Source organism: Macaca mulatta, chromosome 3 (assembly GCF_049350105.2).
Source record: "Macaca mulatta isolate MMU2019108-1 chromosome 3, T2T-MMU8v2.0, whole genome shotgun sequence".
NCBI lineage: Eukaryota > Metazoa > Chordata > Mammalia > Primates > Cercopithecidae > Macaca > Macaca mulatta.
Window position 1 is genome coordinate 169,916,489 of NC_133408.1, and position 141,780 is coordinate 170,058,268.

Below are 141,780 nucleotides of genomic sequence, written 5' to 3' on the forward strand. Positions count from 1 at the left end.
AAAAATATTTGGGCATTTTCCATGTCAATACATATACTTAGGCTACCAATAAATACTCATCAATAAGAAACCAGTTAAATTATGTTATAGCTGTACAATGGTACTATGCGGCCATTAAAAAGAAATGCGATAGATCTTTTTTACTTTTATTTGTTTTTAGAGACAGGGCTTCACTCTGTTATCCAGGCTGGAGTGCAGTGATATTGATCATAACTCACTGCAGCCTCCAACTCCTGGGCTCAAGTGATCTTCCTGCCTCAGCTTCCCAAATACCTGGGAATACAGGTGTGCATCATCACACTCAGCTAATTTTTTTTTTTTTGTAGAGATGGGGTATTGCTATGTTACCCAGGCTAGTCTCAAACTCCTGGGCTCAAGCAATCCTCCTGCCTTGGCCTCCCAAAAAAATGCTGGAATTACAGGCGTGAACCACCATGCCCAGCTGAGATAGATCTTTCTGAACTAACATTGAATGATGTATAAAATATATTTGTAAGGAAAAAAAGGCAAGCTGTTGAATAGTGCATGTTACAGTTTAAATTTGTAGAAGAAAAAATGTCTATCCAGGTGTCCTCGGATCTCAAATATATTTATTTCTAAATTGAGACACCAAGAGATAAAGTTTGAGAAGTGAATTCAGATAGTGAAGGATATTAGTTTTTCCAATGTATTCAGTTCATAGGTTTTGAATAGCACATAGCAGGCATTTGGATGAGGAGAAATCATATCTCAAAATATTTATCTGAATGTGGTTATATGATTTGGAAAGCTTAAATTCAGATTACTGCATGTATTTATGTACAAAAATGGTCTGGAAATAATATGCATTGAGCTGTTAGTAGTAATTATCTTTGGGGATGGAATTTTCTTTCTACTTTAGCATAACCATTTTATTCGAATTTCTTACAATGCACATGGGTGCTTCTAATCCGAAAACAACATAACACAAATGTCATTTTTGAAAAACAAACTCTGAGAACCTGGAAACCTAAGCACAGATAATACTATAGTGAATGTCCTTAGCTGTGTATCTAATTTTTTGTGTGTGCTACTAGAAGGATATTTCTGTTGGATGAATTCTTTTTTTTTTTTTTTTTTTTGAGACAGAGTCTCACTCTGTCGGCACGGGCTGGAGTGCAGTGATGCGATCTTGGCTTACTGCAACCTTCTCTTTGATTCAAGCAATTCTCCTGCCTCAGCTTCCTAAGTAACTGAGATTACAGGCACCCACTACCACACCTGGCTAATTTTTGTATTTTTGTTGTTGTTAGAGATGAGGATTCATTACATTGGCTAGATTGGTCTCAAGCTCCTGACCTCAAGTGATCTGCCCACCTCAGCCTCCCAAAGTGCTGGGATTACAGGCATGAGCCACCACTGCTGGCCTGTTGGACACATTCTGAATAGTGGAATTGCTGGGTCACAGAGTGTGAACATTTTTAGTATTCCTAGACTGCCCTCCAAAGAAATTGTAACAATTTTCTTTCCTACCAACAATGCTTTTGAGAGGACCTGCTTCACACATCTTCCTGATACTGATATCATCAAAAATTGGATCTATGCCAATCTAAAATAAGAAAAATATTTCATTATTTTATGTTTATTTATTTGTAAAGTTGACCATTTTTCATATATTTATTAGTTATTTGGAATTCCTCATCTATGAACTTTCTATTCATATATTCTGACCATTTTTCTACTAAATTATTTGGCTTTATCTTATCTTATGGATTGATTGATTGATAGATTGAGATGGGGTGTCACTCTGTCATCCAGGCTGCAGTGCAGTGGCACGATCTTAGCTCACTCCAGCCTCTATGTCCTAGGCTCAAACGATCCTTCTGCCTAACTCTCCCAGGTAGCCAGGACTACAGGCACTTCATCTTATTTTTAAAGCTCTTTATATATGAGGAAAATTAGGGCTTGTGTTCCAACATTTTTTTCAACTTTTTACTTCGTTTACTGAGTTTTTTTTTTTTTTTTTTTCTCGTGCTACAGAAGTTTAAATATTTTTATGAAGTCCAAATATCAGTCTTTTCCTTCAAGGCTTCTGGATTTTATTTATATTATGTTTGAAAAAGTCTTTCCTACTTTTGAGTGAGATTAAGAAAATTTTTACAAGTGCTTTTTTTTCTAGTACTGTTATGGTTTCCTTGTTTTATCTCTCAATTTTGTTCCATCTGAAATTAATTTTTATATGAAGAATTAGTTCATGTCACCTTTCAGAGATACTCTTCAGGAATATATTTTTTGACATTTTATATGTGTTCTTTAATTTTTTTTTTTTCACAAACAGAATCAACAGGCCTAAGCCCAAATATGTGATCATTGTTAAAATGCACTCCTTCCAGCATGTCTAATGATTTCCAAGTTTGTCCCGATTGAACTATGTTTATGACTTACTCTTCTTACAACTAACATCAACACATTCTTTTTCCATGTATATATATTCAAATCATGTTCAAATACCAATGCACAGAGATACTGGTGCTGTTGGAACTAAACAATGCACTCATTTGAAATGTTCATTCATGAGCTCAAGTACAAAAGTCAAAATTCCGGGGGTTTAGTAGTGTCAATGCATAATGTCCAAAAACTCTATTTATTTTAACACTAAACAGACGAGAGGAGAGACTGCTGTCAGTCAATTGCATAAAAGGAGATCAATGCTACAACAGGGGTCTGAACCAAGAACCCAGCTTTCCTGAGAAAGCCACAGAAAATGTCACAGAGGTTGGTTAGAAAGACCAGCCCTTTAGGTTGGTCTTAAAATTGAAGAGGGTTTTAAGAATGTATTTGAAGATTTGGCATCTGTTTTCAGGCAGAGAACCAAGTGTGTGTAGGTGGTCAGTCTACAAGAGGCTCCCTTCACCTTGATACCATCTTTCTCTACCCCTTTCAATCTCTCCTCATCAAAGAAAGGAAGGATCTGCTGCCAGCCACGTGAATCTTGCTAATAATTGATTATTTGTCCTCATTCACAATAAAAATATTAATCCAATTCTGAATGTGCATTCTACACCTTGTCTTTAATTGTGTAACAAAAGGTTTTCTGGCTGGGTGCAGTGGTTCACGTCTGTAATCCCAGCACTTTGAGAGGCCAAGGCAGGAAGATCACTTGAGGTCAGAAGTTTGAGACCAGCCTGGCCAACATGGTGAAACCCCATCTCAACTAAAAATACAAAAATTAGCCAGGTGTCGTGGTGCATGCCTGTAATCCCAGCTACTTGGGAGGCCGAGGCACAAGAATCACTTGAACCCAGGAGGCTGCAGTGAGCCAAGTTCGGGGCACTGCACTCCAGCCTGGGTGACAGAGCAAGACTCTGTCTCAAAAAAAAAAAAAAAAAAAGAAAAGAAAGAAAAGAAAAAGAAAAAAACGTTTTCTGTCCTTAAAGGAACTTCAGATAAAAGCAAAGCAGTTCAGGAGATCTAACATGAGATGGCTCAGTGAACTGAGTTAGTGTTTTGTTTGGTAGCCGGGGGTTTCAGGTAGCCTGGAAGGCTGCTCCTCACCTGAAGAAGGTAATCCTCTCCTTTTTGTCAAGGTCTGGAGACTTTCTTCACAGAGGCCACCTTCTTCCACATCTTCCCAGTTGCGTTTACAGTTAGTTTTCCTTCCTCAGCCCAAAACTCCTACCTCTCTCCTATTCCCAATACATATAAAAGCATTAGTATACAGCAGAAGTATTTTTTCAATATGATTTAAGAGTTTAGTTTTATTTTCTCTACTCCCTGAGCCCCAGGTCTCTGCACATTTGAAACTAATTAAAAGATTTGTATACCAGAATTCTTAACTTAGCAACCATAAGTATATGTCCCTGAACCTCCTATATAACTGAGAAGTGTGTGTCAAAAGACATAATTACAACAAATTGAGGTTAAAGATCTCAGCTGGCTTTATTTGCAAGTCTAGGATCAGGCAACACTTCATTCCATAGAATAGAACAAGTGTTGCAATGAATTGAGCTTGTATTAGTCGGGGTTCTCCAGAAGGACAGAACTAATAGGATACATATATATATAAAGGGGAGTTTATTAAATATTAACTCATGGCTGGGCACAGTGGCTCACACCTGTAATCCCAACACTCTGGGAGGCTGAAGCGGGTGGATCACAGGGTCAGGAGTTCAAGAACAGCCTGGCCAACATGGTGAAACCCCGTTTCTACTAAAAATACAAAAAATTAGCTGAGCGTGGTGGTGGGCGCCTGTAGTCCCAGCTACTCGGGAGGCTGAGGCAGGAGAATCGCTTGAACCAGGGAGGTGGAGGTTGCAGTGAGCCGAGATCATGCCACTGCACTCCAGCCTGGCAACAGAGCAAGATTCCATCTCAAAAAGAAAAATAACCAATAACAACAGTACACCTTTATATAGATCAAACTGTTAATTATCTCCAGGAATATTTTAACTTTGTTAGTAATGTCTATAATATTTTAATTGTTAATGTGCCACATGAATTCCTTTTATAGCTGAGATAAAAGGTTATTATTTGATGCTGGTTGAAATTAGGAATTTTGTGATTTTTGTCTAGCTCTTGAGAAGTAACTACCTTACCCTGTTATATCAGGTAGTCTATTGTTTAATTTTTTTTTTTTGAGATGAAGTCCCGCTCTGTAGCCCAGGCTAGAGTGTGGTGGCTTGATCTTGGCTCACCGCAACCTCCGCCTTCCGGGTTCGAGTGATTCTCTTGCCTCAGCCTCCTGAGTAGTTGGGATTACAGGCATACGCCACCGCGTGGCTAATTTTTGTATTTTGTATTTTTAGTAGGATAGGGGTTTCGCCATGTTGGCCATGCTGGTCTTGAACTCCTGACCTAAAGTGATCTATCAGCCTTGGCTTCCCAAAATGCTGGGATTACAGGAGTGAGCCACTGTGCCCGGCCCTATTGTTTCACTTTTATGCATTAGGCTTTCCTATGCATTTCCAGGAACCTATTATGATACAAGTAGACTGCTCAGATATATTTTTTCCCCTCTAGCCCAATGCTATCCAATAGAAATTTATTGCAAGCTACATATATAATTTTAAATTTTCTAGTAACTACATTTTTAAAAGGAGCACGTGCAATTAATTTTAATGCGATATTTTATTAACCCAATATATCCAAAATATTATCATGTGAACATGTAATGGATATAAAATTATTAATAAGATATTTTACATTCTAATTTCTACACTAAATATTTTAAATCTACACTAAATATTTTAAATACTTACAGCATATTTCAATTTGGGTGCTAAATTTTCAACAGTTAAAATGTGTTCTACCAAAGCAATAAGGTATGTATGTATTTAAAGGGACAGCTCTGCTTCAGTTTTTATTTTTTTTTTTATTTTTATTTTTTTATTTTTTTTTTTTTTGAGACGGAGTCTCGCTCTGTAGCCCAGGCTGGAGTGCAGTGGCCGGATCTCAGCTCACTGCAAGCTCCGCCTCCGGGGTTCACGCCATTCTCCGGCCTCAGACTCCCGAGTAGCTGGGACTACAGGCGCTGCCACCTCGCCCGGCTATTTTTTGTATTTCTTAGTAGAGACGGGGTTTCACCGTGTTAGCCAGGATGGTCTCGATCTCCTGACCTCGTGATCCGCCCATCTCGGCCTCCCAAAGTGCTGGGATTACAGGCTTGAGCCACCGCGCCCGGCCTCTGCTTCAGTTTTTAAACGTAAGTTAAAATTAATTTAAAACATCACTAGTGTGACCAGTCACACTTGCACATTTCAGGTGCTCCACAGCCACAAGTGACTGGTGGCTGCAATGTTGGGCAGTGTAGATATAGAACCTTCCATTGGACAGCTGTGGTCTAGACATTGAGCTCCAGGCAGATACAATCTCTTACTCATCTTTGGAGCTCTATGACTTAACAGTGCCTGTCACACAGTAGGAACTCCATAAATGAAGAATCCATTCATAGATCCCGGACTGAGGTCATCATGAGTAGCACACTGATGAAGGGTGAAAAGACACACCTTCACAACATGGCCATGGATGGCCCTGTTTACCTCCTCCTGAGCAGGACAAATAGTTAATATACGTGAAGGGATTTTGTGTTTGGTGTTGCAGACAGCAAATTATTTGTGGAATCTATTTGTTCTTCCCAACTGACTTAATATAAAAAAGAATTTTCATGATGGAATTTTAGACTCAAGATTGTCTTTGGTACAAGGCAGGAACCCGGTGTAACTTGGGACTAGGGGACTGACACAGTGGTTGTCTGCTGGGGGCAGGAGGGGGCAGCAGAGAGCCACCAGGGTGGTTGGCTCTGGGGAACCCAAAAGATGATGGATGAGTGGGAAAATGGAGTGTTAGGGTGAACCCAAATCACAAACTCATAGATCAAAAGGAAAGCCAGGCTAGAAAGCCAAACCAGGATGGAATCAATGTATAAGAAAATATGCGGCCGGGCGCGGTGGCTCAAGCCTGTAATCCCAGCACTTTGGGAGGCCGAGACGGGCGGATCACGAGGTCAGGAGATCGAGACCATCCTGGCTAACATGGTGAAACCCCGTCTCTACTAATAATACAAAAAACTAGCCGGGCGAGGTGGCGGGCGCCTGTAGTCCCAGCTACTCCGGAGGCTGAGGCAGGAGAATGGCGTAAACCCGGGAGGCGGAGCTTGCAGTGAGCTGAGATCCGGCCACCGCACTCCAGCCCGGGCTACAGAGCAAGACTCCGTCTCAAAAAAAAAAAAAAAAGAAAATATGCTGGGAATCTGTGGTTTCCCTTATCACTTCATTAGGAGATTTGACCTTTACTTTCTTTCTACTTAAATTGTAAACAAAACGAAGAAAATTGGCCAAGTGTGGTGGCTCATGCCTGTAATCCCAGCACTTTGGGAGGCCAAGGCAGAAGAATCATTTGAGGCCAGGAGTTTGAAACCAGCCTGAGCAACATAGTGAGACCCCCATCTCTATTTTTTTAATAATAAAAAAAGAAAATTAAAATTGCTGTTCACCACACAGAATTTTTGGTAATTTGTATAGCCAAATCACTGAGTTAACTTTTTGGTGTATTTCCTTCCAAAATAATCATCATTTGTTTTATAAACTCCTTCACATTTTTTGTGTGTAATTCTGGGTTTCAAGGGGAATGCTTCTAGCTTTTGCCCATTCAGTATATAATGTTGGTTGTAGGTTTATCATAGATGGCTCTTATGATTTGAGGGATGTGCCTTCAATACCTAGCTTATTGAGAGCTTTTTTTTTTTTTTTTTTTTTTTTTTTTTGAGATGGAGTCTCGCTCTGTCGCCCTGGCTGGAGTGCAGTGGCCTGATCTCAGCTCACTGCAAGCTCCGCCTCCCGGGTTTACGCCATTCTCCTGCCTCAGCCTCCCCAGTAGCTGGGACTACAGGCGCCCGCCACCTCGCCCGGCTAGTTTTTTGTATTTTTTAGTAGAGACGGGGTTTCACCGTGTTAGCCAGGATGGTCTCGATCTCCTGACCTCGTGATCTGCCCGTCTCGGCCTCCCAAAGTGCTGGGATTACAGGCTTGAGCCACCGCGCCCGGCCTTATTGAGAGCTTTTAATAGGAAGGGGTGCTGAATTTTATCAAAAGCCTTTTCTGCATCTATTGAGATGACCATATAATTTTTGTCTTTAAGTTCTAAATTTATGTAATGAATCACATTTTCTGATTTGCATATGTTAAACTAAGCTTGCATCCCAGGGATAAAGCCTACTTGATCGTAGTGGATAAGCTTTTTGGTGTGCTGCTGGATTTGGTTTGCCAGTATTTTGTTGAGGATTTTTGCATCAGTGTTCATCTGGCCTGAAGTTTTCTTTTTTTGCTGTTTCTCTGCCAAGTTTTAGTTTCTTTTTTTTTTTTTTTTTTTTTTTTTGAGACGGAGTCTTGCTCTGTCGCCCAGGCTGGAGTGCAGTGGCCAGATCTCAGCTCACTGCAAGCTCCGCCTCCCGGGTTCACGCCATTCTCCTGCCTCAGCCTCCCCAGTAGCTGGGACTACAGGCGCCCGCCACCTCGCCCGGCTAGTTTTTTGTATTTTTTAGTAGAGACGGGGTTTCACCGGGTTAGCCAGGATGGTCTCGATCTCCTGACCTTGTGATCCGCCCGTCTCGGCCTCCCAAAGTGCTGGGATTACAGGCTTGAGCCACCGCGCCCGGCCGACAAGTTTTAGTTTCAGTATGATACTGGCCTCATAGAATGAATTAGGGAGGAGTCCCTCCTCCTCAAGTTTTTGGAATAGTTTCAGTAGTAATGAACCATCTCTTCTTTGTATATCTGGTAGAATTTGGCTGTGAATCCACCTGGTCCGGGCTTTTTTTGGTTGGTAGTCTATTTATCACTGATTCAATTTCAGAGCTAGTTATTGGTCTGTTCAGGAATCCGATTTCTTCCTGGTTCAGTCTTAGGAGGGTGTATGTGCCCAGGAATTTATCTATTTCTTCTAGATTTTCTAGTTTGTGTACACAGAGGTGTTCATAATATTCTCTGATGGTTGTTTGTATTCCTGTGGTGTCAGTGGTAATATCCCCTTTGTCTTTTCTAATTTATTTTATTTGGATCTTTTTTTGTTTTTTCAAGTCTCAATATCCTTCAGTTTAGCTTTGATTTTGGTTATTTCTTGTCTTCTGCTAGCTTTGGGGTTGATTTGCTCTTGGTTCTCCAGTTCTTTTAGTTGTGATGTTAGATTGTTAAATTGAGATCTTTCTAACTTTTTGATGTGGGCATTTAGTGCTATAAATTTTCCTCTTAACATTGCCTTAGCTGTGTCCTAGAGATTCCGGTGTGTTTTATCTTTGGTCTCATTAGTTTCAAAGAACTTCTCGATTTCCGCTTAATTTCATTATTTACCCAAAAGTCAGTCCCATTAGTTTCAAAGAACTTCTTGATTTCTGCTTAATTTCATTATTTACTCAAAAGTCATTCAGGAGCAGGTTATTCAATTTCCATGCAATTGTATAATTTTAAGCTATTTTCTTAGTCTTGAATTCTATTTTAATTGCACTGTGGTCTGAGAGAGTGGTTGTTATGACTTCAGTTCCTTTGCATTTGCCGAGGAGCATTTTACATCTGATTATGTGATTGAATTTAGAGTATGTGCCATGTGGCGATGAGAAGAATGTATATTCTGTTGTTTTTGGGGTAGAGAGTTCCGTAGATGTCTATCAGGTCTATTTGATCCTGTGCTGAGTTTAGGTTCTGAATATCTCTGTTAATTTTTTGCCTGGGCGATCTAATACTGTCAGTGGAGTGTTAAAGTCTCCCACTATTATTGCGTGGGTGTCTATGTCTCTTTGAAGGTCTCTAAGAACTTATTTTATGAATCTGTGTGCTCCTATGTTGGGTGCATATATATTTAAGAGAGTTAGGTCTTCTTGTTGAATTTAACCCTTTACCAATACGTAATGCCCATCTTTGTCCTTTTGATCTTTGCTGGTTTAAAGTCTGTTTTGTCTGAAATTAGGATTGCAACCTCTGCTTTTTTCTGTTTTCTGTTTGCTTGGTAGATTTTTCTCTGTGCCCTCTGTCATCACTCCTATTCAATATAGTATTGGAAGTCCTGCCCAGAGCAATCAGGCAAGAGAAAGAAATAATGGGCATCCACATAGAAAGAGAGGAAGTCAAAATATCCCTGTTTGCAGATGACATTATCCTGTATCTAGAAAACCCCATGGTCTCAGCTCAAAAGCTCCTTAAGCTGATAAACAACTTCAGCAAAGTCTCAGGATACAAAAATCAATGTATAAAAAATCAGTAGCATTCCTATACACCAACAACAGTCAAGCTGAGTCAAATCAGGAATGCAATCCCATTCACAGTTGCCACAGAAAGAATAAAATACCTAGAATAAAATACCAGCTAATCAGGGAGGTGAAAGATCTCCACAATGAGATCTACAAAATACAGCTCAAACAAATCAGAGATGACACACACAAATGGAAAACATTCCATGCTTATGAATAGCAAGAATTAACATTGTTAAGATGGCCATACTGCCTAAAGCAATTTATAGATTTAATGCTATTCCTATCAAACTACTGACGACATTCTTCACAGAATTAGCAAAAAAACTTTAAAAATTCATATCAAACCAAAAAAGAGCCTGAATAGCTAAGGCAACCCTAAGCAGAGAGCACAAAGCTGGAAGCATGATGCTACCTGACTTTATACTACAGGGCTACAGTAACCAAAACAGCATGGTACTTATAAAGACAGATACATAGACCCATGGAACAGAGTAGAGAGTCCACAAATAAGGCCACACACCTCCAGCCATCTCATCTTAGACAAAGCTGACAAAAACAAGCAATGGGGAAAATACTCTCTATTTAATAAATGGTGCTGGGAGAACTGACTAGCCATGTGCAGAAGATTGAAACTGGACCCTTTTCTTACACCTTATACAAAAATCAACTCAAGACGGGTTAAAGACTTAAACGTAAAATCTCAAACTATAAGAACTCTAGAAGACAACATAGGCAATACCATTCTGGATGTTAGAACGGGCAAAAGTTTCATGAAAAGCAATTGCAACAGAAACAAAAAAATGACATTGACTGGAAGCCTTATTGATAACAACAAAAAAGAAATAAATTGACAAATGGGATCTTATTAAACTAAAGAGCTCCTGCACAGCAAAAGAAGCTATCAATAGAGTAAACAGACAACCTACAGAATGGGAGAAAAATTTTGCAAACTATGCATCTGACAAAGGTCTAATATCCAGCATCTATAAAGAACATACAAATTTACAAGAAAAAAATAACCCCATTAAAAAGTTGGCAAAGGACATGAACAGACACTTCTCAAAAGAAGACCTACATGTAGGCAACAAGCATATGAAAAAAAGCTCAACAGGCCGGGCGCGGTGGCTCAAGCCTGTAATCCCAGCACTTTGGGAGGCCGAGAGGGGCGGATCACGAGGTCAGGAGATCGAGACCATCCTGGCTAATGCGGTGAAACCCCGTCTCTACTAAAAAAATACAAAAAAACTAGCCGGGCGAGGTGGCGGGCGCCTGTAGTCCTAGCTACTCGGGAGGCTGAGGCAGGAGGATGGCGTGAACCCGGGAGGCGGAGCTTGCAGTGAGCCGAGATGCCACCACTGCACGCCAGCCTGGGTGACAGAGCAAGACTCCGTCTCAAAAAAAAAAAAAAAAAGAAAAAAAGCTCAACATCATTAATCATTAGAGAAGGTTGAATCAAAGCTACAATGAGATACCATCTCACACCAGTCAGAATGGCTATTACTAAAAAGTAAAAAAATAACAGATGCTGGCAAAGTTGTGGAGAAGAAGGAACACTTATACATTGTTAGTGGGAGGGTAAATTAGTTCGACCTTTGCAGAAAGCAGTGTGGCTATTCTTCAAAGAGCTAAAAACAGAACTACCATTCAACCCAGCAATCCCATTACTGGGTGTATACCCAAAGGAATAGAAATCATTTACCATAAAGACACGCATTTGCATGTTCATTGCAGCACTATTCACAATAGCAAAAACATAAAATTAACCTAAATGCTCATCAATGGCAGACTGGATAAAGAAAATGTGGTACATATACACCATGGAATACTATGCAGCCATAAAAAAGAGGATGAGATCATGTCCTGTGCAGGAACTTGGATTGAGCTGGAGGCCATTATCCTTAGCAAACTACTGCAGGAACAGAAAACCAAATACCTCATGTTCTCACTTATATTTAATAAGTGGAAACTAAATGAGGAGAACACACGGACACATAGAGGAGACCACTGGGGCCTAGTGGAGGGTGGAGGGTGGGAAGAGGGAGAGGATCAGGAAAAATAACTAATTAGTACTAGGCTTAATACCTGGGTGACAAAATAATCTGTACAACAAATCCCCATGACATGAGTCTACCTATTTAACAAACCTGCACATCAACCCCTGAACTTAAAAGTTAAAAACAACAACAAAACCTCAAACAATTTAATATTCTGTGAACATCTTTTCACTTCTTTAAATTTCTTAGTATTTTCTTTCCTTCCTTCCTTCCTTCCTTCCTTCCTTCCTTCCTTCCTTCCTTCCTTCCTTCCTTCCTTCCTTCTCTTTCTTTCTTCTTTCTTTCTTTCCTCCTTCTTTCCTTCTTTATTTTTTTGAGACAATGTCTCTCTCTGCCACCCAGGCTGGAGTGCAGTGGTATGCCCATGGCTCACTGTAGCCTTGACCTCCTAGACTCAAGGGATCCTCTTACCTCAGCCTCCCAAGTAGCTGGGACCACAGGTGCTTGCCATCACGCCCGGCTAATTTTTGTAATTTTGGTAGCGCTATGTTGCCAGGGCTGGTCTCAAACTCCTGGGCTCACATGACCCTCCTGCCTTGGCTTCCCAAAATGCTGAGATTACAGGTGTGAGCCACCCTGCCCGGCCAGATTTCTTAGCATTCTTATATACTTTTTTTTTCCCCCCCTAAACAGGTAGGGTCTTGTTGCTATGTTGCCTAGGAAGGACTTGAATTCTTGGGTTTAAGGGATGGGATCCTTCCATCTCAGCTTTCCCAGTAGCTAGGACTACAGGCATGTGCCACCATGCCTGGCTGGCTCTTATATATATCATTTCTAATGGTAGCCTTATCTCTGGTGTGAATTTGCTCTGCTTGATTTAACCAAATGCCAATTAGAAGACAGTAGGATTTTTCTAATTTTTCATCATTTTAAACAACATACATCCTAGGTACATCTTTGTGTGTATCCATGGTGATTTTCCTTAGAATAAATTCCTGAAAGTAGAATAGTAGGCACAGAAGGACATATCTGTAAGTTTTTGCCTTTGAATTGCCAAATCCCACTCTTGGAACAGCTGTAAGAGTATACACACTTCCTCTGCTGCTCATTTCCTCAAACCCTCACCAACTTTGGGTAGTATCAAAAACAAACAAACAAAAAACAGCCTACCACATTGGCTGGGCATGGTGGCTCACTCTTGTAATCCTAGAACTTTGGGAGGCCAAGGAGGGCAGATCACTTGAGGTCAGGTGTTTGAGACCAGCCTGGCCAACATGGTGAAACCCTGTCTCTACTAAAAATACAAAAATTAGCCAGGTGGGGTGGCATGTGCCTGTAATCCCAGCTACTTGAGAGGCTGAGGCAGGAGAATTGCTTGAACCTGGGAGGCAGAGGTGCAGTAAGCCAAAATCGTGCCACTGCACTCCAGCCTGTGTGACAGAGCAAGACTCTGTCTCAAAAGAAACAAACAAACACAAACAAACAAACAAACAGAAACCCCCCCTCAAAAACAACCTACCACAGCAAAAAAAAAAAAAAAAAAAAAACACACACACACACAAAACAAAACAAAAAACACAAAACAAAAAACCTAACAGCTTTACTAACCTGATTGATGAAAAAAAAGGCATCTTATTTTTTAAAATATCATTTCTGTGATTACTGCAGGTATTGAACTTAAAAAAGAGTTTGGTCATCTCTCTCTCTCTCTCTCTCTCTCTCTCTCTCTCTCTGTGTGTGTGTGTGTGTGTGTGTGTGTGTGTGTGTGTGTGTGTGTGAGAGAGAGAGAGAGAGAGAGAGAGAGAGAGAGACAGCTGCTTATTTTTGTCATTATTCATTTTTTTTAGGGTTGGTCAAATGAAACAAGCGATTTTTAATGAATGAAGTTTGATAGAAGTAATTTCAATCCAAAAGAATTAAGTTTTTTTTCTTTTTTTGTAGGTTTTTATTTTTATTTTTATTTATTTTTATTTTTTTGAGACCCAGTCTTGCTCTGTTGCCCAGGCTGGAGTGCAGTGGCCCGATCTCGGCTCACTGCAAGCTCCGCCTCCCGAGTTCACGCCATTCTCCTGCCTCAGCCTCCCGAGTAGCTGGGACTACAGGCGCCCACAACCGCGCCCGGCTAATTTTTTTTGTATTTTTAGTAGAGACGGGGTTTCACCGTGGTCTCGATCTCCTGACCTTGTGATCCGCCCGCCTCGGCCTCCCAAAGTGCTGGGATTACAGGCGTGAGCCACCGCGCCCGGCCATTTTTTTGTAGGTTAAAAAAAAAAAAAAAATTCTTTATTATACTTTAAGTTCTAGAGTACATGTGCACAATGTGCAGGTTTGTTACATGGGTATACATGTGCCACATTGGTTTGCTGCACCCATCAACTCGTCATTTACATTAGGTATTTCTCCTAATGCTTTCCCTCCCCCAGCTCTCCACTCCCTGACAGGCCCCAGTGTGTGATGTTCCCCGCCCTGTGTCCAAGCGTTCTCATTGTTCAATTCCCACCTATGAGTGAGAACATGCGGCGTTTGGTTTTCTGTTCTTGTGATAGTTTGCTGAGAATGATGGTTTCCGGCTTCATCCATGACCCTGCAAAGGACATGAACCCATCCTTTTTTATGGCTGCATAGTATTCCATGGTGTATATGTGCCACATTTTCTTTTCTTTTCTTTTTTTTAGACCTAGTTTTGGAGTGCCATAGCACGATCTCAACTGACTGCAAACTCTGCCTCCTGAGTTCAAGTGATTCTCCTGCCTCAGCCTTCCTGAGTAGCTGGGACTACGGGCATGCGCCACCATGCCCGACTAATTTTGTATTTTTAGTAGAGATGGGGTTTCTCCATGTTGGTCAGGCTGGTCTTGAACTTCCAACCTCAGATGGTCCGCCTGATTCAGCCTCCCAGGGTGCTGGGATTATAGGCGTGAGCCACTGCACCTGGCCTGTGCCACAGTTTCTTAATCCAGTCTGTCATTTATGGACTTTTGGGTTGGTTCCAAGTCTTGGATATTGTGAATAGTGCGGCAACAAACAGACATGTGCATGTGTCTTTATAGGAGCATGATTTATAATCCTTTGGGTATATACCCATTAATGGGATCGCTGGGTCAAATGGTATTTCTAGTTATAGATCCTTGAGGAATTGCCACACTGTCTTCCACAATGGTTGAACCAATTTACACTCCCACCAACACTGTAAAAGTGTTCCTATTTCTGCACATCCTCTCCAGCATCTGTTGTTTCCTGACTTTTTAATGATCACCATTTTAGCTGGCATGAGATGGTATCTTATTGTGGTTTTTATTTCCATTTCTCTGATGACCAGTGATGATGAGCATTTTTTCATGTGTCTGTTGGCTGCATAAATGTCTTCTTCTGAGAAATGTCTGTTCATATCCTTTGCCCACTTTTTGATGGTGTTGTTTGTTTTGTTCTTGTAAATTTGTTTAAGTTCTTTGCAGATTCTGGATATTAACCCTTTGTCAGATAGGTAGATTGCAAAAGTTTTCTCCCATTCTGTAGGTTGCCTATTCACTCTGAAGGTAGTTTCTTTTGCTGTGCAGAAGCTCTTTAGTTTAATTAGATCCTATTTGTCTATTTTGGCTTTTGTTGCCATTGCTTTTGGTGTTTTAGTCATGAAGTCCTGGCCCATGCCAATGTCCTGAATGGTGTTGTCTAGGTTTTCTTCTAGGGTTTTTATGGTTTCTAAAACCATAAAAAAAAATTTAAGTCTTTAATCCATCTTGAATTAATTTTTGTATAAGGTGTAAAAAACGATCCAGTTTCAGCTTTCTACATATGGCTAGCCAGTTTTCCCAGCACCATTTATTAAAAAGGGAATCCTTTCCCCATTTATTGATTTTGTCAGGTTTGTCAAAGATCAGATGGTTGTAGATGTGTAGTGTTATTTCTGAGACCTCCGTTCTGTTCCATTGGTCTATATATCTGTTTCGGTAGCAGTACCATGCTGTTTTGGTTACTGTAGCCTTGTAGTAGAGTTTGAAGTCAGGTAGCATGATGCCTCCAGCTTTGTTCTTTTTGCTTAGGATTGTCTTGGCAATGCGGGCTCTTTTTTGGTTCCATATGAACTTTAAAGTAAATTTTTCCAATGCTGTGAAGAAAGTCATTGGTAGCTTGATGGTGATGGCATTGAATCTATAAATTACCTTGGGCAGTATGGCCATTTGCACAATATTGATTCTTCCTATCTATGAGCATGGAATGTTCTTCCATTTGTTTGTGTCTTCTTTTATTTTGTTGAGTAGCATTTTGTAGTTCTCCTTAAAGAGGTCCTTCACATTCCTTGTAAGTTGGATTCCTAGGTATTTTATTTTCTTTGAAGCAATTGTGAATGGGAGTTCACTCATGATTTGGCTCTCTGTTTGTCTGTTATTCGTGTAGAGGAATGCTTGTGATTTTTGCACATTGATTTTGTATCCTGAGACTTTGCTGAAGTTGCTCATCAGCTTAAGGAGATTTTGGGCTGAGATGATGGGGTTTTCTAAAATATACGATCGTGTCATCTGCAAACAGGGACAATTTGACTTCCTCTTTTCCTAATCGAATACCCTTTATTTCTTTCTCTTGCCTGATTGCCCTAGCCAGAACTTCCAACACTATGTTGAATAGGAGCAGTGAGAGAGGACATTCTTGTCTTGTGCTGGTTTTCAAAGGGAATGCTTCCAGTTTTTGCCCATTCAGTATGATATTGGCTGTGAGTTTGTTATAAATAGCTCTTATTGTTTTGAGATACATTCCATCAATACCTAGTTTATTGAGAGTTTTTAGCATTAATGACTGTTGAATTTTGTCAAAGGCCCTTTCTGCATCTATTGAGATAATCATGTAGTTTTTGTCACTGGTTCTGTTTATGTGATGGATTACATTTATTGATTTGCATATGTTGAACCAGCCTTGCATCCCAGGGATGAAGCCAACTTGATCATGGTGGATAAGCTTTTCGATATGCTGCTGGATTTGGTTTGCCAGTATTTTATTGAGGATTTTCACATCAATGTTCATCAGGGATGTTGGTCTAAAATTCTCTTTTTTTGTTGTGTCTCTGCCAGGCTTTGGTATCAGGATGATGCTGACCTCATAAAATGAGTTAGGGAGGATTCCCTCTTTTTCTACTGATTGTAATAGTTTCAGAAGGAATGATACCAGCTCCGCTTGTACTTCTGGTAGAATTTGGCTGTGAATCTATCTGGTCCTGGACTTTTTTTGTTGGAAGACTATTAATTATTGCCTCAATTTCAGAGCCTGTTATTGGTCTATTCGGAGATTCAACTTCTTCCTGGTTTAGTCTTGGGAGGGTGTATGTGTCCAGGAATTTATCCATTTCTTCTAGATTTTCTAGTTTATTTGCCTAGAGGTGTTTATAGTATTCTCCGATGGTAGTTTGTATTTCTGTGGGATCGGTGGTATCCCCTTTATCACTTTTTATTGTGTCTATTTGATTCTTCTCTCTTTTCTTCTTTATTAGTCTTGCTAGCAGTCTATCAATTTTGTTGATATTTTCAAAAAACCAGCTCCTGGATTCATTGATTTTTTTGAGGGTGTTTTTGTGTCTCTATCACCTTCAGTTCTGCTCTGATCTTAGTTATTTCTTGCCTTCTGTTAGCTTTTGAATTTGTTTGCTCTTGCTTCTCCAGTTCTTTTAATTGTGGTGTTAAGGCGTTGATTTTAGATCTTTCCTGCTTTCTCTTGTGGGAATTTAGTGCTATAAATTTCCCTCTACAAACTGCTTTAAATGTGTTTCAGAGATTCTGGTACGTTGTGTCATTGTTGTCATTGGTTTCAAAGAATATCTTTACTTCTGCCTTCATTTTTTAATTTAATCAGTAGTCATTTAGGAGCAAGTTGTTCAGTTTCCATGTAGTTGTGCAGTTTTGAGTGAGTTTCTTAATCCTGAGTTCTAATTTGATTGCACTGTGGTCTGAGACACAGTTTGGTGTGATTTCTGTTCTTTTACATTTGCTGAGGAGTGCTTTACTTATAATTATGTGGTCAATTTTAGAATAAGTGCAATGTGGTGCTGAGAAGAATGTATATTCTGTTGATTTGGGGTGGAGAGTTCTGTAGATGTCTATTAGGTCCTCTTGGGGCAGAGCTGAGTTCAAGTCCGGAATATCCTTGTTAACCTTCTGTCTCGTCTATCTATCATCTATCTCGTCTAATATTGACAGTGGGGTGTTAAAGTCTCCCATTATTATTGTGTGTGAGTTTAAGTCTCTTTGTAGATCTCTAAGGGCTTGCTTTATGAATATGGGTGCTCCTGTATTGGTTGCATATATATTTAGGATAGTGAGCGCTTCTTGTTGAATTGATTCCTTTACCATTATGTAATGGCCTTCTTTGTGTCTTTTGATCTTTGTTGGTTTAAAGTCTGTTTTATCAGTGACTAGGTTTGCAACTCCTGCCTTTTTTTGCTTTCCATTTGCTTGGTAGATCTTCCTTCATCCCTTTATTTTGAGCCTATGTGTGTCTCTGCATGTGAGATGGGTCTCCTGAATACAGCACACTGATGGGTTTTGACTCTTTATCCAATTTGCCAGTCTGTGTCTTTTAATTGGGGCAATTAGCTCATTTACATTTAAGGTTAATATTGTTATGTGTGAACTTGATCCTGTCATTATGATGTTAACTGTTTATTTTGCCCATTAGTTGATGCAGTTTCTTCATAGCATCGATGGTCTCTACAGTTTGGCATATTTTTGTAGTGGCTGGTACCAGTTGTTCCTTTCCATGTTTAGTACTTCCTTCAGGAGCTCTTGTAAGGCAGGCCTGGTGGTGACAAAATCTCTCAGCATTTGCTTATCTGTAAAGGACTTTATTTGTCCTTCACTTATGAAGGTTAGTTTGGCTGGCTATGAAATTCTGGGTTGAAAATTCTTTTCTTTAAGAATGTTGAATATTGGCCCCTACTCTCTTCTGGCTTGTAGGGTTTCTGCTGAGAGATCCACTTTTAGTCTGATGGGTTTCCCCTTGTGGGTAACCTGATCTTTCTCTCTGGTTACCCTTAACATTTTTTCCTTCATTTCAACCTTGGTGAATCTGATGATTATGTATCTTGGGGTTGCTTTCCTCGAGGAGTATGTTTGTGATGTTCTCTGTATTTCCTGAATTTGAATGCTGGCCTGCCTTGGCTAGGTTGGGGAAGTTCTCCTGGATAATATCCTGAAAAGTGTTTTCCAACTTGGTTCCATTCTCCCCTTCACTTTCAGGTACACCAATCAAATGTAGATTTGCTCTTTCCACATAATCCCACATTTCTTGGAAGGTTTGTTCATTTCTTTTTACTCTTTTTTCTCTAAATGTGTCTTCTCACTTTATTTCATTAATTTGATCTTCAGTCACTGATACCCTTTCTTCCACTTTATCAAATCGGCTATTGAAGCTTGTGCATGCATCATGAAGTTCTCGTGCCATGGTTTTCAGCTCCATCAGGTCGTTTAAGGTCTTCTCTACACTGTTTATTCAGTTAGCACTTCATCTAACCTTTCTTTAAGGTTTTTAGCTTCCTTGCAATGGGTTAGAACATGCTCCTTTAGTTTGGAGAAGTTTGTTATTACTAACCTTCTGAAGCCTACTTCTGTCAACTTGTCAAAGTTATTCTCCGTCTAGCTTTGTTCCATTGCTGGTGAAGAGTTGCGACCCTTTGGAGGAGAAGAGGCACTCTGGTTTTTAGAATTTTCAGCTTTTCTGCTTTGGTTTCTCCCCATCTTTGTGGTTTTATCTACCTTTGGTCTTTTATGTCAGTGACCTGCAGATGGGGTTTTGGTGTGGATGTCCTTTTTGATGATGTTGATGCTATTCCTTTCCGTTTGTTAGTTTTCCTGCTAACAGTCAGGTCCCTCAGCTGCAGGTCTGTTGGAGTTTCCTGGAGGTCTGCTTCAGACCCTGTTTGCCTGGGTATCACCAGTGGAGGCTGCAGAACAGCAAATATTGCAAAACAGCAAATATTGCTGCCTGATCCTTCCTCTGGAAGTTTTGTCCCAGAGGGGTTCCCGCCTTTATGAGGTGTCTGTCAGCCCCTACTAGGAGGTGTCTCCCAGTTAGGCTACACAGACGTCAGGGACCCACTTGAGGAGGCAGTCTATTCATTCTCAGAGCTCAAACGCCATGCTGGGAGAACCACTGCTCTTTTCAGAGCTGTCAGACAGGGACTTTTAAGTCTGCAGAAGTTGTCTGTTTCATTTTGTTCAGCTATGCCATGCCCACAGAGTTGAAGTCTATAGAGGCAGTAGCCTTTGCTGAGCTGCATTGGGCTCCGCCCAGTTTGAGCTTCCTGGCTGCTTTGTTTACCTGCTCAAGCCTCAGCAGTGGTGGATGCCCCTCCCCCAGCCTGGCTGCAGCCTCGCAGGTCGATCTCAGACTGCTGCGCTAGCAGTGAGCAAGGCTCCATGGGCATGGGACCTGCTGAGCCAGGCACGGGAGAGAATCTCCTTGTCTGCCGGTTGCTAAGACCATGGGGAAAGCACAGCATTTGGGCGGAAGTGTCCCATTTTTCCAGGCAGAATCTGTCATGGCTTCCCTTGGCTAGGAAAGGGAAATCCCCCGACCCCTTGCACTTCCCAGGTGAGGCAATGCCCCACCTTGCTTCAGCTCACCCTCCATGGGCTGCACCCACTGTCCAACCAGTCCAATGAGATGAACCAGATACCTCAGTTGGAAATGCAGAAATCGCCCATCTTCTGCATTGATCACAGTGGGAGCTGTAGACCAGAGCTGTTCCTGTTTGGCCATCTTGGAACAGAGACTCATTATTTATTTTTTACAAGATTTTTCTTATAGAATTTTGTAGGTGGTTTCTACATAGTAAGGATATTAACCCTTTATTATACATGCTGTAAATATTTCCCCTTGTACATTATTTGCCTTTTCATTGTTTTTGGCATGTGATTTTTCAGAAGGTTTTATTTTATAAAATAAATTTTCTATTGTGAAATAATCTTTGGAATAATTTTAGATTTTCAGAAAAGTTGCAAATATAATACAGAGAGTTCCTGTATACCTTCACCCAGCTACCTGTAATTTTTTTTCCCAGCCACTAGATTACCAAGGATCCCCTAATATTAACATCTTACATGGCCATGGTACATTTGTCAAAACAAAAAAAAAATCCCATAAGGTTTTAAATGTTCGTGGCTCCAGAGAATTGAGCCTTGTTCATGGTTCCAGAGAAAGAAGAAACTGATACAACCTTCATCTTCCTGTAATGAAAAATTTTGTTTAAAGTTTAGTTGATTAAACTTGGCTCACTGCACCTCTGCCTCCCAGGTTCATCCTATTTCTGCCAACCATGATTTTATGTATTTCCCTGTGAGAGTACCAATGTCTATTTAATTCATAATCTTTTGAAACGTATCATTAATAGTTTATTAATAGTGCTGTAGAACTCATTTTATTATGAATAGCTTTTCTCTTCTAGTATCAATCCCTTCGGGAGTCACATGTTATGGTGCAGACATGGCCAAGTCCAACAACCATACCATACACGACCAGTCCTGAAAATGGCACAGAAATGGCATCAAGAAGCCCTCATCACAAAGATATGCATCTTTTAAGGGGGTGGACCCCATATTCCTGAGGAACATCTGCTTTTACAAGAAGCACAACAAGAAGGTCCTAAAGAAGATGCACGTGCCAAGGTTATCAAGGCCGTTGTAAAGCCTGAGGAGGTTAAGCCCAAGATCCCAACGGGCATCAGCTGTGAGCTCAATTGTCTTGCTTACATTACCCACCCCAAGTGTTAGATGCAGAGGCAGATAAAGAGGTCCCTAGAGAACCTCTGACCCACCCCACAGGTGTTTACATCAGATGCTTTTGTGCAGATGAGGGAACCTGCCCATGGTCTTGTCTGTGTATGCCTGCAATGGACTGGGGACCCACCTGTGCACTGGGAGAATGGGGTAGAGCCATGGGAATTTCGCGCCTTGGGCAACAGGGAGGAGGCTGGCCTCTTCAGCTCGTGTGGTGGCATGGAATCATTTTGTGACGTGGGGGCCTGTTAGCAGGACCCCTCTTGCTTTGCTGAAAGGTTTTTTTTCTTTTCGCTCAACACTTTTCACTTTACTCACCAGTCAATGTGCCTAATCTTTCCCAGTCTTGTGACAAGAATCTGGTTTTAGCTGAACTAAGGAGCAAAAATTCTGCAACATTTTGGTGCCTGAACAGGGACTTGAGGAAGGGTGAGTAAGATGTGAACCAAAACATCTTTTTCCCTTTTGCTTCTAAGCCTTTTTGTCCTCAGACTTTTTCTGACGGTAAAGGAAACTGTGCACCACCTGACCTCAGTGACTGCAAGTTCGCGCAGGATGGATGGGCGAATAGCAGCTCCCTGCTCCCCTCCTGGCTGGGGCTGGGGCTCCCAAGGGTGCTGAATGGCACGTTGGCCAGCCCGGCTATGCATCCATGGAGTCTTCCCCTTCCCTGGCCTAGGGGGCCAGCTCCATCAGACAGCAATTAAGTATCTCTCCCTGTTGCAGGAATCCATATGCATAAGAATAAAAGGTTCTTCCAAAGGCATCTTTTTCTTTTCTCCACCCTGTGGCAGTTAACACAGCCCTGCATTTAAGCTTTTTTTTTGTTTTGCTTTGTTTTCTTTTTCACTACCAGGTCAGAAATTAAATTTTAAGTGAGACTTTTTTTTTTTCCTTTTTAGAAAACATTTTATTAGGCCAGGACCCCAACTAACACAGCTAATATTCTCTGTAAAGTTTTGATTATGAAAAAGGATTTGCCAGGTTTGTCTTAAGCTGTAGCCAATCTGGTGTGCTTTGCATACCTTTCCGTATGGTCAGCAGCAAACTTTGCTGCAGGTCTCCATCTTGTTTTACATCTTTGGAAGTGTGACCTGTAACCACAAGGCAATGCTTTATTTTAGCATCTGCCATTTTACAATGGCGGCCTAGATTCAATCCTGGCTTAGGGAATGAGTTCTTTCTGGTTTGACATCCACATGACTTCTTGTCATTTGTTGATTCTTTTCCCCTCCATGAACTGCCTTGGATTTTCCTTTCTCTGTCAGAAATATTGGCTGCTTGGCACGGCTAAAGTTGGATAACAAGGGATTTAAAAGGACTTTCTTAAAGAATGCTCATCTTCATTAAAAGTGGATATCCAAGTTATGAGTATATTTAAAAAGCCTTTAAGTTTTTCTCTTCTTTTTTTTTTTTTGAGATGGAGTTTCGCTCTTGTTGCCTAGGCTGGAGTGCAATGGCATGATCTCAGCTCACCACAATCTCCGCCTCCTGGGTTCAAGTGATTTTCTTGCCTCAGCCTCCCAAGTAGCTGGGATTACAGGTATGTGCCACCATGCCTGGATAATTTTGTCTTTTTAGAAAGATGGGGTTTCTCCATGTTGGTCAGGCTGGTCTTGAACTCCCAACTTCAGGTGATCCACCCACCTTGGCCTCCGAAAGTCCTGGGATTACAGGTGTGGCTCACACCCAGCTATGTTTTTCTCTTCTTGAATCTTGTTTGCTGGAAAAAGGTTTTTTCTTATTAACTGAAATATTTTTCTTCATTTGCCTTACCACTCTTAACGCAAGCATGAGAGGGGAGAGACTTCTGTTTTACTCATGGATCCCTGGGAATTAAAGGCAGATGGATCCCTTTCAAAATCTGTTTTTGCCTTCCAGCTGTATTTGTGTATTAGGCCCTAAAAATGGCATATTTTCCTAGCCTTGTTCTTAAAAGGCTCCACCCAGAAGCCAATAATCCATTTAGGAGATTGGCAAATGTATGGCTACTGGATTTTCTTTTACCTCTCTGTTTAGTAGTACATGTATTGTGTATGTGATGTCTATAAAAAGAGCTCTAACTTATTGACTTAAAGAAGGATAAACACTTGAATCAAATAGTTTTTAAAGGGAATATAAAAGCTATAGTACCTTTTAGTTCATGTGACTTTAATCTTTGAGAAATAAAAACAGCCTTAAAGATTATTGGTAAAATGCAGATATCATCAAAATGTAAATTTTTGCCTGGGGTTAAAGGATTGTTTTGAATTAGCTAAGATAAAGCTAAGAGTTTAAACAAGTTATGGAAGGTTTCTAAAAAATTGATCTTGCAAAATAAATTCTCTTTGTGAACGTTGACTAAATTCAAAAGAGTTATAAAAGTTTTTTGCTTTTTAAAAAATTTTTGAGTCACCATTTTGGCAAAATAAATAACTTATGGTAATCTGGAATTCTGTTTTATAACATCAACTGTTTTAAACCTCTAACATATTTAACAGGCTTCCCAAAAATCAAACTTCAGTTTCAAAATTGTCTTTCCTGACACTTAGCTTTTGGATGCTACAGAGGGCCCCTGGAGCATTCAGAAGAGAGGTAAACAGGATTAGTTGACATGTTTAGGTACATGGGATTCCCAAAATGATGTTTAATCTTCTTCAAGTTATATTTTAGGACCTAATATTAATACATGTTCCAAAATTATATGGGCTTTAAAAAATTCTAATGTCTAAGTATATGCTATCAATAACAATTAAGGTTGTTATATATTGTAAATCACGAGGATAACCAAATTTCTTTGTCAATCATGTTTCTGATGATAACTACCCTGGACATTTTGTTATTCACAGACCATGGTTGTCTTGTTTTGATCCTCCTCAAAAGATGATTTATAATCAGCTATAGAACTTTGACAGGTGCTCTCAAATGGAGATTTCTGATAACTTTGGAGATTATGACATTGGAATAAAGGAAAAACACACAGAACTCATGAAGAGCTGAAATGTTCATGAATATCAAGCAAAACAAGAATTAACCGAATTGACTAAGTTAATAGAAAATTAAAGGAATCTTTTTGACTTTTGCTTGGAACATTGCTGATCCTTATTTTCTCAGAGTCAAGGATACTTATTTTGAACTATTTATAGCCTTTAATAATTAAGTAAGCTATACTCCTGTGAACAAAATTTGGAGCATGTTTGTCTCTCTTTCTCTGCCTGGCTTCTCTGGAATTTGTTTTGGTTTTTTTCTTTTGGAGATGGAGTTTTGCTGTTGTTGCCCAGGCTGGAGTGCAATGGTGTGATCACAGCTCACTGTAACCTCTTCCTCCTGGGTTCAAGTGATTCTCTTGCCTCAGCCTCCTGAGTAACTGGGATTACAGGCACCTGCCTCCACGCCCAGCTAATTTTTGTATTTTTAGTAGAGAAGGGGTTTCACTATGTTGGCTAAGCTGGTCTCAAACTCCTGACCTTAGGTGATCCACTCACCTTGGTCTCCCAAAGTGCTGGGATTACAGGCATGAGCCACCACGCCAGGCCCAGGATTTGGAAACTAGTTGTGAGTATTCTTAACTTATGGCAATATAGTTTCCATTAGTGCAATAAGAATCCATTTTCTTTTGCAACAGGATGCGATTGGAGAAACTGGTTGTTTTACCAAAGCTTTGACTGGATAAGTATGCTTCCCTTTAAGGGTCAAGTTCAACTTGCAGACATGATAAAAGCCCCTCGGGAAAACTGGCCTCATACCTTGTTTTCACAGTCCCTGTACAGGGTTCCTAACCTGTGGTGAGTAATGTCACATTCCAACAGGCCAGGAACCACATGCTCTTGGGACCTCAAGAAGGGAGGAGTTTACCCAACTCACAGGTATTTGAAGGTACAAACCCATGCCTGGGCTCAGCTTTAGAAAGTCCTATGTGAGATTCCTTGTGGAACAGAGTTTCATCAAAGCCAGTCTAAAAGGGCTATTTTATGCAAATAATCAGGCCAAGTATTAGACTAAAGTCTATTTGCAAACAACTCAGTCCTATCATGGTATGTTTTTAACAAAATGAGGACCGAAGAGAGAGAAATTATGTTTTAAAATTTATCATACATTTGTCATTAAATTCTAGACTCATTAGTTGTTTTTAAGTTCTTGCCTACATTTTATACTAATCGTGCTTATTCTTTTGAACTAACCAGTAATCCCTGGCTGCAACTCAGAAGGAACAAACGGGATGGATGATGTAAAAATCTGGATCAATATTCTAGTTCTGAGCAATTAGCCTGTGAATTCTGCCAGGTGATGGGAATAAATAGAATGTCCATCAACTGGAGGTTTCCTTTTTGGGAAAGTAAGACCAAGGGAGTTAACTAAAGCCAAGCCCCACATACGCAAATCTCAGCAAGCATAACTATAGCCACCAATTATCTGGGCATGTCACAGGACATCCTTTTCTCTCCCTGTTGGAGGATGGCTCAATTCCATAGTTTCACCTTAGTGTTCAATTTATGATAAGGAGTCCATGCAACACTGCCTCCCCCTTCCAGAGAAACATTTTTGTCCCAAACTCAACTCCAAGCTTCGGGTTGAAGCCCTAGGAAATAAAACTGGATCTGAGGGATCCAGAGGTAGATGATAATGGAAGTTAAAAGGCACAGCAGAGTGTGACTGAGTCCTGCTGATTAAGCCAAGCTTCCTGTTTCATGGATAAAGGTTATGCTAGTATCCGTGGCATAAATGAGGTCTAGAAAACTGGAAGACTACTGACGGCAGAGGAGATATGGCATATGTTGGTAAGAGCGGATATTCTTACCCCCGAGGCCCCCCTGTTAACATGTGTGAAAGCCACTTTGACACCCATGGGTGGCACCCTGTCACAGTTGCCAGGAGGAACACCTCGCTTTCTCTCTCGTGTACCCTGGATATTTTCTAGGAAGAGAAGGGAACGTGTACCCTGGATATTTTCTAGGAAGAGAAGGGAACCTGGGATGCCTCGCTCCCCTCTTTCTAAACGAGTAGCCATTCATCTTCAGTCTGTACCCCTTTCAAATGCATCCTGAAGCCCTGGGGCTCCTTTGAAAAAAAGAAAACCTTCTTTTTTCCTTTTTCCTCCTCTGTGCTCTCTTCACTGATAGGTAATTGTGTCTCTGTACTACAATACCTTCTACTTGGATACCTCTTCCAAACTGGAAAAAGTTAATTTTCCAAACCTTAAACTCATTGACTTAGGACTGGGCTTGGGGAAAGAGAAACCAGAAGCCTGACATGCTGGCAAAAGGGTAAAAGCTTTTTATTATCAGTCGGGCTTTTGGCCTGCTTCTTCTTGTGCAAACTGGTGAAAAGCCTTGTGGTTTTTGAGCTGTCCTTACCCTCCCTTATTTCATTTTGAGACATGTTTCCTAATAACCCAGGTTGTCTTTTCTCACCTTCAGGCCCTCAAACTCCAAATGATCATGCAACTTGGGACTTGGACAATGGCCCCTTTTCCTGGGGACCCTTAGATAGGCCTCTGAGGGAGATCTCACTGCCGTTATCCCAAAACAGCGCCTCCTGTCAGCATGAAGCAGTTAAGATCGGTCTTCATCCTTATCCTTATCTTAATCCTTATTCTAAAGGCAGTTAGATGGACTTCTTTAGAGGGGGAAAGAATAGATGCAGGAGGCAGATATGGGGAGGGGTCCCTGGAGAATCTCTGACCTGCCCCACAAGTGTTTACATCAGATGCTTTTGTGCAGATGGGGGAACCTGCCCAGGGTCTTGTCTGTACCTGCCCGCAATGGACCAGGGACCCGCCTGTGCACTGGGAGGATGGGGTGGTGCCATGGGAAGTTCACACCTTGTGCTGGAGGAAGAACCTGGCCTCTTCAGCTCATATGTGGCGACCTGAAATCAATCTGTGAAGTGGGGGCCTGTTAGCAGGACCCCCTCTCACTTTGCTGAGAGTTTTTTCTTTTTTGCCCAGTAAACTCCACTCTACTCACCCTTCAATGTGTCTGCATGCCTAATCTTTCCTGGTTGTGTGACAAGAACCTCGTTTTAGCTGAACTGAGGAGCAAAAATTCTGCAACACAGCTTGGGAATTGTGCTTGTGCCTGCATTGCCAAGGGTCTCAGACTCTGCCAGCCAAAAGCCAAGGCCAAGTATCAAAGCAAGGCTTAGGCTGCAGCTCCAGCTTCAGTTCTAGCTTAGACTCCAAAAGGTGTCCAGGCTCTCACAAATGCTTCAGAGTAGAGACCTTTGTCTGCCAATATGAGGACAGAGGACTGGTGTGACCCCTGGGCTGCCATTTGCATGGGGCTGATGTCCTCCAGTGCTATTTGTACAAATAAACCCAAGGCAGGGGGACAAAAAGTACTACAAATAACCATGTTTCTACAGGCAAAGGCATTCAGAGTTTTGAGTTTGAAGTGCTTTAGAGTCTGGTAACTCTACCGAAGGCTTCAATCTGTGGTTCTTTCTCATATGGTCCCATCTAGTGACCTACTCACCCTACTGTTAGGCTATCTCACCTTCTGGGGTTAAAGGGCAAGAAAGGCGAAGTGTGCCTAACATCATCTTCATAGGGAGTGATATGCTATTAAAACACTTCTCTAAAGAGAGCTATCATCTTTCTCTTTCTGAATTACAGCTTCCTGGGGGATAGGTTGATGAAGAAGCATTTGGTCTAACATGGGCTTTTCCTAGAACCAAGTAGAATTACCTTAGTTAGTTGGATGGAACAGTGAACCAGGGTCTGAGGCTGGAGCTCCTGGTGCCTGCTCTAGCCCAGATGAGCCCTGAGGCTTTGTGGAAGTCGCTTCTCCTCTTGGGGCCTCCTTTCCTCCTCTGCAAAGCAAGGAGGCTTCAATGATCTCTTTCCGGCTGGAGATTTCCTTAGTGATTCTCAAAAACAGATTTTACTGGGGATGATGGATCTGTGATATGTGATATTGATTGTGGTGATGATTTCATCATGGATGTATACCTATGTCAAAACATATCAAATTGCATGTCTTTTTTTTTTTTTTTTGAGACGGAGCCTCGCTCTGCCGCCCAGGCTGGAGTGCAGTGGCCGGATCTCAGCTCACTGCAAGCTCCGCCTCCCGGGTTCACGCCATTCTCCTGCCTCAGCCTCCCGAGCAGCTGGGACTACAGGCGCCGCCACCACGCCCGGCTAGTTTTTTGTATTTTTAAAGTAGAGACGAGGTTTCACCGTGTCAGCCAGGATGGTCTCGATCTCCTGACCTCGTGATCCGCCCGTCTCGGCCTCCCAAAGTGCTGGGATTACAGGCTTGAGCCACCGCGCCCGGCTGCATGTCTTAAATATATGTAGTTTATAGACTGAGTTTCTTAAGAGAATGATAAAAATTTAAAAATAAATATATGCAGTTTATTATACGTCATGTATACCTCAATATGACTGTTTAAAAAAATAGATTTCACCCAGCTTGTATAGTGGTGAGGAGGTAGAAATGACGATGCCCTATTCTGATATATATCAGTTTATATTGTCACAAACAGAAAACAGAGCTTTCTTAAGTTTTTCCTACAACCTCCTACGAAGGCTTGTGCTTTCTCCTTCTCTAACTTCCTCTATTTATTTTTTAAAATTACAATTTTCACCATTCAAAAGACAAAAGTACATCAAATTCAGTTTAAAGATCTCAATTGGCTTGATTTGTGATTCTAGAATAGGGCAACACTTCATCCCGTAAAATACAGTGAGTGTTGTCATGAGCTAAGCAGAAGGGCTTGGCCTTACAGACAAAGACGGGCTGGATAGCACAGAAGCAAAAAACAAAGACTATTAGTCTTTCCAAGCTACTTTTCTTTTAAGGTGGGGACAGTGAGACACCACAATAGAAAAATAACTCAGGTGACTTCAGGCCACATTTTTTGTGTAAGGACTAAAGCAAAGGAACTTCATTATCATGCCTATTGAAGATTTAAACGGTCCTGTTTGGGAAATTGCCTGTTATCTCTTTCTCCTGATTTCTCAGGTCAGTTAACAACCTATCTTGGGTCCTTAGCATGGGTGGCTCTGCTTTGATTTTTAGTCTGGTCTGCTGGGGTTTGGTATGGAAGCTTGGTCCAAAACAATGGCTTTCTATAATTTTTACTTGACACACCCATCCAGAGAATGTTTATTTTTGTCACTCAGGCATCATCTTTGAGTCCTTTGGACTCAGGAGTGAGGTAGGGGCAAGGCATCTTTTGGACTCCCATTATAGCTCTAGGCTCAACACCCCTCTCCACTGTTCTTCCCAGGAAGGAAAGAGAGCTAGCATGTTCCTAGCACTTAGAGTGGATTCAATCATTGAGTAGCACTTCTCAGCAGAAATTTCTTTTTGAAAGCTTAGCAGTAGGGGAGATAATCAAAACAAATTCTTACAGTGGAACTTCACACAGTGTCACAATGGATGGGGAGATGTTGTGGGGGCAGCCATGGAGGTGGCTACCTGTCCCTCCTTTAACACTGGCTGGAACTTCCTTCCCCTACCTTCTGCTTCTATATCCAGTCATGCACCAATTACTCACCATGGGCTCGTGTTTCTTCCACTGAAATCTCTCGTCAAGCCCATTGTTGGGAAGAGGCCCCCCAAAATCTGGCCATAAACTGGCCCCAAAACTGGCCATAAACAAAATCTCTGCAGCACTGTGACATGTTCATGATGGCCATAATGCCCACGCTGGAAGGTTGTGGGTTTACCGGAATGAGGGCAAGGAACACCTGGCCTGCCCAGGGCAGAAAACCCGCTTAAAGGAGTTCTTAAACTACAAACATAGCATGAGTGATCTGTGCCTTAAGGACATGCTCCTGCTGCAGATAACTAGCCAAACCCATCCTTTTATTTCGGCCCATCCCTTCGTTTCCCATAAGGGATACTTTTAGTTAATCTGATATCTATAGAAACAATGCTAATGACTGGCTCGCTGTTAATAAATATGTGGGTAAATCTCTGCCTGGGGCTCTCAGCTCTGAAGGTCGTGAGACCCCTGATTTCCCACTTCAGACCTCTATATTTCTGTGTGTGTGTTTTTAATTCCTCTAGCACCACTGGGTTAGGGTCTCCCCGACTGAGCTGGTCTCAGCAGCTCATCTCAGACATTTCCTCTGCCATCCACAAGTCCAGAGGTATCATCCTAAATCTAGGTTTCCCCAAGTGGCTCCTTTTTGGCTCCCTGCTTAGAGGATCTCTGCCAGGCACCATCCTGCAAGGTTCACAATTTTTAGCATTGCCCTCATCAATCAGTTACCCGCTCAGAAACCTTCCAAGGCTCTCCATTTCATCTGGAGCAAACTCCTCTGTATGGATTGTGAGATCCTTTGCCCTCTAGCCCACCTTCTGGTATTTTACCTTCCCCACCACTCCCAGGGTCAAGTCCCTGCTCCGCTGGGCCAAGTTTCCTCCTTAACCCAGATGTGTACCATGTGCTCTCCCCTGGTTCCCTGTCTAGCTCATATTTTCTTACCACCAGAAATTCAAGCTCTTTTCACAATTGCCTTGGCCGATCCTGCCTGCCCAAAGTCTCAGCTCAAACTCCATTTTTTTTTTTTTTTGAGAAGGAGTCTCACTCTATCGCCCAGGCTGGAGTGCAGTGGTGCGATCCCGGCTCACTGCAAGCTCCACCTCCAGGGTTCACGCCATTCTCCTGCCTCAGTCTCCCGAGTAGCTGGGACTACAGGTGCCCACCACTATGCCAGGCTAATTTTTTGTATTTTTAGTAGAGATGGGGTTTCACCATGTTAGCCAGGATGGTATTGATCTCCTGACCTCATAATCCACCCTCCTTGGCTTCCCAAAGTGCTGGGATTACAGGTGTGAGCCACCGCGTCCAGCCTAAAACTCCATTTTTTCCAGGAAGCTTTTATTGATTCTCCAAGTACATACTTCCAATTTATTGAACTCCTGTTTATTTGATAGATGCTGGGGACATGAGGATGAATGACGGCCTCTGCCTTTTGGTTTCTGTCTTCTCTCTGACTCCCAAGAGAATGAAAAACCAAGTTAATCCAGTCATTCTTGAAATCAGAAACACTGTGTATATATCTTTCCCCTTCAAGCAGATATTTGAGAATGCAAACCCAGAGATTTAAAGTGTGTGCAGATAAATTTGACACACAGAGGACAGACGAAAATTTCCTTGCTGCTTGTTGTGGTTGAGTCTTTCTAGGCTTAATATAATGTGTATGAACAGCTAAAATTAAATAAACTATGGTTTCTAAAAATAAACAGGTGTATTTTCTTCTTAAGCAATGAAGAACAAAGTCAGATTAATGTAGATCTATGTTTATGAACAAGAAAAGATCACCTTTGTTTAAAGAACAGTATACGCGATATGGTCTAATCTTTGTTTAAGAAAAAAACTTGAAAGCAGAGAAAGAAATTTTTAAAGATATATGCCAAATGGTTTTCTTTGGATGGAAGAATTATTGATGATTAAAGAAAACACTTCCTTTTAATTCATACTTTTTATAACAAGCAACTTAATTGTTGCTTGTTATAGGAAATGTCATCAGAAAGACATTTTCATTTTGGGAAAAAGCACAGAAAGAGGGATATCAATTTGGTGTAAATGCAGATGGATCACTTTTGAGACAGTGAAAAATTGAATATTAAAAGGCCTTCTGTTTTGTTTTAATATAGAATGAGGATTGGAATGGGTCACATCTACAGGGACACTCAGCAGATGTGAACTGAGTGATTGCAGTGTTTCAAGGTAAACATTATAAAAATAAACAAATGAGTAAGCTAATGGAATGTGATAGACAGGATGCCTGAGTAATTACTATAAATGCTCTGGCCTTTTTTTTTGTCAGAGACCCAGAAAAGACTAACCTCTAGGTCTATTAATCTGGCTTCTATCGCAGGGTAGCTAGTGGCATTTTATGTTCTCAATCATACCTATACTGCCCTTGGTATGCTCTAGCAATTTTGGTCTCTTTCCATCAAAGTTTGTTATCCTAGGAACTGAAAATGTACAGATTGGTGATATCACACAGGTGGATGTCTACAACCTTGAGAATTTCACATGCAGGTGGGAATTTTCTCATGTGGGAATTCACATGAGTTCTCAGAGGGCCAGCACATCACCCTCAGCTGCCATCCCTATAAATAAAGTTCAGGAAGGACTCTGAATTCTGGATTCCAGGAAAACCCATGGCCATGAGGTCGATCCTGTTTTTGTTTTTTGGTGCCCTTTTTGGTCATATATACTGTCTAGAAACATTTGTGGGGTAAGTTATGCTTTCTGGTGCTTCTTTGAATTTTACTTACCTGATTGATGGAGGCTTTGATTGTTACAGACTAAATGGGTATAAGTGTTCAGTGTTTTCAGAGTTCTCTTAGATTTGGGGATAAGTCGATAGTGGGAAAAATAGGAGTGGATGATCAAAAAAGAGATGAATGACACTTAAAGGGAAAGACAAAAGGGAAAACTGAACACACATAACCCTATTTCTCTCTGTCCTTACTCATTTTTCCCTCCAGTGATCAGACTGTAGGCTTGATAGACATCAAGGAAAATACAGCTGTGTAGCCATTTGTTTCAGGTAACTCAGCTGGTGTCAAGGCTACTCTCCCACCTCCTCCTGCTCTTCTGGGCTTTACCATTCACACTAGCCCTTGTCCCCTACCCCCCGATCTTTAGATTCAGCATCTAGGCGGTGGAACCTCATGAAGTAGAAAAGCCAGGGCTATAGATTTCAGCTCAACTCCTCCTCTCCTGGCTTTGGAGGACTCATCTTTGCTCCGAAGTACTTTGCTTCATGATTCTATGAAGGGCTTTAGGCAGCATTTTTTGAAGAGTGGTCCAGGGAACTAAGAAAACAGTCAAATAAGTTTGGTTCCAAAAAGCCACTGGTCAAATAAATGTGGGAATCAGAGGGTTAAACAAACTATAGGATTTCTAGGAGCTTTGGTTAAATCAGTGTGCATTATAAATCTATAAGAGGGGATCTAGGTTGCAGCATGTACCCTTATTTATTTTATTTATTTATTTATTTATTTATTTATTTATTTATTTATTTATTTTTGAGACGGAGTCTCGCTCTGTCACCCGGGCTGGAGTGCAGTGGCCGGATCTCAGCTCACTGCAAGCTCCGCCTCCCGGGTTCACGCCATTCTCCTGCCTCAGCCTCCGGAGTAGCTGGGACTACAGGCGCCTGCCACCTCGCCCGGCTAGCTTTTTGTATTTTTTAGTAGAGACGGGGTTTCACCGTGTTAGCCAGGATGGTCTCGATCTCCTGACCTTGTGATCCGCCCGTCTCAGCCTCCCAAAGTGCTGGGATTACAGGCTTGAGCCACCGCGCCCGGCTCCCTTTTTAAAAATTATCAACTACCCACTGCCTCCAGCTTGCTTGCTTGCTTGCTTGCTTGCTTGCTTTCTTTCTTTCTTTCTTTCTTTCTTTCTTTCTTTCTTTCTTTCTTTCTTTCTTTCTTTCTTTCTCTCTTTCTTTCTTTCTTTCTTTCTTTCTTTCTTTTTCTTTCTTCCTTTCTTTCTTTCTTTCCCTTCCTTCCTTCCTTCCTTTCTTTCTTTTTCTTTCTTTCTTTCTCTTTCTTTCTTTCTTTCCTTCTCTCTCTCCTTCCTTCCTTCCTTCCTTCCTTCCTCCCTCCCTCCCTCCCTCCCTCCCTCCCTCCCTCCCTCCCTCCCTCCCTCCCTCCCTCCCTCCCTCCCTCCCTTCCTTCCTTCCTTCCTTCCTTCCTTCCTTCCTTCCTTCCTTCCTTCCTTCCTTCCTTCCTTCTTTTCTGTCTCTGAGTAACTCAAAGAACTACTATTCTTCAGAACACACACCAGGAAATATGAGCCTATTGTATTACTTTTCTCAGTGCCTTCCCATTTTAAAGGAGGACTCCTGGGAGTCCATGCATTAACCAAAAATAATGAGACTTAAATGGAAGAATTTTCAGACCATTTGTGGCAGATGAGCCTCAAAGAGCTCATGTTCCATCACTTCTGTATTCCACTGGAGTTCGTAGGAAATTGCATGGGGCTTGGTTTCAGAAGACCCATATTCTGGTCCCTGTACATGGTTCATTGTATTGATTCCTTCCCCACTTTACAAATGGTTGGGACAATGACTTAGGAAGTCTGCCTACTTGGAGAAAGGCTAGAAGGCGAAGCTCTGTCACCAAGGGAACTCTTCGTAAAGATATGTGCTTGATTGTTTTGAGATTTCTCTTTCCTGTTCACCCTTCATTCCCTATGAAGGGTGTGTGTGTGTGTGTGTGTGTGTGTGTGTGTGTATAAAGAGAGGCACGGCACATAATTTGTCAAGGTCCCAACTATCTCTGGCCATGTCCCATGTTTGGGCCACATAAATGGAGTTTGGGGATAGAACCTTGATACATTTTCAGTTGACAAAAACAAGGAACAAACAAAACCCCCAAAACCATTAAAAACACACCCTTAGGTCTACCCACATATGAACTGTTTCCTCTTACAAGCACCAAATTATTCCACTTTTTAAAAACTTACTTCTGAACAACAGGAACAGGCAAGTATTAAAAGCTAACACTCCACGAGCAGCAGGTGTTATTTGATTCATTAGCTAAGGGAAAGGTAACTTTAACAGCAGGCTTCCTGCTAGGAGCAGGTACACCTCTTCATTATTATTTAGATAACATTTCCTGGGAAGAAATAATGCCATTCTATCACCTTCTCATTCTGGCGATGTGGGTTTAGTATACTATTTATTAGTTTCTGGATTGTCACAGAGATTATTGACCGTTGCATTAACCTGTTATACACAGAGACTAACAGGTGCAGAAAGCAACAGGAAAGTGTCCAGGTTTTGCTTTTAAGGTCACATTTGTGGTTAATTTTCTTTAGAGACCAAGTTCTTGAGATTGTACCAAGCAATGAAGAACAAATTAAAAATCTGCTACAATTGGAGGCTCAAGAACATCTCCAGGTATTTGATCTAGTGCGAGTTTCTGTTCCCAGAATGAATACTGTGAAACATGATTGAGATCTATTTTGGACTGTATTCTGACTCCCATGACATAGTGTGAAATGCTAACTCATGCAGCTGGGTTTCTGAAAACCTGGGCTCTGGTCCCAACTACAGGATACCGGGCAAGTCACCTACCTTCCCTGTGTCTCATTTTCTCATTCAGAGTAATGGCGATAAATATATCATTCTTCTATCTCTCAGGTTTATTGTAAGAACGAAAGGAGATATCAAATGTGAAAGTTACTTTCAAAAATTAAGCACCCTTAGTGCATATTTCCCTTGTAAAATAATTTATAGTATTTATATTCTATTATTAAATGAATTGGATCACTAGAATCCCAGCTTAAAAAAACTGCCATCGTATTAATAATCTTTTCCTTCTGCCAGTTTTAATATCTAGCCATAGGGGCAGAGGAAACAATATAATGGATTTGCTGACACATGGATGTTTAAACGCCGTTGTTGCAATATCATAGTGATTTCACAATGATTCCAAAACTTGTGGGCTCAAGATAAAATTGATGCAAATTGATTTCCAGAAATCCATCAGTGCTGAACTGTCCATTCCCCAGAATAGCCCATTCATTGCCTTGGCTTGGACTTTTATCCCTTTCAGCTTGATTTTTGGAGATCACCCAGCACCCCAGGGGAGACAGCCCACATCCGAGTTCCCTTTGTCAGCGTTCAGGCAGTCAAAGCATTCTTGGAGTCCCAGGGAATTGCCTATTCCATCATGATTGAAGATGTGCAGGTAATTATGCCACGGACTCACCTTCCTGCAGCTTGCTGGGCCACATGAACGTCAGTTCAGTTCCATCTTCTTTCATGCTTGAGTACTCTCTGCAGGGAAGGGACCTGTGGGTACCACTAGGACCTTCCAGCAGTCTGGGCTCCCCTTGCAAGGTGGGTAGGAGGGCACTGTCTTTCTCTTTTTTGAATTTGGCACATGCAGAATACATGCAGAATATTGTAACAAAGAATTTAAGGGAAACGGCAAAAGAGAGGCTACAGCATGAAATATAAAGTACAAACCAAAGGGTGTTAGGCAGAAGAAGGAAAAGAAGGAGTCTCACTCTGTCACCCAGGTTGGAGTGCAGTGGCACAATCTCGGCTCACTGCAACCTCTGCCACCCAGGCTCAAGTGATTCTCCAGCCTCAGCCTCTTGAGTAGCCGGGACTACAGGCATGCACCACCACACCCAGCTAATTTTTGTATTTTTAGTAGAGGCGGGGTTTCACTATGTTGCCCAGGCTGATCTCAAACTCCTGACCTCAAGTGATCCGCCCGCCTCGGCCTCTCAAAGTGCTGGGATTACAGGAGTGAGCCACCAAGTCTAGCCTGATTTAGTTTTTGTTTAGAGGTTAACTCAGGCCCTGAGCTCCCAGAAAGGTAAGATGAGCCATAAGACCATGCTTGCAAATCCACCCTGGCACACCTGCAGCATCTGGCTGGTAGGAAGTCCCATTAATGCTCCATCCCCTTTCACAGTGGGGCCAGAATAAGGGAAAGTCATGACCTCAAAGCCTACAGGACAAGAAGAGGAAAGCTTGATACTGGGGCCCCGAGTGTTACCCTTTCCTTCACAACTACAGACTGAAATACATTGCTGTAAACCAATCATAGATAGAATTGTTTTATCTTAGGTCCTGTTGGACAAAGAGAATGAAGAAATGCTTTTTAACAGGAGAAGAGAACGGAGTGGTAACTTCAATTTTGGTGCCTACCATACCCTGGAAGAGGTAGGTGTTTCAAAATGAACATTACAGAGGGGCCATTCTCTCCTCTAGGGATAAAGCTCATACTTCCACGTGGTGACTTAATGGCCTAGAAATTATTCTTCTATTATTTTCTAATTTCTCTAAGTTTCCCTAGGATTTCACAGCCAGTACCAGTGTCACTGGCTTCGCACCCACTCTTGCTTACTGTAGGAGCTGAAGTCCACTTGCTCATCTCAACGGCCACCCACTGTGGAGTGTCTAAAGGGTACCCACAAGCAGACCCCTCAGGCTGGTGATCTTGCTCTAAGCCCCCTTGCTGACTTCTGACCTGTGCTGCCCACAAAGCCAGGGAAGCCATCATGGCTGCCACTGACGATGCAATGGGGACACAAAGCCAAGTGAAAGCTGTGCTTCCGGGCTGCCACCGATGATGGAATCAGGGACCACCTTTGACGCCTCTGACTTCCATCCAAGTGTTACTGGTGGAGGGTGTCCAGGTTCTTGGCGTCTTGAACAAAGAATTGGAAAAAACGCACAAACCAAACAAGGAAGGAATGAAGCAACAAAAGCAGATATTTACTGAAAACAAAAGTATACTCCACAGGTGGGGAGCAGCCCGAGCATAGGGGCCCAAAAACCCATTACGGAATTTTCTGGGATTTAAATACCCTTTAGAGGTTTCCCATTGGTTACTTGGTGTACGCCCTATGTAAATACAGTAGTAGCCTTCGATCAGTCTGATTGGTTGCAGAAAGCAGCCAGTCAGAGGCTGAAGTGAAGTTACAAAGTTATACTCCTACGCAAATGAAGACTTGCCTTGCAACCAACCTGACTCGTTGCGGGAGGGGACCAATTAGAGGTAGTTTCAATTTTTCATCTGCCACGCCAGAAAGAGGAGGGGGGGGTAGGTGCAAAGGGAGTAGCCCCTGGTCCTTTTGTTACTTGGGCATAGAAAGTTGGGGTTTGCTTTTTGATGTAGTTCTAGGGAGTTAGCCTGAATTGGCCTTAGGTTCCCTGCCTCCAGATCCTATTCTTCTGCCTCCCAGGAATGTGCTCTGTAAGACCTCATGGCAGCAAACCCTCACGGAGTCTCTGCTGGCTTTCCTGGGCTTTGTTGTTTCTGTGGAGACTATCCCCTTCCTGCATCGGCTGCTCCATGCTGCTGTGGGGATCCTGGGCAGTGCTGCATTTACCTCTGTAACACAGAGCCCTTCTCCAGGCCCACGGGAATCTATCTGCAATGACTTAAGAGTCGAGGGATGGAAAGGGGCCGGAGGGGATGGTGGTTGTAGGGCTAAGGGGTGGCATGGGGAGTAGGAAAGAGCCAGAGAAGAGGTATCTGGTAGGCACCAAGTCTCCGAGTTGGCAGTTTTTAAATGCAAAAAGCTTTAAACATTTTTTTTCTCCTAATTTATTTGATGGGAAAAGCTGATTTGACCTAAACTCATTTGGGAGCAAAATCTGACCTGAACTGCCTCACTGCTCATTTGTTTCACTGCCAGAAATATTAATGTGCTTGAATACGGAGCAACGTCCCATGTGTAATACATAATATATATTTCCTATTACCTTTCTAAAATTCTCCCCTGAAAAAAATATCTTATTTGAAATATATATGGCCTCAAGGGTTTCAGATAGGGAACTGTGGACCAGCACAGAGAATAAGGAAGAAAAGGAAGTGGAGCAAACAAGACGCCCTCCCTCCCTCCCAGACAAACTGATGTCTGTCTCCTACGGAGTGCAAATACTGGCAACAGCTGGAGGGACTGACTTCCTCCCGCTAGCTCTCCAAATGCACCCGGACACGTCTCAATCCCAGCAAGGGACATAGTTAGGGCTCCCCAGATGCACAAAATTTCAGTCGCCTTGAAAATAGGAGCTGTAGTAGCCGGTGGCCTTAGTGCGTCTGCTGCAGAAACCCCATCGTCCCCGGGCCTGATTTAGCCGGAAGACATTTTGTAGCGATCGCCTCTACATCCATTTTGGGGTTGAGGGGGCACTACCTTTTGTTTTTCTCTGCTAGCAAGGGCGAGAAACCCCACCAAAGGGCTGGGGTCGCCAAAAGCCACAGGTACCCCAGGGAAGTGTGTCATTTTGCTTTGCACAAAACTGCAAAGGGCCGGCTGGACTGCAGCCCCCGCAGACGCCGATGGACTCAGCAGCACTCAGCTGGATCCAAACCCTCCGACCCTATAGCTCGAGCCGCGCTGCCCCCTCCCCTGTGTCCCAAGGGAATGGGGAAAATCACCAGGGGATCAGATCTCATGCAACAGATGGTTCACTCGCAAATGTCTATTTATTGACTTGAAACATTTCAGATTTCCCAAGAAATGGATAACCTCGTGGCTGAGTACCCTGGTCTAGTGAGCAAAGTGAATATTGGCTCTTCTTTTGAGAAGCGGCCTTTGAACGTGCTTAAGGTACACGGTGCAGGGGCGGTTCTTCCTCTCGATGCTTCTAGAATCCCCCTCCTCCCAGGCTAGCCAACAGTCCCGGCTTGTGCTACAGAGCGGCTCCTTTTTTTATTTTTTTATTTTTTCCTCCTAACCGGTCCTTGCTGGTTTTGAGTATCCACTCCCCCACCCCCGCCCCCTTCTTTTTTTTTCTCTCTGTTCCTGCGCAAGCTGACGCAGGTCTGCAGGAGTGAATTAATGCTCGCGTCCTGAGAGATGAGCTCCCGGGGAACCGGGGCAAACGCGCCAATAGGAGCCGAGGAAGGGGGAGGTGCGGGCCGGGGGAGGTTGGGGGCTGGGGGCTGTAATTCATCAAGCTGGGAGTTCTCTGGCTCCCCTCCCCTTCTCTTTTTTTTTCTTTCCTCTTTAAACACACACACACACACACACATACGCGCGCGCACACACACACACACACAAGCACACCAGTTAAAAAAGAAAAAGCACTAATTGCCTAAGCTGCATTTTTTCTTTTTCTTTTTCTTTTTTCTTTTTTTTTGTTTTTAGTTTTTAAAGAAGAGTTCTGGTCGTATGCAGAACAACTAAACCCTAAACCGCAAAGACAAATGCCCTGAACGAAGATCTTTTGAAAAAGGATATAGACGGAAAGAGGTTAGGGTTTGACGCCATCTCGTAACCTCTGACCGTCTTTGTGCACATAATTTCAAGCTTTGCACTTTGTCCTCAAAAACAGTGAAAACTGTTTCCCCAGATTTCCTAGAAAGAGTTTGTTAAGAGAAAAAAAAAAATCAAAAAGAGGTAATGTCACAACTCCTCGCTAAATTTGGAAACGTTATGGCTGGGAACCAACTGACTAACTGGGACAGATGGATTTCTCCAGAGCGTTTTTCCCAAAGCAGGCCTGAGAGGAGTGATTTGCCTGCTTTATACCACAGGGATACATTTGCTAATGTTTACCTCCCTTCTTTCTTTTTATTTCCTCTACCCGCACCCCCCGCCCACCAACTGGTCAGAAAACCCCAGAGTCTCTTCCACAGTGGTCTTCCCTGGCCTTCCCTTTTCCCGGGTGGTTCGGCGGTGGAAGATACTGTGTTTTTGAAAGTTCCCTGCTTTTTACGTTTGAGCTCTTTAGAGGAAAAGGCACAAAACACTTTTAACTAAAACTCTTAGAACCCATGAACTGTAATTTTTAGCAAGGATTTGCATTTCTCATTTACCTTATCTGCTGTGTTTAGAATGCAGCACAGAGATAGAAGTTGATGGTGCAAAAATAATCTTTTCCTCCCCATTTACTGATCCAATTGGCAAAGCCACTATTTCAAATAAAACTAAGTCACTTAGATCATAAAATTTAAACTCTGGAAAGTACCTCCAGAGGTTTGCTATCATGTTTTTATGAAGGTTTCAGAAGGTTATCACAAGCATTTTTATAATAAAACACTATTATTGCATACATTTGGAAAATAGAGCAACAAAAGAAACAAAAAAGAAAAAAAATCCTCATAATTCTAATCCCACAACTATGGGATAATAGCTATTAACAATCTGTTCTCCGTCTCAACAAAAAAAACAAACAGACAAACAAAAAACAATCTGTTGTATATTTTTCTACTTTTTTCTTTTCTTTTTCCTTTTCTCTCTTCCTCCTTCTCCTTTTCCTTTTTTCTCATATGTATGTGGGTATATAAATGAACTAGTTTCTTTAAAAATAAAAATGAAATCCTGTAATCCATTTTTTTTCCAATTTTCAGCATATGAAGATATTTTCCTGTCATTATCTACAACGATTTTTTACAAACATCGGAGGAGAATTGTCTATGCCCCTCAGTCTGCATTTACACTTGCATTCGAAGAAGGGGACAAAAGAAAATTCTCCTTAAATGAGAGTTAGTCGACAGCATCACTGTCTGTATTTCCTTCTCTGTTAATCACATCAAGAACAGAGAGAGGGACAAAGAAAGATGATCTGGGGTAGAGAGGAGGCAACCAGGTGCCACGGCAGTGGAGCCGTTCACATTGCCACACTTGCTTTTGCAGTTCAGCACCGGAGGAGACAAGCCAGCTATCTGGCTGGATGCTGGGATCCATGCTCGAGAGTGGGTTACACAAGCTACGGCACTTTGGACAGCAAATAAGGTCATTTTGCCTAACATTCCTCGCTTATTTTACCTTTCTGGGGTCAGGCCCACTGAAACCCATGACAGTCCCAGTGGTCCTGATGGCTGGCGCTCTCAGCCAAAACCCTTCTCTTGTCACACGGGCTGGCAACGAACCCATCCAGCCTTTTTTGATATTGCCCCATCCAGCACCCCAGGCTCCTTCCCTTGGGCAGCCCACTGTGCGCTCTGTTAAAAGACACCACGATGTGGTGATTGCTGTTGAGTGAGAGAGAGGGGGAAAAAAAAGACTCAGTAAGCTAAAGAGATGGAACGGGTGTCCAGGGAGGACCCTTGGGAGCCAGATTTCAGCATAAGAACCGACTAGAGAAAAATCACTTTGCTGCCTGGAACCCTGAGGGCTGAGGTGTGATGTACTAGAAATTTAAAAAATCATGAAAGGGAGTCAGCTGGAAAATACAAACAGGTACAAGAAGAGTTTAACCCACAGATCCAAAGTGGAGTTGGCTAAGGGTGTTTGGGTTGTTCTGAAAATTTCCCAAATTTGATTTTGAAGGTAAGGTGTAGTAAGATCTGTCTTCCACAAGTTTGTTGGCATTAGAGTCAGGACCTGGGGCTGGGAGTGACCTAGTCTGGTATTTCTTAAGTAATTCAAAAATGACATGCTATAAATCAGAATGTTAATTCATGAGCAGAGGAAATCAATCCACATCAGATCATTCAAGCATGTGCAACCACGTGCATACCGACTGATACATTTTTCCCTTCAATTAAAATGCGGTTACCTTTAGGGTATTATGAAATGGATATTTAACAGTTGAATAATAATGCCTTAGGATGGCTGAGCACAGGAAATGAATAAATTTTAATCCGGCAGAAACTTCAACTCAACTGCAGTTGATGGCAAGTAAAAATGTAATTCCCCAAATGGAATTTAACTGGTTCTCTGTGTCTTTAGCAATGTCTCTGCATATTTAAGTAATCCGATGTTTGTTGTGAGTTCTTTTGGAAAGTTAGCCCATGTAGGGGATTAAGGAATACCAGACAAAATTTCTTTGGTGCATAGGTCCACATAAGTCACATATATCACTGCTCACTATTGCAAAATGTCTCACTGGAATGAACAGGAAGAATGTTACTGCTTTTGAAAGAGAGTAGATACATGAGATCTGATTTTTTACTCAATAGAAGTAAATTATTCTGACTAGAAGTAAAAGTATAGGCGCTAGCATATTCAACACATTAACATTGCAGGAGACCGTACTGCTGGGTACCTGGAAGACTTTCCTTGACCAATAGTGATCCCCGGTTCACATCTGGAAAAAAACCACTCCCTTACTATTCTGTCCTGTGTTCCTGACAAAAGGGGTGTGTGAGGTTGACATCTATCTTGTCTTTGCTCAGATTGCCTCTGATTATGGAAAGAACCCATCCATCACTTCCATTCTGGACACCCTGGATATCTTCCTCCTGCCAGTCACAAACCCTGATGGATACGTGTTCTCTCAAACCAAAGTAAGCCTGGATTTTTTTTCCTTCTTCAACAAGGACCTAAGGAGATATGTAGGAACTTCAAAAGTAAAATAAAAGTAATCATTCTTTTCTTGATTTACTCTAAATGGAACGCCTAATTTCTCAGTAGTCGCCCAGAAATGAGGGATAGAGAAGTGGTTATAATCACTTCTTATTCCAACGCATGATGTCTTTACATGTTGCCTCAGCCAGAGCCCATTTCAGCTGTTAGGCTGGGCTATTAGAGCTCAGTGTTCACCGTGAGTCATCTAAGAGATTTGTTCCAATTATCTCTGCGTTTTTTGTGTTAGGATTGATAGAAAAGAGGAGGCGGATGTTACCTGCTGACAATTAGATTGCAGTAGGATTTAGGTGGGCAGTACAGTGCATCTAGCATTTTACTTAAAATCTGTGGGAGAAATCCTCCGTAATATCACTAAAAGGAGTTACGTAGTTTTTCCCCCTTAAAATCTCATTACAATACACTATTGTAGCAACTGTGACCCCACATATATTCAAAATGAATGACAGCTTCAAGTTTATTTTTAGAGAGAGCTAACTACAGTAGCATTTTCAAAGACATTTTCAAAGAAACTCATACTAATACTAGTACTCATCCCATGAGATACCATATGAATCAAGGGTTCCATTGTCAAGTCTAGGAAACACCACCCACCATATCCGTTTCTTAGAAGTTCATAAAAAACAAGGCATTAACAATCCTTAGAAGTTCTGAAGAAAGTTTACCAAGTTAGCCCTATATTTTCCCCCAAATAGTCTCATCACAGAACCCTCTCTTCTGCTTTTGGTTGTTGCTGTTGGCCTTGGACAGAACTAGGGTTCCATGACACGTGTTTGGCAGGTTCATTTGAGGAGGTGGGGGTGTATTCATGTCTCACTTTGGTGAAATGGCAGAGAAACTCCTAGCAGAACCTGTATGAGGACTGTCCACCACCGCCCCAACCAAGGGAAAGGAGTATCCCAGAGAACTAGGGAAACTGACAGAATTCTCAAGGAACCTTCTGATCAGGCTGAATGACCCTCTTTCTTTTTTTCCATGTGCTTTTTGGGTGGGATCTGAAAGAATCGTATGTGGCGGAAGACCCGGTCCAAGGTATCTGGAAGCCTCTGTGTTGGTGTGGATCCTAACCGGAACTGGGATGCAGGTTTTGGAGGTGAGCCCTGGGACTTGCCCCCAGGGATGGTCAACCCGTGGTCTGGCCCACAAACTGGTTCAGATGGCCCTGCAGTGCATCAGCTGGCTAAGCCCATCCAGGATTTAAGCCATTTAAAAACCTCTTTGAAAAACACTTAACTAAATTCCCTTCACAGGAGCACAGTGCTGTCACAGAGCACTGAGCAGCATTTAATATATTTTGTCTCACATCTTGGTTTTCCCACAAGCTGTTGCCCGGTTAGCCTTCTGTGCAGCCGGAGCAAGACTTTGCGCAATGGCAGGAGGACTCGGGAAGCCCTGAGCCAGCCACTAGAGGGGGTTAGGATCTATTCCAAGGAGAAGCATTACATCATCTATGGATGCTTCGAGAAAGAAAACTAAAAAGAAGTACGTACACACAGGATGAAGAAACTGACTTTCAAAACAGATTCAAATATAAAATGTGAGCTTGCTGCCCTGGCTTTGTGACAGCTCTTACATTTTGGAGTTCCGTGGCAGGCTAGTTAGGGGCTCCTTTATGCCCTCAGCCACTGGAGAAAACCCCTTATGTCTCACTAACCATAGAATTAAAAATTTTTCCCCCTCACTAGGCTATGATAAGATTGAAGTCAGGAGCTGTGTCTTTTTCACTGACGTATTCCTAACAGCTAGCACAGTGTCTGCAACGCAGAAGGCAATCACTACGTATTTGTAAGACAAATTAATTAATTAGAGTTATGGAACTAAGATAGGACATATTAGAGAACTGCTACAGGATACGGATAAGTGGCAACTTCATTCATTGCTTTTACAGTTTTTTTTTTGTTTTTGTTTTTTTTTAGTGTAGGGGAAAAATAAAGCACAATACTGAGCCATGGCCCACAGTTCAATGTCAATCCTCCCCAATATTATTTTCATTAAATCATTTTAAAATAAGGTGACATTTTGTCTGTATCACATGGGGAGCCTAGGGAATCCTAACCCCTACTCATCCCCTGGAAGTTTCTCTACAATGGCCAGGCCTACAATGGACCCATTTCAGGGGTCTTGAACCACTCTAGTTGCTGAGACAATCAAGGCCAAAGGTGGCCTTGTCAAATGTAGTCATGATTTCCTCACTGCAGAAAGGGTGTCAGAGGTTCCTTGCATTTGTGGCTTTGTGCCTTGGAATTACAGAGCATAGAATCTTCTACTCTTGGACTCTAAGAATTGGATGAGATCCCAGAAAATGAACTTGCTAAACTCCCACCCAATGCAGGAATTCCATCTATAATATTAAATCTAGCTTTTCTTCCAACAACTCCTACAGAGAGGAGATGATCTAATTAGATGGCTCTTTCTACTGTATAGAGAAACCATATTTTTTGAAGAAGAGATGTGTCCAGAATCACTTCAGTTAGGCTTTCTGACTATAACCTTTGGAAGACACTTGATCTAACACAATGACAATCTTGCCCTGACTTCCAGAGGAGAAAATTAGTGATGCATGGTGACCTCCTCCCTACAGTGTCTTCTTAGAGCTCGCTGTCCTCACTGGGCTACTTCTGCATCTCCCCAGGACCTGGAGCCAGCAGCAACCCTTGCTCTGATTCATACCATGGACCCAGTGCCAACTCTGAAGTTGAAGTGAAATCCATAGTGGACTTCATCAAGAGTCATGGAAAAGTCAAGGCCTTCGTTACCCTCCACAGCTATTCCCAGCTGCTGATGTTCCCCTACGGGTACAAATGTACCAAGCCAGATAACTCTGATGAGCTGGTGAGTTTCTGAAACTTAATTTCAGCCCAGCAACAAACGTGTGTTGTGTGGTCAAGTAAGTCTCAGGCATAAAGTCATGCCCTGAGGTGGAGGTGTACCATTACAACGATGAATGAGACATAAAGTCAGACACAGAGAAAATTATGATATGCAGCCAAAGGTTTGAAAGACTGGTTTTGAACTTTACTAAACTAAGTTTCTTTGGGAAATAGAATTCATGAAGTTATTGTTACCTTAATCTAGATGAGCAGCAGCCTGGTTTGAGCATAGATTCCCAGAACATGCTATTCCATTGCATATGGGGGAAAAAGCCCTCGGATTTGGATATGAGACTCTTGGATTGGTAGTCAAATGCTCTAAGCTGAGCAATTCTGCTTCTCAGCAACTTGTCTTATACTTTTCTGGGGACTTTGGCTCTATGATCTACCATGATGATGCACTGGTGTATGATGTTGGGGGTAAAACACTCACTTCCCTAACTTGATACCTTCTGTCACCCTTCCTGTTTCAGGAATAAGCCAACTGGCCCCAGCCTTAGATCAGATGGTGACATCTCAGGAGGCTGTTCACAATTGAGCAAGAGCTATCCCCAGCTAAAAAGAATGTGCAAATATTTCCAATTTGGCTTTTAGGCTGGATTTGTGAAACCCATATGTTAGAAATAAGCCCAGAATTGGAACCTTTTTGTCAATTTACCTTCGAGTAGATTATTGTCGGCAGCCCCACACAGAAGTAGGCTATATTATTCCCATTCAAGTGTGCCTTTCATCTCATCAGTTAGATTTGAGCTCTGTGAGGTTTTGATGGTGAGTATTACCATTCAAGGTCATATCAGGGAAAAAGAATGTTCTAAAATGTTCTTTTTTAAGACCTAGATGACCTTAAATTATCTAAACCTGGTGCTCAAACCTCTCGCAGATAGTCAATCTAGGCTATGATTAGATGGCTTCCTGCCTTCAAGGGAGCCTATTCTGTCGGGGAAGGTTGTTAGGTTGTTAGTGTTCTTCTTTATGGAGAGCGAAATCTCTGTGTTTTTCACCCATCAGCCCTGGTTTATCATCTGGTTCTACTGAGCAAGCTTATTTCCCTTTAAGAGGTGAATCCACTATTACTTGAAGACCACCAGCCTGCTTCTTCTAGCTCTTATTTCTTCTAAATAACCTCAATTCCTTCAAGCATTCGTATTATGGGCTCAAGTTCCCTTACTATTCTGGTTGTTGTTTTCTGAATATGCTTCTTCAAGGGTGGTGTCTTAATCTGTTTGCATTGCTGTAAAGAAATATATAAGACTGGGTAATTTATTAAGGAAAAAGTTTTATTTGGATTATGATTCTGCTGGCTGGAAGATTGGGCATCTGGTGAGAGCTTCAGGCTGCTTCCCACTCATGGAAGGCAAATGGGAGCTGGTATGGTGCAGAGATCACACGGTGAGAGAGGAAGCAAGAGAGAGTGGAGAGGTGCCGGACTCTTTTTAACAACCAGCTTTCGAGGGAACTAATAGAGCAAGTACTCACTCCTAACTGTGAGGACTGCACCAAGCCATTCATGAGAGATCTATCCTCATGATCCAAACACCTCCCATTAGGCCTTGCCGCCAGTATTGGGGATGAGATTTAAACATGGGGCTTGAGGGAAATAAACATCCAAACTATAGCAGGTAGCTCCCAGAAGTGAATGTGAAATGTATGTTGTGGGTTACCCAGCACAGAGCAGAGTGTGACCATAACTACCCTCAGCCAGACCGTGCACTTCTGCAAATTCAGTTGAGGATCACATTAGTTTTTTGGCCGTAGCCCTGTAATGTTGACTCATGTCGGGCTCATTGACAAGAGTAACCCCCAGGCTCTCCAAGGATTCGACCACGCCAGCTTTCCCCCATCTGGTAATCGTACAGTTGTTTTCCTGGACCCAAGTTCAAGACCTTACATTTATCCCTGACAAGGACAGTAAAGCCTCAATCAGTCAAAATTGGAAGCCTCAAATAATGGAAAATATTTTTCTGAGCTCTACTTCTTGGAAAAAGAGACAGCCACAGGGAACTAAGCCAATGTAGGGATCTAGTAAAAGAAAAGTCAGCTTCCCACATATGTCCTGGGGTCAGTCCACATTCTCTTTAGACCCCTTAAATCTACCCTATTTCTAGCCACACCTCTCACCAGGGAGAACTGGTGGCAAAATAATGAATCCTTGAGTGTTGCAAACACCAGGATGATCAAATAGACAATGAGGACCTTCATGTTGTGTTTTCAAAGCCAATAGAAGTGAACTTGTGCTTACTTCTCAGTGAAAATGGTTGAAATAAAAAGGGTATTGTGCCTTCACCTCAATTAACTGGAGCATTAAGTTAGAGCATTCTATGTTCTGCTGTTGGGCAGCTGATCTCCCAAGAGACAAGTGTTATCTGTCTACCTTTCTTTGGTTCTCTTACTCTAGAGTGAAGTGGCCCAAAAGGCTGCCCAATCTCTGACAAGCCTGCATGGCACCAAGTACAAAGTGGGACCAATCTGCTCTGTCATCTGTAAGTATCCAGTGTGCTGGAAGTTTTTACGAATGACCCATTAAGATGGCAGGCACTGTGTGAGTTTGGGCCAAAACTTTTACATGCCTTTATTTGAAAGGGATAGGTCTTCATGCATGGAACCCAAACTTCCCCAATTTCCCTCAGTGAATCTAGTCTCTTCCATGAGATACTTACTGTGTGATGGCCGGAACAAAGGACTCCCTAAGTATATGTTTTGTGCCCTCTCCTGTGCTTGTTCAGATCCTTACAGCTCACTCTCATTCTGTAGAATTTCTTTATCTAAAAATGAGCCTTTATCAAGGCCTGGCTCTGGTTTTTTTTTTTTTTTGAGATGGAGTCTCACTCGGTTGCCCAGGCTGGAATGCAGTGGGATGATCTCGGCTCACTGCAACCTCCACCTCCTGGGTTCAAGCACTTCTCCTGTCTTAGCCTCCCAAGTAGCTGGGACTACAGGTGTGTGCCACCATGCCCAGCTAATTTTTGTATTTTTAATAGAGACGGAGTTTCACTATATTGGTCAGGCTGATCTCGAACTCCTGACCTCAGGTGATCTGCCCACCTCGGCCTCCCAAAGTGCTGGGATTACAGGCATGAGCCACTGTGCCTGGCCTAAGACCTGGCTGTTTTATTATCTTCCCTTTCCTGGCTAAGAGGGGTCATGCTCTTAGAATTCCATGGACTGTGGGGACAGAATGGGTGTGACTCTTGAAGAGGACCCAGGTGGTTCTGTGGATAGACTCTGTTGGCAGGCATGTGTTGATGCAGAGTATGTGAAGATGGAGGAGAAGTCAGAAATAGCGGCAGTGTGAGGAATAAGTCTAGGGAGCCTGCCATCAGACTTTCTAGGCCCTCCTCTTCCCCAATGGATTGAGATAAAAACAAGAAGCGACTACAGTGCTTTGGGAAATCCCAGAGCATGCTTGTGCAGGTTCTGAGTCCTTCAAAGGCACGGTCCCTTCCTTATGGACAAAGCTGGAAACTCAGGACCACACAGTTCCATGCCCAGGAGTTCCCTAGTGCTTCCATGCCCAAGGATCCTTTGGAAACCAATGCCTTTAATAGGCACCCATTCTGTTGTTGTTGTTGTTGTTGTTGTTTTTTGGAGATGGAGTTTTGCTCTGTCACCCAGGTTGGAGTGCAGTAGCACCATCTTGGCTCACTGCAATCTCTACCTCCCAGGTTCAAGGGATTCTTGTGCCTCAGCCTCTGGAGTAGCTGGGATTACAGGCACCCGCCACCACACCCAGCTAATTTATTTATTATTTATTTATTTGTATTTTTAGTAGAGAGAGGGTTTCACCATGTTGGCCAGGCTGGTCTCAAACTCCTGACCTCAGGTGATCTGTCCGCCTCTGCCTCCTAAAGTGCCAGGATTACAGACGTGAGCCACCACGCCTGACCACCCATTCTGCTTAACAGACTTTTAAATTAAGCATCTATTATATGTTAAGCATTATGCCAAGCACTGGAGACATAATGTGCCCTCAAAGAACTCTTTAATAGAAGAGATGAACAGGAAGGCAAGTGAGCTTCTGTATTATGTGTGCAATAGTAGGGTATACATGGTACAGAAGTATGAGAAAGAAAGTCGGGGGATTTGATGGAAGCAGAAAAACTTCATGTAGGAAGAGGGTAGGGTTGTAAAGACTGATCACCAGGAAGATAGAGAAGGAGAAAAAGGATGGGGCATTCTCACAGTCAACAGCATATGCAAAGGCATAGAAGTATAAAACTGCATGATGAGTTCTGGGAGCTACAAGGAGGTTGAGATTGCTGAAATGAAAGAGGGAGAAAGGGAGCTGGGGAAGTTCAGGGTTTTGTGTGCCATGGTAAGGAGTTTAGGTTTAACCCAGAGGATTCTAAAAGCCATTGGGGGGTTTTCAGCAGGACGGTGAGGGAATTGAGGCATTGTGTTTAGCTAAAACATAGCAGCAGTGTGGATGGAGTGATGGGGGACTGCAGTAGAGACATCCCATAGGAAGAGGAGGAGGAGTTCAGGTGAGAGACGATGGCCCAAACTACAGCAGGGCCAGTGACGATGGAAGGGATTTAGGAGGTAAAGCCAAGAAGTTTTGTCATTTATTGGATGGGGAGAGATCCTCACTGAAAGTCATTGAGTGGTGCCAGTCACTGAGGGAGAAGTCCAGGAAGGTGAAAGAGGGGTGAGATCACAAAGATAATGAGTTCAACTGTGGACATATTGAGGCTGAGCTCCTTGTAGGGTATTCAAATGGAGATGGTCTGTAGGTTTTGGACTATATGCCCTGGGATTCTGTGGAGAGAGAGATTTGGGAAGAGTTGGTATAGAGCAGGTGGTTGGACCAGTAGAGCAGGGAGAACATTTGGAGTGAGAGGAACCCTGGGCAAAGCAGGGAGCAAGGTGTTAAGCCGCAGAAGGGGTTAGCAGCAAGTCTAGGCAGAAAGGCAGAGAACCCTGGATGTCAGAAAGCAGGGGAAAAGTAATTATTGAAAAGGAGGCGGTGGTCAACAATGGTGAAGGCCATGAAAAGTCAACTAAGATAAGGACAGGACATTTTCCGCTGAATTTTCATCACTAGTTTACTGGTGACCTTTACCCAGAGCAGTTTCAGAAGAGTGGATAAGGGAAGGAGAGCAGAATGGAAGCCTTTTTTCTTTTTGAGATAAGAGATGTATTTATTGACTGTGGGAAAGAACAAATAAAGAGGGAGAAGTGGAAGATACAGGAGAGAGAAGAAATGACCAGTGCAGTGAGGTTCCAGAGCTGGGGAAAGGAGGACAGGCAGAGGTGGGCAGAAGTTATGGCTCAGGATGGAATGAGAGAAGCATGTCTTTGGATGTGTTGTGGGCTTGGATGCAGCCACAGCCATAGGAGGGGTGATGGCAGGAATCATGGGAATGCACCCTTGCTAGTCATGGTTTTCTTTTTTTGAAACAGAGTCTCGCTCTGTCACCCAGGCTGGAGTGCAGTGGTGCAATCTTGGCTCACTCCCACCTCTGCCTCCTGGCTTCAAGAGATTCTCCTGCCTCAGATTCCCAAGTAGCTGAGATTACAAGTGTGTGCCACCATGCCAGGCTAATTTTTGTATTTTTAGTATAGATGGGGTTTTGACATGTTGGCCGGGCTGGTGTTGAACTCCTGGCCTCAAGCGATCTACCCACCTTGGCCTCCCAAAGTGCTGGGATTACCGATATGTTCAGCTTTTTAAAATTAACATCATTTCCTGTATAGTTTTATGAATTTACATTCTAGTTTTTTGTTATTCCATGATGTTGCTATATCCCAATTACTGAGTCTTTGGATTGTTTCATCTTTTTGCTAAATAGTGCTACTATAAACATGTTTGTATAAACTCCTTTTTCTCTTAGATGATCTTTTTGGAGTATATTCCTGAGGCAAGATTGTCAAGTTAATTGGAATGAACAGCTTTGGCGCTCATGTTACTTTTTGTTTTTTTTTTGAGATGGAATCTTGCTCTGTCACCCAGGCTGGAGTGCAATGGCGTGATCTTGGCTCACTGCACCCTCCTCCTCCTGGGTTCAAGCAATTCTCCTGCCTCAGCCTCCCGAGTAGCTGGGATTACAGGCGCGCGCCACCATGCCTGCTAATTTTTGTATTTTTAGTAGAGATAGAGTTTCACCATATTGGTCAGGCTGGTCTCAAACTCCTGACCTCGTGATCTGCCCTCCTCAGCCTTCCAAAATGCTGGGATTACAGGGATGAGGCACCACGCCCGGCCTCTTGTTACATATTTTTTGTTTGTTTGTTTGTTTTTGTTTTTTGAGACGGAGTCTCGCTCTGTCGCCCAGGCTGGAGTGCAGCGGCGCGATCTCGGCTCACTGCAAGCTCCGCCTCCTGGGTTTACGCCATTCTCCTGCCTCAGCCTCCTGAGTAGCCGGGACTACAGGCGCCCGCCACCGCGCCAGGCTAATTTTTTGTATTTTTAGTAGAGACGGGGTTTCACCGTGGTCTCGATCTCCTGACCTTGTGATCCGCCCGCCTCGGCCTCCCAAAGTGCTGGGATTACAGGCGTGAGCCACCGCGCCCGGCTTGTTACATATTTTTAAGGCAGTTCTCTGGGAAGACTGGTTTGCTTACAGTTGCTGAGACCTTTTTAACCATGTTCTACATGGGATTGTCCTCACTTTGATCAGCGATACCCCCAGGGAGAAGGGCCTTCTGAGTGGTGGCAGTGGGGACAGAGGATGGACCCAGCTTGAGACATGATGGCAGCTTAAGACTGAGGAATGAGTGCCTTTGCTTGGCAGCTTTTGAGTGGAGGCTGGAGTTCAGAGTCTCAGCCGAATAGCATCGTGTATCCCCGAGACCCCTACATAGGTCTCAGCTATTTTATTACAAGGAATCTAGCTTTTCATCCATCTTATCTGGAGGTATTTACTAGTAAGATAGACCTTGGAAGCTGACGTTTACTATGTTTTCTTTGGTGAGGTCACAGAAATGGAAGCTATTTCCAATAAGCAGATATTGGACAGGTGTAGGATTTGCTGTATGATCTTCTGGAGCCCGACTGTGAATGGCCCGGCAAGTTCTAGCTGCATCATTGTCCACAGCTGACTCTTATCCTGGCCTCATTCCAGCTGGGACAAGTTCTGCCTCTAAGCACTAGTTTGAATTCAGCACTTTTTGCTTCCTGCCCCGGGTCAGTATGCAGCTCGGGGCAGAACACCTGCCTCACTCCACGCAAAAGGTGTCCATATGGTTGTAGTGGGTGAGGTATTTCCTGGGCAGCTTCCCATCTGGAAGCGGCTTTGAGGAGCTGTGCTACAGTAGGTGTTTGGTTCAGAAGTTGTTCTTTTTTTTTTTTTTTTAATTTTTTTTTTTTTTTTAAACAGAGTCTTGCTCTGTCACCAGGCTGGAGTGCAATGGGGCGATCTTGGCTCACTGCAGCCTCCACCTCCCAGGTTCAAGCAATTCTCCTGCCTTAACTCCCCTGAGTAGCTGGGATTACAGGCACGCACCACCATGCCTGGCTAATTTGTATTTTTAGTAGAGGTGGGGTTTCACCATGTTGGCCAAGCTGGTCTTGAACTCCTAACCTCAGGTGATTCGCCCACCTTGGCCTCCCTAAGTGCTGGGATTACAGGCATGAGCCACTATACCTGGCCCAGAAGTTGTTCTTTGAATTCTTTCTCAGACAGGCATAGGGGGGAGAGAACACAGGGCTTGGGTACAGAGCCCCGGGTTTGAGTTATAGCACTGCCGCTTTGGAACGAAGTAGCCATGGTCCAGTCACTTATTCTCCCTTGGTTTCTTCATCTGTGAAATAGGTTGTTGAGAGGTTCAAAAGATATGTGGAATGCAAGTGTTCCCTAATTCTAAAGTACTATATAAATGTCGATTGTTCGTTTCCTGGTGAATGCTCTCCCACGGGTAACTCCAATCCTTAATGTGGCCTAACTTTTTTGATTGCATCCTGGTCATTTATTGACAATGATAGTTATGAACATAACTGACATTTATTGAATGCTTATTCTACATACGTTATCCTAGCTCCTTCACTTAATAGCTCTGTTTTTATTTTATTGTTTTATTTATTTTTTTAGAGACAGGGTCTCACTCTGCTGCCCAGGCTGGAGTACAGTGGCAGGATCATGGCTCACTGTAGCCTGGACCTCCTGGGCTCCAGCAGCCCTCCCACCTCAGCCTCCTGAGTAGCTGGGACCACAGGCATGCGATACCACACCCAGCTCATTAAAAAAAATTTTTTTTTTGTAGAGACAGGGTCTCACTATGTTGCCCAGGCTGGTCTCAAACTCCTAGGCTCAAGTGATCCTCCTGCCTTGGTCCCCTAAGTGTTGGCAGAGAGCCACGACACCTTGCCACTTAATCTCTTAATCTCAGTTTCCTCATCTGTAAAATGGGAATAATGTTAGTACCTACCTAGAGATTCATGGACCAGTTTAACATAGAGCCTAGCACATTGAGGACACAGCCAACTAGTGTCATCACAACCATTATGCTATTTAATTCTCACTGCCCTGTGAAACAAGTAGTAATATCATCCCTATGTAACAGGTGAAGCATCTGGAAATAAATGACTTAGTTTAGGTCACCCAGATAATGATTTATAGGGTTGGGATTTTATCTGAGGCCAGTATTCTGTCTACAGTGGACCTCTTAGTGTGGTTGGCCGTGTCACATAGCCACACCAAAAGGTGTGAGTGGGTAATTTTGGTCCAGGGAAGATTCAGTTCAAATCAGCAACCATTTAGTATTTATTATTTACCAGGCATTAATTTCCAAGCTGCTCTGCTGGGTGAAGGCAAAGACAAAACTCATGGGAGTTGACAATATTAATTTACAATATTAACCTCTAGCCCTATTCTTTTCTGGTACAACCTCCCTGGTCTTTCCAGCTCAATTCTTCCACCATCTGTGCCCTCGCCAAGTCCTCCTGTGACCTCTAGCTGCCCTTCCTGGGAGGGGCCACAGGGCTGGTCCATTGCTAGGCTTTTCTGAGTCATGACTGACTCGTAGGTTAATGCCATCTTCCTTCATCATCTGTCACATCAGCAGGCACACAGATCTCAGGTGCACATTACTGTGTTGGCTGAACCCACCACACAGAGGTGCCGGACATGCGACTTGGTAGCAGAGCAGAGCCTGCCCCACCTTTAATGCTGAAAGTCCCCTGAGGATAGGGACCGAACCTCTTACTGCATTTATAATCCCTCCACTCCCACGAGAGAAAACCATGTCTGTTCCTTCTAAAGAAGGAAGTGGTGTGGCCTCCTTAAGGTGGAGAAGAGGCCACTTAGGATGGCATGGGTAAAACCAGAGGCTCCTAAGAACACCAAAGGAAGGCTCAGTTCAGTGTCCATTGAATAACACCTTTTGCTTTTCAAATTATTGTATTTTTTCATAAATGTGATCCTCTACTAAACTCTTCCCCCTCTTACAGTTCACACCTAGGGGCCTGGCTTACCCATGAAGGTAGAATTTAATATAGAGGTTCCATTGCTGTGAAGGCTGGTGGGAGTCGTGTAACTAAACTTCATTCTCATTTGCCCTTCAGACCAAGCCAGTGGAGGAAGCATTGACTGGTCCTATGATTGCGGCATCAAGTACTCATTTGCCTTTGAACTGAGAGACACAGGGCGCTATGGCTTCCTCTTGCCAGCCCATCAGATCCTTCCCACAGCTGAGGAGACCTGGCTTGGCTTGAAGGCAATTATGGAGCATGTGCGAGACCACCCCTATTAGGGCGCTGAGGAAGAAACAAGAGCCATTAAAATCTCTTTGGTTTGAAGCAACGTTGGGTTGTATTGTTTATTTTTCTAAGCCTGATCTGGGAGCACTGTTTCTCCATTTTCTGCTGCCCTTAAACACAGCAAGTCATGGCATTGTACCCCTTCATCTTTTTAAAAATCCATCCTGAGGCCAGGTGTGGTGGTTTACACCTGAAATCCCAGCACTTTGGGAGGCTGAGGTGGGAGGACTGCTTCAGCCCAGGAGTTTGAGACCAGCCTGGGCAACATGGGGAGACTTCATCTCTAAAAATAATAATATTTAGGCCGGGCGCAGTGGCTCACGCCTGTAATCCCAGCACTTTGGGAGGCCGAGGTGGGCGGATCACAAGGTCAGGAGATCAAGACCACGGTGAAACCCCGTCTCTACTAAAAATACAAAAAATGAGCCGGGCGAGGTGGCAGGCGCCTGTAGTCCCAGCTACTCGGGAGGCTGGGGCAGGAGAATGGCGTGAACCCAGGAGGCGGAGCTTGCAGTGAGCCAGGATTGTGCCACTGCACTCCAGCTTGGGCGACAGAGCGAGACTCCATCTCAAAAAAAAAAAAAAAATAATAATAATATTAAAAAAAATCCATTCTGAGCAGAGTGCTCCCAACATCATTTGACAGTTTTTTTTTTTTTTTTTCTTTTGAGACAGAGTCTCACTCTGTCACCCAGGCTGGAGTACAATGGTACGATCTCGGCTCACTGCAACCTCTGCCTCTCAGGTTCAGGCAATTCTCCTGCCTCAGCCTCCTGAGTAGTTGGGATTACAGGTACCTGCCACCACACCCAGCTAATTTTTGTATTTTTAGTAGAGACAGGGTTTCACCACATTGGCCAGGTTGGTCTTGAACTCCTGACCTGAAGTGATCCGCCCGTCTCGGCCTCCCAAAGTGCTGGGATTACAGGCATGAGCTACCGTGCCAGGCCCCATTTGACAGTTTTTTATTGTGTTAAATTATATATAAAACTTACCATTTTGACCATTTTTAAGTGTACAATTCAGTGGCATTAAGTACATTTACAACATTATGCCACCATCACCATCATCCATCTCCAGAACTTCCTATCATCCCAAATGGAAACTCTTCCCCATCAAACCATAACTCCCCATTCCTGTTGCCCTTTAGCCCCTGGCAACTACTGGCTACTTTCTGTCTCTATGAATTTGCCTATTCTAGGTACTTCATATACGTGGAATTAAACAGTATTTGTCCTTTTGTGGCTGGCATTTTTTTTTTTTTTATTTAGCATAATGTTTTCAAGATTCATCCACGGTGTAGCATGTGTCAGCCCCTTCATCTTAAGAGTGTAGCATTTTAGGGCTAGCAATGGACTTTCAAGTTCATTTATTCAGTAAATACTCATTAAGCAACTGCACTGTGCCAGGCCTTGTCCCAGGTGCTATACCTGGTTCCATCGTTGCCTTTGGTTTTTCCTTTCCTGGTGTGTTGTACTGTTTTATGAAGACTGGTGGGGCAGGGCATGGTGACTCAGGCCCGTGATCCCAGCACTTTGGGAGACTAAGGTGGGAGGATCCCTTGGGATCAGGAGTTTGAGATCAGCCTGAGCAACACAGTGAGACTCCGTCTCTACAAAAACAAAACAAAACAAAACAAAAAGCCTGTCATGGTGGCAAACATCTGTAGTCCCAGCTACTTGGGAGGCTAAGGTGGGAGGATCACTTGAGCCGAATAGTTTGAGACTGCAGTGAGCTATGATCGCACCACTGTACTCCAGCCTGGTCGACAGAGTGAGACTCTGTCTCAAAAAAACAAACACACAAACTGGTGGGGACCCAAGCCAACTACATTCCTTTTTCCTGGTTGCCCCCCTGTCGAGCCTCGGTCTCAGGTTGCACACAGTTTCTCTTTAGATATTGACTTCTATTGGGGATTTAGGTTTTCTTCATGTGGATGATTTTCCCTGGGAGAAAAAGGTAAGAACTAAGTTTCAGCTTGCCTAGAATTCTGGGTCCTTGATTCTTCCACTTCACATCTCTTAGATTTGGGTCTCAGTTGTTCTTGTTGCTAACATCAAGGCTGACATCGATCTCAGTGACACTGAGCCCACGCTTTGTGGTGGACAGGGTGGGTGTAGGAATTCAGTTTAAGTGTTGAGAGGACAGAAGGACCCTGAGGGAGCAAGAGGAGATGATGGCCCCTAACTCCACAGCTCCTGACAAAGGCTTTCTCTGGGACCGCACTTGAGATTCTGCACCCTCTTTTTGACTAGGCTGGTTCTCGAGCCCTGGCTAAGCCAGGCTGAGCAAAGATCCTGCAAAGTCATCCCTCCCACCTTGATATCCGATCAAGTTCCTCATCCCCACCTTTGATGTATAAGTCCTTGGCCTGCCTTTAGCAAGAATCCCCCTACCTCGATGTCTTCTCTTAGTAATCCCACTGATCCTCTCTGTTTTCTTTGCTGTGTTCAGTTTAAGCACAATAAGTCTCTCCTATTGAAAGAACCATGGTCCCAATCATAATCTTGAATTAGGTCTTACATTTTAACACATGTCAGGATAGTTTTTCTTTAACTCTCTCAACTGTGACCCTTGGTTGTGTCCACTCCCCTTGTGTGGGTGTGGAAAGCATGTAGACCGTAGGGAGGGTGGGATGGGAAAGGCTATGGGAACTGGGGCTCCCAGGACAGACTCAAAGGTCCCGGAGCCCCTGAAGACGTTATGGAGACCATGAGTGTCTTCCATTTATTCAGCTGTGACTTGGTGGAAAGGATACCAGACCCACAGTCTAGGAAGTATAAGAAAGTCTTATTATTTATTTATTTACTTATTTGAGATGGAGTCTTGCTCTGGTGCCCAGGCTGGAGTGCAGTGGCGCGATCTTAGCTCACTGCAGGCTCCACCTCTCAGGTTCGCGCCTTTCTCCTGAGTAGCTGGGACTATAGGTGTCCACTACCACGCCCGGCTAATTTTTTGTAGTTTTAGTAGAAACGGGGTTTCACCAGGTTAGCCAGGATAGTCTTGATCTCCTGACCTCGTGATCCGCCCACCTTGACCTCCCAAAGTGCTAGGATTACAGGCATGAACCACTGAGCCCGGCCGAAAATCTTATTATTGATAAAACCATTAAGCCTTCCCTATAGTTCAGACGCCAAGGAACCCTGATAATTTATTCAGACTAAAACATCCTTTGTATATCATTTCCCCGATACAGTTCTATTTTGTTAGTGGGGTCATAAGAATTAGGCTTCAGATCCATAAAAGAGGCCACAAACCTCTTTCCTCATCCTGACCTGCCCTGGTGAAATTCTCTGGCAGGGCTTGTCAAGCATGTGGTCTTGGAGCCAGCTCAGGTTTGCTTTGATAGTCTTAACTTTTCCGTTTTTTTATTCTAGAGGTAACTCTATGCCAGGTTTATAATCTGACCTCTCCTATCAGGATAAATTCCATCCAACACTGTGGAACTTTCTTATTCACTGAAAAAACACTATTGAAATGCCAAGTGATGAGCAATATGGTACCCTTGGCACAGACTTTTTCAGCTCCTGGAGCAAGTTCCTGACCTTGTAAATGGAGAGGCTCAACCTTTATCACTTGAAAGGAATGGGAGAGGCATTGGTGAGGCCTGCCTGTCACACTGTCAGAGTTGCAAGGGTGGTTGGGAATCGCATTAGCATTTTTGAGGACTTGAGTCACTCTCAGACGCTTTATAAATACAGCTTGACTCAGCCACTGTATGACTGACTCCCCGGGAACATGAGGTGGACACTGTTCATTGGGGCCCTCATTGGGTCCAGCATCTGTGACCGAGAAAAATTTTTTGGGTAAGTTCCTTTTGGACTTCTTCTTATTTGGTTATTTCAGAAATATGGGAGCCAAATGGAACTGAAAATGAATGGCTGATCATAGCTCACATGGAGGAAGGAGGCCTGGGCTCTTGTTCCAGCTTTGTCCCTGTGTCATCCTGGGCAAGTCCACTCTCTTCTCTGAGACCCAATTTCATCTGTGAAATCAGGACTAGATGATCACTGCAGTCTCTCCCCAGCTCCCTCATCTCCTGCCAGTTCTTTTTCTGCCTAGTTCTTATTTATAAGGTCAGTTCCAGGCATCTGCTTTCTTACTCCTACCTTATTAATTACTAAGAGTTACTGATTACTAAGAGCTACGTTATTAATTACTAAGAGTTACCGGTTGCCAGAAATGGTTTGTTTCCAATTTCCGCCATGCTTAAAGGGAAACCCTGGGTCTCAAGCTTGTTGGTTTCACTTCTTTGTTAATGGCGAAGGCTTTGCAGAGCTGGTGCTTTCTCTTGATCTGTATGTAGTTCAATGCTCTACCCCTGAGCTATACCCCCTTCTGAGCTGATGCTTTCTCATTGGCTTCTGGGACGTGGAGATTTCACAGGTCTTGCCTAGACACAGCTATGAAAATGACATGCAGAGACACATGCCTGTACCCCGTGTGTGTGTGTGTGCGCATGTGTGTGCACACACACACACATGCTCAACACGCTTCACGCAGAATGCTTTGAGGTTTGCAGGGGAGAGGACATTCGGGTGGTAGGAGAGAGAAAAGGGATACCATGGTGCCCTGTTAGAAGACTGAATTACAATAACTCATTACTGCGTAAGACTTTGCCATTTGCAAAGAGCTTTCATGTACATTATCTTTTGGATCACGCAACAACTTTGCCAGGCAGGGGTGTTATTTTCTTCCATTTAAGCATGAAAAAAAAGTCAGCCTTGGAAATGTTAAGGAACACGCCCAAGGCCACTTAGTAGGGAAGCAGGGGAGCTGGAACTCTGAACGTAAAACTCTTTTTGCTGTAACACAAGTTCGTCTCCAAATAAAATCCTGTATCTCTTGGATCTATCTCTTAGTTTACTTTCTATTTTACTCTCTGGCTAATGAGACTTTGGGGTTGTTTTCTGAGGTAATTACTTATATGAGATTGACTAATTTTTATGATGATGTCTTCTGTTCACACCTGTGTCTCTATTGCCAAACAGCTTAGAGGGGTTAGGCGCAGCAGGTGGCCAGGGATGATTTTCCCACAGGTGGCTCAGCAGTAGGTGTGTAGTGACTAGACTTACTGCCGTGTGGGCTGACGCATGGAACTGTCAGGCTCCCACTGCAGCTATTCATGTGACTGAAAGATCCCTATTTCGCAAGATACAGACCTCTCTTGCAATGCGGTGGGCACCTGGGCTGCGACAGCTGGGCCAGGCCCTAGAATGCTCTCTGCAGGAATTTTGCACAGAAAAAGCTGTGTGCCTGAGCTGACTGCAGATGGTTTTAACTGATAGTGTCATTCTCATCCCCAAATCTGTTCTCACGCCACAGTAGGAAACCTAGCAAAGGTAGTGGAATTCTTCCTGGGCCCTTTAGAGATGTCCCGGACACCCAGCTTTTAGAGCAAAGGGAACATTTAGAGCAAGGAGAAGCTGGCCTCTGAGCACTCGAGTGGTTGGGAAACCAGGCTCTGGATTGGCTGCTGAAGATAAGGATGATGGTTCTCCCCACTGCCCACCACCCCTTCCACTTCCTTCTCTCTGCCTCACCTATCTCCCCAGTCTCTCTTGCTTTACTGGAGTCTTCTGCCCTGGTCTTCAGAGATCTTCCGGATGGGACAATGGCCAGGATGCCTAGAGGAACCGGGCAGGCAGAGAACAGGAACCATTTGCAGAGCTGGTTATAGCATCAGCAGTAGTTGGCAGGCATCTAAGGGTTCTGTGAAACCATCTCTTAATATTATTTGTGGTGGCTGCTAAGCCTGGCTAGGGAGGCAGATGAGAAAGGCACAAAGAATGGGCCACTTGGCTGCCAGCATGGTGAAAGGGGAGGGATAGATGCTCAGTCACCAAAGTGGGGATTGACTGTCCAAAGCACAGATGCCTGTGAGGGTGAGGGAGCAGGGGTGCCAGCCATTGCACTGGCAGCAGCCGGACGCCCTGGCTATTGGAGAGGATCGAGTTAAGAGGAGCTGCGAGAACACCTGTGTGGAGCAGGAGGGGCAGACATGGCCGCCTGTAAATCCCAACACATCCGACTCCTGGGCCAATCTTCCATCTTCAGAAAGAGCTCAAGTCTTTGAGTGAATATCCAGATAGTGGAGATAGGATGTGCTCCACCATCTTGAGTCTCATGAACTGACAAGGGTATTTTCCAAATACAGACAAGGACAGTGAGGGCAAGAAAAAGGCTGTTCTTCACATGGCACCCCTCAACGTCCTCCCTGCTTTCGGGTGTTGCTGTGCTTCTGTTCACAAGGATAATGCTACCGTCGGGTGCAGTGGCTCACGCCTGTAATCCTAGCACTTTGGGAGGCCGAGGCAGGTGGATCACCTGAGGTCGGAAGTTTGAGACCAGCCTGACCAACATGGAGAAACCCCATCTCTGTTAAAAATACAAAATTAGCCAGGTGTGGAGGTGCATGCCTGTAATCCCAGGTACTCGGAGAATCACTTGAACCCAGGAGGTGGAGATTGCAGTGAGCTGAGATCGTGCTATTGCACTCCAGCCTGGGCAACAAGAGCAAAAACTTTGTCTGAAAAAAAAAAAAAAGGATATTGCTACTCACTCCCACCACTGCCAATGTTCAGCACTATCTGAAGACTGTTAAGACTTTGCCTTCTCTGGTCAGGAAAAGCTTCATGGGTGATGTGAGTCGGTCCTAAAGATTAGATGGGACTAGATGGGCCTGACAGATGAGAAAAAGGATGGATTGCAGGCAGTGGGAACAGCATGTACAAAAGCATACAAAAGTACATAGTGAGTTTGGGCTGGGTCCGAGGTGGGGTGGAAGGGAGAAGTGAAGAAGAGACAGATGAAATGGGCTCCACTCTGCACCTGCTCTTCTGCCCTGCCGCTTTGCATGCTACAGATATTTCTTTGACCTCTGTAGCTTGGCTGATTAGAGCAGGATGAAATGGGTTTGCGGATTTAATCATCCTCAGGGCCAGGCAGAGACACGGTGTCCCATTGTCCTGGACTGTGCCCAGGAATGTGCACAAGTTTTGTTGTGAAGTCACCACTTTGGAAAAATGAAAACGCATGTGTTGGATGAATGCATAACATGATTTTCATACTCAAAGAGCTTCTTATTCTTATGTCCTCCTTTATTTTCTCCTCCTGTTCCTTCTTCCTCCCTTTCCTCTTTGTGATTGTTGTAGCCAGTGCTGTATTTTACACATGCCTAATTGTGCTAATAAATATGTCACCACACAAGATCTTTCTAGAAGCCCCAATTTTTTTTTTTTTTTTTTTTTTTTTTTTTTTTTTTTTTTTTGAGACAGGGTGTTGTTCTGTCAGCCAGACTGGAGTGTTGAACTCCTGGGCTCAAGCAATCCTCCTGCCTCAGTCTCCCGAGTATAGAATTGCCATTTTAAAGAGTGGCTGGCCTACAGCTGTGAACCACCATGCCCAGCTAACAGTTTTTCATTTTTTTTTGTGGAGACAAAGTCTCACTATTTTGTGCAGGAGGATATTGACCTCCTGGCCTCAAGCAATTCCCTCACCTTGGTTTCCTGTAGCACTGGGATCACAAGTGTGAGCCACGGTGCCTGGCTCCATTCTGTCTTACATCGGTGCCTTTTTTTCAAGGGTGCTTGCTGAGGTCGGGGAAAGATCAGATTTGATGCCTCATCTTCCCAGGGCGGCAGGTTCAACTCTTGGCAAGCCTGTAGGGTTCAGACTGAGACCTGCCCACCCAGTGGTATCTCTTCAGGGCCCTCAGCAGTGCCCACAGGGTGCAGTTACCTGCTCCCCTCCAGGACCCTGTGGGGGGACCAGGTGGGTTAGGAGAAACGGAACCTTCGGCACTGGCATCTCCTCCTGGCCAGCCACCTGCAGCAGGAACGGCTCTGTAGTGGACCTTGACTCCTTGAGGCTGGCCTAGACCCACTGGAGAGCCCCTAGAACCTTCCAGAACCCAGCAAAACCCTGAAGGGCCATCTGGATGAAACCAGTTTTCGGCTGAGGAGCTGCCCCGTGGGGCTGCACGCTCAGCTCCCTGTGACAGCCATTCACTCTCAACAGGTCCTTGAGTCACAGCGGCTCTCTTTGCATTCACTTGTGTCAAAGGGATGACGCAGTGACAGCATCGAGTGCGGATTCATTGGGGCCGTCACCTAGCAACAGCCTAATGGCTCCCCTGTCTCCCCCAGCCAGCTGAGAGCACAAAGGCAGCTTTTCAGGCCCCGCTTTCTCCCACCCACACACAGGACCTTGGGGGCCCGCTACCCCTGCCGCCGCTGCGGAAGCTAAATCACGTATATGAAGCAAGCTCAGGACAAACGACAAAGGGGACTGAGACTGGCCGGCCCCGTCTGTGTCCTTTAAGGGTACCCTCTCTCCCCGTGGGGAGGAGTGGATCCCAAATCCAGCCTCAGCACCATGGGCCATAGTCAGTTTCCACCCAAACGAGCCTTTGTATGGGGTTCTGGAGCTGGAAGGGACTGAGCGAGCACCAGCCTCGCCTGTGTTTTAAGAGGGCACAGCTCACCCTCCCAGCATGGAGATGCTGTTTTCTTTCCAGCACGGAGGTGCCGCCAGGGTTTCCGTCCTCAGCCCTGACAGTGAAGAAGTGCTTCTTTATGTCTTGAGTTAGCTTTGCGTGTAACTCAGGCACATTCCTTCCTGTAAAATATATATGTTTTTCATTATAAAGTAATATGACCACATTACAGAAAACAGATACAAGGGGGAAAAAAGTAAGTCATCCATAATCCCACGACCCGAACATAAGGGCTGTCAGCATTTGGTATATTTCCGCTGTCTGTTTTTCTTCCAATGCATCTGCTTTTTCCATACTTATAATCATGGCATGCGTACAATTTTGTGTCCTGCTCTTTCACTTAATATTTCCCTTAAAGTTATGCCATAAGCACTTTTTCATAGTTGCCATGTAGCCTCATTTTTAATGGCCATACATTAAAACCAAAGACTAGACCATTTCCTTTCTCTCGGCCTGGTTGCGTCTGGGATAGGAGGCTTGGGGTTTCTTTGCCAGCTGAAAGCTCATCATTATCTTTTGCTCTTTTTCTCTTTTTTCTTCTTCCCCAGGGACCAAGTTTTTAGGATTAATGTCAGAAATGGAGACGAGATCAGCAAATTGAGTCAACTAGTGAATTCAAACAACTTGAAGGTATCTGCTTCTTTTTAGCTCTCCTGAGTGTTTTCTAACTTTGGTAGGAGAAGACTCTTGCTCTACTGGTATTATTATTTTTATTTCTGAGGAGTCTCTGAATATAATCCCGTGTGAGTCCACTGGCCATTTACACAATTGATGGGGCCAATGGGAGAAAGGGAGCACTGTAGTTGACATCACAGCTGTGGTGTCCTGGGAGAGGAGATGCTTGAACAGTACATGCCCCATCCTTCTAGCTGCCATCCACTTATGATGCTCGGTCTCTGCCAGATACTGCTTGTTGGGCGGGTCCGACCAGACACAATTGTGAAACGGACAAACTTTGACCTTGGGCAGAGCCCAGCCTCTCAGGGATCACCCTGGCTTTTGGCAGTGTTCTAGAAGAATGAGCTCATTGTACTTTTTACCTGAACTGTCCTTTAACCTGGTTTCATTTCTGTTCCCTTCAGCTCGATGTCTGGAAATCTCTTTCCACCTTCAATCGGCCTATGGATGTCCTGGTCCCATCTGTCAGTCTGCAGGCAGTTAAATCCTTCCTGAGATCCCAGGGCTTAGAGTATGCAGTGGCAATTGAGGACCTGCAGGTAGGTAGACTATGCCCCCTGCCTCCTGGTCTCGCATAGGACCAGGCAGCCAGTCCAGAGTAGACCGTAGTGATTTGCAAGTTCTGGTTTTATCCTTTTCTATTTTATGGATGAGGAAATGGAGGCAAATGGAAGTAAAGTGCAGTGACTTGTTAGAGGAACAACATTTTGTAGTAGAAAGGGCGTAAATAGGCCAGGGAACCACACAGATTTGGATCCAAATCCTGATTTTGCTAACTACTAGTGCTGTGTGCTATGTCTTTGGACAAGTTATTAACCCGCTGAGCCTCCGTTTCTTCATCAGTAAAATGGTGATAGTGAGACCTTTGTCATGTGATTTGTTGAGAAGATTCAGGATTAAATGTATGTAAAATGTCTAACAGTGCCTGGCATATCCTAGATCTGCCATTAAGCCATAAGTCCCTCTTTCTTTTCTTCTTTGAAGTCAAGTGGCAAGAGCAGAGCAGGGGGAGGGTGTGGGGGACCTGCCACAGAGGCACCCTTGGAGACAGGGGGAATGTCATGGATAGCCCCAGCAGAGGGAACGCCATCCTCTGGCCTCACGACCTGTATCTGGCTCATGCTCTCTCCTTCACCGAGGTGGGTTATGGACTAATTGGTGATCTGGCCCGGGAGTTTCCTGATGGTGTTAGCAGCTATGAGCTTATTAATCATCCTCACATGTCACAGACATCTGCCAGGAACCTTCAAAGTATGAGTGGTTATAAGAATTTCTTTGTTTCTGAATGGTTTCCCAAGCTGTGTATTTCAGAGGCACTGGATACCAGATGCGGGCTCATGTCTAGAGAGTTCATACTATAGAATAGCCAAAGAGCGCATATGTTGCTTCCAGGGAGTAAGTGGATTTTGAATGAGGCCATGTAAATTGGGCACCAAAAAGTAAAAAATTTTTTTTTTTTTTCCTGAGACGGAGTCTCTCTCTTTCACCAGGCTGGAGTATAGTGTGCAATCTTGGCTCACTGCAACCTCCAACTCGCTGGTTTAAGCAATTCTCCTGCCTCAGCCTCACGAGTAGCTGGGATTACAGGCACGCGCCACCACGCCCAGCTAATTTTTGTATTTTTAGTAGAGACAGGATCTCACCATGTTGGCCAGGATGGTCTCGATCTGCTGACCTCGTGATCTGCCTGCCTCAGCCTCCCAAAGTGCTGGGATTATAGGCATGAGCCACCGCGCCCAGCCAAGAAGTAAAATTTTATAAAGATATGAAAGAAATCTGACCCCCTTTTAAATCTTGACATTTGTGCTGCTTGATGGGCTGAAGGGGCCGCCATCTTGGCTGACCCATATGCCAAGATATGGCAGAAAAAACGTAAAACCTGCGTCTGCAGTGGATCACTTCACAACATTGCTGTGTGTTTTTAGGCCCTTTTAGACAATGAAGATGAAGAAATGCAACAGAATGAAGGGCAAGAACGGCGCAGTAATAACTTCAACTACGGGGCTTACCATTCCCTGAAAGCTGTAAGTGTTTCAGAGTGGGTTAAGATCAAGGTTCTCTGCCTCCTTAATTTTGTAACCTCTCTCCTTACTTCCAGGAGACATTAGTCTTCAGCACAGTATCCACTCACTGAGGGGCTAAGATGTGTACACTTCAATTCCTGTGTAATTCTTGGATTGCTTAACTCCTACCAGCACCTGAGTGTCATGAAATACAGCCTGGCTATTTCCTCCCTCAACCATCCTTCTTTCCTTAAGCAACTCCTTCAGAACACCATGAAAATAATTGCAATCATTTCTAGTCCTTGTAATTCAAACTTCTTCTACCCTACCATAACCCCTCTATTTTACTCACTCAGAATAAAATGTTACTTATTCCAGGCAAGTAGACAAGCAGCGATTTCCAAGGTTAACCAAATATTTCCACTCATTTATCATGACTACTTATAATGTATATAGTTGTTCCATCATGCATTTTGGTGCTGTGTTTAGTTAGGAACCACTTGATACAGATGGCTGACTTTCAAGGTAAGCCAAACCTTCAAATGAAAAAATTGAAGTAGAAAAATTTCCTGGGATACTGGAACTTAAGAAATCAAGAGAGGCTGTAGAATAGAACTGTACCATGAATGCGGTACAGTTCTCTTACAGCCCTCAGTGTCTCCATTCATCTGCAGACAACTAGCTCAGGAACACTCCCCCACATCTAAATTAGTGTTCCCTCTGGTGTACCTTAATACATGTTGTTCTTGATATACAGACATGGTGCTGTTGGCATGCATTTCACAAGGCGTGTACTTCAAGTTGTTTCTCTTCTTGAGGGAGGATTTCAAAGGTTGACTATTTCCACTTCTTTCCCATGCTTGTCGGTTGCTTTGTTTATTGCATACACTTCCAACGGCTCTGACCCTTGATCCCTCTTGAGACCAGTGACATACATCTGCAAAACAGCTGGATAAAGTTAGGAGTTCAGTCTCAGGCCATGGACGAAAGCAGAGCTCAGAGCCCACACAGGGATCAAGCTCGTGACATAAGCCTCATGAACATGGGGCCCTCGCCAACTGAGCTAAACAGTTGCAAATGTCACCCAAGACCCTGGAGGGGCCATCGCCTCACCTGCCGGCTGCTGGAGCCTCACCATCTCTCACGTGCTCACCTCTGGTTTCTCTGGTGTGAGGCGCCCTTTACAGCAATCTTGTCCTCACTGTGAAGCTCTCTGCTGTGGATAACTGTGCCACCATCATCCTAGCTCAGTCACATGCAGTTCTTCCTAAAAACAGCTTTTAAGAACTTGTATTCTAGGCTGGGCAAGGTGGCTCACACCTGTAATCCCAGCACTTTGGGAGGCCGAGGTGGGCAGATCACTTGAGGTCAGTAGTTCAGGACCAGCCTGGCTAGCATGGTAAAACCCTGTCTTAACTAAAAAAATACAAAAATTAGCCAGGCATGGTGGCAGGCACTTGTAGTCCCAGCTACTTGGGAAGCTGAGGCAGGAGAATCACTTGAAACTGGGAGGTGGAGGTTGCAATGAGCCAAAATCATACCACTGCACTCCAGCCTGGTCGACGGAGCCAGAGTCCATCTCAAAAAAAAAAAAAAAAGCTCATACTGGCTCATATAACCACTTAGGCTTTCTTAGGTCTCTAGTGGGAATTTCGTGTTGGTCTCTGCCAGAGTTTCTGGTTCCAAAGCCATTGTCTGTGTTGTGGCAGTGGTGGACAGTGTGAATTTGCACCCCACACTGGGACACAGCGTGGTGCTTTGAAAGCAGTGAGTGTGGCCCAAGCAGTGAGTGTCTCCCAAGGCTCAAGGCAGCTATCCTTGCTTTTCCTCCACTCTCTAGGGTCAGTGGGTAGAGTGGGTAGAATTTGTAGGCCCTTTTTGTGGCCCAAATTGCCCATTCCTAGCTCTCAGGTTCCAGCTCCTTGTGCCATGCTGGGTCCTATGGCTCCCCTCCTAGTCCAGGTTTGCCCAAGCCTGTAGCACCCAAGGCAGAGATGGTGTTCTGTGGCATCATCTCCCACCCTCTACCCTCCTAGTTAGTTCCTTCTTTGTTTCTGGCACCTACAATTTCCTCTTGTTTATCTTTTTAACTTGGCTGTGAATCATTTTCCTTGTATTTTACCTGGTTTGCCTATATATTTGGAGGTGGTTTCTTGCTTCTGCTCAGTCTACCATATCGACAGCAAGTCTGATAAACCCTTTAAGCTTGACTTTGTTCTATATTAATTACACATTTTCCTCTTCTGTATAGTTCCTTCTTCCAGTCTTGAGGCCGAAACAAATACATTTGTTTATTTTCTTTTGGCCCTCAAGTGGTTTGAAAACTAAGATGGATAAATTCTATTTAAATTGAACTTTTTTCCCAAAAGCAAATAAGGGTATTCTTAGCCATTTATTTGCCTTTCTTCACTTGCACTCTCAAAGCCTTTAGATAAATTATCTCCAAAGCGGCGCACATGTATCCACAGGGTATAAGCAAGATAGTCCACAGGGATGAAGGAAGAAACGATTACAACTTCTATTTATATTTCTACATATGTTTATGTTTATTATTAACACAACCATTTCAATTGTTTAATAATGCACACAGTATATTTATATCATTGCGTGTGTGTGTGTACATATATATGGTGCATGCTAATTTTTTATTATTTTTGAGTAGAGAAAGTGATCACAGAATTTTAGAGAGTAATGATTTAAGAGCTTTGGAGCTTTCTTTTTATTTTTTATTTTTCAGACAGGGCCTCACTCGCCCAGGCTGGAGTGCAGTGGTGCATTCACAGCTCACTGTAGCCTAAACCTCCCAGGCTTGAATGAATCTCCCACCTCAGCTTCCCGAGTAGCTGGAACCACAGACACACGCCACCACAGCTGGCTATTTTTTTTTTTCATTATTTGTAGAGCTGGGGGGTCTCCTTACTTTGCCCAGGCTGCTCTCGAACTCCTGGGCTCAAGTAATTCTCCCACCTTGGTCTCCCAAAGTACTGGGATTATAGGCATGAGCCACTGCACCTGGCTTGTTTTTATTTTATTTTATTATTATTCTTAAATTTTAAAATTTCTTTCTTTTTTAAAGAATCTTATTCTTAAATTTTTAAATGTCTTTCCTCTTCCGTATTTTTTATGAACTATTTTTATTTTTCAATGTTTCTTATAGAGATGGCGTCTCACTATGTTGCCCAGGCTGTCTCAAACTCCTGGCCTCGAGCAATCCTGCCGCCTCAGTCTCTCAGAGTGCTGGGATCACAGGCATGAGTTACTGCGCCTGGCCCCTTGTCTTTGACTGTCCAGTCTAGTACAGTGACAAAGGACACAGTGTTAGAGCAATATTGCAAAAGCCTCTCTACTCTAGTTTAGTGGACTACAATTTTGTGAACAAATAAAGTGTGCTACTCTCTAGAAAACTGCAGAAAAGGACTACTCAGGCCGTTCTCATACTCAGCATTTCCATGCTGATAATATGGTCAACTCCAAGATTAGAGTCCCGGAAGAGATAATTAAGACCAACAAAGTAAATCACAGATACCCAGCCAGAGCTGAGCAGATTTTTAAAATGTCCCTGGGTTCGCTCTTTCATGCTTCAGATTTACCACGAGATGGACAACATTGCCGCAGACTTTCCTGACCTGGTGAGGAGGGTGAAGATTGGACATTCGTTTGAAAACCGGCCGATGTATGTACTGAAGGTGAGGCCACAAGCATTTGGAAGGATCTCCTGGGTCCTCATGTCCAGGACCCAGCCTCAGACCTCTGAAAAGGGCAGCTTTTTGAACTCCTTGACTTCAGGGAGGAAAGTGAGATCAGGACACGTTGTACCTGGGCTGGAATTTGGTCTGACAGAGTCCTCTGCTTTTGTCTAATGTAGGGGGAGTTAGAAGGAGCACATCTCATCCAAGTTTTGGCTGAAAGACAGGATCAGAGGGAGGCGATTAGTATTCCAGAAAGCTCTCAGATGGGACAGAGTCTTTTACTTTCATTCTCACCTCTGTAAATAGCCGGACAAGTTGGGATGGGCCTGACTTCTATTCTGCTTGCAGGGGGTACTTTTTGGAAAATCAACCTAGGAAGTGAATTCGAGGGTTGGTGTAATTTTAAGCACAGCCTCTGATCCTTGGCTGCACAAAGCCTAATTTCCAAATATTTCTAACAGATTCAAGACTATATTGGCAAAAGAGGTAAAGAACTATGATAATGACATAAATTACATAAAAATCCAGCTGAATGAATAAGAAGGAATTTGGGCATATAACCCATGGAACACTGAAGGTGCTAAGAATTTGCCAAACCCTCAGCTTCATGTAAGTCCCAAAGAACTCAGGCTTGTGGCACTAAGCAAATTACCAGTGGGAGAGGAGACCTGCCGCGGAGCTGGATAATTACATTTAAATATTTTGCCAATCTGATGGAGACCCTGGCTTCATTAGCACCAAGCTCTGACCCAAGGGAGCCCAACACTATGGCAAAGGCAGGAGCCAGGATTCATGACTGCCATTTACAAAGAGCTATAGCGAGCCCCGCTTCTTCTTAGTTTAAAACCAAATTCATTTATCTTATCGACCGAAACAGCCTGGTTTGTGTACCCTTGTGTCTCTCGCTGTTGGGATACCATTTGAGGTCTTTCAAGAGACATAACATTATCTCTAATGGCACCAGCATCATAAAACACAGTAACGATTGTTTCCCCCTCCCATTTACTCCGAATGCTGGAGAGGTTCAGGCTGCCTGGAGCTGCAGCTTGGCCCCGCAGCCAACCAATTAAGCTTCCTGGTCACGGATAAGCTCGATAAATAGATGGTGCCCTTAGGAACATTTGGTCTCTGAATTATCTTAAATGAATTAAATGAATGGGAGAGAGCTGGAGAGAGGAGAAGTGAGCAGAGATGTGGGCAGGCGGTCATTTTTGAGCCTTTTCTCCCTTCTGCAGTTCAGCACTGGGGAAGGCGCACGGCGGCCGGCCATTTGGCTGAATGCAGGCATCCATTCCCGAGAGTGGATCTCCCAGGCCACTGCAATCTGGACGGCGAGGAAGGTCATGTCGCCTGGTATTAGCCAAGAATGCTGATGGGCCTGGGGTGCCCCTGAAGCATGCCATGTAGCTGGGCCTGGGGCACGAGGTGGGAGGGTGCTCTGCTAAGACCCAGTCGGCTGGGGGCCTTTTCAGAGTGGAGAAGTAAATGGTCAAAGCCCCTTGGTCAGCTCATTGCAGCCAAACGATTGCGTTCCTGCTGGTGCACAAGCTGATATGCAGCAGAGGTGGGCCTGAGCCTCTGAGCGCAGTCCACCCCACAGAAAGGGAGTGGAGCAACACCCAGCGGAGGCCCCACAGGCCCTTGGGGACCTCATTGCCATCTCCATCTCCTAGAAAGGCTGCTGGGAGGGCAGCTACTCAAGAGGCTGAGGCAGGAGAATCCCTTGAACCCAGGAGGTGGAGGTTGTGGTGAGCTGAGATCATGCTATTGCACTCCAGCCTGGGCAACAGAGCGAGACCCTGTCTTAAAAAAAAAGAAAGAAAGAAAGAAAGAAAGAAAGAAAGAAAGAAAGAAAGAAAGAAAGAAAGAAAGAAAGAAAGGCTGCTGGGAGAGGAGGGTTGCATGTGGAGGACACATCTTCCCTCCCTCTTCATTGGAGGTTCAAATTCCTAAAAACTATTAGATGTGTGACTCCCTCCTCCTGGAAGGAAGGAATAAAGCATGTAACCCAGGACTCACTGCAGTTGATATCGTTAGCAGCCATGTCCCCAAGCAGCTATGTCTCTCCAGGATTTCAAGGGCTCAGAGGGCTTTGCAGAGAGCAAAGCTTTTGAGGGTGGCAGGGAGGCTTTTGAGGTTAGATGCTGTTCTAGGAGCATCCATTCTAGCTGGATGCCGGGCATCTTTGGAAGATACATGGTTCAGCCCTAATGACCCATCCTGCTATGGGATAGCTGACAAGCATATTGTCTCTGCTTAGATTGTATCTGATTACCAGAGGGATCCAGCTATCACCTCCATCTTGGAAAAAATGGATATTTTCTTGTTGCCTGTGGCCAATCCTGATGGATATGTGTATACTCAAACTCAAGTGAGTATTCCTAAATGGGCTGGGCTTGGAGACTGTTGAATTCCTTGCTTTGCCACTAATTGTCTGACCTTGGAGAGAATTACCACAAATGTGCACCTTATGAGCTTCCTTGCGATTTCTTCTTCTAGTCATCCTCAGAGCTGAGAATCACCAGGGCATATTTTTTCTTAGAGAAAATAGTCTAATGAACTCCCTATCATGGGTCTTAACAATGACCAACATTTTACCAATCTTTTCATCTCTTACCCTCCCACACATTTTTTTTCCTGACGTGTTTAAAACAAATTCAACACATTATGTTATTTCACCCTAAACTAGTTTAGTATGCATCTCTAACTGATGATGGAAAACAAAAAACAAAAAAACAAAAAAACCTTTAAAAACCCCGTGGCGCTATTATCACTTTTAAAGGAATAATGGAAGTTCTTTCATATCATCTAACACCACCCCCAGTTATCTTAAAAATGGAGGTCGAGGCTGGGCTTGGTGGCTCACGCCTGTAATCCTAGCACTTTGGGAGGCCGAGGTGGGCGGATCATGAGGTCAGTAGATTGAGACCATCCTGGCTAACATGGTGAAACCCCGTCTCTGTTAAAAATACAAAACAACTAGCCAGGCACGGTGGTGGGCGCTTGTAGTCCCAGCTACTCGGGAGGCTGAGGCAGAATGGTGTGAACCCGGGAGGTGGAGCTTGCAGTGAGCCGAGATGGCAGCCACTGCACTCCAGCCTGGGCGACAGAGCGAGACTCCGTCTCCAAAAAAAAAAAAAAAAAAAAAGTGTTTTTAAGAGTCAATTTGTTCAAGTGAGGACCCAACAAGGTCTGCGCATGCACGTGGTGCTGTGTCTCTGCAGTCTGTTTCATTCTACAACAGCACCCACACACACACCTTTTAAAAGTCTCACTCATTTAGGGGAGAAGCCAAGTAATTTGCCCTGTACAGTGTCTCACATTCTGAATTTGGCTGATGGCTTCTTCGTTATGCCATTTAGTTTGTTCCCTTATCTGCGGTATTTCCTATTCACAGATTGCCAGGTCTAGAGCCCGACTAGATTCAGGGGAATTTTTTAGGCAAGCAAGAAACGGGCTGTGCACTTCCAGTTACGTCTGTTATCAAAGAGGCATATAGTGTCCATTTGTCCCACTTCTACCAAAGCCAAAAATGATTCAGTGGTTTCAGGTAGTTTCTGACTGATTCTAGCACATAAAGGTCTCATCAGTACATTTGGAAGAAGTCCTTCTCTTAGAGCCAGAAGGGGAAATACTCCTCTCTCTGCGGGAGGAGAGGCGACTGCTCAGTGAGCACCGGAGCCCCAGGGCCCTCACGGCAGAACTGCGAGCAGCCTGCCCTGCCTGTGTGTTGTCTCCACCTTAGCCCTCTTCAGTGCTCTGATCTGCCTCGGGTTGTTTGTCCCCTCCTTGGTGGCTTTTTCAGAACCGATTATGGAGGAAGACGCGGTCCCTAAATCCTGGAAGCTCCTGCGTTGGTGCTGACCCAAATAGAAACTGGAACGCTAGTTTTGCAGGTAGGTGGTGGGGAGACAGTTTTCAAATCCTGCTGTCCCTGGGCTCGCCTGGTCTACCAGTGCTCTGAGCTGGCCAGGACAGAGCCCATTTCCACTCTGGTTCCGTTGCTGTGTCACTGAGAAACTGAGGAGCACTCCTTAGGCTCTGACTTAGTGTTTTGTTTGTTGCTGTTGTTGTTTTGAGACGGAGTCTCGCTCTGTTGCCCAGGCTGGAGTGCAGTAGCGCAATCTTGGCTCACTGCAACCTCCGCCTCCTGGATTCAAGTGATTCTCCTGCCTTAGCCTCCTGAGTAGCTGGGACTACAGGCGCCCGCCACCATGCCTGGCTATGTTTTGCATTTTTTTTTAAGTAGAGATGGGATTTCACCATGTTGGCCAGGATGGTTTTGATCTCCTGACCTCATGATCCACCTGCCTCAGCCTTCCAAAGTGCTGGGATTACAGCCATGAGCCACCGAGCCCAGCCTTTTTTTTTTTTTTTTTTTTTTTTTTTTTGAGACGGAGTCTTGCTCCATTGACTAGAGTGCAGTGGCAGGATCTTGGCTCACTCTCACTGCAACCTCTGTCTACCGGGTTCAAATGATTCTCCTGCCTCAGTCTCCTGAGTAGCTGGGATTACAGGTGCATGCCACCATGCCCAGCTAATTTTTGTATTTTTAGTAGAGACGGGGTTTTGCAATTTTGACCAGGTTGGTCTTGAACTCCTGAACTCAGGTCATCTGCCCGTCTCAGCCTCCCAAAGTGCTGGGATTACAGGCATGAGCCATCAAACCCGGCCTGTTTGTTGTTTTTTTAAATGTATTTTTATAATTTTGAAAGGGAATGATAGTAATGTCTGTCCTCCTGAGAGAATGGTGGGACAGACCATCTTACATTGAGATTGTCATCTGCACTAATATTTTAAAAACGCCCTCTTCTAAGACATACAAAACGGGGAACCTTCCTTATCCCTGACCCTACCAGCCCTGCCTGGGCAAGTTCTGAGCGGGTGGAAGGACTCCTGGCAGCAACTCAGAAGAGAGGAATTAGCACTGTCACCCCAATAGGCAAGACCATGCTTGAAAATTCCACTCCAGTACCCTTAGATGTGTAGATATGAACCTTAGCAGCTGGCTGTCATGGAAAAGGAAAGAGAATTAGGAGACCTGGGCTCTGAGTGCCAGCAATTTAAAAACCACCCTCCACAAAAGTGCCGACTGTGTACCAAGTACCTTCCCATATTTATCATATTTATTCTTCTCACCTAGCGAGTGAATTTTATGATCTGAAATGAGATGGTAGAAGCTCAGAGACAATCTCAAGATGACATGGGTGATCAGAGTTCTGATCTAAACTCACCTTCCAATTCCAAATCCAGACAGTTCCCTTTCACTATTCCATGGCTGTGCTGATGGGGTTGGTTGGTTGTTTTGTTTTGTTGAGACAGGGTTGTGCTCTGTCATCCTGGCTGGAGTACAGTGGCATGATCACGGCTCACTGCAGCCTCGACATCCTGGGTTTAAATGATCCTCCCACCTCAGCCTCCCGAGTAGCTGGGACTATAGGCATACGCCACAATGCCCAGCTAATTTTTGTATTTTTTTTGTGAAGGTGGGGTTTTGCCATGTTGCCCAGGCTGGTCTTGAACTCCTGGGCTTGTGATCCTTCCACCACAGCCTCTCAAATTGCTGGGATTGTAGGCATGAGGCACTGTGCCCAGCCCTGATGGTTTGTTTTTAATGTACTTCTTTTACTTGTGTAGAAATACCACATAAACCAGTGGGGGAAAATAATGACTGTGGGAAAGGAACTGATACAAATGTGGGAACTCAGAGCTTCAAAGTTAAGTCAGATATTCCCACCACTGGGGTGGTTTCAGTCACACTCATACACGCACACACACACGCACGTGTGCACACACACACCCCAGAAACCCAAGGGAACCACATTATGAAGTAATACAGAAGGCAGTGTTTCTAAAAACCTGTCAAATAATCAAGAGATTTTAGCCACAACAATCGATTATTTCTGGCACACTTGGCCTTTAAGATCTGAACCAAGAGAATAAGTTGACACCAGAATAAATGGAGTCATTTTCATTATTTATTGGTATTCGTATTAATTATCTAGACTACTTATTAATTACAACTCATTCTCAAGGGTGCTATTAATTATTTATGACAACTGCTGTTGGTACAAGGCAAGGTCAACTCCAACAGTTTTTCTCCTCAGCTGTAGCAGACCCAACACCCAACCCTCCCTCTTCCGTGCCTTCTCTGCAGTCCACACCCACCGTGGACTAGGTGCTCTGGGCCGTCTCACTGTGGCCTGCCCATTCCCAATACCTTTGGCCCCTCTCTAGGTGGAATGTCTTGCATTTCTGTGTTCCCGGATTATGAGTTAATGTTTCTTCTTGGGCTATCCCCAACAGGAAAGGGAGCCAGTGACAACCCTTGCTCCGAAGTGTACCATGGACCCCATGCCAATTCAGAAGTGGAGGTGAAATCGGTGGTAGATTTCATCCAAAAACACGGGAATTTCAAGTGCTTCATCGACCTGCACAGCTACTCGCAGCTGCTGATGTATCCATATGGATACTCAGCCAAAAAGGCCCCAGATGCCAAGGAGCTGGTGAGTCACAGCTGCCTCCCACCCAGCCTGGGGCCTGCCTGACCCTCCTGGCGCTGCTAAGGTGGTAGCTCTGCAGCTTTATAGGGAGAGTCCAGGAGCCTGGGCATGTTTCATTGAAGGCCCAGTCTTCTCTCCCTGCCCTTTGGGATACGCTGTCATCTCCTGGGGACAGGAAGACAGTGCTCTTTATTTCTGTGTCTGCTATGAGTTCCCTGAACCATGCCTGCCTCGCCTTTCCTTCTCCCTTGTTTTTCTGACTGCCATGTGTTGTGGACCCGCTGCTTACCAAGGACTGTGGGTGGCACCCGGGTGAGCAATGGGGAGAGCTCCTCACTCTAGTGAAGGAAGAGTTTAAGGAGGGTGAAGGCCACGGCCTGGGATGCTCTGTGTCTTGTCCAGAACGTGGGCCATCAGGAGCAGGCCTGACATCTGGAGGGTGACTGCAGGTGGCTGCCCAGGGCCACAGCCAGCCCTTAAACCTCGGGCAGATGCAGCCCCTCCCAGGCTCATGGCAAGTTGTGGGCTTGATTCTGCTCCCCTACTCCCAGCTGGCCTCTCGGGCAGGCACTCTACACAGGGACCATTCGCCTATGGTGGTCCTTCTCCTCCTCTACTCTGCAACACCCAACTCTTTGAGAGCTTTCCCTTGAACATACTTGGTCTTCCCTCATGTATGAGTGACGTCCCCCTTCTCAGGATAGGTGAAGATGGTGCCTTTACTAGATTCCTAGCGGGTCAGTGAGTAGCCCCAGACCCCCTATCTCTTCCAATCTGAGTACATAATGCACAGGCTTCCACTTCCCTCCTCATCTCCTCCCCCAAACTGAGAGTCAAGAACTGGGTGTGTGGTGGGAGAAGGAGTTGAAGGAACCATGCCACCTCCCTCAGTTTACAGTTGGGCCTTGGCACTGGGTGAAGGGGAAAGAAGGGACCAGAAAGGAAATCAGGAGAGGGGCCGAGAATCAATCTTCCAAACCATCCCAGAGCAGAGCAGCTGAGGAAGGTCAAGCTTCAGGATCCATTTTGTCTCACTCCACGTTCCCCCTTCCCAGGACAAGGTGGCAAGGCGTGCGGCCAAAGCTCTGGCTTCTGTGTCGGGCACTGAGTACCAAGTGGGTCCCACCTGCACCACTGTCTGTAAGTACTCACTTATTTATGAGTTACTTAGAAAGCACTTTGAGAGGAAACTTGAAATGGAATGGGAGGAGAGCTGTTAGACTTACTTGCCATCTGATTGTTTTTATTGTTAGTAATAGACTGAACTACGTCATGCCTGTGTGGTGACAGCTGTTGCATGCAGTCCCCTTCATCAACATCATATCAAAAATTCCTCATGCCCATCCCTCCATTTTCAAGAGAAACCCACCTTTCAATTGGTAAACTGATGGTGGTAATGGAGTTGGGGGAGACTCCCTCATCTTCCTAAAGGAGATGAACAAACATTGAGCCTGGACAACATAGCAAGACCCCATCTGATATGGTGGGAATTCAAATCTCATCTTGAATTCCCACATATTGTGGGAGGGACCTGGTGGGAGGTAATTGAATCACAGGGGCAGGTCTTTCCTGTGCTGTTCTCATGATAGTGAGTAAATCTCATGAGATCTGATGGTTACTATAACAAGGAGTTTTCCTGCACAAGCCCTCTTCTTGTAAGAGTTAAAAAAGAGGAAAGAAACATGAAAAGCAGCATAACAGTCAAAGACAGGTTTATTCTGGGAATAAACCTGAGAGGGGCTTCTGGCTGATTTCGGTCGGGAGTGTTCTCTCTTACAGACTAAGCGTATTTAAGGATTTAGGGAGGGGGAGCTTATCGCAGGCTCAGAATGTTTCTGTGTGAAGGAGAGTTTTATTTCAGGGTTGGAATATCTGGTCGGAGGGGAGGTTTATCTTAGAGTTGGAATGTTTCTGGTCATGTTGACATTACCCATTAGGCTGATGTTTGGGGCTGATTTTTAATCAAGGAGAACTTAAAATAGTGGTGTTTGCCCAAGATGGTGATGCTCCTGCTCTGTCAATCCAGACCTTATAATTATAAAAGGACAAAGGGCGGCATGTTTTTTTTTTTTTTTTTTTTTTGGCTATTTCCTGCTGAGGGGAGCATGGAGAGTTTTTTGGTCTCGGATTGACTGTAGGAGTAATGCTATCTGTAGATGCTTTTGGGTAGTAGTCTGTGAGATAGGCATGATTCTGTCAGTTAAATATCTTTGAAAAAGGTTGATTAGGCAGGGTAAGAACATTAGTCCTAGGCATGTTATTAGGAGAGAGCCCAGGAATGGGATGGCCTGTGTTATGATTTTGTTTCCAAACCAATAATTTATTTGGTTGTTTTGCTGTTCCTTAGCTTTTTAGCCCTTTTTAAAAGTTTTTCAGCAGTGTTTCTTACTACGCCTGATTGGTTGAGATAGAAGCAACATTTCTCACCCAATGAGAGGCAGAGGCCCCCTTTTTCAGCTGTTATAAGATTTAATCCCCATTTATTTGGGAGGACTACTCCAGCTAAGGAGTCTAGTTGGTCTTAGGCTTTCATAAGGCTTTGGGCTATATTTTTAAAAGAACCCTGTAGTTCTGTTGAAAGAGTTTTTAAAAGTATGTTAAAGAGGTGGCCGATCTGCCTGCTCCCAATCCAAGTATAGAGGTTACACTTATAGGCCACCATCAAAGGAATGACGTGGATGGCCCTCTTTTTTAAAATCTATTGGACAGATGGAATGGGTAAAGTTTGATTAGGAGGAACTAGTTTAGTGGAGGGAGAAAGATAAACTAGGGTACAGGTTCCAGTTTAGTTGGTGGGGAGACAAAGACATGTGTTGGTGCCACACCAAAAGAACAAGCCTTCATTGTAAATACAGATGGAGATATGGAAAGAAAACAAGTGAATTAAAGATAGGGTACTGTTTCTTTCCTGTGGTTCATTACTCCAGGTGGACAAGGAGGAGGCCAGGGAGACACCCACTATAGTAGAGATATAGGAAGAGTTATTTTTTACACAATATGCAGTTGGACGTTGCACCATTGATATACAACCATGGAAAAAGGTGGGCACCAGGGACAACACAAGTTGGGCCAGAGGCATTAGTTGAGCGAGAGGCTGTAGAACGAGCTGGTTGCAGAAATGCTACATTTGCTTCTGGTGATCCTTGGTAGTCAACTTCATTAGTTTGATGGTCAGAGGGGTTTTTAATAATGATAGTGTGGTTGCATTGGTTAGGTGTTAAGGATCCTACAGGAAAATTTTTCTTAGAGGCTGAAAAGCAAAGTGAGGCTTGTAGTAAAAGGGGGGTGTGTTTAGTTATGGGCCCTTTAATAGGAGGGCCTTGGGGCTTGAGGTGTTGTAGGGAGCTGTAATAGGTTTGAAATAATTTGTTGGCCTGATTGGCCCTGGAAGTGGGATAATCACTGACCAGGGTGTCAGCTCTTTTAAAAAAGGAATCTCCTTTTTGGAGTTTATAAATTAGGTTATGTTCCCTGTTAAAAGGTCATGAAGGGGTGTAGGAAGGGCTGTGTAAGCTGAGGAAGACAGCGATAAGCACATTCAGCATTCCGGAGCAAAGGAACAGTTAGCTTGCAGCAAGAGGGATTGTGTAAGGTTTATAGAGAGTTCTAGTTTGAGAGCAGCGAGGAGTGGTTGTATTGGTGAGGTTGATGTGATTAGGGAATTTATATTGAAAGAAACAAGCAAAAAGAGAAGAAAGTTATTTGGGTAGGAGTAAAGTCCTGGAAAGTTCCTTGAAGCCATAGGTCCCACAACACAGTAAGGAGCTGATCAGGATGCAGAATGGGAATTTTGTAAGGGTACCACTGAAGGGCTGTAATGAGGTTGGTTAGGAAGCGATGAAAAGTTTGGGAGAGAAAGAGACGTAAGTGGCTTACGTGGATTTCTCTTCCTTTTTCTTTGGGTTTCGGGTGAGGTGAAGGGAAGTGGGTCCTATGGAGACATAAGAAAAGGCTGAAGGGGTTTTAGACTTGGTTGTTTGGGTATGTGGTGAAGGGAAGTCTGTTTTCTTGAGAAAAGTATAATGAAACCAGTTGGGGAGTCCTTGGAGTTTTGCTGCTGTGGGTGTGGTAAGGATGATCTGGTAAGATCCCTTCCATTTAGGTGTGAAGGGGGGAATTGGGGGTAGGACTGGGATCTTTTACCAGAACCCAGTCTCCTGGCTGTAGGAAGGGATTAGAGGAGTCGGTTACAGGTTGTGGCAGGCATTTGTCAGCATATTCCCAAATAAAATGGCGGATGGTATGTAGAAGAGGGGAAATGAGAGGGGTGGGTAGAGGCGGGCCTTGACTCTGAGGTGGAACAAAAGGGGTGAGTAGTCTTTCGGACTTGAGTTTAAAGGGGCTGAGCATTGGAGGTTTAGGTGGGAGTGCCTGCAGTTTTAGAAGGGCCAAAGGTAAAAGTGTAACCCAGTTTGTATGTGTTTGGCATGAGTACTTGGTGAGGGTGTTTTTTAGAATGTTACTCATTTTTTTAACCTTTCCTGAAGATTGAGGTTGATAGGGGATGTGTAGCTTCCAGGTCATTAGCAGGGCTTGTGCAATTGTTTGAGTAATTTGATAAATGAATTCAGGGCCATTATCAGATTGGAAAGAAAGAGGCACCCCGAACCTGGGGATGATTTCTGTTATTAATTTGGAGGCAATAATAGAAATTCTATTGTTGGATGGAAAAAGCCTCCACCCATCCTGAAAAGGTATTAGCCGGAACTAAAAGAAACTGAGCCTTTCTTCCTGGTGCATATGGGTAAAATTAATTTGCGGTCTTGTCCTGAAAGGTGTCCCCTGGCTTGATGGTTTGGGAAAGAAGAGGTTTAGTGTTGGAATAGGGTGATGCTTTCTGGCAAATAGAGCATTGATGGGAAATGGCTTTTAACTGTTCCTTTATATCTGGGGTTATGTGTATATGAGAACTTATGAAATGTTGTGGAGGGGAATGGCTACTATGGAAAAGATTGTGAATGTCTCATAAAAGAGTTGTTTTTTTCAGGGTTAGGTGGGACTAATTTGTTTTGTATGAGCCAGTATGGGGGTTTCAATTGTGCCCCTGGCGTAACTAGTTGCTGTATTTGGTGTTTAGGATAAAAGGAGGGGATATGTTGTATGAGGGGAAATAGGTATTGGGGAATTCGATGATTGGTTGAGACGTGTTTTGCTCAATAGTCAGCCTCACGGTTCCCTAAAGAAATGTGGCTTTTATCTGATTGATGTCCTTTGCAATGGATAACTGCAACCTTTTCTGGAAGTAAAGCTGCCTGTAGATGATGAATTAGTTTTCCATTAATGATAGGAGTTCCCTCGGCCATGAGATAGCCCTGCTCTTTCCAAATTTGGGCATTGGAATGGATGATGTTATAGGCATATTTAGAATCGGTGTATAAATTAACTTGTGTGTTTTTTGCTAGGGTTAGTGCTCTTATTAGAGCAACTAATTCTGTTTGTTTGGAGGATGTGCCCAAAGGCAAGGGGGCAGCCTCTACAACTCTTTTAGGTGGAGAGAGTGGGTATCATTATGTTATCCCTTAATGATGGCATATCCTGCTTGGAGGGAGGGTTTTTTGATGTGCTGCCATTTATAAACTAATTTGGGGCTCCCTTTATGTGAGTGGAAGTAAGGTGGTGAAACATGGTGAGAGAACTTTTAATTAGATCAGAGCACGAGTGCTGGTTGGGGTTTAAAATTGGTGTTGAGGCTGGGCGTGGTGGCTCACGCCTGTAGTCCTCCCACTTTGGGAGGCTGAGGCGGGCGGATCACCTGAGGTCAGGAGTTTGAAACCAGCCTGGCCAACACGGTGAAACTCCATCTCTACTGAAGTACTTTAGCTGGGCATTGTGGTGTGCGCCTGTAATCCCAGCTACTTGGAAGGCTGAGTCAGGAGAATCGCTTGAACCCAGGAGGCGGAGGTTGCATTCCAGCCTGGGCTAAAAGAGCAAAACTCTGTCTCAAAAAAAAAAAAAAAAGAAAAAAGAAAAAAATGAAGGTAAAAGAGTGGCGGGATTTGGGGGGTAGCATCTATGAAGAGAGAGAGAAGGTTGAAAGAGTATTGAATATAGGGCTTGCATGGGAGAGGATGAAATGGAGGTGAATGCCTTATGGCTGAGCATATCTTGTAGACTGTGAGAAGAAAATACCTGAAGGGATGTTTATCTGGGCTCAAGCAATCCTCCCTTGTCAGCTTCCCAAAGTGTTGAGATGACAGGTATGAGTCAGTACACCTGGCCTATTGTACCTTTTGTATGTTCAGATTTGTTTAGACAGACAAATACTCACCATTGTGTTACAACTGCCAACAGTGTTCAGTACAGTAACATGCCGTGCAGGCTTGTAACCTAGGAGCAATAGGCTACGCCATATAGCCTATGTGTGCAGGAGGCGATGCCATCTAGGTTTGTGTAAATACATTGCATGATGATGAAAACATACCTCCATTGTGAAGTGATGCATGGCTGTATAAACATGGCAGGTGCAACTCTGATCCCCCTTAAGGTGGTACCCTCCTTTTTTTCTCTAAATTTGGTAAGATAGGGTCTCACTCTCTGACCCAGTCTGGAGTGCAGTGGTGCAATCTTGGCTCACTGCAGCCTCGACTTCCCCAGACTCAGGTGATCCTCCCACTTCAGCCTCCTGAACAGCTGGTAGTACAGGCATACACCAACATGCCCAGCTAATTTTTTGTATTTTTTTTGTAGAGAAAGGGTCTCACTATGTTGCCTGGCTGATCTCAAATTCCTGGGCTCAAGCAGTCTGCCTGTCTCAGCCTCCCAAAGTGCTGGGATTACAGGTGTGAGCCACCGCACCCTTCTTTCCCCTCTATTGCCTTTTCTATAATGGTGTCTCAATAGGTGATCCACCCTGAGAACCCCTGCAAACTCACTGCTGTTTCTGTCCTCTTCAACTCTCCACCCACTCTCCCCTCCAACTGGACTCATCCTCAACTGGCTTCGCTTCAGAACCCCTCTTTCAGGAAGATTCTCCATCCACCTCCGGGCCCTCCTCTGGACTCCATCTCAACAGTCTTGTCTCTGTTTCAGATGCCATCAGATGATGTTGGTGTTTGTGTTGCTAATTGCAGCAACAATCCATTAATAATTCATGGTTTCTTGATATTAGTGTTGCTAAGTGGGAACTCTTCAGACAACACACCTGGAGAGTTTCTCCATCCTCTGCCTAATTAGAACGGAGTGAGGGGCCAAAGACAGTTAAAAGAGACTTGGTAGGTGCCCTCTGAGGACGTCCTCTCCAAAGATCTTTGGGCATCACCAGGGTCCCGGCCTTTGGGTCAAACACCAGCTTAAATAATGGCCTTGTCCTCCTGCATCATTCTTCTCTCTCCTCCGCAGCATAAACTTACACAACTGGGAGATACTCATCGGATTCCTCCAACAGAAGAGGAGGAAGGCTCTCTCGAGGGCTGTCCAGGAGACATAAAATTTCCACCTTTTCTTTCTTTCTTTCTTTTTTTTTTTTTGAGACGGAGTTTCGCTCTTGTTGCCCAGGCTGGAGTGCAGTGGTGTGATCTCCACTCATCGCAACTGCCACCTCCAGGGTTCAAGTGATTCTCCTGCCTCAGCCTCCCGAGTCACTGGGATTATAGGCATGTGCCACCATGCCCAGCTAATTTTTGTATTTTTAGTAGAGACGGGGCTTCTCCAAGTTGGTTGGTCTGGTCTTGAACTTCCAACCTCAGGTGATCTGCCCACCTCAGCCTCCCAAAGTGCTGGGATTACAGGCATGAGCCACAGCGCCCCGCCAAAATGTCCACCTTTTCTAAGAGCCCATCTTCCATATTCTTTACAGGCCTTGTCTGTCCTTGTTTTTCAAAAAAAGCAATCAATTTTTGTACAATAGCACTGTATCCAACGCCATAGGTTATGGTGTGTGCTACATACACAGTCAACGTTTGCCCTTTCAAGTGCTGGACCTTTTCCTAGATGGCCATTTTAGAGGAAAATAATTCTAAAATGGATTTTACACTCTTTTGCCTTCTAAAACGGAGCATGGAGAAGAGATTTAAGCCCCTTTCTTCATGGTTAAGTGGACTTCTCCACCCCAGTTCATATATGCTAAAGGCCTACTCTGCCATCTTGGACTGCTTGGACCTTCTGCTAAATGGTCCCGGCCTGTTTTGCTTCTTTAATTCCAGTGTTTGCTTTGTAGAGTTTTATGTCTCCTTTCTCCTGCCAGACTGTCAGCAGTAGCTTGTATTGCTTCAGGCCAACAGCCTCTAGCAACCCTTTCCCCTCCTCTTCACTGATTCTGCTCCAGGAAGGGCTGGGAAACAAGTTCTTTGGGTTCATCTGACTCATGGATAAGGCAGTTCCATGTACTTTTTGTAGTTCGTAAGCATGGTGATTGGGTTTTCACGCTCATGTGTGACATATGCCTTCCTCCAATCTTGTTACAATGTTAGTGCATTACCCATCTGACATGGGGGAAGAAAGGGTGTTCATGACAGCATTACCTATAGTCACAGAAGACATGTATAGGGGCCAAGGGAAAACTTCCCCTTTGCCTTCTGAAGGTTCATTGAAAAATCAGCTGACCAAACGCAGATTGATAGGAGAAAAGGCATAAAAAATTTTATTTTAGTGTGCATGGCACAGGGGAATCACAAGACAATGATTACCCAATAACCCAATGGGGCACAGAAGCTTGTGCACCCTTTTTCATACAGGAGGGAGGAGATGTATGGATTGGGGAGGTGGGAGGCAGACATTACAGGAAGGTGAGGGGCGGAGCTGCACAGGAACAAAGGTTGTCTTATTAAGCAGATAAAGTCCTCCAGGCAATCTCTTGGAGCTGCCCTCAGAAGAATAGATGAAGTCTGTCTGGGTGTGGTGATGATTCACAGTCTCATCTCTTCTGGTGGTTTATCTTTTTTGGTTATTTGATGAGACCTCTAGGGAGGCTGTTTAAGACAATTGCATTTCTTTTGGAAAGACACTTTCTCAGTCAGATGAGGAAATTTCCAAAGACAGAGACAGTCCCTCCCTGTGCTTGGTAGTGGGGCAGGTATGGGGAATAAGAAGTTAGAGGGACCTTGATTTGGAGGTGGCTTCTGAGGGCTCTCAGCATGTCAAAACATCAGTCTTTGGAGTATCACTTTCTGAGCCCCAACCCTTGTAAGTGTCTAAAATGTCTGTATAGAGAATGCAGGATAAATACCATTTGGTGCGTTCACACAATGTAGCACTACACAGTCCTTAAGCGAATGAGGTAGATCTATGTGCGCTAAAAGGGAATACTCACCAGTTGTTAACTGAAAAATACAGTGTGCAGAACAGTGTTAATAGCGTGTTCCCTTTTTTTTTTTTTTTTTAACAGTAGGTAGACTTTGAGCAGGGACCCAAATAAAGCGAAGTTTACAAACTTTGTCATTTTGACTGCTCGGCAGAAGCCTTTTTGCCTCCTTCCTGAATCTCAAATGTGTTCTCAAATACTTGGACTTGCCATATAAGTAACTTCTAGAAACTTCTGGTGCCATTGCTTTTCATTCAGTATTTTCTCGAGGTAGAGAAAGGCTCCCTCCACACAGGGAGGGAGCACGGCGTCTCACTGGAAGCATCCCTAGAAAAATCACAAATGCTATTCAGGAATCACACAGCTCTCAGGAACCACAGAAAAGCCAAAAGACCCGTATTTCCAGGTGACAGGCTTGTTTTATACTCACTGGTTGAGGAGAGCCTGGGCTTTATTATCAGATGGACCTGGGTTTAGATTGCAGCTCCGCCATTTTCCACCTGTATTTCCTTAGGTGAATTATCCATTCTGAGCTTGGATTTCCTCATCTGTAAAACAAGGACAATAAAACCTACTTCACTGAGTTTTTAAAGACTAGGAGATCATAAATGTGCAGTGTCTGATATAATGCCTGGCTCATGATAGATGCTCAACAAATGGTAGCTGCTATTGACATTGATTTATTATTTAATGTCATCCAGGCCAGGCGTGGGATTCACACCTTTAATCCCAGCACCTTGGGAGGCTGAGGTGGGATGATCACTTGAGTCCAGGAGTTTGAGACCAGCCTGGGCAACATAGTAAGACCCCATCTCTACAAATAGATAAATTTGTATCTATTTACATACACTATGCAGGCATAGTGGTATGTGCCTGCAGTCCCAGCTACTTGGGACACTGAGGTGGGAGGATCACTTGAGCCTAGGAGGTCAAGGCTGCAATAAGCTGTGATTATGCCACTGCACTCCAGCCTGGGTGACAGAGTGAGACCTTGTCTCAAAAAGAAACAAGAAAAGAATTATCTATATTTTGCACTGTTAGGCAATTTCTGAGCTAGTAGAGTTTGGGAAGAAGCAGAAAAATGGGCCTCTTGCCTTTCATAAGCCTTTTGGTGAAGGGAAGTCCCAAGGTCTGTGCTGCCTTCTCTGTATCCATTATCTTTTGTAATGTTAAAAAAAAAAATCCTGAAACTTAGCAGCTTAAAACAATCAACATACTTTTTCTTACAGTTTCTGTAGGGCAGGAATTCAGTGGTTTGGCTAGATGGCTCTGGCTCAGGATCCTTCATGAGGCTGCAGTCAAGATGCCTTCCAGGGTCACAGTCAACCTAAGACTTGTGTATTAGTCCGTTTTCACACTGCTGATAAAGACATACCTGGGACTGGGTAATTTATAAAGGAAAAGAGGCTTAATGAACTTGCAGTTCCCCGTGGCTGGTGAGGCTTCACAATCATGGCAGAAGGCAAAAGGCATGTCTTACGTGGCAGCAGGCAAACAGCAAATGAGAACCAAGCAAAAGGGGTTTCCCCTTATAAAACCATCAGATCTCATGAGACTTACTCACTACCACAAGAACAGTATGGGGGAACCACCCCCATGATTCAGTTATCTCCCACTGGGTCCCTCCCACAATGCATGAGAATTATGGGAGCTACAATTCAAGATGAGATTTGGGTGGGGACACAGCCAAACCATATCAGCTTGCATTTTTCATTCACTACTTCAGTTCCTCACTACCACGAACCTCTGTAGAGGCCTACTTGAATGTCCTTACAAAACCAAATGACAACTGGCTTATCCAGAGTGAGTAATCCAAGAGACAGCAAGGCAGAAGCCACAGTGTCTTTTATGACCTGGCCTTGAAAGTCACACGGCTTCATTTCTGCAGCATCCTGTCAGTTACACTGGTGAGGTCAGCCCTATTTAATGTAGGAGGGAGCTGCACAAAGACTTGACTTCTAGGATCCAAGTATCATTAGAGCTACCTTGGAGGCTGCCTGCTATACTCTCTCTCTATAGAGATTGGTTTTGAGGGACCAACAGGACGGACACAGTAAGTTAGTAATAAGGCGGGAGTAAGGGTTTCAGATCTCTTGGTTTGAGACCAGCATGCACCTCAGACCAATGCAGGATGGTCTGAGACATAGGGATCAGGCTGATGATTTGGACTGATGACTTGAGGATCAAACTCTGGATTCCTGAAGGAACCCCAGGCAGGCAGAGTTCTTGGCCTCTTCCCGTCTAACCCAGGAGGGAACTGGGCTTCAAGAGTGTTTTGTCCTCCGACTTACAGATCCAGCTAGTGGGAGCAGCATCGACTGGGCGTATGATAATGGCATCAAATTTGCATTCACATTTGAGTTGAGAGATACCGGGACCTATGGCTTCCTCCTGCCAGCTAACCAGATCATCCCCACTGCGGAGGAGACCTGGCTGGGGCTGAAGACCATCATGGAGCACGTGCGGGACAACCTTTACTAGGCGACGGCCCCGCTCTGTCTACATTTATTTGTACCCACACGTGCACCCACTGAGGCCACTGTTAAAGGAGGCCGTTCCTTCCTGTGTGAGTCAGAGCCCTCTGGGTTTGTAGAGCACACAGGCCTGCCCCTTTCCAGCCAGCTCCCTGGAGTCCTGTGTGCTGGTGGTGTCCCTGCAAGGAGTGGTTCTGCCAGCCTGCTCAATTTTGGTCCCGCTGTTTTTGATGAGCCTTTTGTCTGTCTCTCCTTCCACCCTGCTGGCTGGGCAGCTGCACTTAGCATCACCCCTTCCTGGGCGGCATGTCTCTCTCTACCTCATTTTTAGAACCAAAGAAAATCTGAGATGATTCTCTAGCCTCATCCACATCTAGCCAAGCCAATGACCTTGCTCTGGTGGCACTGTGGGAGGCACTGCTTATCTTCAGGTGGGTCTCAAAGATGACATAGAATTTCCTTTAATTTCTCTCAGTCTTCCTGGAAAATATTTTCCTTTGAGCAGCAAATCTCACAGGGGTATCAGTGAAGGTCTCTTCCCTCCCTCCTGTCCTTTTTTTTTTTGAGACAGTTTTGCTCTTGTTGCCCAGGCTGGAGTGCAATGGCTTGATCTTGGCTCACCGCAACCTCTGCCTCCTGGGATCAAGCAATTCTCCTACCTCAGCCTCCCGAGTAGCTGGGATTACAGGCGCATGCTACCATGCCCGGTTAATTTTGTATTTTTAGTAGAGACAGGATTTCTCCATGTTGGTCAGGCTGGTCTCAAACTCCTGACCTCAGGTGATCTGCCTGCCTCAGCCTCCCAAAGTGCTGGGATTACAGGCATGAGCCGCCGCGCTGGGCCCCTCCCCTCCTTTTTTAGGCCTGAATACAAAGTAGAAGTTCACTTCCCTTCCCTGCGCTGAGAATTTCTACATACTACAGTTCTTACCCCTCTCCTCCCTTTATTATTCAGTGTGACCAGGATGGCGGGAGAGGATCTGTGTCACTGTAGGTACTGCTCACCCAGGAAGGCTGGGTGAAGTGACCATCTAAATTGCAGGGTGGTGAGATTATCCCCATCTGTCCTAATGGGCTCACCTCCTCTTTGCCTTTTGAACTCACTTCAAAGATCTAGGCCTCATCTTACAGGTCCTAAATCACTCCTCCGGCCTGGATAATCTCACCGCCCTGGCACATTTCCGTTTGTGCTGTGGTGTATCCTGTGTTTCCTTGTCCTGGTTTGTGTGTGTGTGTGTCTGTCTATTTTGTATCCTGGACCGCGAGTCCCTAAGTAGAGCAAGAATTCATCAACCAGCTGCCTCTTGTTTCATTTCACCTCAGCACGTACCATCTGTCCTTTTGTTGTTGTTGTTTTGTTTTTGTTTTTTCGCTTTTTCCAAACATTTCTGTAAATCTTAATCTCCTCCCTAGGATTTGTACAGCATCTGGTGTGTGCTTATAAGCCAATAAATATTCAATGTGAGTTTCATGATCATCTCCTATTCTTTGCCTTCACCTGAATAGAACCAAGCCATGGTTTTGAATATGCAACTCTTTATAATGTCAGAAGTCGACTTTAATCCCTGTCTGTATTGCATGACATGTAAGAAGTCCTCCTTCATCAGGCCAAGGGGCCTCCAGGGCAATGTTACCTTGGTGATTTCACTGTGGTCCTGGGTCTAGTTCTTAGCTTTTCAACTCAAAAGCTTGATAGTCTCAGTGTCCATGTTGATTAAACTAGGGGATGCTGACTCACGCCTATAGACCTCAGATGAGGCAGATGATAAAATCAGAATGCGAATTTATTAATTTACATCGTGGCATGTAACTGTTGAGTGGATTGGATCCTCACGTCGGCCTGAGCAGTACATTTTCTCCCTGTAGGCAAGATACATGGGAAGCCAAATTATAATCAGAAGGTTGCTTAGTGAGCGGGCGTCAGAGCAAGGAAAGTTAATTAAAGTCTATGATTAGAATTTTTAACAGCACCCAGCTCTAATAGCATAATATATCCAGCTCTGTAGCCAGAGCACACCTGCCAGTCAGCCAGCTGGTCACTTGTGCTGGCTGGTTAGGGCTGCCTCAGACAGGGCCGTGCCTTGGTGAGCATAACCAAGCTTGCCTCTGTGGCTGGCCTGTAACCTGGGCCTAATTGTGGTCACTCCCCTCGGATTGAGATTAGCCTTCAGATTCCTTAAGGGAAAGATTAATTTTAAAATTTTATTATTATTTCTTTCTATGGAGAGATGGGGCCTTGATATGTTGCCCAGGCTGGTCTTGAACTCCAGGTCTCAAGCAATCCTCCTACCTTGGCCTCCCAAAGTGCTGGGATTACAGGTGTAAGCCACCATACCCGGCCAAGGGAAAGATTGCTTAAACAAGACATAAATGCCAGATACCATAATGAAATTAAGAGCTTTTGTTCATTAAAAGATACTATAGAAAGGGAGAAAACAAGTTAAAGGCCAAGAGAGGATGTTCACCATATTCCTAATACACACAACAGACAAAGAATGCATGAAGAACTTCAACGAATCAATAAAGAAAGCACAGATAAGCCAATAGAAAAATGTGCCAAATTGACCAAGCATTTCGCAAAAGAGGAAGCACAGTTCATGCACGGTGGTGCATGCCTGTAATCTCAACACTCTGGGAGGCCGAGGTGGGAAGATTGCCTAAGCCCAGGAGTTAGAGACCAACCTGGGCAACAAAGTGAGACCCTTGTTTCAACAAAAATAAAAACAAAATAAAAATAAAAAATTAGTTGGGTGTGGTGAAAGCACCTATAATCTCAGCTACTCAGGAAGCTGAGGTGGAAGGATCATTTGAGCCCAGGAGTTTGAGACCAGCTTCAGCAACATAGTAAGAACCCGCCCCCAATGTCTCTATAAGAAAAGGAAAAAGATTATCTGGGTGTGGCGGCATGCACCTGTAGTCCCAGCTAATTGGGAGGCTGAGGTGGGAGGATTGCTTGAGCCCAGGAGTTCAAGGCTGCAGTGAGTTACGATCCACCACTGCACTTCAGCCTTGGTGACAGAGCAAGACCCTGTCTCCAAAAAAAAAAAAAAAAAAAAACAACAGAGAATAAGAAGCAGATATATCTGATCAACATATAAAAGGATGATTAGTGATTGAGGACATGCAAATCAAGACCGCAGTGGGATGCCATTTTATACTCATTCAATTTACAAAAATCAAAAAGTTGGAGAGGATGTGAGTGGCAGGGTCTCATACCTTATTGGTGGGCAGCTGAATTAGTAAAACTACTTTACAAAACAGTTTGACATTATCTTTTCAAGTTTACACCTTATGATCCAGCTATTCCACCCTAGGCATGACCTCAATAAATTCTTGCAATTGTACAAGAGGAGACATATGAGAATGTTCATAGCAACATTGTTCACAATCATAAAAACCTAAAAATAACTCAGAAGACCATCAGTGGGAGAATGGGTGAAAAGGTGTGGTACATTCACATACTGAGAGATTATTATACAATAGTCAAAACAAAATTTAGTATGATTTCCTTTATAGAAAGATCCAAACACCTGACAAAAAATACATGCATACTTTTAAAGAAGATATACAAATTTTGATGAAACTATATAAAAAGAGAAGCAAGCCATAGTGGACATGTCCAGACCCCACTTCCTGGCTGAGTGCACAGATCCCAGCAGCTAAGTATTGCCTGCCAATGTTCAGGGCTACGTCCCTCTCTAGAGAATTGCTCTTGGCCAAATGGGGGTTGCCTCACGCAGGAGGCTGCGCACCTGTCTTTTCTTTTACCATCCTCCCAAATGTCTACCCATGACAGACTGGCTCAGGAGTACACATGGCTAGCTCTTTGCTTCCAGGTGAGATCAACACTTTGGCACAACAAATGTTCCCGAGCTCCCATGGGGTTGGGCTAGAGCTCCAGACGATTTCAGGCAAGTCATCCTTGCTTAGCCTTTTCTCCTGCCCCGCCTGTTTCCTTCACTCGCCTCCTGAGACCACTCCCCTTCATATCACTTGCATAAGAATCTCCATCTCGGGTTCTGCTTCTAGGGAGACTAAGACCACAGGAAATGAAGAACCTGGGATTCCTGAATGATGATTCCTTCAAATGGAGAGAGGTAAAGGATGAGAGAGAGACAGGGCCCTGTGGTTAGAGGATGAACCTTAGCTTTTGTTTTAGATTCTGTTTTTTTTCAGGTGTTTATTACTTTTTTTTTTTTTTTTTTTTTGAAGTAGAGATAAGGGTCTCCCTATGCAGCTTAGGTTGGTGTTGAACTCTTGGCCTCAAGTAATTCTCCTGCCTTGGCCTCCCAAAGTGCTGGGATTACAGGTGTGAGCCCCTGCTCTCGGCCTATTATATGATTTTTTAAAAAACTTAATTAAGTAGCTAAATAAATAATTAAAAGAGGACCATGTGGCTGGGCGTGGTGGCTCACGCCTGTAATCCCAGCACTTTGGGAAGCCGAGGCGGGCAGATCACAAGGTCAGGAGATCGAGACCATCTTTGCTAACACAGTTAAACCCCGTCTCTACTGAAAAATTACAAAAAAAATATTAGCCAGGCATGGTGGCAGGCGCCTGTAGTCCCAGCTACTCGGGAGGCTGAAGCAGGAGAATGGCGTGAACCCAGGAGGCAGAGGTTGCAGTGAGTGGACATCGTGCCACTGCACGCCAGCCTGGGTGACAGAGCGAGACTCCGTCTCAAAAAAAAAAAAAAAAAAAAAGGAGGAGCATGCATAGATCAATGAAGGGTGTGTCACTAACCATGGGTTGTAATTAATCTATTTCTATGGACTTGAAAAACAATTTTAAAAATGTTTATAAAGATACTAATTTTAAACAAAAATTGTACTATTCAACATGGATTTATTGAGTACCTACTACGTGCCAGAGACAGTTTTTTTCCTTTTTTTAGAGGCAGGGTCTGGCTCTGTCACCAAGGCTGGAGTCCAGTGGGGCAATCATAGCTCACTGTAGCCTCAAACTCTTGGGCTCCAGTCATCCTCCCACCTCAGCCTCCCAAAATGCTGAGATTACAGGCACGAGCCACGACACCTGGCTCTTGAGACAGTGTTATTATTTTATTATTGCAAACAAGAAGACAAAATCTGTTATTGCATGAAATTTCACTGTAGTTGGAAGTACTCAAGTAAAGTACTCAAGTAACTAAATTAAGAAGCTAATTTGGGTGAGGAGAGCTGCTATAAATAAAAGAAAACAGACTGCTGTCAGGAGAGTGATGGGTGGTAGCAGAGCCTGTCTAGATTTGGAAAGCTAGGGAAGATAGTAATATAAACTATTCTTAACTTTATTCTTTGTATTCTTTGTTTACTTCCCCAAAACGTGTGAAAAAAGTGGGCTAGATTTTTTATTTTGAGACAGGATCTCCCCTCTGTCACTTAGACTGGAATGCGGTGGCACAACCACAGCTCACTGCAGCCTTGACTTCCTAGGCTCGAGCAATTCTCCTACCTCAGCCTCTGGAGTAGCTAGGCTAATTAAAAAAAAAAAATCGTTTGTAGAGATGGGGTCTTTCCACATTGCCCAGACTGGTCTGAAACTCCTGGGCTCAAGTGATCCTCCTGCCTTGGCCTCCCGAAGTGCTGGGATTATAGGCATGAGCCACCATGCCTGGTAGCGACTTACATTTCTGAAGCACATTTAAGTTTGAAAGGCTTTCATACCTCATCAAATCAGTCTGTAGGGAATTTTCCACCAGTAAGACATCAATGAGGATGGAGAAAGTATAATCTATCAATAATGGGGAAAAATATCTTGAGTTCTCTTTTTTGCAATACTGGGGAGGAGGGGTTTCTCCTAGCCACCTCCAGGTCTTGCACCCAATTCTCTTGGGGACCAAAAGAAGATCTTTGTGAAGTAGCTGACAGAATGAGGGATATCTTTGGCATTAGCTGTTGTCCAGTTGACACCAGAGCCCTTCACTGGACTGCAGCCCCCGGGAGGCAGGGAGCAGACCATAGCCACTTCTGTATTCTGGGTCACAGGTGGTGGAAAGCTGTGGAATGGACCAACTTTTTCACCAACCCACATGACTTTGGCCCATGAGATAACCTCTGGGCTCCTCAGTTTCTCATCTTTAGAAGAATAACGACAGTATCTGCAATGACTTATCAAGAGAATTAACTAAGTGAGTATTAAAGCATTCAGATATTTACCTGGCAGTAGAAGCTCTTGGTATGTGTTAGAATTATTCTCAGCTGGCACACGTTTACCTATGCAACAAACCTGCACGTTCTGTACATGCATCCTGGAACTTAAAGTGAAATTAAAAAAAAAAAAGATAAAAAGTAAAAGAATTATTCTCAGCTGGGCCTGGCAGTTCACACCTGTAAGCCCAGCATTTGGGGAGGCCAAGGTGGGCAGTCTGCTTGAGCCCAGGAGTTTGAGACCAGCCTGAGCAAAAGGTCAAGACCCTGTTTCTACAAAAAAATACAAACATTAGCCAGGTGTGGTGGCTATAGTCCCAGCTACTTGAGAGGCTGAGATGGGAAGACGGCTTGAGCTCAGGAGGTTGAGGCTGCAGTGAGCCATGATCAAACCACTGCACTCCAGCCTGGGTGACAGAGTGAGACCCTGTCTCAAAAACAAACAAGCAAACAAACAAAAAAGAATTATTCTCACTGAGTGGTGGAAATTCATTTATAAGTTAGGTCTTCAGCATTCTCCCTAAAGTGAGAGACTTATTTGCTTCAGATTGTTCATGAAATGTAATAACAAAGATCTCAACAGATCACGGAAAAACACTAGCTGGATGTTAAGTAATTTTTATTATTATTTGGGTTTGGAAATATTGGGGTTCTTTCTCTGGGATTTTCCCCAGGTTCTATAGATATCGAGTTTCCTTTATGAGATTAAGACAAAGGATCACTGCCAGAAACCTTCGCAGGTCCAGCTTCCAAACACAACCATGTCAAACATAAAGGCTCACTGGGTTTTACAGGTCTTGGAAAGGCCCTGTTGTAAATCGGTTTTGGGTGATGTTGAGGGCATGTTCCAACTCTGGAATGTCCTATGTAGACTGCGCTTCTTTTATGTTACTATAGGAAGACTAATTATGCAGAATCATTTTTATCATTATCATCATCATCCTTATCTTTCTGTTTGATGAATTCTGGAATTTTGCCAACCCAGGCAGCTTGTAAAATAAATTCTCTCTGCTATTTGTACTGAGCCTTAAATCACGAACACCAGCTGTTTCTTGTATTTGAAGTAAAGCTTCAGGTATATTGGGGGCATCCAGGGAGCACAGGCATTTTTTTCGTCTCTAGAATACACAGGTTCTGTGGTTCAGCTGGGCAGTTTGCTCCTTTAGTGCAGAAAGTGAATCTCATGCTTTTTTGTATCTCCTACAAGGCTTAGCTCAGCAGCTAGTAAATATTTGTTGATATGATTTGCTGCAGGACAGCCGGGTAACAGTTGCAGAAGCCACGCTCTCAACAAGTCAGGGAAACAGGAAAAAGGTACTTTTTCCAACCAATATTATCAGTGGAAGTCTGGAAAATATATTGGAATGTATGTCCCTACGTTCTAAGAGAGAGCATAAATTAAATATTCAGAGATAAGGAAGGCTTGGTATTGGTTAAATTGCTTGCAGCTTTATAGTGATTTATAGTTTTAAAGTGCTTTATAGCTATTGGATAATTAAATTATCACAATTACCCGGTGATAGATGCAGGCTGGGTATTATCATCCTTATTTAACTGTTGAGGCAGTTGAAGTGTTGAAGAGGCAAAGGGACATGCCCAGACTTAAGGCGATGGAAATGGCGAGGCAGATTGTCAAGAGCGGCTCTACAGATTATTGCTAAGGTAGCAAAAGGGCAGGAGATGCTTTGCTGACTTTGGTTTTGAATTTGAATGCCTTTAAAATACACATAGCTCCTGCAGTCCCTCTGGTCTCACACTTTTATATTTTGTGCCTGGCTCCTGAAACCTTTTGGTTTTCAACTGTGCACTGATGAGAGGGAATTTAGAGAGCAAAAGCCAGGTCTCCCTCGCCGGCTGAGGGGCATCCTGCTGTTCCTATAGGCTCTCCCACTATGGGTCTGGGCTCAGGATTGCCATCAGGAGAGTTATGGCTAATATTTTAATGCAAAACATCTGGAATGGGCTGAAGACTATTTCCAACCTTCAGGGACTTTATGTCTTTTTTTTGAGACAGCATCTCTCTCTGTCACCAGGGTGGAGTGCAATGGCGTGATCTTGGCTCACTGCAACCTCTGCCTCCCTGGTTCAAGCGATTCTCCTGCCTCAGCCTACCGAGTAGCTGGGACTACAGGTGCCCACCACCATGCCCAGCTAATTTCTGTATTTTTAGTGGAGACGGGGTTTCACCGTGTTAGCCAGGATGCTCTTGATCTCTTGACCTCGTGATCTGCCCGCCTCGGCCTCCCAAAGTGTTGGGATTACAGATGTGAGCCACCGCATTCAGCCAAGGGACTTTATGTCTTTTCATAGGGATTCACGGCCTGTGGAACCACCTATCCCCATCTTTATTAGCCTCTCACATCCTTGGATGACAATATGTTCACTTCTCTCAACAAGCAAATAGATGTATTCTGTTTGAGTATTTAAGCAATTCGGCCTAGCTTTACCATTAACCTTGGCTTTGGGCTTCTAAGCCCTTCACGGGCAGAGCCAAGGCCTTAGTCATTGAGAATCCTCAGCACTTAAGCACGCAATGGCGCATCATAAAGAGGTATTGAATGAGTACCTGCAGCGGGACCAAGTCCACATCGGATCCCAAAGAAGCCCGGGATATTCTTCCGGCTTAGCTCACAGGCTGCAGCAATCTTCCTCCCTCAGCTCTGAGTACCTCGCCATGGCATTGTTCTTTCTGATGGATGTGAGACGCACAGAGGTCAGGAAAAGCAAAGACCTCCTGTTCCCATTTCAGCAAATCTGTATTAGAAAACTCAGAGACACCAGGCTCGGTGGGAAAGGATAACGTGTCTCCTCACTATGAAGTTGTATTTCTTTTTTCTTTTTTTTTTTTTGAGACGGAGTCTCTCTCGGTCGCCCAGGCTGGAGGGCAGGGGCGTGATCTGGGCTCACTGCAAGCTCCGCCTCCCGGGTTCACGCCATTCTCCTGCCTCAGCCTCCCGAGTAGCTGGGACCACAGGCGCCTGCCACCACGCCCGACTAATTTTGTTTTTGTATTTTTAGTAGAGATGGGGTTTCTCTGTGTTAGCCAGGATGGTCTTGATCTCCTGACCTCGTGATCCGCCCACCTCGGCCTCCCAAAGTGCTGGGATTATAGGCGTGAGCCACCGCGCCCGGCCGTGAAGTGGTATTTCTAAAATGCTTCCAGAGGCAGCTGGCGGGTGGACAGGTATTTACTTGGTTAAGAGACATTAAAGAAGAAGGCACTAGATCTTCCTCCCTCCCTCCTGCCCCAGGACCACCAATACAATCAATATTTAGCAGACATGTCTCTGTAGGTCCTTATGGGCTCTCTGGAACCTGACTTCTATCTAGGAGTCTTCTGTTTACTCTAGAAAACAGATGAAAGATACGTGTAGCCAGAAAGAGACTCATTCAAGCTGGAAAGTGAACATGTTGCTGGGCCGGGGAAGGCCTGTGCATGAGCAGTGCCGGCCCTGGAAGAGGGTATTTCCTTCCCTCTTGCTGCCAGCACTGCAGAGAGATGGGAAGGCCCAGACGCCAGCTCTGCCGTCATGGAGGCCAACCGCATCATAACCTTTGGAAATTAAATCAGGAGATCGGGAGGAGGATGGCCAGAGCTGTTTCCCTTACTCCCAATAGAAGAAATAGAAACGACATTGATCAGTGTTCTTCTGGGTCACTCATACTGGAAAGGGCTTTTACTCCAGCAATACTAAGATTTTACTTTTTATTTCTCTGATACTTGGATCCAAATACTCTTCACCAACAGCTACCGTTGATACTTGAGCAATGTAAGGCTCAGAGGGAAGTTGTTACTTAGGACTTGACGGCCCTGTGTTCTAAATCTTTGTTTTCAACATCCTGAAGCATCTCTCAAATTTCTCGTGGTCTCAATGCTTAGGGTATTTCTGTGGTCCTGGGAAAGGATAGGCCTTCCTTGTTTTTTGTTTTTAAATTTATTATTATTATACTTTAAGTTCTAGGGTACATGTGCACAATGTGTAGATTTGTTACACATGTATACGTGTGGGCCTTACTGTTACTGCAAGAATCATCTTCCAGAGTCAGGCTACCTTCTCCTTCCCTACATGATACATTCCTGAACATATCCACACCTCTATCTATCTATCTATCTATCTATCTATCTATCTATCTATCTATATGTATGTATGTATATCTATAAAAAGCCTTAAGGATGCAAGTCTAGCAGTAGACACATTATAATGAGAAGTCTGTTTCCAGTGAGCCAAAATCCTGCTGCTCAAATAGAATGACAATATCAGGCAAAACCAGGGAGCTTGTCAGAAACGGAATCTCTGGCCCTCCTCTAGACCTTATTGCATCAGAGTCTGCATTGAATATAATTCCAGGTAATTCACATGCACAGCAAAGCTTGGGAAGCACTGAGGTAAAAAATATATTATTAATTATATCTCACCTCATCAACTTTTAGACAGGTGGTCTCCACCTTGGCTATACATTAAAATCACACGGGGGCTTTTAAAAACTACTGACGCTTGGAGCTTTACCCCAGACCGATGGAAACAGAATCTCTGGGCATTGGTTTTATAAAAATCCATCCAGGTGGTGCTAATGGACTGCCAAGGTTGAGGACAACTGTTTTAAACTCTATTTCCGGCACCATTTTCCCAGTGTTTTTTACATCTGTTGAGAGACAGTTCTCCTTGGGCCTTTTATATTTCTGCATATCTAGATAATTCCAGATGATCTTTTCAAGAATGTTAGAAGAACAAACAACCTTGAAAGATAGACAATATCTCCCTCTGGAGTGAAGGACAGATTTCTCTACTGTCCGTTATAATAAAAGTAATGTTCCTTCTAGAGCAAAGGGCAGTTAGGCTCACTGCCTATTATAAAAGATTTGGGGACTTCCGGCTTTAGTGCTGACATGTAAAGAACTTGGAAACTGTTTCAACAAGAAATAAGCTGAATATGCTGAAAGCTAATGACTTTTCTCGGACCTATCAGAGAACTGAACTCCCAAGGCACCTGCCACCCCCAAATCTGGAGAGAGGCCAACCTTCTGCTCCAGGTACACAGCTGTGATCTGTATACCTGGAGGAGAGACTGTTAAAGCCATAAGCTGGTAAAAACACTTACATGGTAATTTTGATGCAATTGGAGGCTGAGTGTGAACCTGCTTGAGATTGAGAAACTCCCGGGGGCCTGTAGCCTTAGGGGCTCCCCCAATATGTTTGTGGATCTTACCTCTAGGAACTCCACCAGGTTCTCATAATGAAGAACCAAGAAAAAATCTCTGGTGTTTCTGGCAGGGTGAAGAAAGGTAACCATTTTGAAATGCCCAGAGTGTTCTTCATAACAGAGGCCTACGTTGCTAGGAGAAGACTTTACCAGAGCCTTATCTACTTGGGGGAAGGGAAATTATCCAAATCCAGTCCCCTGTGATATTCCTATCTCACCCAAGAGAGGGGGAAAAAAACTAAGAAACACTTGTGAAAGTCACAGCCCAGAGACCTGCTCATCTCATAATCATAAGATGATAGAACATTTTTCTCCTCCTACGTCCTACCACCACACCAAGAGGTATAATGAAACTGGGTTAAAGCTGAAAGAACTGGAAGATGCTGACTTTCTCAGAGGAGGAGTACTTAGGGAAACCAAAAGACAGCTGGGGAGACAAAACCAAAGATCCCTGAGGAATTGGAAGCCTCTGGCACCAATAACTACAGAAAACATTAAGCACAGCCCAACTCCTAGCCAGACTAATACAAGTCTCACACTGAAAGCCTATTTACCTCAGTTTCTATTAGTCAATATATCATGTCCAGCTTTCAAAAAGAATTTACAAGGCATATTAAAAGGCAAAACAAAACCCAAAACCAAAATCAAAAACATTGTCTGTAGCTGGGTGTGGTGGCACATGCCTGTAGTCCCAGCTACTCAGCAGGCTACCGGGGAGGATCACTTGAGCCCAAGAGTTCGAGGCTGCAGTGAGCTATGATAGTACCATTGCGCTCCAGCCTGGGCAACAGAACAGGACTTTGTCTCTGGAGAAACAAAACAAAACAAAGCAAAAGCTATCGGAAGAGAAAAAGAAACCAAACTCAAACATGATACAGATTCTGGAATTATCACACAGGGAATAAAAAATAACAATGATTAGAGCTGAGTGTGGTGGTTCATGCCTAAGTCCCAGCTACTTGGGAGGCTGAGGCAGGAAGATTGCTTGAGCCCAGGAGTTTGAGTCCAGTCTGGGCAACATGGTGAGACCCTGTCTCTAGAAAAAAAGTAAAATAAATAAAAATAAAATAACAATGATTAATGTGTTAAGTGTTCTAAGGGAAAAGACAGACGGGTAATGTAAGCAGCAGAAAGATGGAAACTCTAAGAAAGAATTAAAGGAAAGTGTTATGAATCAGAAACACTGTGACAGAAACAAAGAATGCCTTTGATGGGCTCATTATTGGTAAACCAGAGACAGCCAAGGAAAGCATCAGTGAAACTGAAGGGGGGAAAAACACTTCTCATATTGAAATGCAAAAGACAAAGGATGAAAAAACCCAGAACAGAACACCCAAGAACTGGAGGCCAATTTCAAAAGGTATAATGTACACGTCATTAGAATGCCAGAAGCAGAAGAGAGAACAGAGCCAAATAAATATTTGAAGTAATATGCTTGAGAATTTTCCAAAATTAATAGATACCAAACACATATCTGTGAAGTTCAGAGAAAACCAAGAAAGATAAATACCAAGAAACTCTACCTAGGCATAACATAATTAAACTGAAAAAAAAAAATAATTGAAGTCTTGAAAGAGCCGGAGGGAACACTTTACCACTTTACCAATAGAGAACAAGAATAAAAACCACAGCAGACTTCTGGTCAGAAACTATGCAAGCAAGTAGAAAGTGAAGTGAGGCCGGGCACGGTGACTCACGCCTGTAATCCCAGCACTTTGGGAGGCCGAGGTGGGTGGATCATGAGGTCAGGAGATCGAGACCATCCTGACTAACATGGTGAAACTCCGTCTCTACTAAAAATACAAAATATTAGCCGGGCATGGTGGTGGGCGCCTGTAGTCCCAGCTACTGGGGAGGCTGAGGCAGGAGAATGGTGTGAACCCGGGAGGTGGAGCTTGCAGTGAACCGAGACCGCGCCACTGCACTCCAGCCTGGGCAACAGAGCAAGACTCCATCTCAAAAAAAAAAAAAAAAGGAAAAAGAAAGTGAAGTGAAATATTTAAAACGTTGAAAGAAAAAAACCCACCAACCTAGAATTATATACCCAGTGACATTATCCTTCAACAGTGAAGGCTCAGCTGGGCACGGTGGCTCAAGCCTGTAATCCTAGCACTTTGGGAGGCTGAGGCAGGATGATCACCTGAGGTCAGGGGGTCTGAGACCATCCTGGCCAACATGCCGAAACCCCGTCTCTACCAAAAATACAAAAATTAGCTGGGTGTGGTGTTACACGCCTGTAATCCCAGCTACTTAGGATGCTGAGGCAGGGGAATCGCTTGAACCCAGGAGGTGGAGGTTGCAGTGAGCCAAGATCGTGCCACTGCACTGCTGCACCCCAGCCTGGGTGTCAGAGCGAGACTCTGCTTAAAAAAAAAAAAAAATAGAGAAAGAAAAAGAGTGAAGGATAAATATTTTCGCAGACAGATACTGAGGGAATTCATCACCAGCCTATCTGCTCTACAAGAAATGTTAAAAGAAGCATTTAAGGGGCCGGGCACGGTGGCTCAACGCCTGTAATCCCAGCACTTTGGGAGGCCGAAGGCAGGCGGATCACGAGGTTAGGAGATCCAGACCATCCTGGCTAACATGGTGAAACCCCGTCTCTACTAAAAATGCAAAAAATTAGCCGGCTGTGGCGGCGGGCGCCTGTAGTCCCAGCTACTCGGGAGGCTGAGGCAGGAGAATGGCGGGAACCCGTGAGGTGGAGCTTGCAGTGAGCCGAGATTGTGCCACTGCATTCCAGCCTGGGCGACAGAGCGAGACTCTGTCTCAAAAAAAAAAAAAAAAAAAAAAAAAAAAAAAAAAAAAAAAAAAAAGAAAAGAAAAGAAGCATTTAAGTGAGTAGGAAAATAGTATAAGTCAGAAATTCAGATCTACATACAGAAAGGGAAGGACCAGGAATAAATGAAAGTAAAATAACTTATTTTTCTTATTCTAAATTTATCTAAAAGATAACTATTTGTTTAAAGCAATAATAGTAGCAATGTATTATGTGATTATAACATATGGATAAGTGAAATAAATTTCAACAATGTCATAAGGGGCAGGAGAAAAAAACTGGGAATACTTCGTTATGAGGTTATCTGCTCTACATGTGAAGTAGTCTAGTGTTATTTGAAAGTGAACTTTGGCCTGGAGGGTGGTGGCTCACGCCTATAATCCCAACACTTTGGGAGAATGAGGTGGGAGGGATCACCTCAGGTCGGGAGTTCGTACACCAGCCTGACCAACATGAAGAAACCCCGTCTCTACTGAAAAATACAAAATTAGCTGGGTGTGTTGGCACATGCAATCCCAGCTACTCTGGACGCTGAGGCAGGAGAATCGCTTGAACCCGGGAGGTGGAGGTTACGGTGAGCTGAGATAGCGCCATTGCACTCCAGCCTGGGCAAGAAGAGCGAAACCCTGTCTCAAAAAAAAAAAAAAAAAAAAAAGGGGGTGGGGGGGAATTTGATAAAAAACTAGTGAACTTTTGCCCACTTTCCCCAGCCAGACATGAGGTTACAAAGGCAGAATTTCGCTCACGGTGGTGCTCAGCAAATAGCCTTTTGCTTCCTAATACATAGCTTTCAAGGACTGTTAAATTCTGCAATATCTATCACCATGAATTTAAATAAATTTCAATTTTAAAAATCAGATTTTGCCACCCAGAAATATGTGAAAGAAGAGGTACTGATAGAAACAAAAGCATGGTGGTGGCAAGCTTACAAAATAAATTGACGTAAGAACTCTAGGCAGAATTCTTCAGATTTTTTCATCCTGCACCCCTATAATTTTTAAAAAATCTAGCTTGTCACACCCAACATATGTAACTATGTATTTATACATTCTGTACAAATGCCACTGTAGTCATATTATATATTTTATAAAACATAAAAATTAAAATAAAAAGAATGAGATAAAAATAGAGCTTATAAGTCTTAATAGCTCCTTCCTTTACCCCCTGGTAGGAATGAATGCCTCACTTTGGAAATCACTGGATTTGATTGAAAATGCTTCTAATTCTTGACTCCGATTTACCTTGAGCTCTCTAATAGATGTGAATAATCTCATAAACGAATGCCTGCCTCTTCAAGCAGACCAGGTAGGCAAGCTACGGCCCGCAGATCAAATCTAGCCTCCATAGCCTTCAAGCTAAAAATGGTTTTTACATTTTTTAAACGTAAAAAAGACTCTTTAGGCTGGGCACAGTGGCTCATGCCTGTGACCCCAGCACTTTGGGAGGCTGAGGTGGGAGATCCCTTGAGCCCAGGAGTTCGAGACTGGCCTGGGCAATGCAGCAAGACCCCGTCTCTATGATTTTTTTTTTTTTTTTTTTTTTTTGAGATGGAGTCTTGCTCTGTCACCCAGGCTGGAGTGCAGTGGTGTGATCTCACTCACTGCAAGCTCTGCCTCCCAGGTTCATGCCATTCTCCTGACTCAGCCTCCTGAGTAGCTGGGACTACAGGTGCCCACCACCACGTCTGGCTAATTTTTTGTATTTTTAGTAGAGACAGGGTTTCACTGTGTTAGCCAGGATGGTCTCAATCTCCTGACCTCCGCCTCCCTAAGTGCTGGGATTACAGGCGTGAGCCACCACGCCCAGACTTTTTCTTTTTTTTTTTTTTAATTAAAGGAAAAAACAGACTCTTTAGTGAGAACAGTTGCTCTATCTTACCTTCTGGACCCCAAAGACTAAAATCTTTATTTTTTGGCCCTTTCCAGAAAAAGTTTGCTGGACCCTGGGCAGGGAAAGCATGTGGGTCACCTTTACCTTTCCTCTAAATGGTGAGGCCTTGGAAAGCTCCACACAGGGCTGTCCAGGTGGCTCTCCAGGCCCAACGGGCTGGCCGTGGCTGCAGCTGCATCCCTTCCTTGGCCTGTAGGCTACCAACCCACGCTCTCGCTGGGAGCAGGCCCTCAGCCTGTGCTCTTGGGGACCTCATGGTGGTCATTAGCTAAGTCCCAGATGACCAGACACTAGGCACCCAACCAGGGAGCCCCCAGCCCCAGCCCACTTCCTTGCAGTATCTCTGAGGAGTTTGGCAAGTGACATGTCCTGGCCAGCCATTCCGTAGCTCTTACTGCCCTGTGGCTGGTAGGGGGGTCTGGCCTCCATCCAGAAATCCAGCTGGCAGGGAAGGAGTGGGTGTAGTACGGTTGAGAGGAGGCCAACTGGGTGCCTGGATGGAGGCAGCCATGTGGCGGAGGGTTGCCCAATAGTCTATCATCAACTTCTGGGCATATATCTGGGCAGGAACGTATATCCTGGAGGAGAGGGAGGCAAGACCTTGGTGTTAGAGGCCTGCATTTAAGGATGACACCAGGGGATGACACCAGGGGAGGCAGGTCCCTGGTTGTGGGTGGTGAGAGTGAGGTCCAGTAACTAAACATGGGGAGCAGCTCAAAGCAAAGGTTTAGGAGCTCTGGACTGACAGAGGCAGAGCTGAGTGGAGCAGGCAAAGGTGAAGGTCCTGGATGTGAAGGTTTGTTCCCTAAGCTTTGGGGAGTCATTGGAATGAGTGAATCCACAAATCAGTCAACAAATAGGTCCTGGGCAGTGGCCTGGCTATACCAAGAATTCCTGGGATGATGCAAATGAATATGACACAGCCCCAGCCCACAAAGACTTTGTTTTGTGTTTGCAATGCCTGTAAAGAATTAGAATCTATGGTGTGTGATGGAGGCAAAAGGCATGATTAGCTAAACTGGGGAGATGTGGTCATAGGCTCGGGTTCCCTGCAGTGGGTGGCCGCAGACTGGGATTTTGCATGAGCAAGTAAATTTGGAACCTCTAATCCAGAGCAGCATTAACCTACCTTTTAGGCGTTTCATTGTTTTCTTGGATTTTTAATATTCCATTTCCTGAAAGCACCTGCTTGGCATATTTCTGAAAGGTGGGATAAGCCTGTTTTTTTGTTAATTAAATCACATTTTGACTGCACTAGGGGAGCTTTCATTTTAAGAAACAGTGGCAAATCCTCTCGATAATCAAAGAATCCTTTTAGAAAGGGAATGATGATGATCCTGCTGTTCTTTTTTTAAAGATTACACTGGATGTATTTATTTTCCTAAAACACCCAAAGGGGACTTTTGAAGACTAAAACATAATTTAGTTTGGAAGTTTTGTCTGCGGATGTTGGAGCACCTCACTCGATCTCTGGAGACCCCCAGGTGGTCCCCAGCCAGACATGGGAATTAATGCCTTTAACGAGGACGAGATTCAGGGCTAGAATCAAATTTCCTGCAGTCTCCCCATCACGGTTTGTCGAGTTAACTCCTTCACATCTTACCTAACTCAGCTCAAATGCTACTGTTTGGCTGGGTGCTTTTAGCTTTAATTTTGTGTATGTGATAAAATATACTTAACATAAAATGTATCATTTTGTTTTTAAGTGTAGAGTTCAGCGGCATTAAGTATACCTACACTGCTATGCAACCATCAGCATCATCCATCTCCAGGACTTTTTCCTCTTCCTAAACTGACACTATATCCTCATTAAATAACTTCCCATTTGCCCATTGGCAGCCACCATTCTGCTTGCTGTCTCTATGAGCTGGACTACTCTAGGTATTAAATGCCACTTTTACAACTTCTCTTTGATTTAAAGGGTTACTCAGCCATCGTATGAAGAGTCAGAGTTCTACAAGACTTGTTATAAGAAGCAACAGAGTCCTGCTCCTCGCTTTCTTCACCGGTCTTGCTCTCTGGCAATAACCACATTGAGTTCTTCTAGCCTTGATGCTCAACATTCATAAGACTAGGTAAAGTGCTTATATTGCTACTTCTTGATTTTTCAGTTTTGGGCATTTTTGATTGATTCTCACTATAAAAAGTAAATTAACTTCCCCGTATTTCCTTTAAAATATGATTTTTTTTTTGAGACGGAGTCTCGCTCTGTTGCCCTGGCTGGAGTGCAGTGGCGCAATCTCGGCTCACCACAAGCTCCACCTCCCGGGTTCACACCGTTCTTCTGCCTCAGCCTCCCGCAAAGCTGGGACTACAGGCGCCCGCCACCATGCCTGGCTAATTTTTTGTATTTTTAGTAGAGACAGGGTTTCACCGTGTTAGCCAGGATGGTCTCGATCTCCTGACCTCGTGATCCGCCCACCTCTGCCTCCCAAAGTGCTGGGATTACAGGTGTGAGCCACCGCACTTGGCCTAAAATATGTTTTATTGTGAAGTATATCATATGTACAAGATCCTGTATAAAACTTCAGTGGCTGTTAAAAAGAAAATTAACAGCCGGGCACAGTGGATCACACCTGTAATCCTAGCACTTTGGGAGGTCGAGGCGGGCGGATCACCCAAGGTCGGGAGTTTGAGACCAGCCTGGCCAACATGGTGAAACCCTATCTCTATTAAAAATACAAAATTAGCCAGGTGTGGTGGCAGGTGCCTGTAATTCCAGCTACTGGGAGGCTGAGGCAGGAGAATCACTTGAACTTGGGAGGCAGAGGTTGCAGTGAGCCAAGATCACACCACTGCACTCCAGCCTGGGCAACAGAGTGAGATTCTGTCTCAAAAAAAAAAAAAAAAAAAATTAACACTCTTACCCTATCATTCAGCTTAAGAACAAGAATGCAACATTATTCGAGTAGCCTGCACATGCCCCTCAAATGTACTCCCTTTCCTTTCCTTTTCTAGACAAAACCACTAATCATGCTACTAATTTTCTTTCTTTTCCTTATAATTACTGCATAAGGACTTATTCCTAAACAATATGCTGTTTTGTGGATGTATGTAAATGGAAACACAGTGTGTTCTGACTCGCTTCTTTCGCTCAACATTACATTTTTTGAGGTTCAACCATGTGGATGCATGGCGCTGTAGTTGACTCCTTTTCTCTGCTCTTTGTATTCCGTTGTATGACATCTCCATTTATTCAGCCAATCTTGTACGTATGTTCTGGTGACATGTGCAAGAGTTTCTCTCTTTTTTTGTTTTTGAGACAGGGTCTCACTCTGTCATCCAGGCTGGAGTACAGTGGTGTGATCACAGCTCACTGCAGCCCCTACCTCCCAGGTGCAGGCCATCCTCCCACCTCAGCCTCCCAAGTAGCTGGGACCACAGGCGCGCACCATCACACCTGGATAATTTTAACTTTTGTAGAGATGGGGTCTCACTCTGTCACCCAGGCTGGAGCACAGTGGCGTGATGACATTGAGTTTTCTTATTTAAGAATAGAGTATACTGTTAGATTTGTTTGGAATGTTAGCATTTTCCAGTAGTTTTATATTTGTCTCCAGGAAGCATGGAGGCCAAAGCAACTCCATCTTGGATGCTAATCTGCCATGTTGACTTCTGGTTGCCCCCAGATCGGGGAAGGCCTCAGGATTTCCAGTTTGTCTGTTGTTCCTTGTGTGGAGTATGTGCTTGCCGTGAATCCTGCCCTGGGGTTGGTACAGCCTTGATACTATCACCCTTCAACTGTCCTACAAATCCCTTCGGAGTTATCCTGTCCCTGTGGTGTATGGGCCATGGGTCTCGGGGGTAGTGGTGCAGGAATCACCAGCTTATCTCACCAATACCTGATACACAGACATGACTTCTGCTTCTAAGTCCCTATTAAATGTTTCTTTCTAAAAAACAGATTTGTCGGCCTCTTTCTTGGACCTCTCAGCTTCCTAAGACTTTGGGGGCAGGTTTGCATATACCTGCTTACTTCAGAACAGGGAGGATTGCACATTGCTTGTTAGAATTATTCCTGATTTTTTTTTTTTTTTTAAGAAGGGGTGTCCCGAGTAGCTGAGACCACAGGTGCATGCCACCATGTCTGACTAACTTATTTCTACTTTTTGTAGGGACAGGGTCTCCCTATGTTGCCCAGGCTGGTCTTGAGCTCCTGTCCTCAAGTGATCTTCCCTCCTTGGCCTCCCAAAGTGTTGGGATTACAGGCATGAGCCACTGCACCTGGCTACATGCTTTCTTTTATTAGTATTTACCTGGAATATCTTTTTTCCATCCGTGACTTTGAGTCTCTCTTTGTTCTTATGTTTTAAGAGTGCCTCTTGTGAAACCATATAGCTAGTATTTTTTTTCTTTCTTTTTTTTTTTTTTTTTGAGACAGTCTTGCTCTGTCGTCCAGGCTGGAGTACCGTGGCATGATCTTGGCTCACTGCAACCTCTGCCTCCTGGGTTCAAGCAATTCTCCCACCTCAGCCTCCTGAGTAGCTGGGATTACTCCCACACCATGCCTAGCTAATGTTTGTATTTTTAGTAGAGACGGGGTTTCACCTTGTTGGCCAGGCTGGTCTTGAACTTCTGACCTCAAGTGATCCACCCACCTCGGCCTCCTAAAGTGCTGGGATTGCAGGCCTGAGCTACCATGCCTGGCCATATAGCTAGGATTTTAAATAAATCATATTGATCATTTTTGTCCTTTACTGAAGAGTTAAATCCATTTACATTTACTATTATTATTAGGCAAGTTTCTTCTTTTTATGCCCTTTCAATTTGTTCTACTTTGTTTTTCTTCTAGGCTCTGGAGTATCTTTATGTTCTACTTTTTAAAATTTCTTTTTGTAAATCTTTTTTCCTCATCTTTTTCTGGTTTATGTTTCCTCCTTCATCTCTTTTTATCTTTATCCTTTCTACCTGTTTGAAAGGTGTGTGCACTGGATCTATTCTTCTAGTTGTTGCTCTAGCTATTTGAACACGCATATTTACCAAAATCTAAAAAATTGTCAATATCTCTTTTTTTTTTTTTTTTTTTTTTTGAGACGGAGTCTTGCTCTGTCACCCAGGCTGGAGTGCAGTGGCCGGATCTCAGCTCACTGCAAGCTCCGCCTCCCGGGTTCACGCCATTCTCCTGCCTCAGCCTCCCAAGTAGCTGGGACTACAGGCGCCCGCCACCGCGCCCGGCTAGTTTTTTGTATTTTTTAGTAGAGACGGGGTTTCACCATGTTAGCCAGGATGGTCTCGATCTCCTGACCTCGTGATCCGCCCGTCTCGGCCTCCCAAAGTGCTGGGATTACAGGCTTGAGCCACCGCGCCCGGCCTATTGTCAATATCTCTCCGTTCTCCCAACAATTCCAGGGCCTTAAGACACTTTAACTCTGATGACCCACTTGCAGATAACATACTATTCTTGTCCAGGACTTGAAACTTTGCTGTTAGATGATGCTGGGAAAAATGTTTCCTGAGATTTCATACCCACAAGTAAGCTCCCCAACATGAGTCTGTGGTTTAAGTTTATGCTAACTATGCAGTCCAAAAAAAATCTTAAATTATTTAATTTAGAATGGTCTCAGGTTGGTAGTGTCCCCAGCAACTTACAGAAGTAGATGCAAATCTTCTCTGGAAGAACTCACCTTCAACCCAGGCCTCAAGGGATTCTCACAGATAAATGTTCAAGGAAAATGATTGGTTCACAGATACGTGGCATGAAAGAAAATGCACCATGAGTGAGAACCAGCAGAAAGAATACGCAGCAGAAATAGACTTAAAATATCTAGGAACTGTAATTATCTGACACAGAATATAAAATATCTGTCTTATACGTTTAAAGAAATAATAAATTCTAAAATAGATAAGAAATTCAAGTCATTTGGGCTTAAATAAAAAAAAACACAAATAGAACTTCCAAAAATAAAAAATGAATATCATATTGCGTTGACTATAAAACAGGATTGATTTTATAAGATGCACCATAATTTTATGTGCCATCAACAATACTGCCAATTATCATTGCAAGATGCCACCAATTGTAAGATGTATCCTGATTTTAACAGTGTTAAAAACGTGAGAAAAAAAAAAGGTTGCAGAATCAATGAACCTTAGCAATTGAAATGTAAAACTTCACAGATCAATTAAATTGCAGATTAAACTCAGCCAATGAAAAAATCGGGTAAGTGGAATAAAGACACAAGTATTTTTTACAGATAAATTATCCAGAATGTAGCCCAGAGAGACCACACAATGGAAATATAACAGAATGGTTATGAGTCTTGGGGGCTAGAATGAGGAGGTCTAACATCTATCCAGTCAAAAGTTTCAGATGAAGGTAATAGAGAGGAGAAGGGGCAATGTTTAAAAATATAATGGCTGAGAAATTTGGAAAATAATGGAAAGCGAGTAACACGCAGATAGAGGAATTCAAATGATTCTCAAGCAAGACAAAACAAACAAAAAATTCCATACCTGGACATATGATGGTGTATCTGAAGAATACATGATAGTAAAACTGTGGACCATCAAAAGCCAAGAGAAGATCTTCAAAGAAACCAGGAACAAAGAGAGGTCAGCTTCCGAAGAACAGTAAGTCAACAACTGATTACCTTTTAGCAGCAAAAATGGAAGCCAGAAGACTGTGGGATAATATTTTCAATGTGTTGAGAGGAAAACAGTAATAAACTTAGAATTTCTATCCCCAAAAACCCTTTCAAGAATGAGAGCAAAATAATTTTTTCTTTCTTTCTTTTTCTTTCTCTTTCTTTCTCTTTCTTTCTTTCTTTCTTTTCTTTCTTTCTCTCTCTTTCTTTCTCTCTCTTTCTTTCTCTCTCTTTCTTTCTTCTTTCTTTTTGTTTTTTTCTTTCTCTCCTTCCTTCCTTCCTTCCTTCCTTCCTTCCTTCCTTCCTTCCTTCCTTCCTTCCTTCCTTCCTTCTTCCCTCCCTCCCTCCCTCCTTCCCTCCCTCCCTTCCTTCCTTCTTTCTTTTTTCTCTTTCTTTTCTTTTTTTTTTTGAGATAGGTTTTTGTTCTGTCACCCAGGCTGGAGTATGGTTCACTGCAGCCTCAAAGTCCTGGGCTCAATCGATCTTCTTGCTTGCTTCCCGAGTAGCTAGGACTACAGATGCATGCCTCACCATGCCCAGCTAATTTTATTTTATTTTTGCAGAGATAGGGTCTCCCTGACTTGCCCAGGCTGGTCTTGGACTCCTGGACTCAAGTGAACTCCTGGGTTCCTCCTGCCTTGGCCTCCCAAAGGACTGGGATTACAGGTGTGAGCTGCTACACCTGGCCAAGAATTTTCAAATAAGTAAAAACAGAAACCTTCACTAAAGGAAGGTTTGAAAAGATAGATTTGAAGCAGAGGGAAGATGATTCTAGATGCATGGTACATGCATCCAGTAGGAAAATCAAGAACACCAGCATTCTGAGAAGTTCTCTGAGGCAAAGCTTGCTTACCTCTTTGGTGTCTGTCTGGCTTTTCCTCCTTTTGGGGATCTGTAGATTCTTGTATTTGTGCCAACCCAGCGATGGCTTTAAAAAAGCTGTTACTCAAAATATTTTATCCTGCATTTGAGTTCTTTCATTTGGGCAGGATTGCTTAAGTATCTAACCTACCAACCTGCAGGAAATAAAAGTCCTCCAATAAAATTTCTAATTTACGGAAACTCTCCTTCAGTCTATATGGAGCCCATGTTACCCGTCCTCATGGTACAATGTGCCTTTCCCTTGTAGCACAAACACCAGCTACAGTTTTACACTTATCTGGAGTGAGATGGGCTCCAATCACCAATTATCTGCATGCTATTTAAATTAATTGTCTACTTACCCCTTTAGAAATGGAAGGGCCAGATATGTGTTGCTTTCTATTTTGCTTCCAGATTTTAGCAAGTGCCTGGAAAATAGTAGGTATTCAGTGGGCATTTACTGAGTAAATGATTAGGTGAGTAATTAATTGTGAGTGAAAAGCCAACCTTAGGTCAAGCATAGCTATGTGTCTCTGCTTCAAATCTAGCCATAAGCTGATAATTGCAGTTCATAAGCATGATAATTGGGTGCTCACGCATGCGTCTGTGAGATGTATCACCCTCAAACCTTGTTACGATGTCAGCACATTATCCGTCCAACATGAACTTAGAGGAAGCAAAATCAAAAACAAATCCAGCCATTGGAGATGGTGCTTTCAGTGTTGGCGAATTCCCAGAGAACTCTGCTGTCCAATGTGGTAGCCATTAGCCACATGTGGCTATTTAAATTTTATTTAAATTAATTACAGTTAAATACAACTCCAAAATCAGTATTCAATCACACTAGCCACATTTCAAGTAGGCTATCCTATTGGGGGGTGTGGACATAGAACATTTCTATTATCACAGAAAGTTCTATTGGAAGCTGTGTCATAGAATTCTCAAAAATTCCTAACTGCTTCTCTCTCTCTCTTTTGCTCTTATTCTTTCTCTCTCACTCTCTGTCTCTTTTCCCACCCTTAAGCCAAGTACAAGGATAGTTGTCTCATTATTGGTGGCTTAAAATGATGTTTTTGAACAAGAAGATGCTGGGTACTTTTGGTGACTAGCACTATCTCTGTTTATTTCCTTTTAAACTCTTGAGCTATTGTTTAGCAATACACCCTTTTATCTCCATTGATACTGAAGCTGAATGTTACTTGGGTGGAAAGCATAACTGCTTTCTTTTCTACGTCCTTAAACCCTTTGCTAATGTTACTCTTTGAGAGTCCCCAAAGCCAGGGTTCTAGGAGAGTCTGGCATGTGTGAACAGCTGAACTACAAAATAATGGAGTAGGGCAGGTTGGTGGGGGAGCAGGGCATTCTGTCGATAAAAGAGCTGCCTTCTCTGGACACATAGCCGGTTAATTGGCCATTCTGAGATACTATGGATGGGGAGAGGGGGCTTCTGAGAATCGCCGGTGACAGTTAAGTGGCCTATTGTTGACGTCCTCTGCTGAATGACTTGGTTGGATTCAGCCTCTGCCTTACCCCCACCCCCTGTGGATTTTCTGTTAGATTCATCATTTGCCATTCAGGCATCATCTTTCACTTTCTCCTTCCAAGATGACTGCTTTGTGTGCTGGCCCCTGCTTTACTCCTGCTATTCCCACACTATAAAGGGAACTGTGTGGGGCTTCAGCAGGACTGAGAAATTGACTCTGCTGTCTGTTGAGAACTATAATAATGACTACGGTGACCTTCATGTGTAGCAGAAAACCCACTATCTGTGCTAGCACAATGATGACCACCTGAAGACAGAGAAAAGGGAATCTTGATTGAATTCCTTCTCATGCAATATATAGTTATTTCCTTTGTTCTCCTCTCCATTCTCTTCTCTCCCCTTCTCCCCATTGCCACTGGAGGACTGATCTCAAATGTGGCTGTGACTAAAAGTTAATGCCTTTGAAATAATAATACATTGCATTTTGCAGGCTTTACCAAGCCAGTTCACTCAAGTTGCCTCATCTATACCCCTCCAAACCCTGTGAGGTAGGGAGGGGAGGTATGATTTACCCCATTTGATGGATGAGTAAACTGAGATTTAGAGATTAGGGCAGCTGCCCCAGATATTTTAGACGGGAAGTGAGCACCCAGTCTCTGTCTCTAAGCCCAGTGGTCTTTCAACGGCGTCCACACCCTTATGTGTAAGGAGGATATAGCCCAGGGAAAGCATGAGTGGGCTAGGGGGAGAAGAAGAGCAAAAGAGAGGATGCTATAGAGGAGGGAGGAAAGGAGGGTGTCCCAGGGCTGCTGGCTACTCTGGTCTTTCTCCGGAGCTGGAGGCTTTGACGCTCACAAGGGGCTGCCCTGGCAAACCTGAGAGAAAAGAAAAGCTAAGGGCCTGTCTTCCTCCTTCTCTCTTCCCTCTCCCTTTCCCAGGAGAGGATGTGCTGGGTTGGGGCAGGGCAGCCCTAGCTCTCCCAAGGCCTGGCATGTGGGAGCCACATGCTGGGTGCCCCAGACAGCCTAATGCTCATTCTCAGGCCGGACCTTCCAGCCTCTAGGTGCTGTGCTGCCCTGAAGCCCGGTCCATGGTGCCCAAGGAAAGCCCCTGAAGCTCACCAGGAGGAAGACGCATGCAGGGCACTCCTGCAGGAGGGACGAGCCCTGGGCCATCCCCCATGGACAGGCAGACACTCCTGGTCTTCAGTTTGATCCTGGCAGCAGCTTTGGGCCAAATGAATTTCACAGGGTGAGTGGCTGCTCCTTAGCGGGAGGGAGGACTGGTTGGGAGGAGGGGACTGGATGTCCCAGCAGGAGGTGGCTGCCCCACTGGTGCCTGATCAAGGCGGAGAGTCAGGATGTGGGTTCCTGCCCTGAACTCACTTCCAGCTTTGCAGCCTCCCACTCTCATGCTCCAGGGCTGGCTCGTTGGTGGTCCTCCCCAAATGCACAGTTCTTAATCCAGAGTCCAGGAGGAAGCCCCGGGGCTCCAAGAATCCCCTGAAACCACATGCAACAGTTTTCCTATACAACAAGGGCTTCTTCAGGGAGGAAGCATGCATAGCTTTCCTCTGATTCTCAAGGAAGTTGTAGCCCCCACAAGACTATGTACCTCTACCAAAAATGGATGTGGGTGTCGTCCTCCTTTGAATGACAGGAAGTTCTAGTATTACACGCCAGGCCCTCTGTGGATATACTTTGAGCCTCCCCAAGGTCCACAGGTGGATGCCCCACCACGCTCCACAGTAGAGAAGGGGAGACACAGCAAGCGTAGAGAGGGGGTTCCTCACCCATGGTCTCAGAGCCAGCCTGTGAGGGCAGCAACCCCATCCCCGGCGTCACACCCCAGAGCCCACACCACAGGCCTCTTGGTTATGCCACCTCCCGCCCACCTCCATCGGGAAGGGAAGGAGCTCAGCTTCCTCCACGTCAGGTGGGGTGAGGTTATCTGATCTCACCTTCCGGGCATTGAGACAGACCATGGCCTTGGGGCCCCCACGCGAAGAGCCCTTGGGGTCACCACTGGTCCCCCCAGCCCCTGTGTCTACTCCTTTCTCCCCTTCATTCCTTTCATTTGACACACTGCCCCCGTCCCCATTCCTTTCCCTTCCTTCTTCCCCTGGCTTGGCCTTCAGTCCAGCAGTAGCACTGACAGGCTTTATTTAGCCCCTGGGGTGGTCTGTCCTTGGGGCTGGAGAGCTCACTGGCTCTAGGCTGAAGGACCATGTGCTTCTCAGAGCTGCCTGCGAGTCCCGGCTGCTCAGGGCTCCTTCAGCCTCCACTCGTGTGGTGCCTTCCAGCCTTCCCGCTCTGCCTTCAGCGGGGCCTCTGCTCCATTCTGCCCCTTCCAAGTGACACAGCCTTCCAGGGATCCTTCTCTGCAGCTTCCTCCGCCCCTCCCTGTGTTTTTCTAGGGACCAGGTTCTTCGAGTCCTGGCCAAGGATGAGAAGCAGCTTTCACTTCTCAGGGATCTGGAGGGTCTGAAGCCCCAGAAGGTGAGGACTCCTCAGGCTTGAGGACACCCCCCACACCCTCCGCAGTGGCTCACACCTTCAGCTCCTTGTCCTGCCCCCCTGTACCCCAAACCTGCCCTCCTGAGGTCCCTGCAAAGAGCACAGACCTGTGGGAAATCACATGTGGCTCCTCTTCAGGAAAAATCAGGGACACTTGCCCAGAAATTTGGGCTGCCTTTTTAGGCCATATCTCCTCTAGCCACCCAATCTCTCCTGGATAGGGAGCTGCTACACAACCCGTCAGCGCACTGATCTCCAAACAGCAGGAATTTCCTAAAGCCACACGGATGGCGGGGGGAGGGGGAGGGAACACAGTGTCTCTGGGTGGGATGCCACGTCGCGTGGAGATTGGACACGTTGGCCTCCCAAGTGAAACGGCTTAGCTTGGCAAACCTGTATCTTATCTGAGTTCGTCCCCGTCAGCCTGAGCATCTTTTCTGAGAACACTTGTCCTCTGCAGGTTTTCACAATGGAAAACATTTTTGTTGACTTTGACTATTACATAGAAGGGTTTTGTTAGGGGGCCACTGGAACCACCAGATATTTCTGGATGTGGTCAAAGCCCTTGCTCCTACTTGTCTGAGTGTCCCGTCGACTGGGACTCATGACGTTTTATGATCATTCTCTCCATTTTACTAATTGAAAAATAGGTGTTGCAAAAGGCTGACCTAGGGACCCAGGTCCGGCCTCTCCTACTTCTGTGGGGATGGGAGCAATTATCCTTCCCTTTCCTGACCAGGGCTCTTGTCCGTGTTCATGTCCCAGATGATGAGCGGCCTCATCTTGAGGACTCTTTAGGACTCTTGAGGTTCTCTGTATCCAGGCGAAGTTGCAATGAGTGTGAGTGAGGTGTGGAGGTGACAGGGCTTGAAATTAGGGAAAGAACCTCAGTGCCTTGGGGATTTTGTTTGTCGCAGTCTTTCCGCTCAGCCTTAGGGTTTCATTATGGAACTGGGGCCCTTTTAAGTGTATGGCAGTCCCTCCTGATTGACGGTCAACCTAAAACATTACATGAAAAATTTCAGAAAGAAAAAACTCATAAGTTTTAAATTGCAAACTGTTCTGAGTAGTGTGATGAAGTCTCGCACCTGCACACTGTCCACGCTCCCCTCCGCGAGTCACTTAGTGACCGTCTGGGTCATCAGACCGACTGTCACTGTGTCACGGTGCTTCTGTTTGTCTAACCCTTATTTGACTTGATAATGGCCCCGAAGTGTAAGGCTAGTGATGCTGGCATTTGTTCTAATTGCTCTATTTTATTATTAGTTACTGTTTTTAATCTCTAACTGTGCCTAATTTATAAGTTAGGGCCAGGTGCGGTGGCTCATGCCTGCAATCCCAGCACTTTGGGAGGCCAAGGTGGGCAGATCATCTGAGGTCAGGAGTTCGAAACCAGCCTGGCCAACATGGCGAAACCCCCGTCTCTACTAAAAATACAAAAATTAGCCAGGCGTGGTGGCACGCACCTATAGTCCCAGCAACTCAGGAGGCTGAGGTAGGAGAATGGCTTGAACCTGGGAGGCAAAGGTTGCAGTGAGCTGAAATCATGCCATTGCACTCCAGCCTGGGTGAATCTCCATCTCAAAAAAAAAAAAAAAAAATTATAAGTTAAACTTTATTATAGGTCTGTCAAAAACGTAGAGTGAATAAAATCTAGTATTTAATAGCACAACAGAGTGACTATAGTCAATAATAATTTAATTGTATATTTTAAAATAACTAAAAGAGTATACTTGGAGTACTTGGATTGTAACACAAAGAATACGTGCTTGAGTGATAGATACCTCATTTGCCCTGATATGATCATTACATATTATATACCTGTATCAAAATATCCCATATACCCCAGAAATATATACACCTACTATGTACCCACAAAAATTAAAAATTACAAAAAACCTGTATCCCAAGTCTGTATGTATAGGAAAGAGCATAGTCTATATAGGATTCAGTACTATCTGCTGTTTCAGGCATCCACTGGGAGGTTTTGGGACATCACACCCCTGTCCCCATCTCCTACGTAGAAAAAAGGTCTCTACTGGCTGAGAGATTCTCTGGATCTCTGGGGTCACCTACAGGATTGTGTGGCAGGACATGGAGTAATGCAGCTGTCTCTCTTTCCTTGGTGAACAAGGTGGACTTCTGGCGTGGCCCAGCCAGGCCCAGCCTCCCCGTGGATATGAGAGTTCCTTTCTCTGAACTGAAATACATCAAAGCGTATCTGGAGTCCCATGGCCTTGCTTACAGCATCATGATAAAGGACATCCAGGTGAGGCCCTGCCCCAGCAAGGGCTCTGCCTTCTGCCTGCCTTTCTGGTTGGGGCCCAATATGGAGGAGATGTTCTCGGGGCTAAAAGCGGACAGGTGGTTTCTGGGTCTCCATTGGTGTGTTTGTGAACATGCTGTGGAAGGAAGTGAGCCACACGCTTCTCAGAATCTGAAGCTAGGACAGAGTTCATGGGGGAAGCACTCACAGTGTGGGAGTGGAGAGGACGCCTGTGATGAGCCCTCCTGGGGAGGGATTTGCAGCAATAAACAGCAAAGGCGCGTGGAGAAGGGAGACAGGAGGATGTAGCTGGGGTCTTCCCAGGGGCACCGTGGGAAGGTGCCCCTGGATAACTTCTTCCTTTGCTTATCTGACCACTCCCTCCTGTTCCCGCTGTGTCTCAGCCATCCCATGCCTGGGGGAACGGCTTTACTCCAGAGGATTGGGAAATGGTGAAAGAAGCAAAGAGATCACTGGTGTGGTTGCCTTCCCCTGACCTCCACCGCATGGCTGTCTGCACAGGGCATCTCCCCCAGGCAGGATTCTCCCAGAGGAACCACTTTGGGAGAGCAGAACCGCTCTTGGGTAGGACAAAGGCAGCCTTCAGCCTGGACACCCCAGTCTCCCTGCTGCTTTCCCTGAGTCTTTTCTGAACATCATGAAATTCTGTTTCAATTGTTCTATTTGCCAGGATATCTTAAAGAGCCCCTGAAAGGTGCTGGCAGCACAGCCTCCTTCCTAGAGATCTCTGTGGGTACCACTGATTGGTTAAGCCTCCCTGGCTGCATGTTTCTGCAGCTGCTGCTGCTGGCCGTGTACCTGTGGAAGTGTATCCATAAAGATTCATTCCCAACCTTGTTGTTCGGTGCTAATCTCCCCTAAGGGCTCCGAGTGTGGGAACACAGAGCCTCCCGGAGCACACACACTTGACACTGTATGTCAGGGGATCAACGCATCAGGCAGCATTCCATTCCCATGCGAGCGCAGGGCTGGGGCACTTTGGTCCTTTCAAAGACCTTTATCCCTCATCAGGCACATCTGTTTCCCGCTCAACATGTGGGGGTGGGATATTTCTCTAATGAAATCCCCCACAAGCAAAAATGGGGAAACTCCCACAGACAAAAGAGGCTACCACATCAAAAGAAATAGAACTGAATTCTCATTTTTAGCCCAGGCCTCTATTTTGAAGTTTCCATTTCCCTGGTTCAGCCCCACCCTGGGAACTCCACAGCATTTGGCAAACAGACACACAGAGGTCTCTAAAAACTTTCTGTTGATTTCTGCACATCAGGGACTGCCCCAGAGTCCCCTCTGAGCCTCCCCCACTGGCTTTAGCCTGTCCTCTCCCCACATCCGCAGCCCCGAGTCCCTCTAGGGCTTTGCCCTCCCTTTCAGGAAAATGCTCTGACCTCTTAGCCTTGGTCCAGCCAGGCAGGATTTTCACCAACTCGCTCTTCCTGCAGGGATCAAGCACTCACTGCCATACTTGAGATCATATTTTGGCTTAGAGGGAGCTGGGGGTGGGGGTGGCTGGTGTGTTGATGTGTTGAGGGGTTGATGATGGGGAGGGGTCCAGGAGGAGGGAAGCTGAGATTTGCTAACAGGACTGAAAGGGCTTTGCACCCCTCAGGTTGTTGGCGTCCAGTCTTGTATTTCAGATACAGAGGCACGGGCGTGATTTTCTCCCTGTCCTCTGGATCCCCTCAGCCAAGTACTTGCCAATGTCCCCTGCAGGGTGGGCCTTCGGTGGTTGTCTGCTGAATGACTTGCTCAGTTGGGGAGTTCAGGACAGGAACGACCTTATTCACATGTGGGTCTTTGTTCCTCTGGCCCCCTCCCCTCAGCCAAGGTTCAGCTCCACGCTCTGTATCCATTTTCCTACCCCAGCACCCACCATAGGACTTGCTGCTTCATTAGGGCTTGATAAATGTCAGTGGAACAAATGGACATTCATTAGGAGGAGGAAAGGAAAGAGGAGTGGTCGTGTTTGGTGGCTAGGACCAGGCTGGAAAACCTCGATGCTGGTTTTCACTTTGGCCAGAGGCAGGGGAGATTTTGGAATCTTTCCCTCCCTCTGCTCTGTGATCAGCGGGATGCTTGAGAAACATGAGGCAGGGCCATTCATTCCACTCACAGACACAGAGAGCCCTACTGTGTGCTGTGCATTGGGCAAAGGGCTGGAAACACAGAGATAAAAAACCTGGCCCTGTATCCAGGAGAGCCGGAGGGTCGCGGGGGGCAGGGATGGAGGGGAGTAAGCCGGTGGTTACAATGGAGTGGATGAGGGGCTGATGGAGTGAGGGCGGTTGCTATGGGAGCGCATACAAGAGGCACTGCACGCTGCGCTTCTGAGAAGGCGGTAATTACGGTGCGCTGAAGAGCAGGTAAGGGGGGCTGGCCAGAGGAAGGGGGGCCCCCACCCCGATTGGCGATGAAGCCAGACCCCATCGCAAAGAGTGCCCTCCACCATGTGACAAGGTCAGGATTTTATCCCGAAAACTAGGGAGGAGTCACCGGAGATGCTTTGACATGATCAGATTTGCATGAAAACCTGGTGGTTTTCAGAAAAACCACCCTGACAGTGACAGTGTCGAGTTGGGGACAGGGCCAGGGAGAGACTGACAGGCAGGAGGGTGGTGAGGAAATTGCAGTGGGCCAGGCAAGAAATTATCTGATTCCGAGCGAGCTCTATTTGCATTTAATTTTTCTTCACCTCCTCGTTCTTTTCAGCCCTTTGGTTTTTTTTTTTTTCCCCCTAGGATGAGTCACCATGGAAAAGCTTCACTTGAGCAATCAGCTCTGTGGCTTTTAATGGCTTTTTTTCTGATTACAAAATTAATAAATATTCATGTTAGATAATTTGGAAAATAGTGGAAAGCACAAGGAGAAAACAAAAATCACCCATGCTCTGACCATCCACAGCAGAATACAATTGGGTGTAAATATTGCTTTGCCAATTTCCCTCACCCTAGTGGATCACTCTCATCACCATGCAAATAGAGTTGTTTCTCCCATTTACAAAAACCCTCTCTTGATCCCTTCCCTCTCCCCTCCAGCCATCACCCCATTTTTATGCTTCCCCATAGAGTGAAACTCCTGAAAATACTGACTCTCCCTGTCATCTCCATCCCTTTCCGCCAGCAGGCTGCCTATCCCCTCACTTCACCAAAGCTTCCCTCGACAAAGTCACACACGACTTCCAAATCCAACCCAATGGCCGACTCTCAGTGTTCCTCTTCCAACAGCACAACTGGTGGCTCTCTGCCTCCTGGAGTCTGTCTCTTCTCCTGGCATCCAGGACTTCTGTGTTCTGTCTCCAGCCCGCACCTCCTCTCCTGGATCCAACCGCCTACTCAGTGTTTCCACCGGGGGGTCTAATGAGCATCTCCAACTTTCCAGGTCCAGACCAAGTTCCCCTGGCCCTTCATCAGTGCCTCCACAGCCCTCTCTGTCTCAGGAAATGGCAACACCATCCTTCCAGTCACTCACACCAGAAGCTGGGAGCCATTCTTGACCCCTTCCACAAACCCCCCCATCAACAACAGATTTATCACTGCCTTCAGGATGGATCTTAGCACATCCCACACCAGCCCCTAGGGCCCATGCGCCATCTCCTCGCTCACCTGGGTTCTTCCATTCGCTTTCTAACTGCTCTCCCCACTTCCCCACCTTGACTCCTTATTACCTAGTCTCTAAACAGCAGCCAGAAGGGTCCTTTAAAACTATTGCAAATTCAAGCATGTTGTTCCTCTGCTTAAAACCCAACTCATTTGGAGTAAAAGCCAAAGCCCTTGCAATGGTCATAAGGCTTTCTTTTCGTCTTATTTTATTTATTTATTTTGAGACAAGATCTCGCTCTGTCATCCAGGCTGAAGTGCAGTGGCACAATCATGGCTCACTGTAGCCTCAAACTCCCAGGCTCACTCCATCCTCTTGCCTCAGGCTCCTAAGTAGCTGGGACTATAGGCCCACATCACCACACCCAGCTAATTTTTCTGTTTTTTTGTAGAGATGGGGTCTGACTATGTTGCCCAAGCTGGTCTTGAACTCCTGGGCTCAGGCAACCTGCCAACTTTGACCTCCCAAAGTGCTGAAATTACAGGTGTGAGCCACCACACCAGACTGCTCATCTTGTTTTAAACTGTACCCTTCTTCTTCCCCACTTCCCCAACTTCCTCTTTCCTTCCCATTTCACTCTTCTTGACATTTACCATTTTCTCATTGCCTATATAATTTAATTCTTTACTTCTTTCAATTGTTATCTGCTAGCTGAAGAGTACAGTTTTTATTTGTTTGTTTGTTTTGTTTTTGAGACAGAGTCTCACTCCATCACCCAGGCTGGAGTACAGTGGCATGATCTCAGCTCATGCCTCTGCCTCCCAGGCTCAAGCAACTCTCATGCCTCAGCCTCCTGAGTAGCTTGGCTTACAGGCACACACCACCACGCCTGGCTGATTTTTGTATTATTATTATTATTTTTTTTTAAGTAGAGACAGGGTTTCACCATGTTGGCCAGGCTGTTCCCAAACTCCTGGCCTCAAGTGATCCACCTGCCTCAGTCTCCCAAAGTTCTGGGATTACAGGCATGAACCACCAGAGTTTTTTTTGTTGTTGTTGATGGGGTCTTGCTATGTTGCCCAGGGTGGAGTGCAGTGGCTATTCACAGGTACAGTCATAGCGCACTGCAACCTTGAACACCTGGGCTCAAGAGATCCTCCTGCCTCAGCCTCCTGAATGGCTGGAACTCCAGGCATGCACCACCATGCCTGGCTTGAACAGCAGAGTTTTAAAGGTAGAAATGCTGTTGGCTGGTCTGAGGGTGAGTGGCAGCTCCAGAGAGGAGAAGAAGACAACAGGGAAGATTGCAGGAGAAGCCAGGGATGACAGGAGCAGTGATGGGCAAGACCCTGGGAGAGGTGGAGCCTGGCTGCATCATGGGGGTAGGGACAGAAGAGGAACCAGGCCCCTCTGTTGGGCCATATGAAAGGCAGGTGCCGACTGACTCACCCAGATGACCATTAGTGGGGGCTTTCTGCCCTCCAAGTCCTACAGAAGCTATCCTACCTCTGGAGAACCCAGACTTCCTGGTCCTGCCTTGTAATACTCCCTCACAGAGCCCTGGAGTCACCCCAAAGTTATTATCATCCTCCTTATCATTATCACCCTCCTCCTCCTCATCATAGCTAACATTCACTAGCATTTACTACATGCCTGGCAAAAGTCTAAGCATTTAGCATGTATTAGCCCTTCTAATCCTCATGAGAACATTGGTGTGTGTGTGTGTGTGTCTGTGTGTATGTGTGTGTCTGTGTGTGAGATGGAGTCTTGCTCTGTCACCCAGGCTGGGGTGCAGTGACTCAACCGCTGCTCACTGCAACCTCTGCCTCCTGGGTTCAAGCAACTCTCCTGCCTCAGTCTCCCGAGTAGCTGGAATTACAGGCGCCCGCCACCACACCCGGCTAATTTTTGTATTTTTAGTAGAAAGAGGGTTTCGCCATGTTGGCCAAGCCGGTCTTGAACTCCTGGCCTCAAGTGATCCACCTGCTTCAGCCTCCCAAAGTGCCGGGATTACAGGTGTCAGCCACTGCGCCTGGCCCTCATGAGAACATTTTAAAGTATATGCTAAAGTATGTGATAACATGACCTCCATTTTACAAAGGGGAAACTGAGGCACAGAGAAGTTAGTAATTTGATGGCGTTGGTGACAGGATCGGGGTTTAACCTAGGTCCTGCACCTTCAGACTCCACTCTCAAGCCACCTGTCCCCTCAGCGGTCATCATTGTTGTCCGTGTGGTGTTTTAACTTCGCCTTTTAGACAGGGAAGCCTTGTGGTTTGGCCTTGACCTCTGAGGGAGTCCATTCTGAAAACATCAGATGGGCAGCCTCCCCCCACGTCCAGTGCCACAGGACTGGATTTGCTACTGGCCACGTAGCTGCTACTGCAGATGTTAGTCCTGGAAGAGAAGGCCAGGAACAGGGGAGGAGAGGCAGTGGCTGCTGTCCCAGAGCCCCCAGCCCACTCTGTTTTCAGGAGCTGTGTCCATTTTGCATCTGTGACTGGGGTTGGGCTGTGAGAGATCCTGCTCTCACAGGAACTGGGGCCCCGCTGCCTCCTCCCCTGCCCAACCCGGGAGGGCTGTTCTTCCCTTAGGGCCCCCATCCTTCCTGACTCATCGTAAATTAATTCACACCGAGGTATTGCTTTCCCTGTCAGGTTATGGCTTCCAGCGAGGCAGATGGCTTTTACTTCTGAGTTGGTTGGTTTCTGTGTTTTGTTATTTTTTCCTGAGAAGCCTGACAGGGCTGTCATTAGGCATTCCTCCGCCTGTGGCCAGACCGCATTCTTCGGTCACCCACCCCCTTCCCTCAGTCCCAGGAATGGAGCAAACGCTGCTGCATTTTCCAGGCCAAGGCAGATTCCTGTTCCTGGAGAAGTGGGGCCCGCTGTGAGGCCTGAGAATTTCCAGTTTGAAAGAGGGTGTCACCTCCATTCACAAGGCTGTGAGGGTGTCTGGAAAGTTATTTGCAGTTTGGTGCTAACTTCCCATTTGCCTCCAAGCTCTTATGTGGAACAAAGGACAATCTCCTGGGTCCTGTCTTCCTGTGGGTGCCCCAGGCTGTGTGGGGAGAATTGGGTCCTCTAGTCCTTTTTTTCCCGATTTCTCCTCCCTGTCCTCCACTTTCACCCCCACTTCAGGCTTCCACCAGATCCTTGGAAACCCTTTGCCTTGTCCTCAAGGCTGGCAGGCTGTTCTCTTCCTTGCAGCTGCTGGTCACAGCTGATGGCACCAGGCACACATTGGTCATGGTAGGCTGTTGTGATTTGGGTCGGCTTCCTGAGAAGACAAATTCCTTTTGTTAGAGCTTCCCAGAAATGTTTGCGAAGGGCCAGAGAGGCCCCGGGCTCCTCCGGCCATGTCTAACTTACCCAGCAATCTCGGTTTTGCCCCTGGCCAGCCAGTGCAGCTGGAAAATATCACAACTGTAATTGCCTTGCATGGAGTCGGTGCTCAAAAGTAAAGTGAGCCCCAAACATCAATTTCCAGTCCCATTTTGAAATCTATGAACCTGAGCGTTGTGAGCAAGCCGACTAGGCCTCGGGGATGAGTGAGTCATTAGGCATTGCCTCATCCGTGGCAGGTGGGGCGGGGAGGCTGCTCTTCCTGACCGGGGTGGAAGACGCCACGGCAGCCATTAGGGCTTTTGGTTTTGCTATTAGTTATTCATTTAAAAGTTCTGGGCTGAGGCGGGCGCATCACCTGAGGTTGGGAGTTCGAGACCAGCCTGACCAACATGGAGAAACCCTGTTTCTACTGAAAATACAAAAAATTAGCCAGGCGTGGTGGTGCATGCCTGTAATCCCAGCTACTGGGGATGCAGAGGCAGACGAATCGCCTGAACCCGGGAGGCAGAGGTTGCAGTGAGCCAAGATCACGCCACTGCACTCCAGCCTGGCCAACAAGAGAGAAACTCTGTCTCAAAAAAAAAAAAAAGTTCTTACTTATTGAAGTAATATAAGCACATTGCCAAAATGTGAAAATAAAGGATAGAAAAAAATTTACTTCAAATCCGCCTTCTTCTATCTTAGCAGGCATTGTGAACATTTTGGTTTATATTTTTGTCATTTTAGTGTCTTAGGTTCTTGGGTTCTTCTCAGGGGTCCTTGATTTTTCATTATCGCAAAAAACTTTCAAATTGCAAGAATGGAGTTTTTAGCTGTTGTTAACATTTACATGCTCTTTCTGTCCACACACATATGGACACACACAGACATAAACATATCTGTGTATGTGTGTGTTTTTGTGCATGCGTGCGTTTGTGTGTGTGTGTGTGTGTGTGTGTGTTTAGAAATAGGGTGTTGCTCTATTGTCCAGGCTGGAGTACAGTGGTATGATCATAACTCACTCTCAATCATAGCTCACTCTAGCCTCCAACTCCCAGGCTCAAGCAGTCCTCCTGCCTCAGCTTAAGTAGCTGGGACTATAGGAATGCGTCCCCAAGCCTGTCTAATTTTTTAATTTTAATTTTTTGTGGAGATGGGGTCTTGCTTTGTTGCCCAGGCTGGTCTTAAACTCCTGGGCTCCAGCAATCCTCCTGCCTTGGGCTCCCAAAGTGCTGGGTTTACAGGCGTAAGCCACCATGCCCAACCTGCATATGTGTTATTACTGTTGGCCTTTAGTTTTGATAGTTGGCCTTAAGGAACCCAAGGGTATGGACTAAAATGCCTGGTTCTTGTCTCACCTCTGCCACTTGTTATCTTTGCCTTTATGTCCCTTTACCACTCCAATCTGCTTTAGCTCTAAAACACAAATAGCTCATTTCTGTTCTGTTATCAGGTCATCTGACCAGATCAAGTGAGATCATGAAGATGAAGCTTGGTTAACTAAGGCTCTAGCCCCAAATAAGTCATCGGCAAGACTTAGTTGTGGCCCAGTGCTGCAAACAAAGGGCAATTTGGGTTAATGAAGATGCTTTCTCAGCATCTTCAGTGGCAGAGGACCTGAGTACCTCCCACACTGGACAGTCTGTGCTGAATCCTGGGGTGCTTTGGCTCCTGGATGCCATTATAAGGGCATAAGCTGGGGTGAAGGACACTAGCTCATCTCACTGTGACCCAAGCAGGGAAAAATGTCTCAAGATTATGTAGGTGGTCTGAGCAGTGAGTGAGTGGTTAACCCAGCCAGGCATTATACTGCCCTCTGTATGGGCAGCGGGAAGTACCATGTAAAGCTTGAATGCTAACTCCACGTTGATACCCAAGGACATTGCTTTTGACTCACCCAGACCTGTGTTTAGGAGGTAAGTGAAAGACCATTGGCACATTAATCATAATTATTTAGACTGACTTTGGTCATGCCTGGCTTTCTGAATGGCTTGCATACCAGTTGTCTAGGCTATTTCCTGGAAGTGGAGTTAATGTTGGGGGTCAGAGGAACCCTCTGCTTCCCCCAACGGGGTCAGTGTGCATGGTTTGGCTTGGGTCCTGACTCAACAGAGTGCTTATTAAGTGCAAAAGCAATGTTGGCAGTAGACTGTGAGCACTCTTTTTTCCCCCCAAAACACCTTCAAATCCATTATTACATTTTATCCTATGAGGTGGTAAGGCAGATATTGCTTTCCCAATTTTCAAGCTGAGAAAACTAAGGCCACAGCAAGTTCCACAGCCAGTTAGTGGCAAAGGCAGACCTAGAACCCAGCTCTCTGGACTCCTTGCCCTGTGCTCATTTGGGAAATGGCAGCATGACTGCCAGCTTGCCAGGCAGAATAATTACCCAGCAATCTGGACCTTCCTTCTGTTGTGCAGTTCACACTCATGGTGGCTCATTCTCCTGTGTTGCTGCTGTCTTTATGCACAGACAGCAGAGGCAGGGCTCAGAAGAGGCATAGGCAGCCCAGCTCTCCCCTTCTTTTCCAATATGTGTTCCCCATCACCCAGGTGCTGCTGGATGAGGAAAGAGAGGCCATGGCGAAATCCCGCCGGCTGGAGCGCAGCACCAGCAGCTTCAGTTACTCCTCATACCACACCCTGGAGGAGGTAGGTCTGGCCAGTCAAGCTCTGGGCTCTCTTGTATCTTTGGTTCCCTTAGGGTTTCCTGACTCATGCAGAAACTAGTGAAGGACTCCAAGGTTATGGAAAACTGTGACTGACACTTGGGGACTGTACAACAGACATTAGTTCAAGGTCTCTTAGGCAGAGAGTCATATTCAAAGATGTCCAGAAGCCAGAATTCAGATAGAGGGGACAGTAGTTCAATTGTACAGCCCTAGGCAGGTACAGAGCAGAGTAATGGGTCTACTAGGCAGAACACTAAGTCAGGGACCCATTATGGGCCAGAATAGAGCAGGTAGAAGCTACCCTCATCTTGACAGAGCCAGAGCATCGCCATCTTGAACAAACACCACCATTCTAAGTCCCCTTTGATTAAAAAACTGCCTAATTCCAGTGCTTATAGTTAAAAAAAAAAAGGACAAAAATCATCCAGAAACCCCTCTCAGGTTGATTTCTCTAAAATAAACCTGTCCTTGACTGTGAAGCCACCTTTTGTGTTTCTTTCCTCTTTCTTTTACTCTTACACATATCCAGTCCTCCAGTTAGGGACCTAGGGCTCTCAGCCTCTCCGTGACCAGTCCTGGTGTTCAGTGGTCCCAGCCATGGGTGCTGGAGTATATAATATGAGGGGCAGGAAGCCAGGCACATTGGACAGTCATGTTTGTAGAATAAAAGAGAGGTGCCTTCACTTGGAGAAAGTTCATGATCACAGTTGCAGTCAGCCAGGGCAAGAAACTTGTTTATAAAGGAGAATGTACACAGAGGGTGCAGGGATGCCCATTCCAGAAAGGAAATCAAGGCACACTTCTCATTTTGCGTGTCAAGGATATGACATTCTTGATATCATTCATCTATTATCATCATCACTTTTCCCACTTCACAAGTCATGCAATAGAGAATCCATTTTCTTTCATATATTTGTTAATTTAATTACATGTATTGAAAGAACAAGAAAATGAAATAATACAGTCTGGCACTATTTATTGATGACAAAGATAAATAAAACAAGAACTCTGCGTTCAAGGGGCTTACAGTCTAAAAAGAGCAAGAAGATAAAAACATCATTACAAGGTCTGTGAGATCTATCAAATGGATTGAATGGGCCAAAGAATGGAGGCAAGAGAGAATTTCCAACCAGAGAGAGCCATGTGGGTCAAGCCTGGGGATTTGAGCAGGCTCAGCACACACTGTTCTCCCAGGCTAAGGCATAGCTCTGCACAGAGCAAGGAGCCTGGGAATCCAGCAAGATCACAACTCACTTCCTTTAGCTCTGAGGGAATGCTCTATTTTTGCAATTCTTTATCTGGTTCTTTTAGACCCTCTGAGGAGGTAGGAAACCATTGATGAGAGTGGGAAAGGGCAGGGAGAACATTCAGAGAGTCCCTGGTGTTCATCCCACTTCCTGCTTAACTGCCAATCTTACACGTGTCTTTCCTTTTAGATATATAGCTGGATTGACAACTTTGTAACGGAGCATTCCAATATTGTCTCAAAAATTCAGATTGGCAACAGCTTTGAAAACCGGTCCATTCTTGTCCTGAAGGTAAAAGCCAACAGCGTCAACCTGCGCACTCTACATTAAGGGCCTCTGGCATAAGATTGAGCTCATGTGGGGCAGTGGCTGGGCGGGAGTTTCAGGGAGAAGGACAATATGTCTACTCCTGTCTCCAGGTGACCCATAAGCTTTGGGGTTGCGGCATTCAGAGATCCACCCTTGTAGGTATGAAGAGGTGACAGTGTGGTGACCTAGCCTGTCCTTGGTCAGGAAGTAGGTGGGAGGATGGCTAAGGAGCTGGGGCTGCAGAGTGGCAGTTGTCGCCCTGGACTTGGGATGTGAGTGTGGGTGAGTTGGCATTCTATTACCTCAGTTGCTTCATCCGTTCAATGGGAAGAGAGGTACACAGAGGGCCCATTTGCTAATGAGTTCATCTGGCTCAGACAGCCCTGCAGATATGCCTGAGTCTATAGAGAAGCCTCCCAGCCCTTCACAGGAGCCACTGGAACAGAAATCAAGCAAACTCAGCACCCTGCAGCTCCCTGGGTCATGAAGGAAGTAGGAGAGGTGAATGCAGAGCCCATCAGAAAGCAATTCTTAGTTTGAGCCCAAAAGGGCACCCAGGAGTGTGGACCCTGCGGGGCGTTTAGCATCAGCTGTCAGGAAGGACAGGTGCTTGCTGCCGCTCTCAACAATTCTCTGGTGGGCTCTTCTGAACAGCCAAGTGGACCCACCTAACTTGGGATTTGACTTAACCTGTCCCTGCTTCCATTTCTCCAGGGGCCGTGGTCTTCTCTTTCTAATGCTGTCTGAAGCCTTGCTACTCAAAGCATGGCCCCTGCAAGGCAGCATCAACATCACCTGGGAGCTTAGTAGAACTGCCAAACCTCAGACCCTCCCCAGACCTACTAAGTCAGAATCTGCACTGGAATAAGATCCCCAGGAGACTCATGTGCCCATTAGAGTTTGAGAAACCCTGGTCTTAAGATACTTTCAATCCTGGGAAATTCTGTGCTTCTGGATGGATCACTTTGCTCCCCAAGGGCACCACTATATTTTCAAAGGCCCTCACAAATGTGCATTTTTGGGCACACGGACAGGTACCTGCACACACACCCTCTTACCTAGTGCGTAAAGCTGCCCCAGGCAGTGAGGATGCCTCGGGGGCCTCCTTCCAGGTAGCCCAGAGGCAGTAGCTGTCTGAGTTCAAACCTGTGTTTGGGGCCTGATTCTTTTTCTCAGTTCAGCACTGGAGGTTCTCGGCACCCAGCCATCTGGATTGACACTGGAATTCATTCCCGGGAGTGGATCACCCACGCCACTGGCATCTGGACTGCCAATAAGGTCAGCATGGACCTGTAGCCAAGGTGCACCCATGATGGGGGCTGTAACTAGGGGCAGCGACTTACTATTTAAGGATGCCTTCAGTTGAACAATTACACTCAGGGTGCTGTCTCACTCCTGCCCTTTGGGGCAGCCATCGTGCACTCTTACCTTTTGCAGCACAGAGCCCACATTGATCCCCTGCCTTCTAGTTGTTTAAAATCCAAGCCTTTGGTTCTGCATAAAAGATATACCTAAGGGGTTTCATGCCACCCTTTCCTGCAGCCACTGGCTGTGCAAATGTCCTGAGCCACCTCCCAGGAGACCAGTGGGGCCTCCTATCCCTCCTCACTCTTTCTTGCAGATTGTCAGTGATTATGGCAAAGACCGTGTCCTGACAGATATACTGAAGGCCATGGACATCTTTATAGAGCTCGTCACAAACCCTGATGGGTTTGCTTTTACCCACAGCATGGTGAGGGCACCTGGGAAGGATGGAAGGAGGGGGTCAGCTCTAGGGGGATGGAGAAAAGGTCACTGTACTTTGGGAACCAGCCCCTTCAGAGCCTCTTTGCAGAAGTCCTCACCAAGGGCAGGAAGGCTGCTCAGGTACTGCACCTGCAGCCTCTTGCCCTCTGACCTCTTTCTTGCTGCCCAGGGAAGGCCACTATTGGCAGCCTATGCCCAGCCTCTCCCCAGACCCTGACTTCAACTACACAGTATCTGAGCTGCATCCTTGGCCCAGCCCCATGCCAGCTCCATCCTGTCCTGGCAATTCCTTCCCTTTGCTCCTCCCTGCCCCACCAGGGTCCCCTACCCCCATAGGCCAGGATATCAGAGGCTCCCATTCCTGGGAATGGGCCCAGTGAATGAGGTCACCTGACCTGGGCTTTCCCAGAACCGCTTATGGCGGAAGAACAAGTCCATCAGACCTGGAATCTTCTGCATTGGCGTGGATCTCAACAGGAATTGGAAGTCGGGCTTTGGAGGTATGGCAACCTGCTGTCCTGGGGCAGGGTTGGAGAAGAGGTGTTGGCCCACGGCAGGTTCTCCCACTCAGTCAGATTATGTTGACTCAACTTGGGAGGCACAGGACAATGTAGTTAGCTGATATGCATGAGTCACGGCCAGGGACAGGCAAGCACATATCTCAGACTGCCGTGGGTATGGGAGAGGTTGTGTGTGTGTGTTGAATGTACACATGTGCTAAACCTTCATGGGAAACATTTAGGGGAGCCCCCAGCTCCTGAAATGAGGACTAACTACATGGGTCAAATCCTAAATATGACAGAGAAAGGCTTAAAGGAGGTACTAAGTAGCCTTGCTTGTTGCTCAAAATCCAGAGTTTACGGTGCTCCCAAAATATCCCTAGCCCTGCCCTGAAGGGAGCACAACACGAAGAAATGCCTCTGAGCTCTTTCCCTGAGAGCTAGGCCTGAAATCTGCCCTTTGGAGAGGCCAGGGCAATAGTTTCAAGTGTCCAATAGAATGACCCACTTTTTTTCTTGTTTTCTTTTTTTTGAGACAAGGTCTCACTCTGTCATCCAGGCTGGAGTGCAGCGGTGTGATCATGACTCACTGCAGCTTTGACCTCTTGGGCTCCGGTGATCCTCCCACCTCAGCCTCCCAAGTAGCCAGGACCACAGGTGTGCACCACCACGCCTGGCTAATTTTTGTTTTTGTTTTGAGACAGGGTCTCTCTCCGTCACCCAGGCTGGAGTGCGGTGGCGTGATCTCAGCTCACTGCAACATCTGTCTCCTGGGTTCAAGTGATTCTCCTGTCTCAGCCTCCTGAGTAGCTGGGACTACAGGCGCCCACCGCCACGCCTGGCTACTTTTTGTATTTTTAGTAGAGACAGAATTTCCCCATATTGGTCAGGCTGGTCTCAAACGCCTGACCTCAGGTGATCCACCCGCGTCGGCCTCCCAAAGTGCTGGAATTACAGGCATGAGGCACCTCCCCCAGCCAATTTTTGTATTTTTAAAAAATTTTGTAGAGACGATGTTTCGCCATGTTCCCTCGGCTGTTCTTGAACTTTTGGGCTCAAGGGAATCAGCCGCCTAGGCCTCCCGAAGTACTGGGACAGGCGTAAGCCACCACGCCCGGCCTCGAGCAAATTCTTTATCATCAAGGCTGGCTTGAGCCTGGTTTTTATTTTTGACCCATTACTTTATGACCCTGGTGCATACTTGCAGAGCTGTCTCATCCTAGTGAGGGGGAGGGGGCAGCTTTCTCCTGAGTTCCTCGGTGTTTTTCCCTGATTATCTCCCTTGCCATGCGAGGGGCACAGGGATTGGGAAATTGAGGCCTCCAGAAAGCTCAGAGACAGGTCCATGGACCCTGGAAATACAGCAATATGATGGGCAGGACAATTTGATGGGTCCAGTTAAGACAGAGATTCCAGAACAGACACAGCCCTCGGCCCCCAGACGTGGAATCTGCACTTCACCGGGGTCAGGGTTTGGCTCCACAGGGACGGTGTCATTGCTGTTGATAATCAGACCTACAGGCTGGTGTCCAAACCAAGGAGGTAGAACATTTAAATCTGGATGCCCATTGCTTTAAAAATCTGGCTTCTTGGAGTCTGTTCTCACTGAAAAATAAGGATGGCCCCTAAGCACTGAGAGTGAGGCCCCTGGCCCAGAGTGTGGGGGTTCTAACTGCTTTTGTAAGGGAACCAGACCATGCAAAATTAGGCATTTCCACCTCCAAATGAACAGACGCTTGCCTCAGCGGGGGCGTCCATGAGGCCCCTCAGCACTGACTGGAGTGAGTGCCCATGCACCCCAAGATAGGCTGGCTAGTAGAAAGAGAAATTACCTCTTAAAGAAAATAACCGCTGTGGGTCTCGCCACAGGAAAAAAAAAATCCGTATACACACAATGTACAAAACAATTATGGAAAAAAAGCCCAGAGGGGGCAAAAGCTCCCATAATCCCACCACTCAAAGATCACTGTTTTTAATAATTTACCATGTCCTTCCAGAGATTTCCCCTTGCTACAAATTACATTTTTAGAGAAGGAAAAATAAATAACTAATGAATCCATTAGCAGGTACTTGTGAAACAGGCAGACTCAGAGGACCTTGACTGTGAGCGTCAGAGATGCAGGCAGCTAATTCCCATTTGGCCAGGGGAAGATTAGTTTATTCTGCTTAGCTCACACCAGAACTAATGGCCTGAAGTGTTTCTCCATATTTGGGCAAAGCCACCTGGTCGTTGGCAGGGGAACGGCTTTCTGTGCGTGGGCCGCAAAGGCAGACAAAGCCTTCAACCTCCCCCGCTCTGCGCATCTGTTGCTGTTTGTCATTCATCAAGTGGAGCAGGTGCAGGAGCTCCCGGCAGACACAATAAACAAGGCCGCTGTTAGCTGGGCTGATTCCAGCCTGGGGGCTGCCTTTCACCCCCTAGGTCTGCTGGCACCTCCCCTTCTAACCAGGGTCCCCATCCCAGGTGAGGACCACCACACCGAGAGGGGGTGCGCTCCCTGGGCCTCTCTGGGGCCAGCAAGAGTGTGTGTCTGGGTTGGTGACTCAGGCTGGACGATTTTGTTTATGGTTTTGTTATTGCCTTAATTGAATGGCTGTGTAACGAGTAACCTGTAGACCATCCCTCCCACCCGTGCCTGGCCTCCCGTGCATTCTTGGGGAGGACCCGTGTGCTGCATTCCTAGAGCATCATCTGAAGTGGTCCATGGGCCAGCCCCCTGCCCCAGGAGTCAAGAGGAATGCTGTGGCCTCCTCAGGAGACTTCAGAAGTTGAGGCAATCCCTGATCTCTGGACGGTGCCACCATTCCAGGGAAGAGGAGTGAGAGGAGAAACTGGGATGACTCCTTCCAAGTGTGTCCTTAGCCTACAAAGTCTTGACCAGCTCAGTGCAGCCCAACCCTCCCCTCGGGAATAAGGGAAAAGCAGAGGAGGAGCGGAAGAGGAAGAGAGAGATGGGGTGAAGGCAAAGAATCAGGGAGAGATGGGAACAAATGGAACTTGGGAAAAGAATAAAAGCCCTGCTCCTCTTTGTTCGCTCCCTCATCTTAAGTCCCCAAGAAGAATTTTCAAAGACTTCTTTGCACTTCTGGCTCCCAGAACAGCCTCAGGCAACTATGCGGAACTATTCTCCCACATTGATTTCCCATGTCCCCAGACCCCAAGTTCATGGCTCACCTGGAGCCATGGCTGTGGCAAAGCTTGAGCTGACACTGAGTCTGAGCCCTCGACTGACGGCACACCCAGGAAGGATCAGCCTAAAGGTGTTGCTGCTCAGTAGGGGAAGCCAGGGTTGGCGCAGAGACTTACAGTTTCTTCTGGATGCAACTTCTGAGCCAGGCGCACCTTTCTAAAGGGACTACAGGACAAGCCGAGGGGGCTCCCTGCAGGGCTTCAGAACTGCGGGGTATGGTGTGGCTGCAGTCCTCTGACATTAGGTTGCAGCAGTAACAAATATCCATCCCGATCTCAGTGGCTTAACACAACAAAAGTTTGTCTTTCATGTGCACAAAGTCCAATATGAATAGATGACTCTCCTTGGCAGCTTTCTTCTAGCAGTGAGAGAGGGATCCAGGAGGCTGTTTCTATCTAGAATTTTTTTTTTGCTTCCAGCCACACAGACAGAAAAGAACATGGAGAAGTCACACTTGCTCTTAACAATCTCAACCCAGAAGTGCCATGTCATTTCTGTTCACCTTTTCATTGGTCGAAGTAGTCACATGACCTCAGTCAAACTGCAAAGGAGGCTGGGAAATGCAGGGGAACACATGGGTATTTTGTGAGCGCCATCTGTGTCGCACATGGGGATTCGACTCTTTGGGTGGCTTTATTTTACTTCCAGGAAATGGTTCTAACAGCAACCCCTGCTCAGAGACTTATCATGGGCCCTCCCCTCAGTCGGAGCCAGAGGTGGCTGCCATAGTGAACTTCATCACAGCCCATGGCAACTTCAAGGCTCTGATCTCCATCCACAGCTACTCTCAGATGCTCATGTACCCTTACGGCCGATCTCTGGAGCCTGTTTCAAATCAGAGGGAGTTGGTGAGACTGGCTGCTTAGGGCCTGGGGAGAAGAGACCCCTTCTCAGGAAAATCCGTATCTGTCATACTCCCAGAGGGCTCAGATTGTTACTCGGAATGCAAGGGTCTGGACCGATAGACCCCATGGTGCAGGGGAGGGGTAGGGGGAGCTTGCTGTTCTCATGTGTGATCAAGTTCAAAGCCGGAGATGCTGTGCTCCCTTCTCACAAGGGCCATCTCCACCTTCAATTTCCAGGACTCCTAAAGCCATGCTTCTCACCAGGTGGTGAGGGTGGGGGAGTGTGTGGGAGCCCTGGGGAGCCCCTGCCTTTCACCCTGCCGATGTCATCTTGCAGTACGATCTTGCCAAGGATGCGGTGGAGGCCTTGTATAAGGTCCACGGGATCGAGTACTTTTTTGGCAGCATCAGCACCACCCTCTGTGAGTGATTCTCCCCTGCCCTGCTTCAGACACCACATCCACCTGGGGTTGGCCGCAGGGCAGTGCTATGGATCTAGCTGGGCTGGCCCAAAGCTGCCTCCCAACCGGATAGAAGGGTAACGGTGGTACCCAGGCAGCTGTTTCTTGGCAGCTTTTGTGCACAGCTCCCAATGCCTGGCTTACTGCAAGGTTCCTAAGCCTGGTAGCCTGCAGGAGTTTTCTTTTGCAGGAGTAGAGAATGGGTTGGGTGCATGGCTGTGATCCCGGTTGAGGCCTGGGCAGGAAGCCCGGTGTGGCCTGGGGTGGGTGGAGGTTTGGCTTCCAGGGCCCACTTTCCACTCAGGATGCCTCCGTACCTTGCAGCCACATCCCCTTCTTCCTTTTGGAGTCACATTTTGGACTTTTTGTTTCTAGATGTGGCCAGTGGGATCACCGTTGACTGGGCCTACGACAGTGGCATCAAGTATGCCTTCAGCTTTGAGCTCCGGGACACTGGGCGCTATGGCTTCCTGCTGCCCGCCACACAAATCATCCCCACGGCCCAGGAGACATGGATGGCGCTCCGGACCATCATGGAGCACACCCTGAATCACCCTTACTAGCAGCACGACTGAGGGCAGGGCGGGAGGCTCCATCCTTCTCCCCAAGGTCTGCGGCTCCTCCTGAAACCCAAGTTATGCATCCCCATCCCCATGCCCTCATCCCGACCTCTTAGAAAATAAATACAAGTTTGAACAGGCTTCGCTGCCTCTCATGTTGGCTACCACCCCTATGGGCTCAGCACTGACAAGGGGACGAGAGAGCTTCTTCTCATTCCCCGGGGGAGCCTGAAATGTGGGGGAAGCCTCTTTATTCTCCATGCTACCTTCAGGAAAATAAAGGGGGTAGAGGCTGTAGCTTTTCTCCTCTTGCAGTGTTTTCAGGGCCTAGAACAGAGAAGGCACACATTGTCCCAGCATATTTACATTTTAAGATGCCCTGGAGAGGACAATGTTTGCTCTAAAGGAGAGCATTTCTGATGGGGGCATTTCTGCCACCTTGAGGGAAAGGTTGTCCCAGACAGGCCATCTCCGCCTCGGTTGGCTTCACTTCCCATGCAGGGAGGGGGCAGGAACACATTTTGGAAGTTACCACTCACCCCACAACCCAACACGAATGAGTCATTGGTTTATGACCTGCTCCCCCGGAGGTGTCCTCAAAGGCTCCCTTGGTCTTGGGAACACAGGCTCAGAGCTAGTCAGAGCCAGCACATCAAAGCACTGCATATCCAGGAAGAAGAGCTTCTCCTCATCCTCATCATCACCGACACCATCCTGGTTGTCATCCCTGAGCTGTGTTAAGTAGGCACTTCCCCCAAGAGAGTTAAAGGGGCACTCTTGTGAGATACTGAAGAGGAGCCTTCCCCCAGCCCCAGGCTTCCTTGTACCTTTTGCCTCTTCATTCCGCCTGCTGCGTTCTGGGAAATGATGGGACTGGCAGGCTGTACTGGGCAGCAGGGATAGCGGGGCTGTTTGCTCTGCCCTCAGGAAGGCAGATAACCCCTAGAAACAGGAAGAGCCAAATGAGGTTGTGTAAATCTGAGGCAGAAACATTAGTCGTGAGAGCAAGACTTGCATTTGCAAGAGCCAGGCTGTGTGTGTGTTTGTGTGTGCGTGTGTGTGTGTGCATGTGTGTGTGCATGTGTGTGCACGTGTGTATGTGTGCGTGAATGAAACTGGATGACCACAAGCCAACCCCTGGAGGACACGGAGACAGAGAAGAAAACAGAGTGAAACAAAAATATTTGTGTAGAAGGCATAAAAGTTATAATCACAGACTCCACTGTGTAAAGGTGTAACTTGCTTTATTTATCTCTAGTATATATTAACTTAGCCTCCCTTTCCATTCAGCCTGTGAAAGGAGATAGTGCTTGGGCCATTTGGTAGAAGAAGGGGATGGGAGATGATCAAAACCCCAAGTAAGGTTCATATCCAATATGGTGTCTAAGCAGCAAATGACTAATGGCTGAAGAAGGAGACTAGACAGAGGATTAGAGGCAGCCATAGGGGCCAAGCACTTCTCAGTGGTGCAGCTGTGGAGAGCTCTGAGCAAAGAAACAAGGTTGGCAGGTGAGGAGGCCTAGGACAGAGGCCGGAAGGCCAAGCCGGGGCTGTGCAGCCAGTGGCCATGGTGGCACAGCAGGCACTGGCTGGGCATGCAGATGCCCAAGGCCAGCTGTGCCACATGGAAGCCCTGAGGAAGTGAGGGTAATTAACCCCTGAACAACCCAGATCATCTTCAGGGGAACAACCAGCAGTGGAGGAGGAGAAAATCTTGATTTTGGCTGAAGTCTCCCACAGGAGACTTTTTTTTTTAAAGCTGGGATTGGTCTGAGTGAGCTAGAATTTCCAACCCAAAGTTTTCTGCTGCTAGTGGAAATTCGAGGTCATGGGCTCAGTTAATATAAGCTAGAGGTAAACAAAGCAAGTTATACCTTTGCACAGTGGAGTCTGTGATTGTAACTTTTATGCTCTCTATACAAATATTTTTGTTTTTATTTCATCCTCTTGGGGAGGGTATTCCTGGTATTAATAAGTTCATTTTTTTAGGTAAGGAAAGCAAGGTTTGGAAATGTTTTAAAAGTCATACAAGGCCACGTGGAGAGAAAATTGTTGAGAAAGATTTGAACTTGGGTTTGTCGAACTCCAAAACCACTGTAACCATTTGTTCAAGCGCGGCCAGTGGCCCATCTGCAGCACAATCCAGGGATACTTGTTTAACAGGAAGGGATCTGGTTCCATCTCCAGACTGAATTAGAATATCTGGGGCTAGACACCCCAAATCTGCATTTTTACCAACTGCCCAAGGGGTTCTGAGGTATCTTCAAGTACCCACTGATCCCTGTTCCCCTGCCTCCCAGGAAGAATATATTCCAGTCAGCCTGGGGGGAGTTGGGCTTTGGGTCTCCCAGCTCTGCCATTGTGCACTGGGGCTGGAGGTGGCTGCTACAGAGGGAGGCCAGTCATTCTCTAGAGTACTTCCTGGGGGCTGCCTTGGCCCTAGCCTAAAGCAGTGTGGTCTGCAGACCACAGGCATCACATCACCTTGGAGCTTAGTCCCAGCCTTACTAAATCCAAGTCTCTGCGGGGTGGGACCTAGGAGATTCGAATGCCAAATTGCAGAAGAACTGGCCTAGGGGGCAGGAGGCCTGGACTCTGATGAGCTTCCCAGTAACAGCCAAAATAAACTCTTTTCTAGCACTTACAATGTGCCAGGCACAGTGCCAAGTGCATTAGGGGATTCAACACGTCGCCTCCTCACAGCTCTCAGAAGCAGGACTATTACTGTCCTTATTTTCAGACAAGGAAGTGACTCAGGCTCAGAGAGGATAGTCGCTGAAAGGCACACAGGTCCTGAGTGGCAGGGCTGGGACTGACCTGCAGGCTGGTAGATCATCATCTGCTTTCAGGACCTGAACCCGACTCACGGCCAAGGCTCTGCAGGATCAGGGACGAGGAACTTGTTCTCACAGCCAGCTTGGCCAGATCTCTGAGCAGCCATCAAGCTCACAAAAGTTGAGGCTGAAACTGCTGTCCAGACAGAGGTCTTCTTTTTTTTTTTTTTTTTTTGAGACGGAGTTTTGCTCTTGCTGCCCAAGGCATGATCTTGGCTCACCGCAACCTCTGCCTGCCGGGTTCAAGTGATTCTCCTGCCTCAGCCTCCTGAGTAGCTGGGATTAAGGCATGTGCCACCATGCTAGGCTAATTCTGTATTTTTAGTAGAGACGGGGTTTCTCCGTGTTGGTCAGGCTGGTTTCGAACGCCCGACCTCAGGTGATCTGTCCCCCTCGGCCTCCCAAAGGCTGAGCCACTGCGCCTGGCCCCAGATGGAGGTCTTCTTAAAAAGCCCAAGGCGCTACCTGGTGGCCCTGTCTACCTCTCCTGCCTTGTGCCAGTTCCTCTTGCCTCCCTGCTCACCAGCTCCAACCTCCCCGGCTCCTCTCAGTTCCCTCAACACCAATGCTCCTGTCTAGCGGCCCCACTGGTGGCTTTGTGTGTGCTGCTTTCCTGGAACATTCTTTCCTCCCTCTCTCCTCCTTCAATGTCCTTTCCTCACAAATCCTAGGACCACCCACTGGAAGTAGAGCTTCTCCTGTTATTCTCTTTTCCAATACTTCATTTATTTCCTTCAGAGCAATGCAATGATAATAAATAACTAATTGACCTCTTAGTCTACTGCTGTCTGTCACCCTCCTCGTGTGTGAGCTACATGAGGGCAGGGGCCGTGTCTGTGTTGCTCACTCTCTCTGCCCCTGTCAGCACCAGGCACACAGAAGATTATATTTGTTAAAGGACTGTTTCTCCTCAGCCTAGTAAAATTAGGACTAGGTTTCACTTTATGTGGCAGAAGTCCACCTTACTGTGGCTTAACCAGATAGGGGTTTTATTTCTGTCATATAACAAGTAGCCATGTGAGGTGGGCAGTCTAGGGCTGGACAGTGACTCCTGGATGTACTGGGGACCCAGACCCTTCTGATCTCTTCTGCTTCACCATTCTGCTCTATTTTGACCTCTACTTTCAAGATGGCTGCTCTACCTCCCTTGTGATGGAATTCCAGGCAGGAAGAGCGAGGGGCAAACAAGTGAGCCAGCAGAGGTGGTGGGTCCAGAGACTTTGCCTTACACTATATTTGTTGAAACTGTGTCATGTGGCCATGCCCAACTGCAAGGGAGACTGGAAAATTGTTCTATAGCTGGGCATATTGCTGCCCCAAAGAAAACTGGAGTTCTGTGGGCAAGGAGGAAGGGAAGAACGGATTATTTGGAAGGAGCCAGCAGAATCTGCAGCAGCTTCTCTGAGGGGCAGGGAGGATCTGAAGAGGCCTCAGAATCTGTTTCCTGCTCTAGTTTATCAAGGACTTAATCCTAAAGCCATATAATTTTCCAGATGTTTTAGCCCAACCCGCTCATTTTTACAGTTATGAAGACAGGGGCCTCTGGATCACAAGATTTGCACAAGGCCCCACGTGAATTTAACAGCTGGGAGAAGACTAAAGCCAGGGGGGTGCTCTAGTCCCAGCCCCACTGTGGCTTCCTTCCACCACAGATTGAGGGCCCACCCCTCTGGGTCTCCTCAGCCTTCAGCAAGCCCAGAGAGTTGATGGCGGGGGTTTAAGTTTATCAAATAAAAGCTCTAGATGTAGACAAGCAAGTTGTAGAGCTGTTACAGAAGAGCCTTCTCCTTTTTATAAACCTTGAACGTTTTCCCCCCCTTTTCTGAAGTATATAATGCTAAACAGCAGCTCCGTTTTTCAACATACTGCTTGGTGGTGGTTTCTTTTTTTTTTTTTTTCCAACAAACTGCTCTTTTTAGGTATGTTTTTTCATCCTTTACACCAGCAAAATTTATGAGCATTTAT

The 141,780-nt window shown here is 45.2% G+C and overlaps 3 protein-coding genes and 2 non-coding genes across 10 annotated transcripts; all 5 read left to right on the top strand.

Annotated features, from left to right (window-relative positions):
• The first annotated feature begins 32,473 nt into the window (after positions 1-32,473).
• CPA2 (carboxypeptidase A2) lies at positions 32,474-55,800 on the top strand. Its single transcript, XM_015134907.3, has 11 exons — positions 32,474-32,631; positions 35,226-35,307; positions 35,966-36,100; positions 36,994-37,089; positions 39,387-39,488; positions 41,520-41,618; positions 43,004-43,114; positions 44,196-44,286; positions 45,826-46,025; positions 48,459-48,543; positions 55,563-55,800. The coding sequence occupies exons 1-11, from the start codon at positions 32,555-32,557 to the stop codon at positions 55,748-55,750; spliced, it is 1,266 nt and encodes a 421-aa protein (XP_014990393.2). The 5' UTR covers positions 32,474-32,554; the 3' UTR covers positions 55,751-55,800.
• Positions 55,801-59,125: 3,325 nt separating this feature from the next.
• Positions 59,126-90,310, top strand: CPA4 (carboxypeptidase A4). 4 transcript variants are annotated; one of them, XM_077997341.1, is made up of 11 exons: positions 59,126-59,563; positions 64,803-64,884; positions 65,337-65,471; positions 66,858-66,956; positions 70,520-70,621; positions 71,860-71,964; positions 72,885-72,995; positions 74,430-74,520; positions 76,931-77,130; positions 78,183-78,267; positions 78,381-87,305. In XM_077997341.1, exons 1-11 carry the CDS (start codon positions 59,496-59,498, stop codon positions 78,389-78,391), a joined length of 1,089 nt encoding a protein of 362 aa, XP_077853467.1. In that variant the 5' UTR covers positions 59,126-59,495; the 3' UTR covers positions 78,392-87,305. The 4 variants fall into 4 exon arrangements, with proteins under 4 accessions (XP_077853467.1, XP_077853466.1, XP_001095233.3 ...); XM_001095233.5 differs by lacking the exon at positions 78,381-87,305 and adding an exon at positions 88,659-90,310 and having other exon boundaries at positions 59,426-59,563; XM_077997342.1 differs by lacking the exon at positions 78,381-87,305 and adding an exon at positions 88,659-90,310 and having other exon boundaries at positions 59,473-59,833.
• On the top strand, positions 85,450-85,553 carry LOC114677273 (small nucleolar RNA U13). Its single transcript, XR_003728559.2, has one exon. It is a non-coding gene; the product is annotated as a small nucleolar RNA U13 (small nucleolar RNA).
• Positions 90,311-112,859: 22,549 nt separating the features above from the next.
• Positions 112,860-112,963, top strand: LOC114677281 (small nucleolar RNA U13). Its single transcript, XR_003728565.2, has one exon. It is a non-coding gene; the product is annotated as a small nucleolar RNA U13 (small nucleolar RNA).
• A 291-nt stretch (positions 112,964-113,254) lies between these two features.
• Positions 113,255-137,122, top strand: CPA5 (carboxypeptidase A5). Of its 3 annotated transcripts, XM_077997337.1 has the most exons (13): positions 113,255-113,642; positions 114,275-114,332; positions 114,827-115,035; positions 116,201-116,282; positions 118,435-118,569; positions 128,004-128,102; positions 129,559-129,660; positions 130,855-130,956; positions 131,300-131,410; positions 131,834-131,924; positions 135,764-135,963; positions 136,298-136,382; positions 136,797-137,122. In XM_077997337.1, the coding sequence occupies exons 3-13, from the start codon at positions 114,920-114,922 to the stop codon at positions 136,982-136,984; spliced, it is 1,311 nt and encodes a 436-aa protein (XP_077853463.1). In that variant the 5' UTR covers positions 113,255-113,642; positions 114,275-114,332; positions 114,827-114,919; the 3' UTR covers positions 136,985-137,122. The 3 variants fall into 3 exon arrangements, with proteins under 3 accessions (XP_077853463.1, XP_077853464.1, XP_077853465.1); XM_077997338.1 differs by lacking the exon at positions 114,275-114,332; XM_077997339.1 differs by lacking the exons at positions 114,275-114,332; positions 136,298-136,382.
• Positions 137,123-141,780: the final 4,658 nt, after the last annotated feature.

What these genes read in the sequence shown, in the direction of transcription:
- CPA2 (XM_015134907.3), top strand. Translation starts at nt 32,555, where the DNA reads ATGGCCATGAGGTCGATCCTGTTTTTGTTTTTTGGTGCCCTTTTTGGT. An exon ending in CTGGGATGCAGGTTTTGGAG is followed by an intron (nt 44,287 to 45,825) that starts GTGAGCCCTGGG and finishes GCATCTCCCCAG; the next exon opens with GACCTGGAGCCAGCAGCAAC. An exon ending in CAGATAACTCTGATGAGCTG is followed by an intron (nt 46,026 to 48,458) that starts GTGAGTTTCTGA and finishes CTCTTACTCTAG; the next exon opens with AGTGAAGTGGCCCAAAAGGC.
- CPA4 (XM_001095233.5), top strand. Translation starts at nt 59,496, where the DNA reads ATGAGGTGGACACTGTTCATTGGGGCCCTCATTGGGTCCAGCATCTGT. An exon ending in TGAATTCAAACAACTTGAAG is followed by an intron (nt 64,885 to 65,336) that starts GTATCTGCTTCT and finishes TGTTCCCTTCAG; the next exon opens with CTCGATGTCTGGAAATCTCT. An exon ending in ATGTGTATACTCAAACTCAA is followed by an intron (nt 72,996 to 74,429) that starts GTGAGTATTCCT and finishes TGGCTTTTTCAG; the next exon opens with AACCGATTATGGAGGAAGAC.
- CPA5 (XM_077997337.1), top strand. Translation starts at nt 114,920, where the DNA reads ATGCAGGGCACTCCTGCAGGAGGGACGAGCCCTGGGCCATCCCCCATG. An exon ending in TTTCAAATCAGAGGGAGTTG is followed by an intron (nt 135,964 to 136,297) that starts GTGAGACTGGCT and finishes GTCATCTTGCAG; the next exon opens with TACGATCTTGCCAAGGATGC. An exon ending in CAGCATCAGCACCACCCTCT is followed by an intron (nt 136,383 to 136,796) that starts GTGAGTGATTCT and finishes TTTTGTTTCTAG; the next exon opens with ATGTGGCCAGTGGGATCACC.